The 143,822-nt window shown below is 41.7% G+C and overlaps 7 protein-coding genes across 10 annotated transcripts in view; 4 read left to right on the forward strand and 3 right to left on the reverse strand.

Moving 5' to 3' along the window:
• Nucleotides 1-1,823: 1,823 nt before the first annotated feature.
• Nucleotides 1,824-4,272, forward strand: evx1 (even-skipped homeobox 1). Of its 3 annotated transcripts, XM_065469744.1 has the most exons (4): nt 1,824-2,187; nt 2,325-2,353; nt 3,046-3,255; nt 3,745-4,272. In XM_065469744.1, exons 1-4 carry the CDS (start codon nt 1,824-1,826, stop codon nt 4,270-4,272), a joined length of 1,131 nt encoding a protein of 376 aa, XP_065325816.1. The 3 variants fall into 3 exon arrangements, with proteins under 3 accessions (XP_065325816.1, XP_065325818.1, XP_065325822.1); XM_065469746.1 differs by lacking the exon at nt 2,325-2,353 and having other exon boundaries at nt 3,020-3,255; XM_065469750.1 differs by lacking the exon at nt 2,325-2,353 and having other exon boundaries at nt 3,110-3,255.
• A 20,404-nt stretch (nt 4,273-24,676) lies between these two features.
• hibadha (3-hydroxyisobutyrate dehydrogenase a) lies at nt 24,677-47,154 on the reverse strand. Its single transcript, XM_065471108.1, has 8 exons — nt 47,025-47,154; nt 45,208-45,368; nt 44,964-45,073; nt 44,672-44,793; nt 33,122-33,255; nt 31,050-31,126; nt 26,382-26,538; nt 24,677-26,005 (listed from the first exon to the last, which is right to left on the reverse strand). Exons 1-8 carry the CDS (start codon nt 47,092-47,094, stop codon nt 25,847-25,849), a joined length of 990 nt encoding a protein of 329 aa, XP_065327180.1. The 5' UTR covers nt 47,095-47,154; the 3' UTR covers nt 24,677-25,846.
• Nucleotides 47,155-47,548: 394 nt separating this feature from the next.
• On the forward strand, nt 47,549-75,261 carry tax1bp1a (Tax1 (human T-cell leukemia virus type I) binding protein 1a). Its single transcript, XM_065471107.1, has 17 exons — nt 47,549-47,715; nt 52,928-53,142; nt 56,554-56,656; nt 57,448-57,638; nt 57,876-58,031; nt 63,627-63,775; nt 64,172-64,262; nt 64,383-64,568; nt 64,722-64,973; nt 65,376-65,567; nt 65,677-65,749; nt 67,224-67,744; nt 70,752-70,838; nt 71,986-72,172; nt 72,255-72,463; nt 73,151-73,233; nt 73,824-75,261. The coding sequence occupies exons 2-17, from the start codon at nt 52,954-52,956 to the stop codon at nt 74,032-74,034; spliced, it is 2,880 nt and encodes a 959-aa protein (XP_065327179.1). The 5' UTR covers nt 47,549-47,715; nt 52,928-52,953; the 3' UTR covers nt 74,035-75,261.
• A 65-nt stretch (nt 75,262-75,326) lies between these two features.
• On the reverse strand, nt 75,327-90,828 carry jazf1a (JAZF zinc finger 1a). The gene is made up of 5 exons (XM_065471109.1): nt 90,506-90,828; nt 82,948-83,020; nt 80,695-80,891; nt 79,259-79,428; nt 75,327-77,943 (listed from the first exon to the last, which is right to left on the reverse strand). Exons 1-5 carry the CDS (start codon nt 90,618-90,620, stop codon nt 77,767-77,769), a joined length of 732 nt encoding a protein of 243 aa, XP_065327181.1. The 5' UTR covers nt 90,621-90,828; the 3' UTR covers nt 75,327-77,766.
• A 5,728-nt stretch (nt 90,829-96,556) lies between these two features.
• LOC135932317 (cyclic AMP-responsive element-binding protein 5-like) lies at nt 96,557-114,584 on the forward strand. Its single transcript, XM_065469751.1, has 11 exons — nt 96,557-96,633; nt 98,988-99,054; nt 99,370-99,463; nt 101,214-101,323; nt 102,642-102,898; nt 106,648-106,774; nt 107,038-107,109; nt 111,537-111,932; nt 112,019-112,294; nt 112,377-112,485; nt 114,009-114,584. Exons 2-11 carry the CDS (start codon nt 99,001-99,003, stop codon nt 114,143-114,145), a joined length of 1,632 nt encoding a protein of 543 aa, XP_065325823.1. The 5' UTR covers nt 96,557-96,633; nt 98,988-99,000; the 3' UTR covers nt 114,146-114,584.
• Nucleotides 114,585-115,777: 1,193 nt separating this feature from the next.
• On the reverse strand, nt 115,778-119,575 carry tril (TLR4 interactor with leucine-rich repeats). Its single transcript, XM_065469763.1, has one exon. The coding sequence runs from the start codon at nt 119,346-119,348 to the stop codon at nt 116,871-116,873; it is 2,478 nt and encodes an 825-aa protein (XP_065325835.1). The 5' UTR covers nt 119,349-119,575; the 3' UTR covers nt 115,778-116,870.
• An 11,364-nt stretch (nt 119,576-130,939) lies between these two features.
• The window catches only part of LOC135933155 (oxysterol-binding protein-related protein 3-like), a 21,610-nt gene continuing 8,727 nt past the window's right edge, over nt 130,940-143,822 (forward strand). Inside the window, exons 1-13 of one of the 2 annotated variants that reach the window (XM_065471110.1) lie at nt 130,940-131,021; nt 138,848-139,038; nt 139,377-139,493; nt 140,200-140,253; nt 140,364-140,477; nt 140,671-140,823; nt 140,920-141,010; nt 141,143-141,246; nt 141,798-141,887; nt 142,007-142,178; nt 142,324-142,448; nt 142,561-142,686; nt 143,278-143,371. In XM_065471110.1, the coding sequence (XP_065327182.1) occupies nt 138,976-139,038; nt 139,377-139,493; nt 140,200-140,253; nt 140,364-140,477; nt 140,671-140,823; nt 140,920-141,010; nt 141,143-141,246; nt 141,798-141,887; nt 142,007-142,178; nt 142,324-142,448; nt 142,561-142,686; nt 143,278-143,371 (1,303 nt within the window). In that variant the 5' untranslated portion in view covers nt 130,940-131,021; nt 138,848-138,975. The remainder of the gene's footprint in view (nt 131,022-138,847; nt 139,039-139,376; nt 139,494-140,199; nt 140,254-140,363; nt 140,478-140,670; nt 140,824-140,919; nt 141,011-141,142; nt 141,247-141,797; nt 141,888-142,006; nt 142,179-142,323; nt 142,449-142,560; nt 142,687-143,277; nt 143,372-143,822) is intronic. The other variant, XM_065471111.1, reaches the window with a different exon arrangement.

Here is a 143,822-nt window from a genome sequence, read left to right on the forward strand (position 1 = left end):
GCCAAAGGAATTTCCCTCACTTCTCATCCGTCGCTCTGGGGGAGGGGTGGCTGCTGCTCGGGGCCTTTTCTCACTTTCGGACAGGCGAGGGCGCACAAGGACAGCGGAGGGTGCTGGAACCCCACAGTCTGTCCCTCTCCTCTCTGTGAGACCACATGACACCGCCTATCTGTGATACACGATATGCATCCACATACATGCAGCCACACACATCCTCGCAGTTCAAAAATCGCGAGAATCGCATGTGTGGAGGCACCTCTGTTATAACCCACCTGGATAAAGTAGCTCAGTGTGCTCAAAGAGAAACGTGATTAAGGAAGTCATCAGCCTCGGCTCTTTAAAATGTTGCACTTAAACGGTACGTTAATGTTTAAATGTTGTCCCCAAGCTGTAATTGTTTTTAAGTTATAGCACGAAAGCCTAATATTTTTGATAGCTGGGAGTTTAGAAACAGTCACACCAGCTTTTAATAAAACTTTATTTGCTGCAACTGTGTTAAATAAATGTTTTGGCCACGTTGGGTGCAGTGAAGATGTCTTTACGCCTCGGAGGCAGAGTTCAAATGTGACCACTTCTAAACAGCAACTACAAGCCCTATGTGCAGCAGGTTAGCGCTCCCATTATCACCATTCATTGACTTTTTGCTGAAACACTGCACGTCTGGGGAACTGGAAAAACGGCCACTGCCAATATAAGAATCCAAAGAACCCCATCACAGTGTCATGCTTTTGTTTAGATTTCTTTAATTTGGAACAGCAAATGCTGTGCACACATGATCATACAAATTAGCAATGCAAATCACGGTACCACATTTCATAACTTGTTTGGGCATAAAGAATAAAGAGAATGGTTTCGGTTCAACGTTTCCTTTTTTTCATCTCTAATCGGCCTTTATCTAAACCCTGACCGCAAGACCTGACCTTTGGAGACTTTACTTGACTCCACTTAAGATGATGATAACAATCACAAGAGAGAGGGGAAGGTGGCGGGAGTGGGAGGGGTGAATAAAATGTAAATACATAATGTAACTTAAATGACTGGTATGATTTTTACGAAATGACTCTGTGTTAATTAGTTATATTTGAGCAAAAGAAAAGCTGAACTTTATTTAATAAGTAGGGAAAAAAATATTTGAGCATATTAACTGGCGTTAAAAAGGCTTATTAGTAATTTAAATATACTGTAATACAATAAAATACAATAAAAAGCTAAGTCTTAAGCAAACATTATTTTACTACTACTACTACTACTACTAATAATAATAATAATAATAATAATAATAATAATAATAATAATAATGACTTAATGCATATTTCAATATTTCAACACCACAGATACATCACCATGTAAATCCTAAATATGCTGTATAGATAACCTTTCTTGTTTCTGCTGCCTCTTATTGTGCCCTCTGACATCCCCCACCCCCATCTTGCCGTTGCTCCTTCTGTTTACCCACAGATTCAGTCAATGAGTGTCGTCATCAGGGGGGACCATCGTGAAGACTGGGTCATTAAGAATGACAGCTCTGAAGAAAGAGAGAGAGAGGGGGAGAGAGAGGGTAAATGGTGATCCCTCCCAGAGCTCCCACTCGGCACTCTGAAGCGGTCTTCTCTCAGGTTCAGACCGGATTGCATCCCCTCTTTTTTTTCCAGAAGCCTCTCCTTCTCTTTTAGGACGCAATCTCCCACCCACCGCCATCCCCGCTGCACGCACACACGCGCACACCCCTCCAACCTGAGATTCATCTCCTTGGTTTTGACGGTTCGCCACGAAGACGAGGTTTGCTTGTTTTGTTTTGTTTTTTCTTTTAAGTCGTGCTTGTGATGGAAAGCAGAGAGGAGATGGTGATGCTGGCAGAGGGAGGTCAGCTTGTCAAGAGCGGCTCTAATTTGTCGGAAGCCATCGGGAGCCCCGTGCGAGAACCACCAGGCAAGCCGGGCCACAGAGGTTGTCTGAGCCCAGGAGCTGCACCCTATTCCCGCGACAGGAGCGACCTAGCGGCGGAGGATAGCGCACGGAGAAATATGAGCGCCGACGCGAGGCTGGTTGGCACGTCTACCTCCGGAGAGAGGCACCAGGCTGACCATCACCACAAAGACGGCAGCAGCTCAGACACAGAGTCGGACTTCTATGAGGAAATTGATGTCAGCTGCACGCCTGAAAGCATGGACTACCCAACAGCTAAAGGTAGGTTGTGTGGGTGCAGGTTGGATTGCATGCTTGTGCGAAGGAAAGGCAAAAAGCAATAAACATATTGGCACTGTAGGGTGGAACAGAAAATCTAATATTTATGCTCAATGAAACAGATCCAGGGTCTGCTTCAGGTTCAAACACTGCAGCTGCAGTCGGTGCTATACAGCTATTCTGTCAACTGATCGGTGTGGCTGCAGACGCTGAGTTGACACCCACAGTGTAACCTGACATTTCCCTCACTGACTTTGACAACGAGTTACTCGTACTGCAAATGTGCTTATGGGCTACTTCACCAGGAAGAATTTGGAGATTCAAGAAAAAAAGACTGTCAAGTGGTTCAGGCAGCTGTGAAGGTGCAAGCACCCACTGCTCAGTTTATTGTGAATATCATTCTGTGTGAAATCTTTATGAATAAACATTCATACATGAAACATTTGGAGTAGCAGACCTCAGACTAAACGAATGGTAAAGTAACAAACGAATGAAAACAATACAGTTTAAGTATTGATTATTTTCAACCAACGGAAATTATTGTTCATATCAAATCAATATATCATGGAAAATACCTCTAGAAAAAAATAATAGTAGTGGAAATTGCATTTTAATTTAAAAACTACACCAAATGAGAAGCTAAGCGAGCAGTCAGGATGTCTCTTATTTTTCTAAAAGTCAAACAAATAATGGAGTTAGCCTGCTAGTCTTCAAATGGCAGCGAATGAAATAAATAAAACGTTTCGATTTGTTTTGGGTCCTGTTTAAATAGTAAATGTGTGCGTTTTACACCCGATTCTAATTAAAATATGCTTATTCTCTGTTTTTGGTTCAGGTCGAAATGGGGATTCTCCAAGCCACCCGAACGAGTGCGGTACTGAGCCGAGTAAGAATGTCCCGGGTCAGGGCTCTCTGTCTTACGCAGCAGATCAGATTCGCCGGTACCGAACAGCATTCACGCGAGAGCAGATAGCACGCCTGGAGAAGGAGTTTTACCGGGAAAACTACGTGTCCAGGCCGCGGAGATGCGAACTTGCGGCCGCTTTAAATCTACCCGAAACCACCATCAAAGTAAGATTTTATTTCAGGGAAGTGGGGCTGAATTAGGCCTCTTGACCATCAATACGTACTCTGTGAGCTTGTGTTGATGTATATCAAATCCACGGCGAGTGCAAAATGGCCAGGCTTACGTAAATGACTGCCTGTGGTTTATTTGTGTATGGATAGAAATAATCTCATGGAAAATAATCTCATAGAGTAAAATCAAAATAGCCCATACAGGAAACAAAGCAAAAAAAAAAAAGATTAAGAAGCAGGCACCGCGTTATGTAGCCACAGGTCATATTTATTTATTTACTTGGGTTGGTATTTTTTGATTTGATGATAGTCAAATGTCACGCAGTCCACAATAAATAAATTACAGTAACAAGTTTCTCCAACCCAAATCCAAACATTGTCATGAGTAAAAAAGTCAAACATTATCTACGCATGTGCTTGTGTTCTTTCAGGTCACGGGGGGGGATTGTGGTTAATATTTGATCCGCTGTGTCTCCTTCACAGGTGTGGTTTCAGAACCGCAGGATGAAAGACAAACGGCAGCGTCTGGCCATGACTTGGCCTCACCCCGCCGACCCGGCCTTCTACACCTACATGATGAGCCACGCGGCTGCCACGGGGAACCTGCCCTACCCCTTTCCATCGCACCTGCCGCTGCCCTACTACTCTCACCTGGGCGTCGGGGCTGGCTCAGCTCCTGCAGCCGCCCCTTTCTCAACCCCCCTGCGCTCTCTCGATAGTTTCCGGATGCTGTCTCATCCCTACCAGAGGCCCGAGCTCCTGTGCGCCTTCAGACACCCGTCCTTGTACTCAGGTCCCACTCACGGCCTAGGTCCCGGAGGAACTCCGTGCTCCTGCTTGGCGTGTCACTCCAGTCAGTCCAACGCCATCTCAACCAGGCCTTCGGGCTCGGACTTCGCTTGCTCCCCAACAAGCAGGACTGACGCGTTTGTCACTTTCACGCCTTCAGTGCTCAGCAAATCCTCATCTGTGACACTGGACCAGAGGGAAGAAGTGCCTCTGACCAGATAAAAAATAACTCTTGCTCCACATAAGCCTTTAACCACAAGCTTTTTAACCCTAACGTATTATATGATCAGGACTGAAACAGCATGAGGGGTGGGGTAGCCAGTATTTAAACAGTGAAAGCCAGTTTATACTTGGGGAGAAGAGAAAGCTCTCCAGCTATAAGACGCGCAAAAGACCTGCTGTTATTGAAATATAATAATCCCATCGAAGAGCCGGGGACATTGGGCTGAAATATGACCGCATAGACAGAAATTCAGATTTGATTTCTACAAGATTATTGTGACTGCTATGAGAGAGAGAGAGAGATGGCGGGGGAGAGATAAGCGGGGTGGTCCAGAGAAACGTTTAAATCTCCGTGATTGATAACGTTAAGGTCTTGATCATTATTTTATGCGTCCAAAAATCAGCCTACACGTATTGTTAGTTATGCGAGAATGATGCTTTCCATCTCTCTTTTTTAACAAGGGGATTTGTTAAAAGACTGCGGCTGTCTCATTATAGCTAGCTCTCCACACCGGGGCCCTCTCGACGGCCCGGGCCGAAATGTGCAGATGCTAGTAAAATTATTAAGTGATGTATATGTAAGACCGGGTGAATTTTGAGTGTTGAATTAATGATAATGCCAGGAAGGTTTCAGGCAAAAGGTAACAAGGCGCCGAGGGAACGGATTACCACAGCCGGCACGATCTGAAGAGGGGAGGGGAGAGAAAGATCAGAAAGAGGATGGAGAGAGGACAATCAAAAAAGAAAAAAAAAAGAAATGAGCATTTTTAAGGCCACCCAACACTCTTTCTTTCTCTGTTTTCTCCCATGACCGTAAAAGAGACAGTGTGATTAAATTATGCCCACGGGCCTTCTTTAAAACCGTTTTTCGCTTACACCAGTTTAGTATTTTGTGTGGGAATACGGAATAATGTGTGACTGATTTTTTTCTTCGTTGTTTTACTATTATTATTATTTTATTATAAAACTTTATTTTTGGTTCGCTGTTTTTTTTGTTTGTTTGTTTGTTTGTTTTTGTTTTTTTGTGTTATGACTGGGTTGTCCTTATCGTTTAATTTGCAAATAAATACTGTCAAAACATCGAAGGCGTGCGGAGTGATCTATACGCGTATTTCGGATCCATTTAAATAGCCAATAACCAATATGTCACTTTAAACTCACGGCAATAGAATAAAACTGATTCAAGCAAAAAAAATTTGTTGTTGTTGTTTTTGCTTTTCTCCCGGTCATCTTCTTTGGTTTGGTTTTGTTCAGCTTCAAGCGTATTAAGGATCTTCTCCATTCACAATTGGTTCAGGTCCGCCAGTCCTACCGCCTCCCCTCAATAATAACACTAATTTTGTTCTCAAGTGGTAGCTGTCAAAACACCAGAGTGCGCCCCCTCCTATTTCCTGATGGGACCGTTAGATTGACCGTGACAGTTAAGTGGTCCCCGGGCTCCGTTAACGCCACTCATATTTTTTTCTGCGACCACTTAATAGACGCGACAGAATTAGGTGTCTGCAGATATTGGAAATGCAAAGAGATCGATCATTCGGAGAGGAGCGCCAACAATCAGCGGGATCTTAATTGGCCGCATTTGACCGGGCCCGAGCAAATTAAAAGAGTTTTTGGAGCGTAATAGGATTGGCTAAGTGCTGCAGCCCGCGGAGAGACACACAAATCACCCTTTAAAGGGAGTTTTAGGTCGTGGATTAGAAGTTATTGCAGTGATGGGCGAGAAAGTGTGTGGTATTTAAATTGGGCCTCGAAGTAAAAAAAAAAACAAACAAACAAAACAACAACAACAAACGAAAAACTGGCCAATAGTGCGCTTACATAATCGAACATGAAGATTTTTTTTTTTTTTAAATGCTTCAAATTTAGGTGACATTCCTCGAGCCTTTATTCTGATTATTCCGAAATATGAAGATTTTGGAATTTGAAATATATGAAATATGAAGATTCCTGCCAGTGAAGCCAGACCACCAAGAAGAACAATTTAGTTACCAAATATGATTTTAGGTACAGTGTTTTTTGTTTTTGCTTTTGTTTTTTATTAGACTCGTTCTAATCAAACTCTACTGCACCCACAAAAACGGCACCGTTGAGTCCAACCCCCCCCCCCCCCCCCTTCTCCCTCCCGCGCACGCGTTTGATTGATGGCCTTATTAACTGGAGTTCTTGTAAGTGTGACCGAGCTGATTAAAATGCATATGTTTGGAATAATACACCGTTTAAGCCTCCCGGGTCGAGGCGAAACCACAAGGCAGATTTATGTAAACTATCAGCCGGTGTCTTTAAGCCTGATAGGGACACGGGTCAGGCAGGAAAATTGCTTTAGTTTGTGCATAATAAAATCGCACCATTAAAATAAAGATGAACGGGGCGGACTAACAGAATATTCAGAAGGTGTAGTCTCTTTAAAAGGAAAGGGAAAATGGTTTCATGGTGGGTTCTTTTCTCTCTTTTTTTTAACAGTCTGGGAAATTTGGAGCTGACTTTCAACAGGAGCAGCAGCACTACACGGCCATCTAAACTTCGAGTCACACTGTGCCAAAACGACGCATTAAAGTGAGGCAAATTACAACCACATTTACCCAGCCACACATATGGGCTCCCATCTCTTCGCCGCGGAAACTATACGACTGAATCCTCAGTGGCCTAATCCGGCATCAACATGCCATTTAATCCGTGGAATATTGCGTGTGACTGAGCTTCAAGATATGATGGGCTCGTAGATAGCGCACATAACAGCAATTACATCAGCCTTATAAGATCCTATTAGTGCGAATTGGCTCAGGTCTCCCCAGCTCCCACAACCAACACAAAGCATTTTGATAGGGGCGGTGTAGTGCAGCTGTCCACCGACAGCAATTTCAAAAAAAAAAAAAAAAAGGATCTGTGGCTGCTGTTACCGCTGTTTAAATTGGATTACATCCTAATTTACAGACCCCTGTCGTAACGCAAGAGGCTGGCGGAGGCGTGGAAGGACCAATCACCAAGTAATGATGATGAATGGGAGATTAATGCGCATACAAGCAAGACAATTTGAGCCTTCATCTGTTTAAATAGGCTTCCAATATCATTTGGAAAACGGAGGTCACGTTAAATCAATCGGGGGACGCGTGAAAGTCGTTTTCGGAGGCGTCTTTATCAACATTATTTACGGTGCACCGGAGACAGCTATGTGCAGCAAGAAAATGGGACGGCTGCTGCGTGCTTATGTGACAAAGAAGAGCAAGCGTCTTGCTTCCAGGCTATCAAAAGATGCACTTAAATCTTCATCGTTAGCTGTTCAAATTAAGTGGCGGCCATACCGTTTCTCAGGGTGTCTGCGCAGACCCAAGATAGAATCTGTCCCATGAGCAATCCAGATAAACTGGGTTGGTTTTGTAGAGTGGTTCTTTGAAGCAATACAGAGCTCAATGTCATAATTTGGAAAGAATTGTGGCTCAGAGCACAACTCAACACAAGTTTACAGCCCTAACGACTCAATAGATAACAAAAACTCTTATTATCCCTTGTAAATGTCCACTTCCTTAAACATATGATAACTGAAAGTCTTTCGTTTGGGCCCAAAACATCGCGAGCACTAAGCAGATCTTGGAAACCGGTTCAATTAATTCAAACAGCAAGGAAAATCTAGTTTGCAGGCTTCTTATTGTGTTGCAAGCCGAATCAACTTTGTAACTGAAAAGTACCAACCAGCAGACCCATCTACCACAGAGGAGACAAGATACAACGGCAATTATAGTTGTTAAATGTTATCAGGGGCTTCTACACAACAGGTTTAGGCTATATTCAGTGCAAAAGGAATAAAAACTATACATAGGCTTCATCGGAAAATGACCTATACACGTCATCCAAACAGAAAAGGGATTATATTCAGATTCAGCACAGCACAAACAGTGTTTTAAATTACTGACACCAAACTTTGCAGCACACATTAAACATTATTTGTTAACCTTCCAGGGTTTCATCCATTGAATATGGCGAAATTTAAACAAAGGCATGTTGTGTTAAATACTCAAGAGTTACCAAAACTTACAGTTAGGTCCATTGCGGTCGACAAAGATGCAATTTTTTTAGCAGTGGATTTAAAATCATACAACCAAAATGTGATTGAAGCGCAAACTTCCAGTCTTAAGTCAAGACTGGAAGTTTTTTATTTTTTTTAAAGGGCAAACAAACAAAAAATCTGGAATAACCGTTTAGAAATTACAGCAATTTTTATGCACAGCCTCGCATTTTCAGAGGTTTAAAAACAATTGGACAATTGATTGACAAGCAGTTTTATGGCCACGGGACCTCTCTTCTACTTTTTCATTCAGACATACTATATGAAGTTGAGTCAAAGCGTTTACTTTATATTTACTTATAGCTTTTCACTGTCATTTTAAATATGCGGTCCAAAGAGGTGTCAGCCTAAGTGTGTAATGTTAGTGAAACGAGGATGTTATAGTTGTATGCACTGGGAAAATCCACCGAAAAGCCTGTAATCCTCTGTGTGCAATGACAAGAAACATAATGATATAACAATGCTGAACCATGCAGCATGTTAAAGATGGTGACAACAAATGTGTGTCTTCTAACCAATTCTGTACAGTGTGGATGGTTTTATGAAAATATGCCCTCTTGCAAACAAATGCTAAATTTAAGGACTAAAACAAAATAACTGAGCCATCATCTTTTTCTCCATCTGATCTACAGCTCTGAGATCAGGCCTATGACATTACATTGCACATGATTGGATGAATAGTGTCCACGAGGTACTGAACAGGCGTATCGTGAAAATAAGAAAATAAGAAGCAAAACTACAGAGTAGAGTAAGAAGTCTACTGTAAGTTTTGAGTGCAGCAATCTATCCCTGAGGCAGAAGTACTGGGAAGACAAGCCTGATGACAACGATTAGTGAGGTAAATTGCAAATATGTTGCTGAAAGGTTTTATTATCCACTGCATAGAGTATAATAAAAGGTTTAGAGTGGGTACAGGTTTGTCATCTTCTATTAAACAGCTGTTGTGGTGAACTCAGTCTCTTAGAGGTAACAGTATTGGGATCCATGTTTCATTTTTATCATCATTAGAGCTTCTGGTTCTGGAGGGGTTTCAGACTGGGATGGAAGATACAAGGATGCCTTTGACTGTCCATTTTAAAAAATGTCACTACAGCTGATTTACAACTGTATATACCCTTGAATCGTGGAAATCACTGTTCCATAAGAAGGCTCAATGAGTGCATTTTGGTCATAAAAACTTGACTTCCTGCAGTTTCTTACAGTTAAATGAGTCTAAAGCAGAGGTCATATTGTTTGGCCTTCCACTAAAGGTTAAAGGATAACATGGACTTTTTAACTCCTTTAATTAAAACACAGCTTAAGAACAGTGGGATAATCTTTGACACAAATTTGAAATTTCACAGACAAATAGATGAAGTGGATAACAGCATTGACTTCCAGCTCAGAACAATCTCCAGATGAAAAACAATAAATAAATAAAAATTAAGGTTCTGGAAAGGGTTATGCAAGCCTCTGATATATCTAAATACTTTTGGAACGTGCTGTATACCACAGTTAGCCAGTCATCCCCTGCCTATTTCAAATTAGTCCAAAATGCTGCAGCCAGATTACTGACCAGGACAAAAAAGAGAGCCCACATTACTCTAGTGTTAGCAGTTTTTCACTGCCTCCCTGTGGATTAGAGGATCTGGTTAAAGTGACACTGCTTTTGTTTAGTCTTAAAGGGTTTTGGCACCTGCATATGTGGTAGATATGCTCCATCCATACCCTCTGAAGATCATTAAGGTCTGCTTCTCAATCACTCCGCTTATTTCAAAAGAAGTTTGCGCCTTTGCTGTTGTTGCACTAAAGCTCTGGAATAACCTCCCAAATGACCTCAGACAAGGATCAAGTGTGACTGTTTCCAAACCTAAGCTGAGGACTTACCTCTCCAGTCAAGCTGTTGGAAACTGTTGTTTTCTAGAACCGTGATTGGAGGGCTGGCTACAGTTGGGTTATTTCAAATTAAAACTGTGAATGTGTGTAGCATCATTATTTCTTTAAAGAACCTGTTCCGTTTTACTTTTGTGTAAAGGACTTTGGTTTTAAATGTGCTATAGGACTAGATTTTACTTACTTAAAATGCAGATTGTCAAAAGGTTTGAATTTTGTCTCGTTGCTGTTCACATAAGCTGCACCCATTCAGTGGTTTTGCATTTAATCTCAATAAAAAGAAAAATTATCTGCAGGATTCAGGCTATTACATTTTTCAAGATGTGGAGAAGCTAGATTTGCACTGTTTGGACAAAAAACATGAAGTATTGCAGTCTATATAAGAAAATTGTCTTGTATATATACAATGTAAAAGGTACAGTAACAAAGAGCATGCAGGTGTTGTACAATACGCTCAACGAATTAGAGTGCTTAAGCCTTGCGGTTTGGTTGTGTTAGCTAAGTGAATTGTTTTTCCACTTTTTATGTTTGTTTCTTCAGAATCAACCTGGCAATATTTATAATTCACTCCACAGGCAGTCCAGTCCAATCTAATCCAGATACAAAAAGGAATTGTGCCTTCTCTTTCTTTGCTCTGCATCAATTGAGACAAAGCAGCAGAGACTGATGTTACTGCTGCAATAAATTTTACAAGGAAAACAGATTTACCCTTGATTGTGGACATGAGTGGACATGGTTAGTGTTTTGATAGAGGAACAGAAAGGTCTTTATAAGAGAAAAGTGGAAAAAAGAAGATATCTGAATTTCAATGCTGACCAGAGCACAAAAAGTAAATATGAGGACAGAGAGAGCGTGCACGAGAGCAGGAAATTTAAATAAATAAAGAAAAAAAAATACTGTTTTACATTCAGTAGCTGTAATGAAGGCGGCAGCAGCACAACATCATCCAAATATCCAACTTTATTTGGTTTTACTTTCTATCCGCGGTGATTGATTCATTTTAGAATTCAGCCCCGTAGGGAAATCTGAACTACTGAGGTAACCAGTAGATCATCAGCTCTTATTCCTGTCTTGTAGTGATTTGGATACTTAATGGAAAAGACTGAATCTGCTCTCTTTACAGAATTGCTGGCAGCCATATAAACTGAGGCATTTGTGTACTTTATACTAACGTAATATGAGAGATTTTTATCAAAACAAAGGTCTTTGCATTTGGAGGGCACAATAAATCGTTTGATAGAGTTGTGCAATGATAAAAAAGGAAGGAAAAGCCAGGAAAAGCATTTTGCCTTGAAATAATTCTGTTAAAAAGGTGCCGTCCCATCTTGATAAGTGTACTCAGCATGGTTTGTTTTCCCAGGTTGCACCCAGTTTACATCCTGTCATGTGTAGTCTAGTGTCCTTCTGCACTGATCCATAAGAAAATCCTTTTTTTGCTGACAGAAATCATGACTCCTTACTATTTTAATAACACTTCCTATGCACTGATGGTGGAAAAAAGATTGCTGTATTTGTCTATGTGTTTATGGGCCACCTGTGTAGAGAAAGGTGTATTTTCTTCAGACGTAAAAATCGAATATACAACCTGTTCATAAACAGGCAATAATAATAATAAACTTGTTGTACACACACGCATGACCTGGAGTGTTTTTGTGTGTTTGTATAAGTCTTTCTTTACACCACAGGCCTAGTTAGAAATGCAGAAAATACTGAAGACCTACTCCACAACTCCTCTGATACAGATTACAATTCTCTCTTCAAGTCCAAGTAATAGCCACATAATGGCCAAGTGTCATTTTATTGATGGTGCTGGTAGAAGCACTAGGGTCTCTCAGGAGCCCCACTGTGACGATGATTATCAGCTTATTAAATTTCTTTTGATTGTTCGGCTTCTTTCCCCATGAGATCTTTGTGTTTTGTGGAGCCGCTCACAGAGTGCACCGCATTGTGCGATATTGTTTAAAATGATTTAATAAGCACTTTGTTTTACGATGGAGTGTTATTATTTTACGAGCCTCTCGGCAGCCAATAGCTTTGCACATCAGTCCAACTCTCTCCGCACCTCGCATTATTTTACTGCACGCTGGCTGCTTTACTGCTCGGCAGTGGCGGTGACTAAAGGCGACAGGAAAAGTTGTTCCCCCTCTTTCCCAGAGAAGCGAACCAACTCCAGTGACAGGGATAAGGGAAAAGAGTGTTCCCACAGTCGCACTGGGCTTGGATCACTCAAAATGGTTAACTTAGTCTCTTACAGTGGGAATGTTGTGCAGCTGAGGATCATTTGATGTTTTGTGCATAATAAGAACAATATATATCAGTGTGATGTTGGCCTCCATGGATGCTTTTGCGCAGTAGGTACACAGTGTGCCTGCTTGTGAGTGCCTGTCACTTGGTGTGTGTGCCTGTGATAGAGTATCTCATTGCTACAGTGATGTATCCTCATTATGCCCCCTGTCCCATGACCGTCACACCCAGTCTACTGGGTCTCTCATGGGTGGGGGGGTGATTGGGAAATCTGGGCTTCCCCTTCTGTCCACGTCGCCATCTCCCAATCCTCTGACCTTCTGACTCAACACACGAAAACCCCCAAACCTACGCTGACTGTGAAGTGCTGAGTCGTGCTGTCCTCTCACTGCTGCTGCTGACCTGTGGTTTGGTGATGTCAACTCAACTTAAAAAGGTTTGCTTCTGAAAGTGCTGCAGGCTATAGACTCAAGTGTAATGACATCAAAATAATGATAAAATTACTGGGCAGACTTCACTCTTTTAACATATAGCCATCAAATGGATATTTAGGAGACATTATTACAAGATTTCTTTTTTATATTTGTTGTAAAATGAGACAGCGCAAAATCAAAACTTAATCTGAAGACAGACCAACCAACCAGCTTTTTACACTAACATTAGGTTTGCTATTTAGCTACACCGTATGGACAAGAATACTTTGTGACTCCTCTTAATCAATGAATTCAGGTGTTTTCGGTCTGTTTGCCTCATGTGTATAAAATCAAGCACCTAGCCATGCAGGATGCCACAACTGCAACAAGCCAGTTTGTGAAATTTCTTCATAATCACCTGTAAGTGACATTATTGCAAAGTGGAAGCATTTAAGAACCACAGCAGCTCAGAGTGGGGTTGCTGAGTGCTGAGACTCCAACACTGCTGAGTTATAAACCTCCTCAAGCATTAACATCAGCACAAAAACTGTGGGTCTGTAGCTTCATTGGATAGGCTTCTATGGTTGAGTTTCACCTGTAGGCGGCCCACGCTTTTTGTCCACATAGTGTAGCTGTCCACAAAATTGCCACTGACTGTGAAAACCTATCTATCTGAATTTAGCAAACGTAAACTCAAAATTAAAACAGATAGATAGATAGATAGATAGATAGATAGATAGATAGATAGATAGATAGATAGATAGATAGATAGATAGATAGATAGATAGATAGATAGATAGATAGATAGATAGATAGATAGATAGATAGATAAGTTTATTGACGGTGGCTAACTAAGAATGGCTAATTCCTTTTAAAACTAGTCATAGCCTACTAAAGAAGCTGGAGAAGCAGGCTGTATGCAAGTGTGTGTCCATTAGAGCAAGATCAGTTTGGGAGGTAAGGTTACACCATGGGAAAGGGAGCAGGGGAGATGGTGGTACCAGATAGTGAGGGTATCAGAAGAGGAGCTAAGAGCCTGTGCTTAGTGCCTTAATGGAGCATTTCAAAGAACACTCACACTGTTTGGCTGGGAGCAGGCCTCCCTAAAACTATAAAACTTTGGTGACTGACAATGTAGAGGTGGGGTTAGCTGTTTGAGCATTCGGTGTTTTAAATATCCCCACAAAAACATTGTTGGATTGGGATTAAAACAGGCCCGTGCAATGACTTTAACACTGCATGTTTGCAAAATTGGGCAAATGATCATCTTGATTGGTTCCACATATTATTATATTTAAAGTAAAAAAAATCATAGAAAAAATGTTGCCCAAAATACTCTAACATTTATGTGTAGATTTTTAAGTCTATCATGCAATGACCAAAACAAAGAATTATTGTTAGAATTACTTCACTTAAACTGATGCGCTGTAGCTAGAGTGATCATCTTACAGTCATTACTCTTTCCATATATAGTGATAAAACACAGTGGATTCCTGATGAATCAGCTCCTCTCCTTTTCAGTTAAATTTTTACAATGGCTACACTGTTCAGAAAAGGAAGTCTGACCAGAGGTCTATGTTTGGGTTGGTTAGAATAAAAAAAGTGCTCCTCATTTAGCACTGGAAACACCAAAAAGGCAGCACCATCTTTACAGTAATCCCTTTGGAAGATCTCAACTCATTAGCGAAGATGGCAACAGAGATCACAACTTAATTTATCAAAATGTGTTCTGTGTTCAGATTTTTCTAATAATTAAACAGCGTGCACGGTTGATCTCCCGTCTAGCATATTTGGATGTGAGCGCCTCTTTGAAGCGGTCAGATCAAAATGAAAACTGTTAGTGAATGAATGGCGAAGTGGTTTAATAAGACAGACAGACTGACGCTGACAGATAGACCTGTGGCGTCCTCAGGTTGTGACTCACAGACCAGGAACCCAGATTAAGCAGGGAACGGACTTAACAAGGGAATCTTGTTTTGGTCATCTGTGTGGGAGGAAGGGAGATGGAAATAGACTGGGATTCCTCATTGTAAAGATTTCGTCTTTTTTTGTTTTTGTCTGTTAGTCACTGTGAAGGCGAAAGGACAGATGGATAAAATATTTTTAAAAAGAGGAACAAATATGTGGGAAAGGAGGGGAAGAAAGGAGGGGAATGAGACAAAGTGTGAGTACAGGCTCTGAAGATCAAGAAAAAGATGGAGGTAAGGAAGGAAGGTTTATGGTGATGCTCTGTTTGTGACGGCTGTCTGCTGAATGAAAACAGGGCCTCTTTAACTCCTCACGGGTTAATGGAACTTTTATGAGTTTGTTCTGCAATCATGTAACCCCTGGCGTCTCCATTCTTCTGTTTCTCTCTCTGCATCCTTGTCTCTCATTCTGTCTCTCTTTTTTTTTCCCACCCTCTATTGCAGGGCAGATCAGAGGTGAGCCGCTCCTTTGTTTCTGTAAACACTGCTCTCGCTCTCTCACTGCACTTCGTTTATGAGGACAGAACTGGTTTGGAGGAGGTCTCCAGTGGATGGCTCACAGCTCTGGCTTAGCTTACATTAGGTAAAGACTTGTTTAGCTAGTGGTTAGCATCGTCAGCTGGACAGTATGGACAGCAGCAGTCTAATGGCTTAACAGCTGAGAAGTATGTAAAGGTCCAGGGGTTTCTCTTGTCCAGCCATTACTTCTGTAGCGCAGGAAATAATTGGTCTCGCTTTCTAGAGGTTGGCAATGGGTCTTTAATTGTACATAAAAAGTAGACCTAGTAGCTCATTTGTTTTATTACAGCAAAACCACATTTGCAAACCCAGACACCAATCCCTGTGACATCTCTCACAAAACCCCACAGCTAAAGCTCTCCCACTGGGACGAAAAAGAGTCGATGCCTGGCAACACAAGGTATATTAAATATGAAGAAAGAGGGGTTTCTGCAGAGGTGCTGCGGATTGATGGAGATTGGCGCAGAAAGGCGACGGGAACCCAACCAGGTCTCCTATCATAAAGCACAGCTGAGGAATGGACGGCTGCGGGCCAGACGCAACTTTTAATGGCCGCCCATGACTCACACTGACTGTCAGTAATGAGTTTTATTCACTTCCATCATTTGAGTGTCGATTGTAATCATGGGGCTATCTGAGAGGTATGATTGACGGGATGAAGCCAAAGATGTGAGGTGGGAGTGTGGGATAAAAGAGGGCAGAAAGGAGATGGACTCTTGATCCCGATGCTTGTATGTACCTGTCTTTAGTGGCAAATGTGTGGCAGCCAGCTAATGACCAGTTCAGATCTATGTGGAGAGAAAATATACATGTGATTAAAGCCTGATTTTGAATTCAAAAAGTCTAACCTTGCATCACATCCTCCACATCTTACTATCTTCCTTCTATTCTTTCATTTCCTTTCATAGCCTGTGTTTCCCACTTCTCCTTTAGGTCACAAATATCAAAAAAAAAAAAAAAGTCACTCTGGACATTTTCTTTTCTTGTTTGTTTCCTCAAACATTCACAAACTCTTTTGGCTAAACTGGAGCAGCTCTACATGGAAGCACATGGTCAAAAACAGGCAGTTTAAGGATGATAATCAATATTGATCCCAGTAACAGACTGAGTACGGAGTGATGCGAAAGGGAGAGGGGTCCTTACTCCGTCTTGACGCTGGTGGGATCAATGAGCTTTGGAGGATCCAGAATGGATGGATCTTTGTGTGCACGCTCTGTTAGCAGTGACAGGGCCAGGCAATTGTACACAGTCTCCACCTTACTGTCATCACCTTTCTATTTCTACTTTTTCTACCTCTATCAATAAATTCTAACAGCAAAATGAACCTGAATGTGCAAATGCATAGAGTGTGTGTTTGTCTGTTCATGTAGAGGTGACATGAAATGAAACATCAGCCTTATTTTTCGCCTTTGAGGTTATTGATTTGGAGGTAATGCGGTAATCTGCTGGGCAGTTACATTAGAGAGACATGTCACACATGCTTTTTTTTAATGAACAGAGATTGCAGTCAATCATAGAGGATGCACAGGAGACAGAATTTAAAAAACCCAAAAGGAATTATATAATGATAAAGTTCTTCTTTCAGTTGCAGTAAAGAAAAGGCAAAACCCAGATGTAGAAATTTTTTTAGAACAGATGAGGTTGGCTGTTGATGGTGGACATTGAGGTAAAGATACGTCCCTAGTTGGCCGTGTTCCCCCTGACAGTAAGAGAGCCTTTTCTATTCTAATAAAGCTTGTCCTCGCTATATTTACCTGCTTAGCACAGTCCAGTGCTCTGGGGCCACTGTGACCTGCCTGCCCAGGTGTGTCCACGCCTTGGAGGGAGACATAATGGTGACTTAGCACCTGGATGTGTCAACGCTATGTAGATTCAGCGATGTTGATGCAGCATCTGAATTGGCAGTGAATGCAAATTTATTTGTGGCCCTACCTTGTGTGGAGATGGAGAACGAGGGTTCAGCGAACATTTGAGCAAGCGCACAACATGAGCAAGCGAAAGAAGGGAGAAGATTCAGCTGTGTGGGTGAGAGTGGTGGATTAGAGATGACAGGCAAGACTGAGGAATCCCATCATTCCACATCCAGGGAGCACTCCATTCAGTCACTGACATGGCCCTCTGGGGTGGGAATAGGAGGGTGCTAGTTACACTCTGTCAGGGGGTCTTATGACCTGATGGATGTGGTGCTACGGGACTCAGAGAACACCCTGAATATTGCGTCTCTCGCACACACACTGTTATCAAGAACTCATAAGCTCACATACCGCAGCGCACCAGAATGCACACATGCACTTGCTTTTTGCATCTAATTTCTTGTTGTCCCTTCACTTTTCTGCAGTTTTCTTTTGCTTTCTCATTTTAGAGCTGCACAAGATGAGATGATGAGCATAGATGAGCACCGATACTCCCTGGATCCCGTATGACAGCGCTGAACAGCCTACCACAACTATCATTGAACTGAAAAGCCCCTAAGTTGCATCTTCTTTTATTAGAATGACATAATAACTATCCATCAACTCAGCCAGCCAACCGTATCTCTCCCTCCTGACAGGCACAGCCAATCGGCTACCTCAATATTTGAGAGCTAATTTGTCACAGTCAGCAGCGTCCCTCCCATTTCTTCGTCTCCCTGAAGTGAGTGTTATTGTCATCCCAAATCTCTAAGGATGGTTTTATCATTCCTACTTTGCGCAGCACTGGGACTTATGAGACACTCAGAAATATTTTCAGGCATCTTTTAACCATACAAACCACACGGCAAGCTTTTTTTTTCATAAGCATTTAATTTTGCTCCTCCTTTCTCTCTGTATTCCTCACACACATACAGACAGTGATGGCTGTGTTCGTGTGTATGTGTGGACTGTTTCCCTCCACTCTGCTCTAAACGAACCAATTATGGGTGTTTATGTAGCTTTAATGCGTGTAAGTGTCAGGAGAGAAACATTGCACCGCTCACCACCTAATCAATGAGGCCTTGCATGCTACACCACTACTTGTTTTCTCTCCTCTTCTTCATCCCTTATCACATCACTCCTTCCTCTTTGGTCTCCCTTATCCCCCCCTTTCTCTGCCTCTCTCTCTCTCTCTCTCCCATTCTTTCTCCATTCAATTAGCAAGAGATGAGAATGAGGTTTCTGGCCAATTGGCCATGAAGAGAGCTTTAAACGGAGCAAGATGAGGCCATCAGAAAGTTGCTATGCTCAGGACAATGAGTGTAAGTCTTAAAAGATTGGTTATGGTATATTTAGAGTAAGTTCCAAACACTTTTGGCCAGCATTTCAGGTCCTGCAGCTGTTGCCAATTTATGCCTGAGTCCCAGTGCAAATGTTTTGTTGTGTTGCATTTTGTGTTTCATTGATTTGGGAGTACACTGCATAAATACAAGCTCCACACAGATTTTAACTAAAGACATTGTCATGGTGGGATCACACCAACCAGTGAGTTCCCAGTGTACACCCACCTTCAAAAAATATAGGTACTTCATAAGTTAAAAACAACAACAACAAAAAGTGTTACAGTGGATATAAAGTGGGGTTCCATCATACCTAGGTTCATACTCAGCAGTCATTTTGACCTCAGCTACACACATGTAAAGTTTATTGCCTATTTTGCATCGCTGCACTGCAGTGACATTGACAATATCAGATTAACATACTGCTATTTAAACTGTGATTGTCTGTTGTGCCACACATGACCATAACTAGGGTTTAGCAATTATTGGGGGCCAGAATTTTTTTCTCTTATTATTATTTAAGGTGTGGCACCTGGACTCCAGTGACCAGTAGAAAAGGCTGGACCCTATCACAGCTACCATAGGGTATGAGCCAGTGTAAACCCTGGACAGGTTGCCAATCTGTCACAGGATGAACACAGAGAGAAAGACAACCATTCACACTCACACTCGCATCTATGGGCAATTTGGAATCACCATTTAACCTAACCCTGCTGGTTACCAATGTTGCTTTTCTGTGTGGCCTTTGCATGTTCTTCCCGTGTTTGGGTGGGTTCTCTCCGGGTACTCTGGCATTGTCCCGCAGTCTAATGACATGCAGTCAGTGGGGTTAGTGGGAAATAAAACAAAAGAAAAAAATTACAGATCTATTCCTTCAAATTTAAATAGCACAAAGAAAAAAGTTACTTACTCATGGCTCCTAAACAGTTATTATTTTTTATGAATTATGCATCAAACTAACCCCTAAAACACAACCCAGTCAGGGGCACTGCAGGCCATAACTTCATAGAATTCCTGTAGAGTCTTTTCAAAATAAAAGCCATCTAGGGTTACACACACTGATCCTGCCGATTTCTACAGACGGAGAAGCATGATTCATCACTCCAGAGAACACGTCTCTACTGTTCTAGAGCCCTGTGGAGCCATGCTTTACATCACTGTATCTGATGCTTTGCAGTGCACTTGGTGATGTAAGGATTGGATGCAGCTGCTGGATGGATGCAACCCATTCCATGAAGCTCTTTGTGCACTGTTCTTGAGCTAATCTGAAGGCCACATGAAGTCTGGAGGTCTGTAGTGACTGACTCTGCAAAAAGTTGAAAACCTCTGTGCGCTATGCACCTCAGCATCTGCTCAGGGATTTTATGTGGCTTACTACTTCATTGCTGAGTTGTTGTTATTCCCAATTCCTTCCACTTTGTTATAATACGACTAACAGTTGCCTGAGGAATATTTAGTGGCTCGCAGTTTTATTCCAAAGGTGTTCTGTCAGGTTGACGCCAGGACTTTGTGCAGGCCAGTCAAGTTCTTCCACACCAAACTCACTCATCCATGTCTTTATGAACCTTGCACTAACAGCTGACTGTGGAATACTTAGTAGTGAGGAAACTGAAAATGGAAATCAGAAAGTTTTTATTGCACAGCTTGATGAACTACACTGTGCATGTCTGGTGTGAATGTGCTGTCTCTTTAACGGTCCATGGTTCATTTGTTAAAGTTAATAAATTTGGTGGGATTCCTTATTTTCTTAGTCTTTCAGACCCTTATTACCCCTCAGAATGTGTTTTCCCTCTCTGATTGCTAAGTCTGGATAAGAGTGCCTTTACACCACTCTCAGCAACTCTTATCCAATAACGAGTCTGAAGCAGCACTCCTGGATCAGGTGTTGTTGGTACTTTCTCCCCTAGTTGGTGGCAGAGATGAATGGAGCTCGGTGGGAGCTGCACCCCCCCTGGGTTTTGGGGGCCCACCGTGGTGGGTCCGACGGGACTGGCAGGGCCAGAGCCCTTTTACCGACACTAGTGATTATTTACCGGGCCCGGGCCTCTGTGGGAACCGGCGTGATGGATTCTGACGGGGTTGATGATCACTCTTCCAATGAGAGTAATTAATATAATGAAGAGCTACTGAGCATGTGCAGTAGGATGTGATGAATAGCGTGTGCATGTTGTCGTTATTCACAGGTGACAGAGGGTGTGTGGGAGGTAATGTGAGAAAGGAAGTATACAGTGTAAGAGGAGGAAAAGGTAGAAAAAGAAAGCCAGGTATGTATGGCTTTATGAATATATGAGTATGAATCTATAATGCTAAAGAAAGCCAGGGGTGTTGTTAAAAAATTAGGGGAAACTGATTAGATTAATTAGAAGATATGAACTGCAATGGCAGAAATAGTGGGAGGGAACAGTAGAGAACAAGTTCACAAGGCAAGCAGGGCCATATTTTAAATGACCTGCTTGCCTTTAGGTATTTACTCATGTTGCTGCGATCCAACCTTTTACCCAGGTAGTGGGTCCATGTTTCACTCCAAGCCATTACACCCCCATAAATATTCTAATGAGGACTTCACAGTTATAATTAGTTGTTGTTATGCGCCTTGCTGTCGACAAGACATGTAATGTGCTGACCTGCTGTCTGAAATGGAATTATCTTCACTAATGAACCTAAACGGAGTCAGTGACTCAAAATGGGGGAATGATGTCTACAAAACAGGAAGAAGACGTGTGGGAGTCGAGTTGATGTGCAGACGCTGTGGGTGTGGATATGAACCAGGGCTAAATGGCCTGAATATTATTGGTGGGTTCATGTAAAAGATATCAAGACCACATTACTACGCAGCGAGACAGTGGCTGGCTTGTTACACACCACTGGGTGAGCTGTAATACCTGCTAGATTTCAGCCACTAATTTAGCCACATGCCACTTAACGTGCGTTTGATATGAATCACGGGGTGCTTAGCCTCGCCCCTCCTTCCCTGCCCCATGACCCCACCACTCTTGCTTCCTTAAAGAGCAAGTCGTTAAACAGCAGAGAGGATCCACCCGCCGTTATAATGGGGAAATAATGAACGCTGTTGCCTCAGGTATTTATCACAGCCGCAACTCTCAGTGCCGAGGCTGTTTTAATCTCCAAATGGCAGAGGGGGGGTTAACCAGGTGGGAAATTAACCAGAAGCAGATACTGGAGTGATAGACTGAGGCAAAAATTAATCATCTGTGTATAATATGCACAACTTTAATTTCTAAATTAGTTTAGCTGAGGTTGATTTAGGTTTCCTTGTAGAATAAACCCCCCAAAATAAATCACTTTGGTGTTGTAAGACTGACATATTTGTACAGTCAAAACCTATGCATCAAACGCTGAACTCTTGCTGACACTTTAGTGTTGTATGCTGGTGTTGAGACAGTCTGTGTGGTGTGTCTGGTGTCCCACCACTGGCTGCCCAGCCGAGAGGGTGAGGCCCTCCGGCTCAGACCGGCTGGCTCGAGACTTGGTCGGTCCCTCAGTCGTTCGCGTCCCCTTCAGACGTCAGCACAGGCCGGTCTCACCACGGCTCCTTTACTGCCTGCTTTCATGTGTCCTTTAATGAGGAAACCGCCGGCTCAGCAGCCTGCTATAAAACACAGGCGAATTAAAACACCCAAATATGAATCAGCTAAGCTGCCTAATTCAGCAGGCCAAGCCAGAGGCGTAGCTCTGCTTAAGGGAGACCTCAGGAAGACCAGATCCTATTGTCTGCAGAGGCCAAGGTGCAAAATCCTGATGGAGAAAAGACCCTGAAAAATAGAAGAGATAACAAGGGATTCTTAACCTAAAGCTCTGAGTACCTCAACTCTATTACAATCAGATGAAGATAATCTTCAAAGCACGCAACCGAGGCAAGTGCATAACTTCCCAAGGAACAATAACAGAGTGAGTCACAAGCCCACAACACAACTCCTGCCACCAACGGCTCGCCACAGTCTGCTAGAGCTGCGGCTGCCACTTAGACAACAGCAGCTCCATAAAACGTCGAAGAAACATCAACCCTAAAAAAAAGAGAGGGAGAAATAAAACAAAACCACACTTGTTTTTTTCCTCCCATTTCATTGTAATGATGGAAATAAGGGCATCATTCTGAGATTAGTGCTGCTATTTCTCCCCGGCTGGCTATAAGCGTTATACGAGTGCCTGTTGAAGAGATTTTGAAGGAATGATGGAACAACAACCCACTGAGGAGAAGGATGACGGGATCATATGCTGATTTTCCAACATTAAGAGGTATAAAACTAGTGAAACAGGATCTAAGACATGAAACCAGAAGGTTGATGATACGTTATTTTCTGTTACATAATCTTTGTTCCTTTTTTTTTTTTTTTTTTAAATGAATGCAAGTGTGCACTAGAAGGCTTTAGGATGTATACAACATATGACCTCCAAGAAGAGACCCCACTTACAGGTTGAGAGAAAAAACAAGTCTGAGTTAACCCTTTCCTTGAAACACTGACAGGCTGTGTATGATGTCATAAGGAATACTAGCATAAATAAGAAGACCTGAGCCAACAAGGTGAGCCAACTCACACCACACCCATCTTCAAATTCTCTCATTTTCAAGTCAACATCATACCTGCATACCTGTGATATAGTGTGCTGACAGACATGTAGACACTTTCTAAAGTACTCAAAACTGCCACTGTGGTAGTTCCTGCTACAGTACAGTGCCAAATCACAACAACAGTCGCCTCAAGGCAAGGTAGACCAAACAATAATACATAGAGAGAAAAACCCAACAATCATATGACCCCCTATGAGCAAGCACTTTGGCGACAATGGGAAGGAAAAACTCCCTTTTAACAGGAAGAAACCTCCGGCAGAACCAGGCTCAGGGAGGGGCGGCCATCTGCCACGACTGGTTGGGGTGAGAGAAAGAAGACAGGATAAAGACATGCTGTGGAAGAGAGCCAGAGATTAATAACAAGTATATTTCAATGCAGAGAAGTCTATTAACACATAGTGAGTGAGAAAGGTGACTGAAAAAGAAACATTCAGTGCATCACAGGAATCCCCCAGCAGCCTACACCTATTGCAGCATAGCTAAGGGAGAATTCAGGGTCACCTTATCCAGCCCTAACTATGCTTTAGCAAAAAGGAAAATTTTAGACCTAATCTTAAAAGTAGAGATAGTGTCTGTCTCCTGAATCCAAACTGGAAGCTGGTTCCATAGAAGAGGGGCCTGAAAACTGAAGGCTCTCCCTCCCATTCTACTTTTAAATAATCTAATAACAACAAGTAAGCCTGCAGTGCGAGAGTGAAGTGCTCTAATGGGGTGATATGGTACTATAAAGTCATTAAGATAAGATGGGGCCTGATTATTCAAGACCTTGTATGCGAGGAGCAGGATTCTGAATTCACACAATTTACAACAAGATGATAACTTTAATATTTATACTGCCATGCTTGATTTCTCAATTTGATATCACAACAGGGCAGACTGTCATTAAATTTAGTACGAGCACTCACATAACTGTCAGGATTCAATGCAATAACCTTTTTGTTAGTGATGAATACCTAAATAACTACCAATATTTATATTATCCTCTGGGAATTAGAGTCAAGAGTTAGCCCTGGCTGCTCCAGTCTGCATGCCAGTGTATCCTTGGGCAAGATACCGAGTTTTTAAGCTGGTCTTCAATTTTTCCTTGGAGTGTCAGTGTGTGCAAATGTGAGATAGAAAGTACTTGGGTATGAATGGGTGAGAGATGTTGTATAAAGTGCTTTGAGTGCTTTAGTAGAGCAGAAAAACCCAATATAAGAACTAACATAAAACATGGTAAATGGACTAGAGTTAGTGGGACAGTCAAGATTTTCAAGAGTATCTCCAGTTATCAGGTAATATTACATCTGAGCTTCTTTCTTAGTGTAAAAACGCTATATTCAATAAAATAATAACAATATTACTTCTATTAATATCAGGAATGCCTATTTTCATAGTTTGTGCATGTCAGTCATTTCAAAATGAAGCTAGCCATTTGAGCTTTAGTTTGAGATTTAGTTTGATAGGTTGAGGATATTCTATAAAATAAAAATAAAAATGATGTTACAATTAAGTACAAACACTGAATACATGGAACAGCTTTTATTTTAGGCTACAGTGTGACTGGATCTGATTCACAGTGCAAAGACAAACTGTAGACTTATAATGAATTTTACTACAAAAAAATGGCAGTCCATTTAGATTCCTCTTCAGTGCTACACAACAATATGAATTATGCACAGAGCAGGACGAATCATTCCTCTCTGACTTTACACAGATTGTCATACACGCGTAGAGGGAGAGAGAGAGAGAGGAGAAATATGGACTTAAGAAGGTGCCTGACAGAACATTTTGCAGTGATTAGAAAAAGTTTTAACAGCACTGGTCACAAAAATAATACTTCAGTGGCTCAATAAGCAGATAGAGAAAAGCAGTAACATTAAAGAGATTCTGTGACTGTATCAAAACAGCCCAGCACATCGCACTGCGATGCACATGGTGCAAAAATAACCAGATATTTATCTCACAGTATAGTAGAGCAGAACTGGTCGATAAAGTGAGGAAATACTTGAATGGTGTACCACAGAAGATTTACTGCAACTTTAGTGTACTCATGAGGTAAAAAAATGAATTAAATGCAGTACTGAATAATGAAAGGAGAAATAAAATGCCAAAAAAACAAAAAAGTAACAAACTCAGTAAACTTTGAACAAAAAAGTGTGGCTTATTTTTGTAACCTTACATGTAGTGCTGGTATGTATGAAGTAACCTCTTCACACTCTTCAATTAAATTTCAATTATTATGTGAATCCATACCATTTTTTTCTGACCTTTATAGTTTAATATAAACAGGCTGAGGTAACTTGGGTAATAGGGTAACAGTCAAACAGCACAAATCCCCATAAAACAAAACCAAAAAGAACATAATCATGCTTTTACATTAATTCAGTTATTACTTATTACCCTGAAAACCACATATATTTTTCACTGTTACATGTAAGCCTGATCAGAGTCAGTTTTATGATTTCCTCCATATAGACAGAGGAGCATAAAGTGAAAATATGATTTAGCTAATGTAATGAGGGGGACATGGGTCGAAATGGTATGAAAACTGGGTAGCAGGTCTGTGCTCGACTGCAAGGCCTTAGCATCTCCTGAGCATACTGGGATAAGGGGCACAGGGGTGTGTGCAGCTCTGATGTGCATTTATGTGTATTTGTGTATTGTAACAGCAGAGTCAGTGTGCTCCCCTTCCATTCATTGTCCTTCCTCCTCACGCAGAAACTGGAACACGGATGAGAAATCCTTATTAGCGTAGCCGCGAGAGCACATGACTCGGTAGATCTGGTGAGCGAGGGAACCCAGAGGGATGGGTGTCTTAGTGTTGGTGGCAGTGTTTTGCGCCAAACCAAGATCCTTTAAGTACAGACATGAGAAGAGAGGAACAAGCAGTCAGAAAAAGTGACAGGTGCAAACGAATCCTATGAACAGCTCAAGAAAACCGGTTTTCAGAAACATCTTTATTTTAGTGTGTAGGATATGAAGAAATGTCTGCCTCATTAGATGATGAGCACATACTGGATTAAAAAAAAAAATTCTTGACAATTCTCTTCCTGTTAAAAGGGGGGTTCTTCGTCCCCACTGTACCCAAAAACCCAAGAATTCTCTATACAGATTCTTGGATTTCAGAACACTTTCATTATCAGTTTATGTATTGATAAGATGAACTGATTATTAAACACATCAGACATTAAGAATCACAAATAATACAACCAGAACACAGGCTTAGTACCTTTGCCATTAGTGTGGTTCCAAAGCCGCCCTGGTAGTTGTTGGCAGAGGGAACTCCCTCCATTACTCCAGGGACAGGGTTGTACGTGTCGCTGGACCAGCAACGACCTGAGGACATATTTAGGATTTTTGCCAACAGCTTGGGATCCAAACCCAGTCTGCAAAAAGAAGAAAATAGAGTTAAATAAGTTCTTCGGACTATTTGTCTTTGACACATGTGAAATGGTTTTATTTGTCTGAAGGTGTACAACACTAAATTACATTGCAACTAAATTACAGTTTTAACAATTCTAGCTGTTAATAGCCCAAATAACACCAAATATGGTGGTTTTAAAGAAACTCAAAATGCCATACTACTATTACAATATGTTTCAGACAAAAAAAGTCAGAAAATTACTTTACTTTCAAACTTTTAGCATCTTAGAATGAGATGGAGAGGAAAACTTTAAAAAATGGTAGGCACAAACAAGGAAAGGAGTTATGCAAAATATAGGGAGGAAATGGGACAGAGTTGGGATGAAGAGGACCAGTGGGACATAAGAAATGTGGCAAAAGGTGGGTGTGGGGGTGCCTGGTGATTGTAGTGACCCCCAATGAACCTTATGCCTCACTGTGACCATTCCTCAGTGTTAATGGCTGAAGGCTTTGTAATGCCGGCTAATGCAGTATTGATGTTTACCACTACATCTATCCTTCATCCCTCTTTCAAGAAAGTGGAGGAGGAGAAGTGGTTAAGCAGCACAGGGGAGCCATAAACCTCGCTGTCACACACAGAGGCACATTCTTAGCTCTGCTGCCCCATTTTGCAGCAACCTACTTTCATATGCAAGAGGACAAACCTCCGGGCTATGATAAGAAGTAACCAAAGGCAAATGAGACAAAGAAAGAGACTGAGGGTAGACAGACAGAAGCAATGAGTGAAACCGAGCAGGGAGGGTGTAACGACGGCGTCTGTGTCGACCGTTCAACATGCCATATTAATGGTTTTAAGGCCAGTATAAAGCTGACCACATCAAGTCCTAGCTGCCTCAGTTTACTGTTACTTACAGGCCTGTAACTCTATTCTGCTCTCAATATGACTATTAAACTATCATAGGTCTTTAAGGCCAGCACCCTCCCTCCTTCCCTCTCTCCACCTGGCTCTCATTCTGCCATTACTGCTGCAGTTTTATTAGCTGTCTACTAACTAATTAAGAAAAGGAATTGCATTTACACTCTCTCCATGTCTCTCCCTCCCCCTTTCCTCTCCCCTTCATCTCTTATGTGTCCGCTCAGACTCCCTAATTTTTTAACAAACAGTTTTGGAAGTGTGGCATGAGTGGTTCTGCACGCGCTGGGTTTTTTCTTCTTCTTCTTTTTTTTTTTTTTTTAATGGTAGTCTAGCTCATGATAGCTTTCTTAGTTTATGTCTGTAAGCATCCCTTGCCATCCTGCTTCCCCTCTACCCTTCCTCCCTCTTCCATGCTGACACCTTCCTGTCTAAGGACTCATGGGGACATATGTTTGACATCGGACAAGCCCCCCCCCCACCCCACACACACACAAGCAAGCAAGCAGCCCCTCCCTGTGTTCTGGGTCAGCAGCTGAAAAGGTTACTGGCTGAGCTACAATAAAGCGCGTCCGAGCGCGCAGATCGTTTGTTATAGCGGCCATAGACGCTGACGGGGAGCTGTTGTCCTCTGTTAACGATAAATCAATGAAGTTCCCCTCTTGCTCCCATCACAGAGACACACACGACAAACTGTTCGCACACACTCACATTCAGCTGCGGTTATTAGCTGACGCAGTGGTGTTGTTCCTCGCCTGCGGTAATTTGCGTGGAGAAGAGGACATGTCACGCTTTAACAAGATTGACATGGATAAGCAGACATGAACGGTGTTGCTGTGTAATGCTGGTGCAGATAGAAAAATAAAAAATTAAGAAAAAAATACAGTAAGAGAGATGGCGCTGGAGATTCAAACGAGAGGGGAGGGTGTTTATGTCCTGGGAGCTCTAGCAGGTGGAGTTCATTTGCAGCGCTGATATTAACCGTCTCTTTCATTATGATTAGCTTCTCGATCTCATCAGACGCCACAAGAGAGGAAGCCCAGCCTCTTCCCCATTTAATATATCATTAAAGAGCTAACGAGCACACACACACACACACACAAGCACTTACTATTCCATTTATAGAGGCAACAAGCGCGTTTATCACGCGAGTTTAATCTTCATCTGAACATATGCTCACGATTCATCTCAACTATAGAGAGAGGAAGGGAGCGATGTGTTTGTGCTCATGTATGTTGTGGTGAACCTATTTCTGTCTCTCTGCTAAAAGGGTCTTGTTATAAACTCTGATTTGCCTGTTGTTCTCCCCATAAAAAGAACAAAGGAGCAAATATGTGTGCTCCAACTTGGGCATCGGCAACTGCGTATCTGTACGCATGAATGGGCGCAGACACACAGGTTTGCAAGGTGAACTGTAAAAGTGTCATATGAGCGTCATATGGGCCAGTCGTCTCTACTCTTATCTTCATATGTATCATTAAAATCACTGCTGCTCCTCTCCACTGCTCTATGATACTCTCTGCAGCTTTTCATCCTTCTTTTACTGACTGCTTGGCTGCTTTCAGATATTACAGCAGGCACCCAAAAAAAAGAAAGAAAAAAATGGATTAAAATAATAAAATAAAGAATGTAAAGCAAATATGGATGGGAAGGAAAAGCCAAAAGCAAGGAATTGAAAATACATAGAAAGGAACGGTCTGCATGGGAGAGTGTGTTTGAGTGTGTGAGTGTGTGTGTGCTGATAATTGTCATGCGTGGCCATTCCTTGCACTAAGAGAACGTCACGCTCTGCTGGAGACGGCCCGAGCTTCCATCTGAGATCAACAAATTAGCTCCATGAACAGAACTCTGTGTGTGTGTGTGTGTATCTGCCTGCATGTACAGGTAAGGAAACACACACACACATATATTAAAGAAAGGGCAGCTCTATCAGGCCCAAGTCCAACATGATAAAATGTTATTGCCGTTTTCCTGCAAATTGCCTGTGAGTGCTTAGCCTCCTTTGTCTTGAATTGTGTCGGTGTGTGTGTCTGCACACATGCACCAAAGAGAGCGTTCTTTCTGCATAAGAGGCTGGGCCGCAATGCAGCATGGGAGATTTACGGGTGTGGGCTCCCTCTAAACGATGACAGTCTTTGTCAAGCCCTCTAATAAAGCCCCAGAGATTGGCTAGCAAGAAGAGGGGGAAACTGAAACACACACACACACACACACACACACACACACACACACACACACACACACACACACACACACACACACACACACACACACACACACAAAATGGAATCAAGACTGAATATGGGTCAGTCTTGAAAAGATATGAAGATAATTCACAGTCAAAGTGAAGAGATGCGGTAGTTAGTATTCCTATTTTTGTTATAGGAATACATTATAATGATGTGAATTGTGAGAAGTTGTAGTGGTAGAAAACTGCTGCCTTCAGTATATCTGGATGTAAATTTGTGTGTCTGTGTGTGTGTGCTTCAGAGACAGTGTGGCAATGTGTAAATCTGCGTTGCTCCCTTAATGCCTCCATATTTCAGAGGCCTAGTGAGGGGATTTATGTTCGACTGCTCATGCCAATTTTCCTCCTCTGTCTCAGCACAGATAAATCAGTCGCACTAACACAGCTGCACTGTGCAAAGAGGAATTCATGGACACTCATGAACACCCGTGCAGAAAACTCGATGCAAATACCATTTTACACTGTAAAGGCCGTAAAATCGCATTATAGCCAGACAGTAAACAGAAGAAACAGTCCATTATTGACAAGGAAAATGCATAAATAGAACAGAATATAAAATCTGAAAAGAGTATAAAATCTATAAAAACTGATGTATAAGCTTCCTGTACGCAAGCTGCACTTAAAAATTCTACAGACCAAAACAAAGTATGGGTGCTGTGGTGCATTTTAAGTCCTCACATGATTTCTAGTCCTATAAGATTGCAGTGCAATCCACCGGACTTCACCTCCCATCATCCTCAGCCTCCTGACCAAAGAAGCTTTGTGTCACGAGGAGGAATGATGAATGATGGGTTTTCTAGGTGGTGTTCAGTAGCAGAGGTGTGGCAGGATTCTGGTGAGAGCTCAATCAGCAAATGTAAATCAGACAATGTGGCTCCACCCCCTCATCCATCTCGCTTTAGCAGAGGCGGCTCTGACTTGGGGCAGGGCTGACCCCTTCACACTCCCATAAACTACACACACACACACACACACATGCACCCACACATTTCTAAACCTGTATTGTAGTAGTAAATTACAGCTACAGCTACATCACTGGCATAGTAATTGACCTTACTGTGACAACTATATCTAACAGCAATAATAGCAGAGTTAATGTGTGGCTAAAAGGTAGTAACCTCAAAATATGCCCTTGTAATTTCACTGTACTTGTTCTTTCGTTTTTGCAAATTCATCAACAACAATAAGGAAATCTGGATCTGGATGTACTAAATCCCTGTACACCTATGTTTGATAATGAACTCATATGTATCCCTGTGTTAGTGCTACCCACAGACAGCTATCTCTACACTAATCATTCCCATGTAAATGAATCCACTGATCATACACTTCCTTATTATTTTATCTAATAGCAGATCATTTGCTTACAGTACCTGATACCAAGGTTCATGGTCTCCGCGGTCCCAATCATCCCAATCGCCAGCAGCATATTGTTGCAGATTTTAGCTGCCTAGAAGGGTGTGAGAGAAAGATTTTTATAAAGGAATTATTATGTAAATGATGAAGTCTGCAAAACAAAATATAACACACAACAGTAAATCTCAGATGATCTGACTCTGGAACAGACGAGTGAAACACTTCTATGGCCACTAATCCTTAAATGGTACATTTTTAATGGTCATCTTTGGAGTAATGGGATCATTTCAATTATTTTAAGACTTCTTTTCAAGAAAATGCAACATATTCTATCATTTTAGATGTTTTTTGGTCAAATCCAATCTGGCATTTCTTTTGTTATGGTTGATAACTAGGATAATAATAATGATTTGGTCCTGAAGGCTTTTTTCCCTCTCAACCATGGAAAGGATCCTGCAACCAACCAGCACTATTGTCCTCAGCGGATGTCCAGAGCTTCCTATGCTGCCAAGGTTACTAGCATGTTGTTGTTTTTTCCTCAGAATGCATCACGCTGTTGAGTTTCTCACTTCTATTGTTCTTGCCATCTCTCTGTAGGATTTGCAGTTTAAAGACGGTCTGTTTCACTTGCAATGACAGCTCCTAGATTCAACAACAGCTTCCAAATGGGTGCGCCACACTTGGAATAATCTCCATACATGTAGCTAATGAAGAAATTCTGAAGTAGCCCACCTCTATCTACAAAACATAACTATATTCATAATCAGAGGATGCTTAGCATCACCAGGAAGATTAAAAAGTTGCACTGATTGTGAAAATACGTAGTTTAACGAATGTAGAATGTGCAAGTAAACAAACATAGTATGTGGACACTAAACATCAACAACACAGTTGTAAGGTGGCCATTTGGTGCTCAATTGAGCTGTCAAATGTACGGATATATATAATTGTGGGATTTGTATAAAATATTTGTATATGCCATATAGATGCAACATCTTAGGAAATGTTTATGCAGAGTTTCATCAGGACTGGTCCACTCATCTAAGATGACATAGGGAATATACATACAATAGAACCTTTGGATAAATCATTATGAAAATAAATTACTGGAGGAATTGTAATAATATGGAAGAAGTCATGTTCTTATAAAACTATTTTATTAATGCTGCAGCATTTATGGGGTCAGATTTGCTAAACAGTGGAAATTTGTGTTGAGAAAGGTTCTGGTCAAATTAGGTACAATTGTTTAAGTGCATTTTCGACCCATCAATATGTAAGAAAGAATTACAGCACGATATTTCAAAATTGCATAGTCCAGCATGTTACAATATTATTACAAAGGTTATTTGTAACAATACTGTAAGCAAGATGATGCTATATGCAGCAGAAACAACTGATACTTCTATAATTATAGGAGTTATCATAAGAAATCATAATTTGGCTATTATAGCCTACATTTATTCTGTTTATAAAGTTGATAGAAGTTTTGTTGCTGGTGTTTTTGTTTGTTTGTTTGTTTTGTTTTTCTTTAAAGCAACATCAGAAATCTGGAGTAAACACTGTGTGCTGTCCATGGTCCTGAAATGTGAAACACAATTGGAAATCTGAATCTCGTTAAGCTATTCAGGTAAGGTTTGTTTGGGATTTATGAAACGTGAAATTAATAGTTGATTAAAGTTGTGTTTGACTTCTGAAAAATGAACCAAAGCCAGTGGGTTGCAAAACTTTTTGGAAGAGCTATTATTTAAAGAGTTTTAATTGGAGGTTCTAAAGAGTCTCCAATATACTCCAGCAAATATTATATGTACTGATAACTACATATTCTGGCAAAAAGCACAACATGAGTAGAAACTTACAAATCTCACTATATAGTTATCTGCTCAAATTTTGGAAGCTATTGTAAACATATATACGGAAAAAGACCAGACTTTCAAATGTCCACACTTTTCCATTGATAATTTTTTGCCTTGGTGTCCTATAATTTTGGCCATAGTGTCTTAGAAGTATTGGTTGAGGCATCAAATCTATGTCCCTGTGTGAAATGCTGTTTGTAATTACGCAATCATTATGTTTAGACATTCCTTATTACCTGTCCAGTGCCGACCTGTCCGCAGTAAATAACATTTGCTCCCATGCAGGTGAGCAACTCCTTTGCTGCGTTGTATTCCTCAACCACTCCGCCTACCATGAAGGTGAGTTTGGCCATGCTGGCAGCTCCAACACCTAAACACACCACATGCTGATATTAACATTAACTGAGGTGAGCACATCACTGATAAGACACACACATTTCACATATTGATGTCTGGTCTTTAAAAGTTCAACGCATATGTGCAGACCCGCAAAACACATGAAATGGTTAATGAAAGGTGGAACAGAAAGTTCAGGTGTGGATACGTGTTGAACTAAAATATGTGAATTTTCCACACGAGACATAATATATCAGCCATATGACTGGTTTAACACTACCAACTGTGTCTAAAAGGTCAGCTGTGCTCTGTTCTCTGTGTGCATGTGTATGCCAAACTCTTAGTGGGACAGACGTGTTAAGTAGTGCTGTACCAGAGGGACAGAGGTATCTTTAAAAGCCGATTGTTGCCATCATCCACTGCACAACTCTCATGGGATCCCTTGGCTTTTGTCTTGTCACCCCTTCTCTTTCATATACACACACACACACACACGGACACACGAGCAGCTGTGCCTGAGGCCAGCCCCCCACCTCATGTGGGTATCATTGACAGGCGTGAGGGGTAATTAACTTTACACTTTATCATGTTCAATTAGGCGTCCCTCCCCGTGCCTGATGGCTTAAGGAGCGTGCCATGTTGTAGGAGGCAACCTCACCCCACTGACTCACACCCCACCCTCTCCACAGGGTCCTTAATGCTGAAATAACCTCTTTTCAGAGTAGGCTGAATCCAGCCGGTCTGAGTCTCTTATGCAATGGCTCCTTTCCCTGTATGCTTCAGTGATTAGCAGGTGTCACACTAAGAGTGGCGGGATAAACATACACACACGCAAAGTAGAAAATAAAATACCAAGGAAGTACTTTTTAACAATCATTGTTAATAAACGGCAAATTAATATATAATTAGAATTTAGTCAGGATTCTTTTCCGTTTAATAAAATGTAAGTGAGAAACATGTTATAAAATGTTATAATAATGGAATAATAATAATAACATCTCACTGGTTAATAATTTGTCTGTAAACCATCTAGAAACATTATCTGTAAAGTTGCACCAGATTTTTTCTTAAACTTAAAAAATGGTTAGTAAAAACTATGTGACTGGCTACTATGCAGTTAAAGCTGATTATTATTAATATTTGTCTTATGCTTTTGGGACAGCCTAAATCACCAGATTGTGAACCTGGAGACAACCCCAACCCCCCCCCCCCCAAACTTTACATCCAATTTCATTAGCTGTGTTGTTAAATGCACACATCAAAAAACCTTGGTTAGGTTCAGCAAATGCTTTGATTAAATATTTCAAATTCACAGGAGCGAGACCCACTTCATTATCACCTCTACACTGGGCCAATGCTAAAGGACATCTTTTGTATATGTCTGCAGTAACAATGACTTTGCATAGCCCATAATGATGAAAGCTCTAGCAGGGTAGATTTAAAAAAGAAAAAACAACTCAAACCTCAACTCAAATAGAGCAGCATAAAAAATATGTTATTATTTATTTTTTCTGTAAGAAAAAAAGAAACCAAGAGGAAAGTGTAGAATGAGGATATGTAGTTTGACTGTCTTTTACGGGGGCCATCCACCCTTAATGAAAGCCTTCTTAACAGTGAAAGCCTAATAATGTCGGTGTTAATAATTAAAAGGGAATTACTGGGGACAAAGCAGCTGAAATCTAATTGTTAGATGTCACTGCAGAGTCAAGGAAAGGAGAGGAAAGACAGGATTTATAGTAAATTTCCATTGCTCAAATATCCCCCCCCCACCTTCTTTAATTGGCTGTGCTGTTGTCACATATATGATCATGCCACTACACTGTATGTGTGTGTCTGTGCATGTGTATGTCAGTGATGAGCTGTCAGAAGGTCATTAGAGCCACATAATGAAGCCCAAAGCCCACGCTGCAGCAGCTGCATACGGACCACGGTTAACATGCGCTCAACATACGGCCGCCACACACACCAATCATACACACATATGGTCCACAGACATGATGGATTTTTTTCCCTTCTTGCTATTTGATGTCTTCTTATTTATTTGCTTGAATTCTTTTTAGCATAATTGATTCAAGTTGTATTTGATGTAACAAAGTTTCTATTTAATGGCAGAACAGCTCAGTTTTTTTAGTCTAAAAAAATGGAAACTGGATTTTACTCCAGTATCAAGCACATAGTGAACAGTGTGGCGTGCAGTGAAGTCACAGAACTCTCTTCACATTTTCATTAAAGTAATGGAAATAAATAAATAAATACATGAATAATAATAATCATAATAATAAGTACAATTACCAGCACTTTTTTTTTCTTCTGATATTTTTACCATCCCATTTTGCAGTTTCTGTGCTGCAGGCTGAGCCTCACAAATACAAATACACACACACACACACACAATGAGAAAGAGCAGTGTGACGACTGTGCTGGTTCATTAGTGGAGATCACTGTTTGCGGACGACTAAAGAGGAGATTATTGATAACACAGTCAACGTGCTGATCGATATATCTCACTAAGGAGAGAAAGAAAGCGAGTGAGCCAAAAGAGAGCAAGAGAGAGGGATAAAGAAAGAAGTACGAGCAGAGAGCGGTGCAGAGATGACAGCAAAGAAGGAAAATGATCTCTCTCTTTTTACCTCCCAGCATCCCTCCCTCAAATTAACTAATCACCCATAATAAGCTCTTATGATGTGTAGTGGATTTCTATAAGGAGTGACACCAGGATGATCGAAGATCCTTGTTTGTAGCAGAATAACACATCATTAGCATAACAGTGTGTGTATGTGTGTGTGTTACTGTGTGTATACACTGTGTGGGTATCAGTGGGTCCATTCTTTGTGCATGGGCTGAAGTGCATTTGTGTCTGTATGTATGTCGGTATAAAGTGTGATTTTAATATTGTGTCTATGCGCTGAATGTACTTTCAAAGGGTATTTATTGTGTGTGGTGTATGTGCGAGGGGACGTTCCGTTCTCGGGCCGGTCCTGTCAGAGACGGATTAAAGAAGAATCCTAATGAGGCTTCCTGAGCGCCGGGTATGCTGGCTCATCCATCCCAGCGGGAGTGACAGTCCTGGATCATTAGCACTGCACAACTACACAACGCCCCCTAGGGGGAACGAGAGAAGGTGTGTGTATATGTGTGGGGTTGGGGGGCGCCTATGATAGAAGATTCAGGCTAGAGACAGTAATGGAGGGATGAGGATGCTAAGAAGATATCCACAAGGAATGGCAAAGCAACTATATATTGAATAATAAATGGAGGCATACACAATTATGCCAGAGTGCTACAAACAATACACAATGTCAACTCTTTCAAGCACTCCCAAAAAATTGTAGAGTGGCATGTTCATCTTTATTCCCAAACTGGTACGTAATACTTTCCTGGGAAATAACTCCCTTGAAGCAGAACCACCACCTTCCTCGGTCACGTTCTCTTACCAACATCCAGGGGACATGTTTGGGTTGACAGAGTGGTGGATGCTTACCTCCTCTCCCCAATATCAACCAAAGTAAATATTCTCAGACCGAGCTGAAGTTTGCTGGACTATTAACTTTGACTCTGATATAAAAGGTTGAATGAAAGGAGAAAAAAAGTGTCTCTTAAAGCATTGTAGAAAGGATGGAAGGGCAAGACATTTAATGTGCTTATTTGAGTGTCTGTGAGGCCCATGCAAGCCCCTTTATCTCAAATCCTCTATTACCCAAAGACTACTTAATAAGCAAGCAATCAAGCGCCGTTAGGACAGATGCTCAACAGCAGGCTTCGATGACAGCCTTTAACCATGAACATAAGAGACTGAAACTACTTGTGTGAGGGCAAAGGAAGATCAGAGAAAGAGCTCTGGTTTGGGCTGTTTGTAGTAAATGCTAAGTTCATTAGCACTTCTTTCATTTCACACGAAAGAATCAACCAAAGCAATTCATGACAGCCATATAAGCCTTTTAAAACTGAGCTCTTTTTGAAGTGGTGCGTGCAAGTACAAAGCAAGTGACAATGAGCGTGCACATGTGCACGCAGTATCTGTGCACGTATGCAAGTATCAGAGGCAGGTGCAGATCTCAGAGTTGGCCGCCAGTAAGACGTCAGTTGGAGCTTCTGAGGCTCCGTCTCGGAGTTACGAGCCGCATGTAAACCAGTAGCCACTTTTTATTGGTGGTGGGTTTAAATTAAACTACATTTGTGAATATGAGGCTACACAAACAACACAAAATGGCAGACACACATGCACACACAAGAAGGGATGTTCCCAGTGTTTGGTAATGAATGACGCATTTGACAACGTTCCACAAGCCTGCTTTTTTTTTCCCCGCGGAGAGATTAAACGGAAAAACACTTGGAGCAAAGGCAACACCTATAATATCATTAGAGCTCCACCAAACACACAATTTCCTCAAATGATAATGTAACTGCTCTTACTGCAAGAATGCCACGAAAGCTTTAAGGATACGCCAGACTTCATATCACACCTCCGGGTTTGAATGTACTTGGTGTAAACAAACTCTGGCACTGGCAATAGACTAGACTGTTTGTCTTTAACTATATGCACATGCAAAGTTACTCTGGCACAACCGCAGTCATCTATAATTCAGAATGAAAAGTGCCTTCACACTTATTAGAGTAACAGGCTTAAATGAATAAGAGTTGACTGCTTAGAGTTAAAATCAGTGGGGTAGGATGTTTACAGGCCAACAATGCAGCCTCACGTGATCCACCATCATAATTACACGCGAGAGCAGATCTTTTTCTCAAACAAATTAAAACCCTGAATGGGCTCCCGTAAAAGGTGGAACGGATATCGAGTAAATAAGTGAAATGGGACGAGGGTGTGCGTTAGCCCACATCGGCAGGAAAAAAAATCAGCAGTTTCAACAGTTTTTTGCTGCCAATTTTACTAATGCCACTCTGTTGTGTTAAAAACAGACACTTTATCAGCTCCACTTAACGAGCACAGCCCCATGAGAACTGACTCCTGCACACATATACTGTGTGAGAACCTCGTGTGAGCAGGCGACTGCAAAAAGTTTGGGTTTGGGGGGAAAAAATTTGAGAGAACAAAATTGTTGCATGTAAAGTTACGACAGTCTTGAGAATTTGGTTTGCAGTGCCTGCCCACTTACCATCAGGTCAGGCCTCATCATGATCATCACCATTATTACCATCATCATCATCAGTAACTGATCTTTTCCAGAGGGGAGTACCTGGTCAATGGTAAGTGACAGAATGGAGCAAGCAAGAGAGAGCCACAATCAATCCTTTGCCCGGCCCAATGAGACTCATCTAGGATAGACCAAGTTAATAATGATCCTCAATTAGGCTGTTAGCAGGCAGAAACACACACACACACACACACACACACACACACTTTTCTACAGACAAAATGTTAATTCACGTGTAGATGAGTGACATGCAGTGCGACGTTTGGGCTACGTTTGATGGACAGAAACTTTTTGTATGACGTATAGACCAGCTGACTATTTGTCTGCACGCTCACGTCCACAGCAGATGACACAGGGGCAGAGTTGTGAGAACCAGTCTCCCAGCTGCTGTGGGTCCACCTCCATCTGGAGCATAGGCTAGAACCCCCACATCACCACCGCTCCATCATCGTCATCATCACCCTGCCTGGTCACTTTACCACCCTACACACTCCCTTACTCCCCCTCCATGTCACCAGGGCCTGTCAGCAAGACGCTTGTTATGCTAATCTAGTCTTTGGACGATGGCCACTCTCTAGTACTGGTTAGCCGTGACAGACTGCGACAGCACCACCCCCTGCCTGTCCAACCTGATTCCTTAACTCAGTCTTAGAGTCCCCACCAACCTTCAGGCTCATCTTCTTAAATAATTCTATTCCCAGACTGGATTAGGTTTCACGAAAACATTTAGACTGGGTTTTAATGAGAGACACAAGTGCTACCCAATTAGTGTTCTACCTATCACACTATGTCGCATTTCTAGATTTTTGCCAGTTTTTCCAAAATACCAGAGTGAAATATCTGTAAAAATACAGCACTAAATATACATGCATAAATATATAGTGTAAAACGCTTTAAAAACAATTCAACAAAGACAGAAAATACAAACATATAGTGTAAGCTTTTGAAAGTTGTAAGGCAACACAACAGTGAAATGGTGCAGAGTGATTACAAATCTATGTTAGCTGCTTACTACTGATTAACAGATACCAGTGCTAGATTTTTCAATCAGATTCAGGGACAGGCAACAAAATTTAACGAAAGTTGGTAATTTTACCAACATAGCTGCCTATGCAATTAATCAACTGTTTAAAACAAAAATAGACTTGTTTTTGGAGATGTCATTAATCAATTAATCTCCAAGAACCAAAGCACAAATACTCTGTTACTTTATGTAAGTAGAGTATTCAGGTATTTGTACTCCAGTATTTATTTTTTGGACAACTTATGTTTACTCCTTACATTTTATTTATGTACTTTCTACTCCTTACATTTTCAAAAAAAAACCCCAAACTCATTACTTAAGGTTCAGCAGAATCATCTATAGGGTTTAACTGGACTGGAAGGAGTGCAGGAGTTCGTAAGTTGTGGTAATGTCGTAAGTGTCAGGTAATTTCAAATGCAACATTTCTATCAGCTCAACAAACATCAGCAAACACACAAACTGTTTGTGTGCAGTTGTAGGTATAGCTGTTGTATTTTCCAGGGAGAGAGCTAACTTCACTCAGAGATGGAGAAAAATGTAGGAAGACAGACAGGACAGGGCAGGACAGGATTTAAAGCTAAGGACTGCTCAGTGACACTTGATAAACTAAAAATTTAAAGCTTGCATGTAATGTCATAATTTTAATCACATATTGAATTTGTATATGATATGTAGTGTGGTGAATTCGCAGTAAAGCAGTGTGTTGGACTGGTGCACAGTGGTTGTGGTGCTCATGGTCAGGTTTAGGTTGCATCAAGTGTAGCAGAGATGAATTTGCATTTAAGCTGATGATGCTTACATTTATTCACTGAATTTAGACTTTGTACCAATTGTATACCTTCTAGTATAAAGGCAGTATAAACAGCATAGCGCCAATGTAAGGGATGGACAACAGCCAAGACAGCTGTGAAATTGCTGACATATTGTTGAATTCAGTTGCGTAAATCTACAAAGAGCAGCAGGTCAGCTGATCACAGCCTGTACACTAAGAAAATCTACTAAAGCTCACAATGGAAGTTATTGGGAGCTGTGATTTTTTTCCCTATGCTGAGACACTACACAGATCTTAGTGTTCGCCCACCTGCTGGATCCCACTGTAACCCCTGACTGTACTCATTTTACTGTTTAGCTGTGGAGGCAAAGTCCCCCACTACAAAGTAGGCTACAGAAAATAGTTATATTTTAAAATGATCTTTCAGTGCTTATGTTCTACATAACAAATTTAAGCTGAGTATGTTTTGGAATTTGGACTTGAATAAGATTTGTATTCTCATCTACTAATATTATTGTATTATTATATTAATATAGCACAAGGTTCAATTTCCTTTGTACAAAAATGGTTAGTAAAATTATCCTTCAATGAGCTCCTTTTTACTTTCTTATTTTGAGTACATTTCAGAGCCTGTACTTTTTCCACCTCTGACAATCTCAAAGAATTTCATCTTCAGCAGACTGTGAGTAACATTTGAGAGCTAGAGTGAATGAGTGAGTGGTTTTCTGCAAATCTCTAGAGACAAAAAACAACTTGGTCCATACTTTATGATAAATGTGGCTAAAGAAATTAAGATTTGTAAGTACAATGACACATTGAAGACTATTTCAAGTATCACAGCTGAAAACTTCCAAAAATCAAGTTTTGAATAGGTAAAATGTGATCAAAGGAATTAGTGTTACATTTTGACAGTTACAATTACAACAAGGGTTTATTGGCCAGCTTTTGCCCTGAGCTATGAACTCTATCACACAGTCTTCATCAGACACTGGAGTTTGCCCGCTTCTCACTTAACTGCTGACATGCAAGGTGAGTCACTGTTCAGATTTAATTTGTAATGCCTCTGGTCCATGTTCGCTTAAGAAATGCACAAGAAAAGCTTTTTCCAACTACTATTACCAGAGAAAAGGCTTTCCTGCTTTACAATTAAAAAGTATTCAGGAAAAGGTAAACTAATAAATGCTAATAATCTTAATTATACTGCTTTTTCTGTTTTATTATTTGTGCATACCATAGTTTAACCCGTAGTCAAAGTTGATTTTTTGGAAGAAGATCTAGTGGACTGGAAGTGTTGACTGATGAACAAACTAGCGCCAGCCTTGGCTTGAACAAGCTCCTACAAGCTGGAGGATGACGTTCAAACTGTCAGCAAATGACACACTGCAAAGCTAAGGTTGAGTTGATGTGGTATGGATATGATTAGAGTGGTGTTGAGACTCAGCCTAAATAGGTAGTTAGCTGAGAATTATAAGACCTCGCAAACAAGCAACATTAGCCCAAATTCCTACAGTCCCACACCAGCTAGGCTGCCTCTTGCTTTCATTTGCACCGACAGCTGACTTTCCCAGCACTGGGAAAAACACAATGAAAGGTTTTTAGGGCCTTTTTAAAGCCATCGTCCGTTAGCAATGTGGCAGCCCACCATGGGCACACAGACACAAACACAGGCATTCTGGGTAATTACTGCTAACGACCCACCGCTTGTCAGCCAGACCTCCTATTTTTGCCATCGCTGTGCCAACACCCTTGGCCTGTGACATCAGAGCTTGTTTTGTTGTGGGTCAACTTTGCATGTGGATGCTTTTAATGACTCCAGACAGTGACAGACGTGTGTTGTGTGTGCATAAGCAAACATCAGCATGCATAAAGAACCACAATGTAAGTTAATATAATTGTGTCTGGATAAAAAAAGATGTTCAGAGAGTGCAGATAAGAACATCTGAACACACACTGTGTGTGTGTGTGTCCACGTATGTGTGTGCGTGTACCAGAACACAGCTGGCTGTGGCACTGCACAGCTGGCTAGTGCAGGGCTAAAGCCAAGATGTTGGTCAATGTGCAAGAATGGAAGCCAGCAGGATGCCCATGAGAAGAAAGTGAAAGTTTTTTTGACTGCTCTTTTTAAGAAGGGTTATGACTGTGCAATTCAGATCCCACGCCTGCCTGCCAAACCTCTAGTGACGCACACAACATACAAACACACATTTCTGTGTAAAAAAACACCACCTCACACAGCACAGAAAAGGGATTTATTTTATATCAAAAGAAATTCTACATTAAAAATAAAAACAATGCTCAAACCACAAAAAGAGCAGGCTGTGTCTGCAAAAGTTTAACAGTACAGCAGATCACGGCAAGTCTGCTCAGTGTGCTCAGAGGAAAACTGAACCAGTTCTGACTGGATAACACTTTGCCTTGAGTCAGTGAGATCAAACATGTTCAAATGATAGCGTGATATAAGTGATACTCAATGACAGAAAACTGTGAGAAGTACTTTAAATTAAATGTACTGATACCATTTATCAGGTTGACACAAAACATGAATGATTTTTAAGTCAGATGACATATTTTCACTTAACTTTTATTTCAAACTATCTTTCTTTTACTAAGCATACTCTATCAATATAACCAATATTAAATAATTATTCTCAGAACTAAGGCGCTTCCATCCACATTTTTCCCCTGTCTCACTCACTCACACTCACACACACACACACACACACACACACACACACACACACACACCCCTAACTCAAAAGTATGACAGTGCCCTGTTTGGGTAGGGTGCCATCTCCTGGTTGGAACAGAGCATGTAACTGCCCAGAGGTGTGTAAAGCAGGGGTGTGGGGTTGGGAGGGTGGGGTGAGGGGGGTTGTTAAGCTCTCTGAAATTGGTTACCAAGTTGTCACTGGGACATTCTTTCACAACCTGTCTTTACAAGTTTGGCTTGGCAACACCACCGAGATGAGATAGATGTCTCCGACCAAATATATCTCATTTACAACAGCAGGAAAATAACAATTCTTAGATTGTAGAGATTGAATGCACTTATTCAAAAACTACATGGCTGAGTTTCATTAAACTTTGTGGAAAGGTTAAGTATGAGTAAAGGAAGGACACTTTCATTTTTATGTGGATCTGGAAAACTTTTTTAAAATAGCAAAATAAGGCATTTGCCTTGGTGGGGACTATGCTCACCAAATGCATAAATAAATGGATCAAAACTATAATTTATTATCAAAAAATTTTCACTTCATTTTTCATCAATTTTCTACTTAGAATGTGCTGGCACTGTGCTCTAAAGTCAGTACCTGGATTTCTGGATATGACTTATGAATGTCTAATGTGACACTGGATGGGCAGGTGCATATAAGGAAAGAATGTCTAGCTGCAGAGACCTGCTAGGTAGCAGGTAAATCATTGGTCACCTCAAGCCAGTTAAAGAGGCCTAGTAAGGAACAGGAGAGGAAGAACGTTGACAGGGGACTGCACACAAACACTGTCTATAGTGTTTAAACAGTATATGTGCTAAGGCAGAGTAACAAGCTTAAGACTCTGATCTCACTCACTGCAGCCGCTCTGTGCTGCAGACGCCAGCTGGTAAACATGCCGAAAATGGGATAAGTCTATGTTTGTATGGGAGACCGCGGGAGTTTCAGGGTTACGAATTAAAGATTGTGCAATAAAAAGGAAACAGACCGTGATCAGAGTTCGTACTCTGACATGCAGGGGTGCCAGCATGTTGAAATCCTTAACTGCATACCTGAATCAGAAGAACTTTGTGGTTGTGTATGTGAAAGAGAGAAAGAGACAAAGACAGAAAGACTGAGAAAGATGGACAGTTTTACTGCGATGTATCTCCTTCATGTCTTATCTTCCTCTCCTCCTCTTCTCCTGTCCTCCATGTGAGGGCAGTTTCTCTCTTCTTTATGACTCTTTATCTGACATGAAAGGCACTAACATGGGATACCCGCCATTACGGCTCCATCAACATGAAAAGCCCTGACATGGGATTCTCCACTGCAGCTCAGCCCATTAAGGACGACTGGCGATCCTGTGCTCTGTCAAGAAGCTGTCACAAGTAGACAGCGCCAACATAATGAGGACTTAAAACCTTAACCTTGCCTTTAAGACCCCTGGTCAAAAGCTGCAATAAAAGCCTTAAGAGGGCACCTACTGGCTGGCCCGCTCAGTAATTACAACCCGTGTCTGAGCATTAACCCAAAAGGTCCAATAGTTTAGATATACAAAAGAGTGTGAGACAGTTCAGAACTGAGGTTGAAGGGTCACAGGCCTAATACCGTGGTTGGCACAGCTGAATAAATAAACCAGCTGTCTAATTCTACTTTTCACAATGCCAACTAACTTCTCTCTTTTTCTTTATGTATTTCAAGTCAAGAAAGAGCAAATCAAAAACACATAAATCAAGGGAAAGACTTTACAGAATCGAAGACACCAATTGAGGTGTGCTTGCTTACTAATAATTTGTTAGACACAATACCTCCTGACACTGGGGCATCCATGAACACAGCACCCTTCTTCTCTGCAGCAACTGCCATTTCTCTAGACACAGCAGGATCAATCGTGGAGGAGTCAATTAACAAGGTCCCCTTCTTTACCTTCCTGCACCGGGTAAGAGAGAATAAATGAACACATGGAGTATGGTGCTCAAACTAAGTCCTATCTATTTTTTGATGAAATCTCCACTTACCATTTATAGATTTTAAAAATACAAGGAGAAGATACATGAATGTCACAGAAATCACAGAGACACCAACAATAACATTTCTTACTTGAGGATGCCATTTGGGCCTGTGTATACTTCTATGACATTGGGACTAGAGGGGAGCATGGTGATGATGCGGTCTGCTTTCTCTGCAACGTCTGCTGGGGAGTCCACTACCTGAAAACCATCACCACAAAATACCCCACTTGATTTTGTGACAGCCTGTCAACTGTCGCGCAGAGAAGCTGTAAATTATTGCACAAATAAGTGTTTACCTGTGTAAATGCAATGTGTTACTGAGAGTTTATTACCTGGGCACCAGTGTCCTGCAGCTCCTTGCAAGACTGAGGAAAGACATCGGTAGCAATGACAGGATACCCATTTTTTAACAGGTTTTTGGCCATGGGACTGCCCATGTTCCCCAGACCAATAAATCCCACTGGTGTCTTTGAGGCCATTGATCGTGTTGATACTGTTGTAAAAACAAGATTTAGTTGAAATCATGAGCAAAATCACGAAATCTGAATGAAGACAATACTGCTTTCTACTGCAGGTAGTGCTGTAGACATTTCCCTATGACTAATACCTAGTGTAAAATTCTAACATTATCCAGAAATAAATTAACTAATTAAAAGTGGTTAAAAATATCTCTGATCTCAGTCAGTCCAGTCAGGCTATTAACCACTTCTAGCTTAATCAAGATCCAGACAGGTTAAAACACAATGGAAACTCTGGCAGTGAACCAACCAGACTGCAACAACAGGATTAGGAAGGGAAGAAAAAGCACAAACGAAAGGCCTAAAGCTTAAGTTCAGCCAAGTCTTCACCATACTCAGGAGACCAACTTCTCCCATCTCTCTGTAATACTTAAATGACGACACAGTATTCTCCAGTGCTGGACTAAAATGACCAAACTTCAAGTACTGGATACTTAACATTGAATAAGCTTTGTGCTAATGACACACTGACATCTAATGCAGAGGCATATCTATTCTGATGAATCAGAGCTCTACAAAAAAAGAAAAAAAAAGAAGAAGAAGAAGAAGAAGACGCTTTATGGTCCATATTGAAAAACACGCATTTACCACTGCACCAAAATCCCCAATTAAAATCCCTCATGTCAAAATCACCATATATTTTATGGAACCAAAAGGTACTACACAACAGAAAAAAGCGTCATCTTATTCTGCAGTATAAGATGACAGCACCTTATTTTTTTACACACTGAATTTTATTCCAATATTGCATCGCTTTATTAGTATAATAGCACAGTGCATTACACTGAACTGCAAATGGCAACTTTTAATAAAAGATTAATACTTATAACAGGATGTTACTTTCTCAGGTATTGCTTGCTATACATGGCTTTCTAAGGTAGCACACTCAGCTGGTGTAACACAGTACAGCACATGTTTGGTTCTGAAGCTTTTTTAAAACGGCATTTACTTCAGAAACATATAAACCAGATAACAGAAAGTGGAGTGAAGAAATCTTTTGCACAAAATTATTGAATGATTTGTTGTTGTTGTGTTTTATTTATTTTATTAATTGCGCACCAATTATTAAATTAATTGGGTCATGACAGTACATCAATCTATCTGAATAATGGATTTATAGAAATTTTATAGGGTTACAGCCCATTTAAAGAGGTTGATGGGTTATCTTCTAAACTACACTGAAATCATTTCAATCAATAGTCACTGTAGATAATTCATAAGAAACAACCTAGCGTGTCTTGTTTGCACTGTAGGAGCGATGAACAAATTATGTGTTTGCAACAGTGATGCAATGGAAGCTAGTGTTTTTATGTAGCGCAGATTTGTGAGTGGCAAATAAATATTCATATGAACTACCTAAAACCAACATATCGCATATTCCTACTGAGGTCCAAAATTAGCTTTTCGTGCCATTGCTATTTCAGTGTGCTCGTCTTCGTTGCGCATAGTGATGTTCAACTTGGTGACATCGTCCACACTGCAAACACCTAAGTATTCATACTTTCTTCAGAGGGCTAACGAGCTAGCTAACAAGTACAGGACTATTCCGCCTGAATTTACCTGTGACCACACATTCGTAAATGAATGAAACGGTGCGAAAAAAAACCCGTCAACATAAGCGAATACATTACCGAAGGCAACGTCGACATGCTTATTCCACCTTAACCATATATATCGAGACCCTCTGAACAGCGAAGCCATACTTCTTTCCCCTTGACCTCGTACGGTGACAGCTGTCAGAGCCAGGAAAGCTACGCCGAAGGGTTATGATCGACAGCATTTTCCACCAATCGTAACGGGGGATAAGTTTGCCGAGCCAATGAAAACGAGGCAAAAGCGGGATATCCTGTGCTTTTACTTATAAATGCTCTTTCAGTCTGTACAATCATTCACTGCCATGACTCTAAATGAAAAAAAAAACGTAAAATCATTACGTTAAAAACCGAGGTTAAATGCGCAGTCTGTTTTCTGTTTTTTAAATTAATGGCATGTTGTTAGAGTTGGCAAATTACCCTAAACAGTTATCGTATTAAGTCAGATGCGATTTTTTTATAAGTGAAATAAACGAGGATAATAATTAAAGTGATTTAAGTCAACCGAGTAAATAATAAAGTTGTTACGTTGACCTCTTGTCGTCTCCTCTATTCTCAGCAGCATCATTGGTACTTCTCAGCATCCCGGAAGTCCAGCATCATTTTCTCTTTCAGGAAGAGAGAGACGCATCATCGCCAGAGCTTTGACAACAACGGGGACACTGGCAAAAACATCGGCCAGGCCGGCAGACATTCACTCTGTTTTGCAAGTGGAAATCCAATGAAAAGGGTACCCTTTTTAAATTCAGACTAAAATAACGCTTGTGAAAATCTTTGGTCTCTTTTCTCAGCCAGACAGCTAGCTGTCCGACTAGTATAATGTTTAGCTAGCTGGTGACTTGACAGGACATGGCCTGTTCACAAGCTAATATTAGCTCCTTAGCCATAACAAATAAGATTAACTCCAGGCTAACTGAGCTCGTTTTAAAGGGCTGCGCTCTACTTTAGCCGTTGTGTGCTGCCTTCGTCGTGTTTTGGTCGAAGCGGATCAGTGGTCAGACGTTGTACGTTAGCTGTTTAGCTTAACCGAGCATCAGTTTATGACTTAGACTTGCACGTTATGTTTATCAGTCCAGGGTTGGGTGTATAGGAAATGCAGGGATTTAGGGTTTGTCGTTTTAGCTTGCTTCGCAGTTACGGAGATGACTTGGTGACCGTGATGCTAAGCAGCTGCATCATTCTTCTTGACCACGAACAATAGCCCTGACTGTGCAGTTTAAAGTCAGCTGTTTCATCACTGTGGTGGGGCGGTTTCTTCATATATGGGGGTTTATACACTCGTGAACAATGTCAAGAGATTATAATTATAATGTCACTGATACCTCTGCTTTTTCCTATTTAACACCCTAGTTTTTTAGCAGTGTAGTACTGCATAAAAAATGTCTTTAAAGAGATGCCCATAGCAGAGAGACACCATTTTTCAAATTTTGGTTGTGTACATCACCACAGTGAATGAAACAACTAATATGTAGTTGAAGTGCAGATTTCAGTGTTGGACAAAAAGAGCATAAAAATGTGAGGAACTAAAGCGTTTTTTTAACACAAGTCCTTCATTTCAGGTGCTCTAAAGTAATTGGCAATTAAATTAAGAAACTAAAAGGTTCATTTCTAATACTTGGTTGAAAACCTTTGCTGGCAATGACAGCCTGAAGTCTTGAACTCATGGACATCACTGGATACTGGGTTTCCTCCTTTTTAATGCTCTGCTAGGCCTTTACTGCAGAGGTTTTCAATCCCTGTTTATTTGTGGGCCTATCTGTTAAAAGTTTAGTCTTTAACAAGTGAAATGCATCCCCGATTGGGTTAAGCTCAGGTGACTGACTTGGACATTCAAGAATATTCCACTTCTTTGCTTTAATAAACTCCTAGGTTGCTTTGGCTGTATGTTTTGGGTCATTGTCCATCTGTATTATGAAACGTCGCCCAATCAACAAGCAGACAGTATCTCTGAACATCAGAATTCATTCATCTGCTTGTGTCCTGTGTCACATCGTCAATGAACACTAGTGTCCCAGTGCCACTGGCAGCCATGGATGCCCAAGCCATCACACTGCCGCTGTTGTGTTTTACAGATGATGTGGTATGAGCTTTTTGACGCCCTCTCAATCCTTTATTCTTGCCATTATTCTGGTAGAGGTTGATCTTGGTCCAAAGAATGTTTTTCCAGAACAGTGCTGGCTTTTTTAGATGTTTTTTTGTTGTTGTTGTTGTTTTTTGTTTGTTTTTTTTAGCAAAGTCCAATCTAGTCTTTCTATTCTTGAGGCTTATGAGTGCCTTATATCTTGCAGTGGACCCAGTGTATTTACTTTCATGCAGTCTCCTTTATGGTAGACTTAGATATCAATACTCCTCTCCTGGAGAGTATTGTTCACTTGGTTGGCTGTTGTGAAAGGGTTTCTCTTCACCATAGAAGTAATTCTGCAAGCACGCAACAATGTTGGATTCCATGTACGTCCAGGCCTTTTTGATTTGCTGAGTTCACAAGTGGTTTCTTTCTTTCTCAGGATGTACCAAACTTTTTCATTACTAATATTGTAGCAATTTCTCAGATGTTTTTTTTTTTCTGTTTTCACAGCCTGAGGATGGCCTGTTTTTGTCTGCTTAATCGATAATGACATATATACTCATGGCAACTTTATTAGGTATACCTGTTCAGTTGCTTCTTTACATAATTACCTAATCTGTCAACTACGTGGCGGCAACACATTAGCTATGTAGACATGGACAAGGTGACATGCTGAAGTCCACACCAAGCATCAGAAAGCGGAAGAAAGGTGATTTAAGTGACTTTTTGTGATTGTGGTTGCCAGATAGGCTGGTCTGAGTGTTACAGATATGGTTGAGCTAATAGTAATTACCTCCACATCCAGCTCTAGGGTTTATAGAGATTGTTTAGAAAAAGAGAAAATATCCAGTGAGCAGTAGTTCTCTAGGCAAAAATGCTTTGCTGATTCCAGAGGTCAGAGGACAATAGCCAGACTGATTCAAGCTGATAGGATGGCAACGCTAACTCAAATAGCAACTTTTTACAACCAAGTTATGCAAAAAAGCAAAATTTGTTATAGGTTTGCTACACCAGCAGAGGACCACATCAGCTACCACTGCTGTCAGCTAAGAACAGGCAATTGAGGCGACAGTTCACACAGGGTCACCACAATTGGACAATAGAAGATTGAAAAAAAGATGCATCATGACTCTCATTTTCTGCTGCAACTTTTGGATGGAAGGGTCAGAATCTGGCTCAAACAACATAAAAGCATGGATCCATCTTGCCTTCTGTCAGTTGTTCGGGCTGATGGAGTTGCTACAGTGTGATGGATATATTCTTGGCACACTTTTGGCCAACTGAGCATCTTTTAAACAAAAAGCCTGTTATTACTGTATTATTCCATTATTGATGACCGTGCCCATCTTTTCATAACCACAGTGTACCCATCTTCTGATGGCTGCTTCCAGCAGGATACTGTTCCATGTCAAAAAGCTTGTTTATCTCGAACTGGTTTCTTGAATATGACAGTGAGTTTACTGTACTCAAATGGCCTCCACAGTGACCATATTTCAATCCAATAGAGCACCTTTGGGATGTGGTGAAACAGGAGATTCCCACCCAGTGCAGCCAACAACTCTTCAGCAACTGTATGATGCTATCATGTCAATATTGACCGAAACCTAAGAGGACTCTTTCCAGTAAAAGAGGGTTCAACCCAATAATAACTGGTAATTAATCAAGTGGTCTAATATGTTTAAAGCAAGGAAAAATATGGAGAGAAATACATCTCAAAAGGGGTTGCAAATGCTTAGGATATGATTCACTAGCGTAAACTAAGATTTACAAATGTGTGCAATGATTTGTTTGTAAGCACTGGCTGATTTTTCCCAGCAGAAGAATGTTCAACATGTAAAAGCAGATTATTGAAACCATATATTATATTTTATAGGCTATTGTGTAATGTCTGTAATTGGTAAATCACATTTTCTATGTAGAAAAAGAAATGTTAATTTTTTTAGGAAAAAAAACCCCCGCTGCCCAGATGTCCCAGTTTTGCACTGGCACTTGAAAGCAGCTGGCAGCATTCAGTCTTAAATGTGGGCATGCGACATGGTCTGTGCGTATCAGGCGATTCGTTCACATGCATTTAAAGTTTTGTAATAGGGCTGTTCGATATAACGATATATATCGGATGACGATAGAAAAACGTCTATCGTTTCATTTTACACTATCGTTTGTTTCGTGGTGTCGCAAAATAAACTGTTTACGGCAATATTTTTTCATCATTTTGATGGTCACTGTAGTGGCTATATTAATTTCTTAAAGTTCTCTCTTTCTCTTATATTTAATATAACCACACTACGGACGGACAAGCGCTTGTTTTTTATGCGTTTTCGTTAGCAACAACGACGGTAAAACCACGGCGTGTCCGCTTGTTTATTTTCCACATAAACCTTTCACAATAAAGCTCAAGATCCTGTTGAGGCTTTTCAAAATAAAACGAGTCACGTGAAAGATGCAGAGTATTAACGGATGAGAAGCAAAAAAGAGCCGCCAGGTGCTAAAAAATAAACCATAGACTCAAACGTTAGAACAGGCTTTTCTCCGCAGCACGCTGTGTAATAAACACTCACAAAGAAAACGGCGGCCGTTACAACTTACGTCTAAAAATGTATAGTTCCATGCATCAGTTAAAACACTCGACTCCAGGTACACGACGCCCAGCTGGAAACACTTCACGCAAGTTGAGATGCCCGAGATTCACAGAATTTACAGGAAATGTTACATTTTTGTAATTTATATCGTTATATCGACGATAGATGTCTTAATATCGGGATATGAGATTTTGGTCATATCGCACAGCCCTATTTTGTAAGTGAGCGACAGAGCTGTTACGTGTGGTTTTACACATTTGTACGCATAGAAAGGTTTTTAGAAGTCAGAAATTTGGGATTTTTGAGCTAAACTTAATATATTGTGTGTAAGTGATCAGTATTAGTTTAGATGTACGTATTTGTAAAATAATTTTCCTTGTGCTCAAACTCCTTTGTATTTGTGTGTTGAGTCCTCAAAAGTTACACACAAATCATTTCACACATTTGCACAGCTCAGTTTATGCTTGTGGATCATGTTGTACGCATTTGCAACCTTTTTGAGACATATTTCTCTCCATAGAAAAACAAATGTTAATAAACTTACTCTTATAGAATAAAAAATAATAGTAATAATTACTTTTCCTTCGACCTTCACTGCTATGGTCTCATCATATCATCACCATCCCTGATAGTCCAGAGCTGCAGAAGAAAGATTATAAAGTGATTGTTACTGCCTGCGTAACATCTTTTTTATGATTAGTCAATTGACTTTGCAATTAAAATTAAGCATGCCACAGTATAGCAACACAGCGACAGGATTATCCATAAGGCAGAGCTTTGGTGGCATAGCACACTTGGTTCCTGAGAAGCAGTGAGCCTATAGTCTATAGTTGAAGAACCGAATTTTCCAGTTTGATGTGCACATTTAAACATTCAGCACGACTGCTTGCTTCTTCGCTCTGTGGGAGATACACTTGTGTACACTTTTACCTGTTTCAGGTGCAGGAAGGGTAAACATGGTGTCATCACTTTTATGAGTGGGAGAGAAAGTCAGGCCTACGCAGATCTTTAGTGTAAGTGCAACTGCTTTATCATCTCAAAGTCTGAACACAGTGTCAACAAAAGGATTGCGTGTGACTCAGGAGTGCAAAAGCTAACTGGCATGAAGCTTTATGGCACGTCATTGCTTTGCAATGTACAAGTGTCAAGGAAAAACATGCCAGCAGAGCATAAAGGAATTGAGACACTTGGAATCATTTGATTCTAATAGATTGCATCATTTTGGAACAGTTTTTGTGTTAAATTTTTGCTTTTTCACTCCATACTTATTTCTGTCTATGCTGTTTTCCCTTTTCTAGACAAATGAAGTGACCAACAGGAAACAATGTCATCGTTCCAGGTGGTGGATTCATCGCCAGGCAGCAGCGTCAGCGTGATGGAAACGTCCAACTTTGCACACGTTATCTTTCAGAATGTGGGAAAGAGTTTCCTACCCCAGGCACCCTTGGAGTGTCGTTACACCCTGACCCCTTACATTACTCCCCACCCCAAAGACTGGGTGGGCATTTTCAAGGTACAACACGCACGTACACACACACACACACACACACACACACACACACACACACACACACACTACAGCTGCTATTACTCAGACCACGCTTCAAAGACAAAGGCAGGCATAATCGGTTAAAGACCAGACGTTTATATAATAGGAATCATTTGTGTTACCGAGACATACTTAGTGAATAAAACAATTTCCCGCCCATTATACGAGTGTTTTTTGACATGGATTATGTGTTAGCGTTTTATTAATTGGCCATAGGTTTGTACTTGGCACATTAACACATACATCCGCCTTGACGCTAATGGCTGAGCTCTTCTCTACATGCCTAAAACCTCACCGCAAGCTTTGGTGTGGTTGCTCTACATGCAGAAGGAGGAAGAGTGTGCATGGTGGGCTGGTTACAGTAGGTCTCACTGGAGGGGGGGATGAGGCAATCATTTGGTACTCTTTATGAACCATTCTGATTCCTATTAAGAACACACACACACACACTCTTTTGGCATGTTGGCTCACCATCTCTTTCCATCCTTTTCGCTGCTTCCTGCTAAGCAGCATCCCCCCGTGCTCCGTCCTTTTATCGGGGCCATCAAATCTCACACGTAATTAACAGGAAATGTGAACGAGGAAGCTTAATGTCTCGTAAAGTCAAAAGACAAACATTTTATCGTTGTTTAAGAACTGACTTCAAATCCACCAGCTCAATTAAAAAGGAATAAAGACGCCGCGTTTATTTGGAAAAAAAGTCGATTGGAAAATGTAATTATTGTGATCCGTGCTAATGAAACCTGTTTGATGGTTAGAGCTTCATGGCAGGGAGCAAGCAGACCACGCTTCTTTAATCCTTTTGACGTATACGTCTGTCTTTTGTGTGTGTTCACAGAGATGTTATTTTACAGCAGCAAAATCTCTGCAGTATCAGTGTATACTGTCTGTTACAAGAATATTACCCCTTTCAGCTAATAATTATTCTTTTTTTTTTTCTCTTTTTGTCAGGTAATCAAGTTTAGTATTTAAAGGGGTTTTACAAATGGTAATGGCCCCTGGAAATCAATTGAATGATTTTTACCTCCTTTTTCCTCTGTTTGGCGGGTTTAGTTTGTTTGTTTCTGTTGGAAGGATTACTTCCAAGGGACTTGGACTAAATTAGAGGTGATTAACCTTTGGAGTCAGTCAAGATCTGGCTCCAGAAATTAGTTTGAAGGATTTTGTACCATTGTGAGCAGAATTGTACATTTAATATCAGCTCTACATACATATCAAATAGGATGTCCTAGATATTCTTTTTGATCTAGAAACTCAGCTTGTACATGGCACAAAGAGAGACCTCAGAGCCTCTGGCAGAGGGATGAAGTATCAGACTTCCCCTGCATGGTTTTCACTGGGTATTTGGAAACTGTAAGCTTGCTTATTTAAAAAAAAATGACTGTTTACATTTGACTTTTTCCTCAAACGTCTTGAACTCACTGTTGAATACTCTGTGTTTGAGTCCTGGAGGCAAAACTGTTCCACAGAGATGACTCAGGAAGAGAATATTTTCTTCCTCTTACCTCCGACATCCACAGGCGTTACCTGAACGCTAGAGAGACTGAGTAATGAAGCCGAGAGACCAAGTCACAAAGCTGACTTTCTGAGAGGATGACTCAGGTGGCTCAGAGAGGCAGTGCTCAGTTGAGTTGTGTACAGACACCCCCTAGTGGTCGAAAATATTCATAGCCCACAATAAGGATCCTGCTGTAACAAATGTGCTCCTAGATGGTGTTGCATTGAAACAGTACTCACATACACAGTGAAGATCAACAGTTCCCATTACAATCAAGCTTGCTTAGCTTTCTTTCTTTCGTCTCTTTGCGTCACTGAAAAACATTTCAACATATTTGTTTTATTTGGCTACTGACAGCCTGATTTAGTTTGATGTTTGACTCACGTGCACACACACACACACACACACACTAATGTACACACACTAATGTACACACACATTCATCTCCCTGAAAAGCCCCGTGGAGGTTTTTGGTTGTGGCATGTTCGTTGGGTCGGCAGGGAGAAACCCGTTGTGTGAGTGTATAATTAAAGTGTCATCGTGCTGTTCCCTCACACCTCGGATGAATGATTGATAGCTGCTTTGCCTGTGATTATTTTATAACAGCACTCATCTGTTGGAATGCCACACCATACCTAACCAAGTGTCAGTCAACTTCACTCTGCAATTAGCAAAATTATTTATGTCTGTTCTCTCTTAAGCAAATACACATGACCACACGAACAAACCTGGCTGGAGTCCCATCGCAGCCCCGCTTCTCACTCAGATGCTGTTGGGGGTGGAAGGAATGTTCTTGGCAGCAAGATTTCACGTTGACAATTACCATTTGTTTGGAGCAGCATTATACGCAGCGTAATGGGGTTGATGCGGCACACACTGCAATTACGTTTCGGTGCAACAACATTATCAAATCTGAAAGCCTGACAAACGTTTTGAGTAGCTCGGGTGATTTACTGTCGTCACCTGTAGCTTCCGTGTTTTGTTTTTGTTGACTGTTTTTTGTACTTGAAAGTCATTTAATGATTTAATCAGTTAAAAGTCATTTGTTTTAATATTTTCCTACAGAAAGAGTTTTTTAAAAACTTGGCTTATTAAAAAGAAAATCAGCAAGCGTTGCCTGGTGATCATCTAAGTGTGATATTCTTTGGTTAACTCTTCTTTTTTTTTGTCTTTTAAGAAAACGTCCTGCACTTCCACAGGTGGTTGAGTTCACCGCAGCTGAAACGTAGTTATGCAATGTCACAATAATGCATCACGTACTTATGAGTACGAGTTACAGCGAGGTATGCATGTGCACATGCGTCCAAGACGTGCACGGCTGTATGTGACAGATTTACGATGCACGGACCTGAATTGGGACGGGCAGGACGACCTTTCATCATCTGTCTTCTAACAACACATGAAATCCAGGGAAATCCATTTCCCTTCTCATTTTCTGTAAAATTTTCACCTTATTTGTATCCACGCTCCCGCTTCCCTCGCCTTTTTTTCCCCCCCCATTTCTTCGTGGGCTAGTCTCTGCAGCCCCCACGAGCCCACGATTGTATGCAGACCAGGCCCCCTTGCCCTCCCACCCTTTTCTCACACCTTTGCTGCCCCTCTTTTTTGTGGGTCCAAAAGGGGCAGGAACTGAGGGGAAGGAGTGAAAGGGGGAGGAGGTGTGTGGAGAAATGAGGGGTTTTAAATGTTTCCATTCTTGCTTTGAACATTGGATGTAGTCCTCCAGAATGCTTCATCAAGCATCTTTTCAAATCAGATCTAACGATTAACACATGTTTGCTGGAAAATTTGGCCTTCTTCAGCGTGATTTGAACTGCAGCACACAACTTTTACACTGTGGGATCGTTTGTTTATTTTTGTTTTTAATGTCTCCTCAGGTGGGTTGGAGCACAGCCAGAGATTACTACACCTTCGTTTGGTCTCCTATGCCTGAAAACTATGAACCAGGAAGTACTGTGCACAGGGCTGTGGTGTTTCAAGGTACAGCACACACATACACACACACTCGCACGCACACTTACATACTATTTAAACCACTATACAAACCCAGGGTATTCCAAAGTTACTCCTCCATTTTACAGTGCATATAAAAACCAGCACTTTTATTTAATAAGGGAACACGACCGCAAACTGAGGCCTGGGACCTGAGCACCTCTCAAACCACACACAGACACACACAGACACAGACAGTTGAGGGCCTGCAAACTGGTTTTACTGGGCCTGGAACGGTCAGATATTACACAGTGAAAATATGAGAGCACACTGCGGTGTGTCAGGAGTCAGTAAAACCGGTTGGCTTCTGGATATTCCTCTACTGCCCTAGAGGACCAGGGCTCACACTTGAATAATGTGCTTCAGTTAGTTTCCAGTGTAACCTTGGAATGCTCGAAACCAGCATATGTAATGTATTTTTTAGCTAAATCCTCTGCATAAGTCTTCTCAATGCTGGTGATTTTTTCTTTCTCTGCTTTGAAGCAGAACAGTTGAATGGATATTTGGGGTGATTTTGTAAATATAGGCAGTCTAGAACAGTTTTGAGCAGGTTTGGTCTATAAAAGAACCCATTATGTTAATTTCCAGCTGCGTGTTTTTATTCTTGGTCTATAAAGAAGGAGCTTTGCATGATTCACAGTTTAAGTTCTTCGTGCTGCACCTGACACTTAAGCTTTTATTTCAGGAGATATATGTGTATATGTGAACGATTATAAGGAGGGACACAACATGCCCCCCTTACGTGCCAACATTATGTTCTTTTTTTCTTTGCTGTGCAGGTTATTATGTTCCTAAATCTGACGGAGAGTTTTACCAGTTCTGTTATGTCACTCACGCTGGTGACATCAGAGGAGCCAGCACACCCTTCCAGTTCAGGTCAGCTACGCCCACCGAAGAGCTGCTGACTGTTACTGAGGATGACAGCAACTCCGACATACTGGTCGTCACCACCAAGACGGGCCTGCTAGAGGTAGAATGCACAAAATGTTATTATTTATTTATTTCCCCAGTTTTCTTAACCCCTCTGGTCTTGAGTCACCAAATAGCGATCTGCAGTGTAACTGACTATAGAATCAGCACTCTAAATAGGGGAAAAATGAGAGGTAAATGTAATAAATTGCAGAAGACCAGAAGATAAACGTGACCAAAAATCCCCTTCAAATTGAGTCGATCTGATTTTTTTTCTGCTTCTCCTTCTGCCTGTTAGCGTGTGGAGGAAGCACAGCAGGAGCGCAGGGAACTGCTGAAAGCTATGCGTCTCCTGCAAGAGGAGAAGCAACAGCTGCAGGAGGAGCAGAAGCGACTGGCCAGGGAAAGGGAGCAGGAGAGGGAGACGTGCTGCCTGCTGCGGACACATAACCAGGTTAGAGGTAGTGGGCTAAGTTTTGAATAGTACAGGCTCCCACGGAGGGGGAGGGAAACCTGTAGGGGCGGCTGTGGCTCAGGAGGTAGAGTGGGCCATCCACTAATCAGAAGGTCAGTGGTGCAATCCCCAGCTCCTGCAGTCTACGTTTCAAGAATCCTTGAAATGTAGTTCCGCTGATGCATTCATTGTGCATGAATGTCAGACAAGGAGCTTAGGCCTAGAATAAAGTCAGAATGTGTGTGTGTGAGTAAGTGAAAAGGGGCTCGTAGTAAAAAAGCACTTCGAGTTCTCAATTAGGAGTAGAAAACTCCTGTATAAGTGTCCATCCCAATTAATGAATCTTAAAATAAATAACTGGTATTTCTCGTTTTTTCTTTTCGTTTTTTTTTTAAATTGCGGTTAAATTTGGAACCCTGAGCAATGTTCCCAGCCTTAAAATAGCCCACAGGTTTTTATCCAGTTGTGACATGACAGGCCTACGTCAGCAATGTTGGATTAGCCCCATAGCCTACATCTCTCATCTGCTTGTTGTCATCGCCAACAATGATGAACTTGTTTTAATGTCCGATGGTAACCTCAGCCAACCCACAAACCAAGCAATTAATATTCCTAACATTAAGTAACAGAGCTCATTCTGTCTTCAGTTTAAAAGTCAGAAGTTTTATTTAGAATGGTATTTAAAAAATCTGAAGTCTTCACTCGCCCTAAGCCCCGTAGTAGCAAAAATATTTGGGAATACTCAGTAGAGTTCAAATGTCCATACATGGATAAAATAAATAAAGACGGTAAGGGTATATATGCAAGCTTGAGATTGAAGAGAGTTAAGACAGTTTCGGTGTGTTTGGGTGTGTGTGTGTGTGTGTGTGTAGTTGTATTTAGTGTATGGGTGTGTACAGGTGAGTGTGTAGATGGACACAGGCTTGGAGCCAGTTCCTCACCAGTGATCATAGGTCTGAAAACTTCAAAGGGCTAAATTCATGTATAATCTGTTTCCATGTTTGACAGACACAAAAAGCTGCTCAGTGTGTGTGTTTGTGCATGTGTTTGTGTGTGTGTGTGTGTCTTTTTCTCCCTCTTTAACGACCTGACTCAGTGGGCCAGAACGGAATTGGGACACAGTTTTTCTTGGGCATCTGGCGTCAGGGACGATGCCATCGCAACCACAGAGTGAACAAACATGACGTCAAACGCACACACACACCCACGTGCATGCGCCTGCACAAACCCCCGTCCCCCCCGTCCGCTTACGCTGTCACACTCACATTCAGGTTCTACACAACAGGGCCCCTCTAGTGTGCATTTACACATGCACAAGCATGCATGCACACACACACACACACACACACACACAAACGCACTCATTATGCCACCCGCTTGCAAACCCTTTTAGTCTGTGTGTGGAATGAGAGGAGGGTAGTCCGCAAAACCGCCTGTCTGAAAAAAGAACCCTGCCCAGCCTGAGGGACAAACACCACTCAGTCACGCGATGCAGTGGCCACTGCTTTCTCACTGTCTTATTTTCTTCCCTCTCCCTTTTTTTCTCTCTCCCTCAGAGTTTCTTAATTGGCATGACGAGGAAATAAATTTTTAATCCAAGTTAAAATGATACGTTTAGAAAAATCTGTCAAAATGAATAAAGTTTTAAAAAAAAATCGGTAAACCTCTACACCCAATTCGTCCGCTCTGTCCCTCACACCTTCTTCACTCACTCACTCACCAGGATGAGTCACATTTTAGCATTTTATGAGATCCTCATTTGATAAGCAGTAGCTTGGCACACACGCCCAAAAACAGTCACCTCAAGCTAGCTCAATAAAAGTAGGAGAGGGGAGTTGGCAGAGAGAAGTGAAACCCAGAAAGTTGCCAGGTTTTTCTGAGCTTGAAGCCAGTCTCTTATCGCCCCCTAGTGCAGCTTCCTGGTGTAGGTCCACAGGCTGCTTTGAGTTAGTCTGTTGCTCCTTTTTTTCCCCTTTTTTCTTTCTTTTTTTTTTTTTTATGAAGGACAAAATCGCCATAAATTACACACACACGCTCTGTTATTACCATGCTGCTTTTCATTCAACAGGCATGTCCATCTGCAGATATACGACCTGTGTGAATAGGGGTGTGTGTGTCATTTGTAAAACATTTACAGTAGGTGCGTTAGCTCGTGGCTCGCTGATGAAAATATCCTTTGAGTTTCTTAACGTGAAAACATAAGTACATATTTTGTGGCTGCTAATTTTACGACTATACTTTTTATAAGGTCTTTACGCACTGCTAAAGTGCTTCCCAAACGCCAGCCGTAAAAATCATACAGTAATCTATGCAGAGCCAAGCCCAGAGGCAGACGGGCCTGAGTATGCGTTGGAGTGTGCATGTGCACTCTGTCTGTCTCTTGTATGTCCTTGACTGTGTAGCTGTGTGTCTGTCTTTCCTAGTGTGTGAAGGAGAATGGGTGTGTTAAGGGCTCATACTACAAAATAAAGAAAGGGTGTGTGCACAGGTATGTTGTCCTGTCACAACCAATATTAGCTATGCATGATTTAATGTCGTTCACTGCTAATTCGCAGCAAGTTCAAACAAGGTATTTCCTCTGCAGGCACACCACACGGAGAAAACAAAACTGATATCATCTGTTGTTTGATAGCAGTAAATTGTTTTGTACTTCCACTACAGGATGCTACTGAACATTTTTTGGAATCTACATAGTTATTCTGTGCTTTGTGTCCAACAAAAGACTTAATGAGTCATAACTTGTAACCAGTTATTTATGAGTGATGAGATAAGGCTTTATTGAACCCCTAGAGGGGAATTCACATGTTACAGCTGCACTAGAAATATGCCGTAGAGGTCGAGAACAGTAATAAATAATTAAATACAGTTGTGGTCAGAAGTTTACATACAGTCATCGTGGGCACAAATGCAATGTTAATTTGGGGCTTTTAATGATTTCTTTCAACTTTTTACAGGATGGCATGATTGCATAGTTTAGATCTTTAATTCAATTCAATTCAATTTTATTTATGTAGCGCCAAATCACAACAGAAGTCGCCTCAAGGCGCTTTATATTGTACAGTAGATCGCACAATAATACATACAGAGAAAAACCCAACAATCATATGACCCCCTATGAGCAAGCACTTTGGCGACGGTGGGAAGGAAAAACTCCCTTTTAACAGGAAGAAACCTCCGGCAGAACCAGGCTCAGGGAGGGGCGGCCATCTGCTGCGACCGGTTGGGGTGAGAGAAGGAAAACAGGATAAAGACATGCTGTGGAAGAGAGATAGAGGTTAATAACAGATATGATTCGATGCAGAGAGGTCTATTAACACATAGTGAGTGAGAAAGGTGACTGGAAAGGAAAAACTCAATGCATCATGGGAATCCCCGCCAGCCTACGTCTATTGCAGCATAACTAAGGGAGGATTCAGGGTCACCTGGTCCAGCCCTAACTATATGCTTTAGCAAAAAGGAAAGTTTTAAGCCTAATCTTGAAAGTAGAGATAGTGTCTGTCTCCCGAATCCAAACTGGAAGCTGGTTCCACAGAAGAGGGGCCTGAAAACTGAAGGCTCTCCCTCCCATTCTACTTTTAAATACTCTAGGAACAGCAAGTAGGCCTGCAGAGTGAGAGCGAAGTGCTCTAATAGGGTGATATGGTACTACAAGGTCATTAAGAAAAGATGGGGCCTGATTATTTAAGACCTTGTATGTGAGGAGCAGGATTTTGAATTCAATTCTGGATTTAACAGGAAGCTAATGAAGGGAAGCCAAAACAGGAGAAATATGCTCTCTCTTTCTAGTCCCTGTCAGTACTCTTGCTGCAGCATTTTGGATTAGCTGAAGACTTTTCAGCGAGTTTTTAGGACATCCTGATAATAAAGAATTACAGTAGTCCAGCCTGGAAGTAATAAATGCATGAACTAGTTTTTCAGCATCACTCTGAGACAGGATATTTCTAATTTTAGAGATGTTGCGCAAATGGAAGAAAGCAGTCTTACATATTTGTTTAATATGTGCGTTGAAGGATATATCCTGGTCAAAAATGACTCCAAGGTTCCTCACAGCATTACTGGAGGCCAAGGTAATGCCATCCAGAGTAAGAATCTGGTTAGATACCATATTTGACAAACAAGAATTGGATACAGACTAAAAAAACTTTTAATATTTAGTTAAATGTCCCTTAACAAATAATACCTCCATCAGACTTTTTTTCTGGCATAATTCAGATTAATATTTGACCACTCTTCCTGGAAAAGTTTCATTTAAATCGGCTGGCTTCCTGGCACGGATCTGGCATTTAAGCATAGTCCAAGAGTTTTCAGTGGGATTGAGATCAAGACTTGTGGAAGGCTATTCCATAAACTTAATCCAATCCAAAACCAGTTTTGATGTGTGTTTGAGATCATTGTTCCATTGGAACACCCATGTGTCCAAGTTGAAGAATTTGAAGGTAGTCCTCCTTCTTTATACCATCCATTCTATGCAGTGTACCAGTATGACTGGCAGGAAACCAGCCACCGAGCATGATGTTACCACTACCATGTTTGACAGTTGGTACAGCATTCTTAGGTTTGAAAGCCTCATCTTTATTCCTCCAGTAATCTACCTTGTCTGTCTTTGTTTTGTGTGAGCATAAAAGTCACATGAGATGATGAAGGCATTTGGCTCGTCCATGTGGGCAGCTACAAATTTCAGTCAAGTTTGAAGGTGTCAGTTTTGGAGCAGAGGATTCTTTCTTGGTCAGCACCCTCTAAGGCTATGCATATTTAAAACTTGCTTCACTGTGGACAGTGGTGCTTTGTTTTTCCTGGGTTGATCCTGAACATCCTAACAAATTTCTTCTCATCTGAGGGTGATAGTCCCAAACCTTGGTAAAGATACAGCTGAGTTACATACAGTTGTTTGAGCTGATGATCTTGAAATCTGTAGTTCTTTGCAAATGTCTCCCAAAGACCCTCCCAACTTGTGTAAATTTAGACTTCCCTCTCTTCACTGAGTTCCTTGGACTTTCCCATTGTTCTAACTAGCGATCAGTCCAATAAGTGCTGTCAAATAAATGCTTTTTATGGCGAACTGAAGCTACAATTTGTTGTCAAGATGATGTAGAACCTTCAGTACCACTTCACAAAAGATTTAAGTGAATGTATGTATATATTTGAGCTTGTATGTATACTTTTGACATGTTTGAGAGAAGGATTAGGGAAAATCCAAAATAAATTCAAACTTTTACACCCAGTTCTTGTTTTTAAAGTCCTTAAAGATCCTGGAAAAAGGACAGTTAAAGAAAATCACAAAAAGTCCATAATTACCATGATGTTCATGGCCAAGAGGAGTGTGTGTGTGTGTGTGTGTGTGTGTGTGTGTGTGTGTGTGTGTGTGTGTGTGTGTGTGTGTGTGTGTGTGTGTGTGTGTGTGTTTAAGCTTCTGACCACAACTTTTGATTAAAAAAAAATTCTATTTATGCTGTACAAATGATAAGAAATATATAGAGACAGTAGTATTTGAAATATAGTGAATGGGTTTGGCAGGGCTATAATAGAGCTCTTCAGCTACTGAGATTGACTGTAGTGGCTGTCAGGCTGATGTACAGCTACCTCTCTGGCCCACAGGAGCTGCTGCGTTCTTCACAGGGCCTGTCAGAAGAGAGGGAGGAGGTAAGGCGGAGGCTGACAGAGGCTACGGACCGGGTACGCCAGCTAGAGGAGGACCTGCTGGGAGTCACTCAGAGGGGCCTGCAAAAGGAGACAGAGCTGGATTGGTGAGTGAAGAATGGCAACATGTAACCATCAGTCATCCATTTGAAGACAGACTGTTTACATAAATCTAAGCGAGCTTAACATCAGCCTCACAGATGTGGAATATGTGTCGAATAGTTTTGCATGCATGTTTACTTCCCAGGTTTAAACACGCATACAAAATTGTGCCAGATGCTGCACAGGAATATGTCAGCCTGGCTTTAACATATTTCACTGGCATTTGATGGCTCTCATTTGATATTTTCTGGCCTTATACACACACAGATTATACCCATCAGTAAAGCCATGTTTAAGGTGTCCACTTAATTACTAAATAGCTTTTTGTAAGAAAAACTTTAGATTTATAATATGAGACACAAGAAAGCACTAAAGAAGTTGTTTTTCAATATGTCTTTCAGTCTGCGTGATCGCTTAAAGAAGCTGACAGCAGAGAGAGACAGTCTGGAGAGCCAGCTGAAGAATGAGAAGGATGAGCGAGATCTTTATAAGGTGAAGAAGTGTTTTACATGAAAGGCTGACTTTTTTTTTTTTTTTAAACCAACCGAGGGTGTGTTTTTGTCTGCATTCTTACTTGACCCATTCTGTTTAACTGTTTTGCCATATGTGTAGGCCCACCTGCGCAGCACAGAACTGGAGAACACTAAGCTGAGCGCAGAGCTTCAGATGCTAAAGGCAGTGGAGCTGAACCGGGAGGTGACCATCGCTCAGTTCCAAGAGGAGCTGGAGAGGCTCAGGGCCTGCGTTGCACAAAGAGACAGCCTGGAGAAAGAGCTGCTGGCACACAAAGCTGACAAAGTAAAAGTGTTTGTGCATATTATTGCTGGCAACACTAAAATAGTACTCAAAATATAAACAAAAGTGTTCACTAATCGCAGTGTTAGCACTTTGATGGTATAGCTGTAGTAAAATCAGTTGCACTATATTTAAATTCCTTCTTTCTGTCTTTAGGCAGAGCTGGCCCGTGTACGTGAGCAGCTCCGTCAGGCTGAGGAGCAGCTCCAGGCATCCCGGCAGCAGGCCTCTCTGCTAGCCTCGGAGCTGCGTGACTCAGCCAGTACTCGTGACCACACGATGACCGAGCTTTACCGCGCCCGCTTAGAGGCCGACAAGCTCCGTGCCAGTTTAGCTGATGCCCAGGCAGAGTGCCAACGCATGGAGAGCCAGCTTGACCGCATGAGGAGCACTGCACAGAAGGAAGTGGTCAGTGGTCGACTTCCTTAATATCTGTCCCTGTGTTTAGGGAAAATAAGTTTAGGGAAATCTGTAGCTAAACATGGAAAGGAATTTTCACACTTTTCAGTTTTATTTAGATGGATGATTTTTATATGAGAGCTGAGGACAACCGATTTAAGCAAGAGAAATTTGAGCTGTTTACCATTTTAACAAAGAACACAGTGCAAAGAAGATTTTGGAGTTGAGCCTTTTTTTGTTTGTTTATAATTTATTGCTGAACAGTTTGAACTGTGTTAGATTACAAAGTTCCTGCCTAAGTCGTTCTGAGTCTCAAATATTTGTTATATTAAAATGGAGATAAATAAATTCACAAATACTTTTTTTTTGTTTGTTTTTATTTAATCAATTTTTTTAACACTGTGTGTTCAGGGTGTTGGGACCAATGGGGACATGACACCCAGCATGATTGTGGTGTCAGAGGCAGAGGCTGAGCTGCAGAGGGAAGTGGAGGAGCTGAAGCTGCGTCTCCACATGGCTGCTGAGCACTATAAGGAGAAGTACCGGGAGTGTCAGCGCCTCCGCAGACAGGTGGCCAAACTGAACACAGCGGAGTCCCAAGGGGTGAGTAATTTTTAGCAATGCTCATCAGGCTGAAAAGAAACTTTTCGTTCAGTTCCATATATGCCTAAACCAGCAAAATTGCATTTCATTGATGTGTATATCTTTGCAGGAGCCAAAGAGAAATGCATCTACTGAGACAACACTGGAGCCACTGACCCCTAGCCCAGAGTCACCAACAGGAGGTACATACATTCAGATAAAGGGCATATTCCATCTATCCATTTTCTGCCATTTATCCAGGTCCAGGTTGGGGAGACAGCAAAGACGCCAAGACCTCCTTCTCTCCAGGCTCCTTCACCAGTCAAGAGATGTAATTTCTCTAGCATTTCTGGCTGACCACTTCAACTGCCTCCTTTCAATGTGGAAGAGTAGCAGCTCAGTCATTCTGAGTCCCTCTTGAATGACTGAGTTCCTTACCTTATCTCTGCGGACCTGTATTCACAATCTCAGTTTCTCACGACCATAGGTGAGAGTAGGAACAAGATCAGTCAGTAAATCGACAGCTTCATTTTCATACTCGGCTTTCTCTTTACCACAACAGACCAGTTTGGCATTCGTATCACTGCTTATATCGCACCAATCCACATGTCACTCTCCCCTAACTGGTGAACAAGACCCCAGGATACCTAAACTCCTCCACTTGAGACAACAAATCATTCCCAACCTAGAGTGGGCACTTTACCCTTTTTCAGCTGAGAACCACGGCCTCACACTTGGAGGCACTAATTCTTAACCTAACCACTTCACATTCAGCTAAAAACTGCCCCATTGTAAGCTGGAGGTCATGGCTTGATGAATTCATCAGAACCACGTCATTTGCTAAAGCACTGTTGCCTTACAGTTCGACTCCACCATCTGGCCACTGCTTTTCTGTGTGGCGTTTGCATGTTCGCCACATGTTTGTGTGGATTCTTTTTGGGGTACTTGGGCTTTTTCCCGTAGTCCAAAGACATACAATTAGTGGGGTTTGGTTAATCGGTGATTTTATTTTGCCATAGTTGTGAATGTAAGTGTGCATCATTGTATGTCTATCTGTGTTAGACCTGCGTCAGATTAGCGACCTGTCCAGGTCGTACTCACCTCTCCCCCTGTGGTAGCTGGGATAGGCTCCTTGATAAAGATAAGCGGAACAGAATGGACAGATTGATAAACTGATTGCATATCATTGAGTGAGATAAGCATTATTGGTATGTTTTTGGTCATTGTAATTCTGGAAGACCTATCCAAGATCCATCTTCAGTGTTCTGGCTGAGGGAAGAAGGTTCTTGTCCAGATCCATGGACCCATCTATGGCCCCTCAAGGCAGAAAGTCATCCTGTATCTTTAGCAGAAAAATAGCCACAAAACATAATGTTTCCACCTCCGTGCTTGACTGAAATCAAACACCTAATTTTTATTTTGGCAGTCTCTTTCTCCTGTCCTTGTGCACCTCTGGATCACTTCTGCCAGGCTGCAAAAGGTTCGCTCATAAAAACTCCACTCTGTACCCTTGTACTTGTGCTGCTGCAGATTTCTCCACAGGGTTTCAGTGAAAGACCCACTGTTTTCCACCCAGTGCCAAGGAGCTGAATTATGGTTAATGCCTTCAGCTCATATTTCTCTGTGTAAAACTCTTTACACTTAAATAGGTTTAATTGTAACTTTGTGTTTTTACAGGAAATATAGCTGCGGCAGTCCTACAAGAAGCTGTTGAGATGACAATCACCCCAGACGTCAGCAACAAGGAAGTCACAAATTCTGATACACAAGTGTGCACAGAGAAGGAGGAACAGAAGACACTGAATACACTTGAAGAGAAAGCTGAGGTGAAGGTTGAAAGTCAAGTGAAACAAATGGATGATAATGAAAAAGACAAAGAGAATGAAAAAGAGGAGAGGAAGGAGAGCCTGCCGGAAGAGAGCCTGAGGATGGCGAGTTGGGTAGAAGTGGAGAACGAGAGGCTGGGCGCTGAGGAAAACAGTGAGGTGGAAGGGGCCCTGAATATGGAGGAGCTGAGGGACGGTGCCGAGGAGCAGGGGGTGCTGGAGGTAGAGGAGAGGTGCATGGAAGAGGCAGAGAAGGAGCAGACTCGTTCAGTGGAGGAGGAGCTGGCAATGATGGAGGAGAAATGGAGGGAGCAGTGCGCAATCAACGAGACACTCAAACAACGGCTGGCTGATGAGGAGGAGCGATTCAGAGTAAGACACAAAGACATAACCTTAAGATTAAGTAAAGCTCAGAGAGAATGTGATTGTGAGGGTGTTGGGTCTCATTCCACAGCAAAAAATAACAGAAATGAGATATACTGGTTAAAATAAATACTGATAAAGTACAACTTTGAGGACATAATTTGCAGTATATTCACAATATACAAATTTCACTATACAATTTTAATAAATTCCTAAAAGTTACAGAAACTGAGTTTATTCATATTTTTAGCATCAACAAAGGAGTGGTTACAGTTTTATCTGCTAGACTTGCCTTCATGTTCCAGCACCTTGAAGTGCACTATGTGGCTGTATACCGCCACATAGTGCAGTTCCAGTGCAGCACTCTGTATAGACTTCCCTGGCTTTGCGCAAATGCCTGCTCCAGGAGTTCAGTGTTTTCATCACTGGTGGTAATAGCAGGCGTTCTGCTGCATGATTTGTCAAGAGCAGATCCTGTTTCGAGAAATTTGCCATGGATTGCATAAATTGTGTTATGCGCTGGAGCAGTGTAGTCGGGGACTGAAAAGCTTCTTGCTAAGTAGGAAATTTTGCAATGCCACTCCAGTGTCACTTGGCGGACCATGGGCACAAAAATGATACACTTACAAAAACTGTAAAACCAAAACTGTCATATGCTCATGGCCTCAAGTCTTTCCAAATAAAACCTGGAATGAATTAGAAAAAAGGAAGTATATAGTGCATTTTGGGACACTCCTGTATGTTATATAGCTATACTCAGTGTATAACAAATTGTTAAAAATTGCAATAATATCATATCATGTGTGAAGTATTGTGATAATATCATATCGTGGGGATTTGTACCTCTACTATTGGTAGATTTTTTTCCCTCTGTGCTGCTTTCATTGTCAAATTCAGTTTAATGCTCTTTTATGCACAATCTACCATTAAAATAAAACACAGCTGCCTGAAAAACATTGTTGTACCACGGTCTGCTGTGCCATGCATAAACACTTTAATGTAATACCCATTCATTCAAATGGAATTTGCTGAACCACAAAGCCTGAAGAACAACAAATGTCTAACTGCCCTAGTACTTACAGTATGGACCATACCTTCCAATGGGCGAGCCAGCATGTGTGGTATGTGTGCGTGATTCAGTAGAGACCTTGCATTTTGAATGTGAACCTCCACTAAAGTACCAAATAGCATTTAATCTCCATGAGTGAGTGTGTGTTTATCGGCGCTGTAAATACAGCTCTCCCTCAACTTTGATAGAGTCTCCTGTCTGGGGCGAGCACCCCGGGTCCCAAGCTGCTCTTAATGGCCCCGGAGACTGACAAGCGAGGCAGCCGCAGAGCGGCATGCTTTACGGCTGTTTACATCAGCCACCCAGAGGAAGGAGAGAGGGAGAGGAATAGGCTGAAGTGGAGGGTGTGTGTGGGGGTGCATAGTACTACATTGCTGCGGACTCCCTTCACCTGAACTTAACCTTCTAATGCCGTGCCGTAAATTTATGATAGAAGGAAAACGCGAGAGAGGACAAAAGGAGATGAAAGAGAACAAGTGGGGGAAGCAAAAGAAGCGAACAAAATTTAAGAGAGAAAAAATTGGGATAGACAGATGGACATGAAGCAGAAAGAGAAACCATGGGAAGGGAGGGAATCTGGAACCTTTGAAATGGGGTGAAATTAGAGAAGACGGGCAACGGGCCATGTAAACTATCCCACAGGGTCAGTTCTGTTAGAGGCTAAGAGATTTACTACGATCCCCTGGTCCGCTTCAGCTTTATGTTATGTTATGTGTTTTATAGCAAGGCCCACACATCTGAGGCTGCACCAGGTGAAATTAAAACCAAATATTTTCACTTACCTGACTGTATGAAGGCTGATTTTGGTCTTCTCAAGTTGGCACAAAATAAAAGCAACAAGTAAAGAGGTTATTATCAACTAAAAGCTGTATGACTTGTATGAATAAAAATACTGGTGGCCACCAATGCTATACCATAGCCTAATACTACATAAAAGCACCTATGGTATCAATTTGAAAAAATCCTAGGTCACATCGGCCTCAAGTTATCACGTAGACAGCATTTTCAAAACACTTGACCTCTGATCCTGACTTTGAGGTCAAGATCAAAATCGTTCAAACTGGTCTGAGATTTTCAGCAGATGCACCTATGGTATGAATTTGAAAATCCTATATTGCCTCTTTCTTAAGTCATCATGTTCACAAACTTGGGTGTCCATGCTACCCCCGTCCGGTGGCGTGATGAAAATACTCCTGAGCTGTACAGCCCTTCAGCGGTATTGTACAACTAAGGGGTAAAAAGTTGAAGATTATTAGTTAAAACTATGGTTGGCAATTAAAATTATTGGCTAACCATACAGATTGGCAGTTGGAATAAAAATAAAAGTTTTGGAAAAACTGATAAAATTGTTACAACTAAACAAAAAAAATTTGCTATCAAGACATAATAGATTAACCTCCTAAGACCCGAACTCTTCCACGACGTGCATTTTTAATTTCTCTTTGATATTTGGGCATATTGGGGCCCGATGAATGTAAAAACAAAGAATTTCTTGATTTTTTTTTTTTTACCTTATTTTTGTTTTTAAGAAAAATGAGAGCCACAAATGAGGATATTCATTTAAAATTTTGATAGAACAGTAGCAGCATAATGTCCTCGTAAGTGGATATCAGGCCCATGTAGAGCAAAATTGAGTATTTTGGTCAAAATAACCAAAAATGTGATGTCCACATATGTGGACGGCAGGTCCTAGGAGGTTAAATGAGCTGTTATTAAATTGAGCCACAGCTAAACGTTGAGGATGAAATTGCTAATCTGAAAATAATTGGTAAGAGTAAAGTGTAGGCAAATCCTAGTTTTAAATGAGTTTAAGATAATACAGTTGAACATGAGTGGAGCTGTTGATAAAGGGATTCTTGAGCCCATCTTACAGGTCTGTACGTCAAATGAAAAAAAATGCTGAGATGTACTGTGCTGTGAGTTGATTGTCTTTATCTATTTCACTAGGTCCAAATGGCAGAGAGAGCCAGCGAGGTCACCGAACTGAAACGCAACCTTGCCCAGGCTCTCAGAGACAAAGAGCAATTACAGGAGGTAAAGATGCCACCACCAGTGCTCTCTAAATGAATTTCAATGCAACATTGTTGTTTTAACAGCAGCTCAGCACTTTCATTCAGGTTTTCCACTTGTCTGCACATAAATTGTGGCCATATTGGCCTGAATTCAACTAGTTATTATATTATATTATATTATATTAATGGGCTAGACAACTTTATGGTTAGATATTGTTTTTGTATTTGTATCCTTCATGTCACTAAACTAAAAAACTGATTTTTGTTTTAAATTTGTGACAGAAGAGGAGAAAAATCCACTGTCACCATGGAAATCGGTCTAAAAACAGTGAAAATGTTAATGCACTCTCTCCACACATAGTGCCCGAGCACTCTAGAAACTTTTGCATACTCAGTTTTGCATAAATTAATCTATTCATTGCAGGTAAAACAGTGCATATTTCAACAATAACCGCAACTTAAGGTTATAAAACTTTAGCCTCAACATTGCTCTTACTTACAATCAAATTCACAAACTTAGACAATGTAGACTTTGAGCTGAAGCCCAGACCAGTATCATTGCTTTCAATTATAGGAGGTGTATGAACCATTTCCATAGCTTTTTCTTCCTTACTCAACACTCCCCACTCTCCTCTAATTAATACATCTATACTTGCTTCTTTCGCCCACTGGTACAGTGCCATTAGATGGTGCAAATGCCACACAACGTGTCTGTTTCACCTTCCCAACCCTGGTTTAAATGTTAAACCTGATAGCAGCGCACTAATGAAGTCATCAAGAGAGGAGATCGGGGAGGAATAGTGAGAGTAGGGAAGGAGTTACAAAAAAGAGAGAGGGTGAGTGCTTCTATCAGCAAAGCCAGAGCAGAGGGAGCCAGAGTCTGACACCCATTACAGTAATGAGTAGGGTACTAATGCGCTTGCTTCAGATATAATCACAAAGGGCAGAAACAATGTAGACGGGAAACTTAACTCTTAAGATGAAAGCACTTACTCATCTTGTGGCTCCAACTGTGAAAAAGGTTCTGCTGAAATGTTAACTGAACGACTTATAAAACTGAGACTGACTGTGGTTCTGTACTTATAGCATCAGGAGGATATCCAGGACTTTTTAAATGAGGTGGGGCCGTGAAATGTAAAGTGTAAAGCTCTCTCGCATCTCTTCTGTAGCAGTTGCAGCGTTACATGTCCAGGCAGAGGGAGCAGGAGGTTGCTGTTCAGGGTGCTGAGGTCCGGCAGCCAATGGTGCTGCGCTACCCTCTGCCCTACCCCCAGGATCCCTCCCCTCCGCCGCTGGTGCCGCAGAGGCCCGCTGAGCTGCAGTACGGCAATCCCTACTCCACCAACACCACAAGAGGTAGGGTCAGAAACTGAAATGATTTACTCGCACTCTGTGTCCCTGCTACTCCCCTGCTGCTTTAATGTGTTAATCTTTTTAGATCGGGTGGATGTTGCACTTTCCCCTGAACACGTGTCCCGTCCCCCACCTGAGGCTCCATCCTGCACCCCTCCCTGCGCACCTCCGATCTCACCGTCTAGCCCGGGTCTGGGAGCACCAGGCTGGGATCGAGAGGTGGTCTGCATCCAACCCTCCCGCAGCACAAGTCCCCCCGAGACCCTCGAGCATCCACCAGAGGAGCCACAAAATGTGAGTAGTGGTGTATCTAGCTCAAAACTGGAAAACACATTGTTGGCTGAAATTCTATATTAAGTGTATTTATTGTTATTATATATAAATAATGCATTGTATTTCTGAATAAATACAAAACCATGATTGGCAGCATTAATTGACCTCTCTACATAACTTTGGAGGGATATTTTAAATCACTGTGACTGTGATGCGATCCCAGCCGTTGCTTTCCTACCCCGGCTTTTTGTTTTTGCGGTCAGTACCGTCCTGCCACGATAATCCCGCATTTACTTCACCTTTCTCCGTCTCTGGAGGATTTCTCCCCCGCTAAACGAAGGGAAATGCAGCTTGGCCTTAAAAGACGGCGCTTAGAACTCATTTGCATGAAGCTCTAATTAATGTCACTCCTTCAGAGCTCAAGAGAGATGAAGATAACAAGAGCTGGGGGAGAGTAATTAGAGGAGGTTTTGCATAAGGACAGGCAGAAGATGAGTTAGAGACTGTCGGATAATGGGGCATCCTTGTTTACTGTCACGTAATAGAAACGTAGGTACACATAGTTTACTAACACACGCTTCATTTACTTTAGTCGTACTCCTTTCTTCCTGTAATTGTCTTTAGAGGTGGTGTTCATTAAAGCATTCAGATCTGTGAGCAAATAGTGGAAATTTTCTTTTTCTTTCTGTGTGTGTGTGTGCACCAAAGGTGGGAGATGGGGCTCAGCAGTCCTGTGATCATCAGCCCAACAGACGCAGTGAAACCAGGAGCAGCTTCTGCTTTGACTCCAGGTAGGACATTCATTTTCAACACAAGGTGTCCTAGAAGACACGACACATAAAGAAGGTAACAAAATAACGCACAAGAGCATCAATAAAAACAGACGCACAGACAGCTGCTTTGTTGGGAGTTTTTGCTTTGGAAAAAAAAGATTTGTATCAAAGTAGCCACTGATTCATTTTCTCTCCACAACTTAAACTGCTCCAAGTAAGACCTCTTCATTTTGAACCCCGGTATATATGACATAACATGCTAAATGACACAGTCAGAGATTTCTTCCTTATGAACATAGAGGATCACATGAAGACAGAATTAATTTATCTGTTTCTGCTCTTACGGGAAGAGTAGCGCACAGAGCCAATAATTACCCTGCAGGGGGGGTAACACAGTTGCTTATTGCAAGTGACTCAACAGCTGCTTTTCAAGAGGCACACGTCTCTGGCTTTCATTAGTTAGTCATAATCTGGTCTGTGGAGCAAAAGAGGTCTACTCCATTACAATGATCCACGTGGAAATTCACATTTCTTTTTCAATTTTTTATCTCTCTCGTATATCCACCAACCCCCGACCCCATCCATTTTCCCCTCATCCCCTTCCGCAGTAGTGACGTTCACAAGCGCTGCCCGCTGTGCGAGGTGATCTTCCCGCCGCACTTTGAGCAGCGCAGCTTCGAGCAGCACGTCGAGAGCCACTGGAAGGTGTGCCCTGTCTGCTCCGAGCAGTTCCCACTCAACTGTCAGCAGCAGCTCTTCGAGCGGCACGTCCTCACGCACTTTGACGGCCACGTCCTCAACTTTGAGCAAATCGAATGAAGGGGAGGGGGTTCCGGCATACTGTATGGGTAAATGTGTGTCGCTATTAGTTGATTTTGACTCGGGTTTGGTTAATTTATCTTGTTAACATACAATCATTTGCACTTTTGTTGTGATTTTTCTGGGTTTTCTTTCTTTCTTTTTTTCCTTTTTGTTTGGAACGTTTAAGAGAATGTAGTCTACTTCTGAAAGGAAGCAGAGTTTGTACTTAGGCGGGTAGTCCTCCCAAGTTATTTAGCAGCTTTCACGTTAACATACAATCATTAACATTCAGGAATAGTGCCACAATCCTTTGCTTTTCTAGCATCTTTCTCCTCCAAGGGATTAAATGCACAAATATATATATTTTGTGTTCCAAAACAATTCACAGCCACAAAGCTGAACGGGGCTCCGAGGGAAAGCGTCTTAAACGTCCCTGTTCTTTTAACTTCTCCGAAAATGCATACACCAAGTGAGAAATCATCCAAGGCAGTGAGTCGTCCTTTATTTGTCCTCAGAGTATGACGCTTCACAAGACGCGAGAGATAAGAGCATAAATGCAGAGTGAATATGAATATGTGACATCTTAAAAGAGTCGCCTGTGTGTGTACATAAAAAGTGAAGAACTGTGTAGTGGAGATGAAATATTGTACGTATGAGATGGTTTAAACACAAAAGAAAACAGCACTACATTTTCATGTATCTGCACTAAATAAGGCTTTATTCTGAATGTACTGTACATAAATGAAAAGAAATATAAATTGTGGCGATACCTGTGAATTATGTCGTGAACCCGCCTCCCCTTATCATTACCTCCCTCATATTTAAAAGAAGACAGGACCAATGATGTTTTACTTCCTGGCGTGCACTTTCTTGATCTTAGGTCGGCCGTACGAAGCTGGGCTTAGGAGATAATGAACCTCGTTTTTGGCTAAACTGGCTGCCGGACACGGGGTTAGACTTGTTACGTACTTTCATGTTTTAAAGTCACAGTCTGTTAGCCCTCATGACTGAATGTCGTTTATGTGCGTCTTCACGGGGCTTCATCACCACCGCTTGTTTATTTCAGTCATTATGCGTGTTGTAATCAGGCTTTTTAAGAAAAAGAAAAGAAACGCACATGTCCAGTCATCACAAGACAACCCTGTGTATGTATGTCACGTGTCCGACGCAGGCCTTTTCATGTGAGAATGGTTTAAGTGTGTGCTGCAAAGATCTTTATGAATAAAGTCAGCTTGTCTAAATGCATTTTGATGCTTTGTTCTTCATTTCTGAGCTGAATAAATAATGAACACGAGTCTGAGATATGGAGCTTTTTTACTTTATTTTGCTGTTTTTTTTTTTTCAGTCGTTTCCTGTTTACATTTAAGCAGCTTCTCTTTTATATAGAAAGACAGGTTGACATCATTTACAAGTCACTCTTCTCAGAACCTGTTGTACCCCCGTACAAAAAAAGGAAACATCAGTCTCCACGTTACATACGAAAATATAATTTAAAAGCACTTGACAACAGACGCACGTTACGATACATTCACTGTACACGGTATATTGAAGTTCCTCCCTCATCTCCCCTCCAGCACACACCCTCCGTTCCTCCTCTCCCATATGTGCGAGTGGCCCTCCCGAGTCTGAAGCTGAGGATGGGTTTTGTTTTTACGAGCGCTTGACAGCTCAACTTTCAGTCTGTCCCCGCAGAGAACCTTCTCTCCTACGCTCAAAGGCCGGACTGAAGCGTCTTCTACCATCATCTCAGGCTAGCAGCTCCACAGATGTCCTCGTAACCTGGTGCCAAGATTTTACAGATCCAGATTCCAGGTGGTTTAAAATAGGCATGGATTTGTGCTTATGTAGCAGCACACTCGCTGAGGGTATGTGGCGATCCTGCAGTCTGCCTTTTAACAACATTGTGTAAGTAAAAATCCCTATAGCCAAACTGGAGGACAGGACGGTGTGTGCATGTCGGAGATCACTGTACCTATCAAATGAACGGGGGGGCTCATGCTGCAAGCCTTGAGCAGAATCTAAACTTTTTTGTACAATGAGGGAAATGATGATATAATGAACAAATGTGTCTTGGCGAGTTGAAGCGCTGCGCTCTCACTCGGAATGATGAAATCCCAGTCAGGAGCAACAAGCCAGCCAACCACCCTGCTCCATAGGAGTTGAACCAGCAGCCAGGCACAGAAACATGACACATCCGAGCAATGAGACACAGATTACAGTAATACTCTCTAGGCTGATGACTTGGATACTGCTGAAAACACACACCTCTCACACTCTCGCGCACACACAATGGACTGGAATGCTTTTGTCTAAAACACACACACACACAAAAACGACACGTAGATGGTAATCTCTTTCAAATACAAAATCCACCCTCTTCTTTCACACGTCTCCATACGACACAGAAACATGCGTGAAAAACATTCTTCTCGTGTACATCCATTCATTCCCGTGACTTTTTTCTTTTTGGAGGTGCGACGTACAAGAAAATCATTGCCACACGTCTGGGGCGACCTCCGGGGTGGAAATATTACAACACTCTTCCCATCCACCTTCCTTCCCTCCCCCCCTCCCTCTCTCCTCATCCCCTCATCCCCTCATCAGGCACATGGTATGGTCAATGTTTGGCAGTGGAGAGCTGTTGGCAACGATCATGGAAAAAACAAAACAACTACAAAGATCTTGGCAACTGGAATACAGTGTGCCGCTTAACCCACTTTTGTGGCTAAGCGTGTGGAACGCAGCTCTGGCACTGTGAATGAAGAAACGCTGGAGATAACGATGGCTTAATGCGGATACGGATCGGGCCGTGTTCTAATACGTTCTCCACGTGATAAAATGGTCAAACGACACACAGATCGGTGTCAAACGACACACAGATCGGTGTCAAACTGAAAGGAGCATTAGCGCTTAATCTCTAGAACATGTAAGGAAAACAAACAAAAACTCAGAACCTAAAGTCAGCCAGCTGTTTGACCTTTGACCTCTGAGGTGACAGAATTGCTCAATCAGCAAATGAGGAATGAAACTGATACATAAAAATGAACACGAAATCTAAAACACTGACAAAAATATATAAAATAAAGCTTGAAAATAAAGTGTAACTATGTATATGCTCATGAATACTTTTATATATTTTTATGTACACATACATATCTGTCTATTGTTTATATATCGATATATCTATTAAAAGTATAACTTAACTCCAGCGCTTTCACCCCCACAAATGACCGTGAAGGCACAGATCTAAGCTCAGCTGGACTCTGCAGCTCAAAAGGGAGTGTAACAACCGCTGAGCTTACATCAGCACTGGAGGCCAACTTCATCCCACTCAGAGCTGAGCAGGAGGAAGGCAGGGCTTGGTTGCACTTCCTGTTTCACGTCTCCGTCTTTTCTCCTCTTTACTTTCGTATCATTTTGTTTTTTGTCTTTTCTTTCTGTTGTTGTTTTTTTTACAGTTAGCACCTTATGTAAGTCGAACGATAGAAAATAAAATAATGTGATAGCATATACGAATGTGCAAATGTACATCAATAAAAATACTACAAAGATAGTTTTTTTGTTTCCCAAAAAAATACAAGTGATATAACATAGATAGAAAAAAATACTAACGTAACACACAAAAAGAAGATGATTTAAAAAAAACCAAAAAACTTAAAGCATGCACTTGATCCTTTAGTGTACATAGGATGGGTAAGGAAAGTCAGGACTTTTTTTTTAGGGGAAGTTGATTGGTGTGAGCGCAGGCTCTTAGCCTTGAATCTTGCGGAGGATCTCGGTGGAGACGGGCGGGTGGAAGTTGATGGTGTGGTGCCTCAAGCCCTGCGAGGTCTTGTAGCTTTTGCCACAGCGACACTTGAAGGGTTTCCTCACACGAATCTGTGTGCGGTGGCCGTTCTTGGCGTGGTATTTGATACCATTCACATTCTGAAGAAAGTGGTCACATGCAGAGATGAAGAAGAAAAATGGGGTTATAATTACCACTTTTGATTGCACGCAGCATCTATAAAACACCAGAGCATTATCCCAGATTTTATGGACAGAATTCCAATGAAAATACAATGAAAATACGAATGTGAAACATTTTACTAAACGTAGGCTTCATCCAACATTTGTTTTTCCTCTCTCGTTTTTCACTACACACATCATGATAGAGTAGCGCCAGTGAGTTGACTTTATCTCACTCACGATGATAAAACATGGTCGATTTCAATCGATTAGGCTTTTTTATTTTAAAACAATAGGTAGCAGATCAGTTGTCAGTTATCATGTGGTACACAAAAGAAAAATCCCATGTGCACCAGCTGTTTAATACTTTGAGTCTCCTTATATCATGAAGCCACCAGAGTTAAAATCTACTGAGAATTGCAAATATGAACTTGACCTTAAGCACAATTTGGGTGCAGACCCATTACTGGGTGCAAGTTTCACTATAATCTGAACAGTACTGCTTATGAATAGTGCACAGACAGATGCAGGGATGGATGTCTCGCCAATCCACCCTGAGGCCACTTACTGCATGTCTTCCCCTGTTCTCTCTCTCCCAGCTTTGTGGTCTTCTATACATTGTCCTAAGACAATAAAGACTAAAAACGCCCAGAAATATCAGTGATTTACATGCAAAACTGCTATTTTGTGTTTAGTGGTAGGGAGTTAAAGTTATCATCCTGAACTACTAAACTAGGAAGGTAAACCTTAAGACTGCGTTATATTAGCATGTTTGCATGCTAATTTTACCATTTTTCTGTCAATCAACAATTTCCTTTCCCCGCTTTAAAGTTGGATAACTTCAACTATGATGTAGTATGCCCACTGCATCACTAATGGATACTTCAGTGTCGTCACCATCAGTCCCTGAATTTCAATGAAATCCTGCGGTGTCTGGTTGTTATATCACTGCTAGTCTCATCCTCTGTGAATGCCCCTCAACAACAAAGGTCGCTTTTCCCACGCTGCTGTTTTTGTCTTCAGGGTATTAGGGAGAAATGTTCCCACACTGTCCATTAGTTAAGCAGCTTGGACAGTGAGCAAGCTGAATGAGTTTTTTGTTACCAGCTATTATTAAAAAAAATGAATAAAAAAAAATTAAGTGAAGCAGAAAATATTAATCACCATCAGATTTTATAATGTGCTTTTTCAAACACATGTGATACTCAGACAAAAGTTCTAGTGTGGATTTATTCAGAAGTAAAACCTCATGCCTTCGTGGAACTGCCTGCTCCGCCCTCAGGTTCAGCCTTACCTTGTATCTCTTCTTACACCCGGGGACGGGGCAGGCGAACGGCTTTTCATCGGCCCCGTTCATTGACATCGAGCTGAGGATGGACTCAGAGCTGATGGCGCTTTCTGTGGTCCACGACTCATCGCTATCCGACTCCTCGTAGTCTACCTCCTCCTCATCATACTCGCTGCCTAAAGGCATAATGGAGCCACGCAGAACAAAAAAACACTTGTCAACCCAGCTGAAACATGGACAGCGACATACCCACGGGAATGCAACGCCCTGGGAATTTGAGAAGCAGAAAACGATAAGTGACTTTTTATTAACACATTTCTCTGCGTGCTGTCCCCTGCTCGGATGCATAAGCAGCCCACATATCACGGAACGCACAAGGCAGAAATGGTGTGATGTGCTTCCGTGTGTGCCTGTGAGTCAAAATGTGGGGATTGGCACTGAGAAAGAGATCATTAAGTGGGAGTGATCCCCATTGCTCAGCCTGGAAAAAGTGCTTTACTAAGTGCAGAACATTTTCCACTCACATGCATGCACACACAAACACACACACACACACACATAGACATAAAGGCCCACTGACCCCCCACCATCTCACAGGAAATGCTGCACCTCAGCTTGAGGAAATGGATGGCACCCTGGCACATGTTGAAAGGGGCGTGTGCGCGCGCGCATATATATATATATGTGTGTGTGTGTGTGTGTGTGTGTAGCCATGCTGATGTGTAAGCCCAGACCTAACACTACGTTTGGAACCATTTGGGCTGGAATTGGACATCTGCTTCTAGGCTGTGCAACACACGGCCCCATGCGAACACACAGCGTGACAGCTGCTATGTAATTAGCAGAGTGTTGACTGGTCTGCTCACTGCAGGAGCCACCATTCCCAAGACACAAACAGCACACACACACACACACACACACACACACACACACACACACACACACACACACACACACACACACACACACAGGAGCATGGTGGTTGGTTACAAGCTTTCCACTGTGACAGCAGATTTTCCTGATGATTTACAAAAGAGCAAGTATTAGCGTAGAATTGGCCAGAAATATCCAAAAAAATAATGGTTAATGTTTACAGAGACACTGCTGAATATAAGATGAGCAGGCTTGTGCACTCCTAGCAGGTATTTTGTAGTTTTCACTTTGAGATGCAGAGCCATTGGACAGCTATGAAATAAGCTGCATTCCATTTGCATTACAAATATCTTCACTCGCTCTTCAGTGTGCTGTCTGACTTTGATGAATATGCTTCCCATGTTTTTTTTCTCCTTGTGTCAGTAGGGTTAAATTGCCTAAGTCAGTTTCAACATATCCATTCCCATCACACATATAAGCAATCCATCTTTTTCCCTTTCAATCATACGTTTGAACACACACACACACACACACACACACACACACACACACACACACACCGGTTATACCTGTAGGTGTGCTGCTGCGGAATGAGGAGGAAGGGGTGATGGGGGGCGTGACGGGAGGCGTCAGGTTACCGCTGGTGTGGCGGGGAGGTGTGGCCGTGCTGTTCCTGGACACTCCGCCCGTGATGGACAGGGACAACTTGGGTGTGGCCTTCTTCTTCATGGTCTCCTGCTCCCGGCGTGCTGCATCCGTCATGAACCTGACGTCGCACAGTTATTTTATTAGTTCGCATTATCCGATTTCTCATTATTAATCAGTGGAAAGGTCTCCTACCTGCGTGTAATACTAAACTTATGTGACAGCTGTGTTCTCATCAACTTGAACACCTTATAAATATAAGCAATGTTGGTCAAATAAATGCTAACACATTTTCATCCACTTGTTTTTTGTTTTTATAACTTTGACCTCTTAATTTGAAAGGTAATCAGGTAAACTGAAAGTTTATTATAACTTTGGCAATTGTTGTAGTTTTGCCCTTTCCCTGCTAAGGCTACAGCCACAGAGGTTTAGAGACTGGTTGATAACTACCCAGCAACCATGCTACAGTACTGCACCAAAAACCTAGTGATTGCTTTGGTCACTAGCAGATTGCAACTGTTGCCTTTGGTTTGCATGGATGACACAAACCCTACCAACTACAGGTTGCCACTGGTCTCTAGGACTGTGCAACTGAGGCCTAACTATTCAGATTTTGCTTATGATTACATGAAATTATACATTAAAAAACAGTAGTTCTCTTACTTTTTAAACTGATGTACAGCCACAGATCCACTATTGATCTAATGATGTAGCCTATTTTAATCCTTCATCTACAACTTTTAGCTACAACTCTGTTTAGCAGCTATTAATTACGTTTACTGACATTTTTCAACAGTTTTCTCACTCCATTTAGTTGTATGTGTTAATCTATACTTTTGGGTAAGATTTTCAGCTGATAGACACATTTTCAGCCAATACTGTCCAGCTTTTTTCAACATTTCACCTCTATTATGTTTAGCTAATAACTCACTTTTAGCTAGTTTAGATTTCTTGAACGGTTTATCTTGCCATTAGCTAGTCATTGCAGTGGAAAATCCATGCTTTTAGCTACAAGAAAAATTGTACAAGAAAAATACAAGAAATATTTAAGAAAAATTGTGTATGTTTCTGTTCTGTGTCCTGTGTACTGTTTGTTTGTATATGTGTCTTTTTGCTGCTGTTACAACCAAATTTCCCCTTGTGGGACAATTAAAGGATTATTCTATTCTATTCAATTTATTATTCTATTCAATTAAGATTCAATTTAAAGCCTCACTTTTAGCTCTTAACTCCTAACTTCGGCTTATTTTGTAGCAATTTATTTAGTAATGCTAACTGTTTAAATGTTTATCCATACTATTAGCAATCAAATTAAATCCTTATTCAAATGGTATACAGTTTAAAAAGTCTTATCTAACAAGTTTAACTAGTAATTAGCAATTTCAAATATTGTTTCACAGTTTAGGTTTTTTGTTACGATTTTAATAATATATGTATTCTTTTAGCTGTCTTTGCACAGTGTTTTTTAGCTGCTAACCGTTTATTTAAATGTTATTTTTTTATTTACTTATTTTTTACTCTAAGTTTGGCTAATCTGTCCTCGTACCCTCTGTTGACTGCAGAAGTATCGCTGCTTTAATAAAACCCTGTTAATTTATTATTTATTATCCTTTTTCATAAATTGTGATTCATATCCTAATTTCGTTTTTCTAACATGTGGTGTTAAGCTGTGCTCCACTGTTGCTATGGAAAAATGTCCGTTTGTGTGAGAAGACAGGGCCTTGCTGCTGAATGAACTCGTCCCTTAAATATTCTCTCAAAACATGTACAGTAAATACAAATGACATTTATAGCCTCGCCACTTGAACAATTATCACAGAAAACAAACCTCTCTCTTTCATTCCACCATTATCTCTCTCAGTGTTACATCTTGTAGGGATTTAACGAGGCATTTAGTGGGACGTGACACATCGGTTCACCACACACAAACACACACATGCCGTAATCCTCTGGCTGCACAGGGAGTCAAAAGTGATTGTCTTGTGTGGTTTTCTGTGCTGGTCTGTGGATGAGTCACTGCTGTGGGTATGGGAAAAGTCAGTCATTGGAGATGTTCTCCGCAAGCCACATATACACACACTCACACGCACATTAACTTTCACTGGTGGAACAATGGTGCCCTCTGTAGACAGATGCTTTTGAGCGTGTGTGAATGTGTACGATTGTGTGTGCCTTACCTGTTGATGTAGCTTAGGGCCAGATAGGTGGGCTGCTGTTGCTCCTGCTTCTCCAAGACCCTCGGATCTGTGTCTGCGAGAGAAGGAGACGTTCAGATTAATCACCACTCCCTGTGGAGGGAAAATGTTCTGTGAATACTCTAAGTATGTAGCTGACTCACACATGTATTCTTTCTGCCAGACAGGCTGATGGATTACTAGATATGTCTCACACTGCGTTCACTGTATTAGTCTCAATGTGTGGCACCCTGCAGATACATTTCAGATACTTTCATAAACGGCACGTTATTACAGCAGAACCAAGCCCTATCTAATTTACAACCAATGCCTTCGCTGAAGTGACCCAAGACCACTTAATCGTTGCCGGGGGGAGGATGTGGTTACAAAAAAAAAAATTACTTTAGAGTAAAGGCAGTTGTGATGAATGTACACACTGTATGAGTTGAGGAGTACATACAGGCTTTTTCCAGATGACTTGCTAAGTCAGTAACGCTACAGTCGGCAACTTCCACTGCCTGAGGCAAGCAGTGTGTACTTCAAAGTCCCATCTCACACCCCCGGGAAAACAGAAGCAAGTGTGCATGAAAACACTGCGGGTGGGTTACATATGTGAACTACCAGTGCCATCAAGTGTTCAACCTGGGAATGTTCAGAAGGAGCTTAAAAAAACAGTACATTTAAGCCAAGCCATCTATGTCTGCGTGAGTGTGTGCACTAGCAGGCATAATTGCAGCAACATATGTAATAGCTAGCAGATGTATTTCAATTTAGATCCAAGGACTAGATCATCTCTGTGCAAAAATTAACAACACACTCCTGGATGCTTCCAACTGTGGTGTGTTGGCCTTCTCAGCCCTTCAGTTTTCAGGCTTTCACACCTCATAATTAAACAAAGAATGCAGACTTCCCACCGTGCGGGAGGAGAAACACTAAGGAGACCAGCAAACAAGAAAACAACCCAGAAAAAAGAAACTTGCCCACTTCAACTGGTCTGCCATGCAAAACATAGTCCTATATATGTGACTTTCAAAATAAAAAGACTAGGCAAAGGGGAAAAAGGGTAGCAAGATTATATACCCAGGTGGTCCGCAGAGGTGGTCTCTGACAGTCTTTTATAGCTGAGACTTAATAATCCTACCTGCTGCTCAGATGTAGAGACCAGAGCTTTCTGTGCATGCATAATTGTGCACAAACACACACACATACACACAGCTAAACCTACATCCCTGAGTCACGAGACATGTTTTAGTGAGAGCTATCTGCATCTTTTAATAACCTTTTGGAAACCACTGAGTAGACTAGACAACAAAATCTACTAAAACAAAATCTATATATGCACTGAGATTAAGCAAAAAGATGACAGGAATGACAAATGAGTTTGGATTAGAATATTTATAACCTTTTTTGTTGGTTTTTTTAAATCTAAAAGATTTCCACAGAGTCCACAGTGGCATCTTCACATTACTTCACAAACTTAAACCACAGAACAAAACACATCTGGGGAGGTGATAGAAAGAAAACTAATTAGTGTGATCTTTTTAAAAATAGTCAGAGTCAAACTTATACAGTTGCAAGAAAAAGTTTGTGAATATCCTCATATTACCAGGACTTCAATGCTACTGATTTTTACCTCTGTCCTAATTGAAAACAAACAAAAATCTGACTGAAATCAAAACAAGAGCCAAGCCCATATGATTAGCCATTGTTATTTGTGTGTCAGTCTATCTGTATCAGCGTTTATAACGACCAATAAATCTGAAAAATAAAGACGGGACTGAAGAAAGGCAACACACAGAACATGGTTGATGTTCTGTGTGTTGAGGTTGTGTAGTAAATAAATAACTACACATAAATCTTAGGGAAATATGTTCAGCTAATATATTGTAATATCAGATTTTTTTTATAGATATCACTCTCAAAAATCTTACACTGGTCAGATTCTGCTAACAACAAACAAAAACCTGCACTTTCCGTGCTTTTATTGAACACACTGAGTAATTACTCACAGTCCAGGCTAGAAAAACACTACCAAATTCTCCAAAAGCTACTGGAAGTCAGGTGTTCCAATTAATGACATGGGATTGGAAGTCTGGGATGCAGCTGTAGCACTTCCTTTAAAGACATGCATGAAAAGCCTAATGTAGGCTGCTCATCTCAAGAATGACTGGCTAGTCTAAACCAGAGGTGGACAAATAATGTTCCTAAGGGCCTACATAAGAAACTAGGACTACTGTAGAGGGCTGCAGCAATGACCTGAACTCAGTTCTGCTTCATTTTAATTGTATCTCTTTATGAATCTTTACTGGTAAGAGTAGATGTTACAATCAGGTCTGAACCATTCTGTGACTGCAAGAAAAAGCAGTACAGAGATGCACAAGGCTGACAGCATGTCTTGCAAATATCAAACCACAGCACACATCTGAAAGAGGTGAAAACAAGACCGAAGGGTTACAACAAAACACCTGCAGAAGTCTTGCTAAAATGTTCGTTCATCTTCACTAAAAAAAATTACTTAATACCAGGACTTCCACCTCTCCACGTCCCCTTCAAAAAACCAGGCACATGAAGCAGAAGAAAAGTCAGCAATATCTTGTAGGCAAACAAACTGCAAGCAGGAGGAAGCATCATGGTGTGCGGCTGCTTTGCCACGTCACAGCCTTGATGCCAATCATTAAAGGAACAATACATTGAACACTGTATCAAAACATTACACAGTAGAGTGTCAGGGCAGCAGTCCATGAACTGAGGCTTAGGAGGGTGGCAACAACATAATAACCCAAAGGATACAAAGTAAGAATTAAGTGTTTTAATGGCCAAGACAGTGACCTTAATCCAATTGAGATGCTGTGGCTAACCTGAAGAGTGTCCAATCAAGAGTTTTATATGGGCCTTCTTCACTGTGTCAGCAGCTACTGTTGCTCCTTCTACGAGTGACTAAATTCAAAAGCTGACTTACTTTTATTAGCCGATACTGTGAGTGATCACTCAATGTGTTCAATTAAGACAGGAAAACCACAACTGTGTGGTTTTAGTTTAGTCAGATTATCGCGGTCCATAATTGTAACTTTTTTGTAACGATGCAGATTAGGCCACATTTTATGACTAATCAATGCAGAAATTCTGTTAATTCCACATTTTTTCCAACTACATAGGATAAGACTGACTCAAATGATTAACTGTGAAAGAAACATCAGCTGAAGGCAATTTAATGTGAGAATGGCAAAAATGTGAGGAAAGAATGCCAGAATTAATATCTTGGGATGTTCAAGGTGCTGAGGATTGTGGATGAGGTAAGTGTGTGTAGAGAAGGGGGAGGGGTGTTGGTGGAAATGGGGTTAGCCAGGTGCGGAGAGCGAGAACTGCAGTAAATGTTAGTCGGTTTTACAACTTCCACTCGCCGATCTAGACAGAAAGTGAGCACGCTGTTGATCCTGCTGCTGTGGCCAGAAGACCTGCATATGTACACCCAGTAAGCTACATGCATACATATACACACACACACACACACACACACACACACACACACACACACACACACACACACACACACACGTATATATATTTGCTAACTGAACCTCAAAGCTGCCAATTTCAAATTTACAGTACAGTATTTTAGCAGGCTAATGGACATGCATGTGTATATTTATAATTCAGTACATGTTTTCCTTATCTGTTTTGTTTCAACGTATCACCACCAATAACTAGTGGAAACACTAGTTATTAATAGCTGTGCCCAATCTGCAGCCACTCATTTCACAACACACACATCCATCTCTCACAAACAGCACACTGCTGCCACCTGCTGAATGTACTCTGTCTGCATGTGTCCACATGCACAAGCCCATTGTGTAGAGAGGTCTGTGTATGTCTCTCTTTACATGTGTGTATGTGCTGAAACCAGACCAAGAATGCATGGCTTGTTATGCAGCCTGCTAATTAAGCCTCGGAGAGCATTTTAACGTGTTTCTAAAGCAGCAGGCAACCGGATGGAGGGAGAGGAGAGGCGAGGGGGAGGAGTGGGAGCAGAGAGAGGGGGCATATGGGTGGAGGGAAAGGCAAACTCCTCTGTAATTACGCTTCCCAGTGCTTGGTGGGGCGCTCAGATCGTGCGACTTCCGAAAGACAGTGTGTGTGACTGTGTGTGTGTGAAGCAAAAGAGAGGGTCTGCAGTTTCCAGTTTGGGATGCCAGTCCAATAACTGCTTCGCTACACCCTGACAGGTCATACAGGAAGTATAGTGAGTACAGCCTCTCACATGCACAAACATGCACCCCTTCCCTTCTCACACCTCTGACAGGAGCGGGATGGGAAACAACCTGGCAACTAAAGCAAGAACAAAGAGCTGAAATCCTTCTTTTAATGCATATATACATTCTGGCATGTATTCATACAAAAGAAAATGCTAAAAATCACATATCCATAGAGCTGAAATGATCAGTCTAATACAGAAACATTGTCCAAAAAATAATTACAATGTAAAATAAAAATGAAAAATAATTGTAAAAATAATTGACTGATTGGTTACCTTTTCAGCACGTGACTTACTGGTACAAATTTTGTTATATCTAACATATTCAGCTTTAACTTACATAGTAAAACAGAATAATCTACACATCCTCAAACATGCTGTCTCCCCTGTAAGCAACATCACAAAGAAAAAAATGCAAAAATAAATTCTAGTGGTTTGCCAATCGTACCCACAAAATTATCCCTGTAATCGAAAAGCAACACCTTTAAAAAAATCACTGCAAACTAACGATCAGCATTCTTCAGCAGAGTTTACATCATGTTACAAGGCCGTAGTTTCAGCTCAACCTTTAACTCCGAATGCAGAAGAAAAATAAAGGATTCAAGTAAAGTCTGTCCAAACAAAGGTGATATCTTTTGGGATTTCCCTGTACTCAGCTCACACCCGTGTTTTGACTTTCATAACCTTCTCTTTTAAATCTCTTTCCCTGCTTTTAATCTCTACCTGCCTCCCCCCCTCCCTGTCCTTTTTGCTGAGGTAAGGGGCAGGTACGTGCTTGTGCAGGTGAGAACATTGTTGCCGCCGTGCACGCAGGCAGAGAAGCCTGACATCATTGCATTCCTCAGACCTTACCTACACTCCCAGCACAACAAAACTACCACACTAAACACAGTGCACCTAACCCCACTTCCTTATTGCATTCGGCTGTAATCTAAACAGTGTGGGCATGTCATTGGTAGGCTCCTGCCCTTTATTCTAGGATGAGATCAGTGTTGTAGATCCACACGTTTCCTAGGTTTCTCACAGATGGGATCACGACACACTCATCTGGTCTGCTTGCTGCCAGCTATTATGTGTCAGACAAGGCAGAAGTCCAAATAAAAAAAATGATATAGAAGATAACGGATTAGAACAGGAGTCCAAACACAAGGCAGAAATTTGGGAGTTTTCTGGTCGTGTAGCACATTAGATGCCCTACCACAAGAGGGCAGCACAGCCTGCAGCAAAAACTAACTGTTTCCAGCAGAGGCCTACACTGATTTCTCCACACCTGACTTAAGTCCCGCTGACTCACTTTTTACAACTACTAGCATCTCATATCTCAAGCTTCTTGTCACACTGCAAGAACAAGGATGATCACATCTGTCTGTCATCTGTGAGACCTTAAACAGCTTATCTGTTGTTAGGACGATCAAATTAGCTGATCCTTTGATTGATTATTGATCACACGCCACTGCACTAATTCACAACCGAAAAGGAAGTCAAAACCAAATGTCACTTGCCTCCCCGCCCCCTCTCAATCCTCTCCATGTGTCACTCTAAGCCCTATGGTAACTGATCTGAAAGCAGTATTGATTAGACTATGTCTGTGCCGCCCCTGATAACCAACCGTGCTATAAAGCCAGGAGAGGGGCAATTCATTAATCCAGAATATTTGACTGGTAAACCGCTATTCTGTTCATCTGACAGTTAGGGTCAAAGGTCAAGCTAAGAGCCAGATGGGGCATACATCACTCAGTGTCTGTGGTGTTTGGGTTGTTGAACTGAGGAAGCAATATTAATCCCTGCATGTCTGTGGGGACAAGGTGAAAAATCATGTTTTGATTTCTTCCACCCTTGGGTTTATTTGGAAGAGATCCATGGAGCATATGGGTAAGATGAAGAGCAGCCCACCCTGCTCCTCCGTCTCCCCACCAGCAAACACCACACCAACTACATCACTTGTGTTTATCAGTCCTGTTCTCTACGTGACGCGACATCACGTTGGGTGTCCTCAACACAGCTGGTTGATCGACAGCACTCTTTGTCAGTGAGACAGCAGGTGTGCAATAACTCAGCCCAATACACTGCCCCTAACCCCTTTAGGGACCGCCAGTTGCCATGGAGACTGGCTCAATGAAGCATCTATGTAAACCCCTCGCTCCCCTCCTTCACACAGCCTCATGAGGATGGATACTCCCCACAAATAATGATTAGCCCACATCAGATTACTGAGTGATTCAGAGATGCGTAAATGCATCTCTAGTCTTATTTGTTATGGTGGATCATAGTTTAATCTAACACACTGTGTTATTGTGTGTTTAGGTGGAAGTGACAGTTTATTCTGTTCTTTAAATCTGCATGCTTTTCTCTGCTACCTCGAGGCAATAGGAGGAAAGCACTCCCTTATCAAGAATTCATATAATTTACTTAGATTTTAATTATTGTGCACGCAAAGACAGGTATTTTTATATTTAACAGCTCAAAAATGCACCTAAACCAGCTCTATTTCCCCCCATTTTTGAGAATCCACATACAATGCTGCTATAATAGAAGTTACTAATTGCACCAATTACCACTTAATTAAAAAAACTACATGTCTCTTTATAATCCAGAGTGTTTACCCTGCAACTTTTTTGTGCCTCTTATGTTAAGTAGTGGGCAAACTGATTACGAGTGTATTTATACGTGCCAGAGGGCAGTCATCAGAGTGTTTACTGTCAGACCAAAATCTAATAAGCGGTGCAACAAGTCGGCGCTTGTACTTGTGGAAGAAAATCTGATTATGTCCTTGCATGTCTGCTATAACTTCAGCTGATGGAGTGCCGGTGGGAATTAGACACCAAAATAACAGAAAAGCCACGGGGGAGTGACGCTTTCAGAAATGTGACAGTCAAGAGTTTTCGGCAGCTCAAATGCACAAGCGGTATGAAGAAAAGCCACGGCTGCACTGCGTCAGGCCTGGAAATGTAAACAGTGCTCAGCAACGCTAGCTGTGAAACCGCTGTCTGGTCGGGATGCTAGTTTCACCTATGAGACCTACGCGGCCCTCCTAGTCGAGTTACCGCTGCAAAGGTAACTGCTGTAGCTGACTCCTAATCAGACGAGTCGGCCCCAACATCTCAGAAAGCATAGTTTATTTTCCAGATATAAAAGTTGATAAATAACTCCCTCTCCGGCGAGCCTCGACGGAGAGCAAGAAGCAGGAATAGCGGAATGCAGAGCTGAGCCTATCTGCGTTTAGCTAGCTAGCTAGAGGGGAGTAGGGGGGGGGGGCTAGCTAATACCAGCTAGCTGTCTAGTTCCCTCTCCCCCTCTGGCTCCACTCACCGATGTGATTGTCCTCGATGTGGACGATGAGCTCGGCGAGAGACTCGAACTGGAGTCCGCAGCCCCCGAACCTGCAGGAATTGGAGAAGAACGAAGCGGCGGCGATGCCCGTCATGTTCACGGCGCTGGTGCATTCACCGGGCGGAGAGGGGGTTGGAGGGGGGGTCCAGGAGCCGGGGTGGTGAACGAGGAGGCAGAGGTTTCGGGTCCGGGGATAGGAACGGGGCAGAGCGCGGAGCAGCGGAGCAGACACCGGGCGGCCAGACAGGACAGCGGCGGACGCAGCTGGGAGGCAGGCGGGGCGGTGGGAGGAGGAGGAGGGGTGGCTGGTGGCATACGTCACGACCTGCCTACCTGTTGGTATCATGTGTGAGCCCGCACTGACTGCGGAGTGATATCAAAAATCAAAGTCTAATCTTGGCACATATACATACGTTATAAACACAATATACAAACCACACAAGTAGAACAAAAGGAAACAGATTTATCTTTTTTAGTTAAAACAAATATATATATATATATATTTATGTCCTTAAAATAAGGAATCATTGGAAATTTACTGTTTGCCCCAAACGTATAAACAAATACAAGCCCAAATCCAAAAAAGCTATGATGCTCTTTAAAAATGTAAATAAAAACAGAATGCAATGATTTGACAATCTCAAAACCCCATATGTTATTCACCGTATAACACAGAAAACATATCAAATTGTCAAAGTAAGAAAATGTACCATTTTAAGAAAAACATTAGCTCATTTAAAATCTGATCGCAGCAAAACATCTCAAAAATATTTGGAGGGGGCCATGTTTTCTCATTTTTTAACGTCTAGGAAGTAGGGAGACCAGGTGCTGGACTATGTCCTATTCCTGTCTGTTAGAGGATTTTATCTGCTCAACAATCCTGGGTCTCTTTTGTTGTATATATTGTGTCATGATGTGCCAGATGTTTTCAGTTCTACCATGAAGCCATGCTGTTATATTAGATGCAGTATGTGGTTCAACATTGTCTTGCTGAAATATGCAAGGCCTTCTCTGAAAAATACATAATCTGGATGGAAGCATATGTCCCACTAAAACCTATATATACTGCTCAGCACTAATTGTGCCTTTCCAGATGTGCTAGCTGCCAATCCATGGGCACTAATACACCCCCATATGTTCAGAGATGCAGGCTTTTGAACTGCACGCTGATAACAAGACAGGTGGTCCCTCTCCTCTTTAGACCAGAAGACTAGAGAGATGTCCATGTTTTCAAAACAGAATTAAAAGTTTTGATTTGTCTGACCACAGAGCAGTTTCCCGCTTCGCCTCAGTCCATTTTAAATGATCTATGGTCAAGAGAAGATGATGGTTTTTCTGGATCATATTCACAAATGGCTTTTTCTTGTGCCTGATAGAGCTTAAACCTTGTCTTTAGACAGTAATTTCAGGAAGTGTTCCTGAAACCATTGCAGTGACTTGTCTAAGGCCCTGAAAATCATGGGTGTCCAGTATTTTCAGCCTTCTTTCTCACACACAGAGATTTCTCCAAATTCTCTAAATCTTATGATGGTATTTTGCACTGCAGATGATGTGACACTTAAAGTCTTCTGAGATGTTTTCTTACACCCTGACCTGCTGCCAATTAACCTAATTAGTTGCAAATTGTTCCTTCCAGCCTCTTGTTGTCTCTGTCCCAATTTTTTGGTGCTAACCTGTGCCTCCCTGCTGAAACACAAAGAAAAAAAAAGATCAACATCTGAAATCACAGTTATAGTTTTAACAGATTCTTTAGCATAAAAAGAGAATGCACAAATCTACTAACGCAGTGAAATAAGATCATAAAAACAAACTTTAGCTTCTATTTCTGCTTCTAAGAAGTTGGTTAAATTGCATTAATAAATACAGCATGTCCTTCACATGATCAGTGCCAAACTTTTAAACATCAACTTGTGTGTGCTTATTTTGTAAGCTAGATATCAAAATTTCAAACTACCTCTCAGTATAATGGGCCCACATTATCCCTTACAAACATCTTTGTTTACACATATTTAGTTTAATGGGTTCTGGTCAAACTAAGTACTTGTAGTGGGTTATATACAGCACAGTGCTTGTATATTACACTGTCTTTTTAACTGATAAAGACTATGTCTGTTACCTGAAAAAAATAGTGCACACTCAGGCACTGATCAGTTCTCTTTTCAGCTTTTGTCTTGATACATTATTACCTATTACCTTGCAGGATTTAATAAAACATAACAGATTATGGCAGCTTTCATATTTGCTTCTAGTGAATACAATCTGGAATCTGAAGGAGCCTGAATAAGTCATGAAGAGAATAGATGCTGACTTCTTCTTTATATATTCATAATGGTAAATACCTGTCTCCAAGTATTTACTTTAGCAGTGTGCTTAGCGTAAATGTCTGCTGTATTTCTTTTTTAATGTATTTTATGCTGTACGTAATCCCTTTAAAATGTGTATGAAATGTGCCATAAAAATATTTCCCTTGCCTTGTGATTTAGCTTTAATGGAACTGATTCACTTATTGCCATGTCGTGGGCTAGAGCCAGCAGCTTACATGTTTCTAAACCATGTCAATGCTTTTGTCTGAAGGGGCTTCAAAAGACCAAGGTGTGTGTATGTATAATGACATGGATAAGCCTTTGACAACAGAATCTATGACATCCATAAAGTTAAGTGATTAATGTTGCCCTATAATGGGCTCAGTGATGAGAAGAGTACCTCGTAGGTTTGTGTGCAGCTCCCAGAGAGAGGAGAATGTCCTTAAATCACTAAGGGTTGGCTAACCAGAGCCGGCTGGCCTGTGTTGGACCTGTTAATCGAGCGTTAAAATGGACTGTCATAAACCTGGCCAGTGACTTCAGCAAACAACCTTAAGACCCGGAGATACGCTTTTTTTTTTCTGACTGCTCTCTGTCTACTCAACCAAAACGAGACACAGTAACTAAAACACGAAATATAAAATACACTGCAACAGCCTTTGAAAGCAAACATGCCAAAACACGGTGGCGTCACCAGTGCACACGCATACACACACATGTACAGTACGTGAATTCGGTGACTTCATCAGCCCAACACAGATGTTCTCTCTTACACACAAGCATACAAAAACACACTCGGGATAAACACACTCATTACGCACACGTGGTGTATCAGAACTGTGAGAGTGACGCAGTTCCCAGCACCATTACGTAAATGAGAAGTGGTAGCATGTGTTGTAAAAAGGCGAAGGGAGAAAGGGAGATACACGTCGAGAGTTTGTGGTGCATGACATCACCTGTTTTGAGGCCTGTGGGTGGCGCAAAATCTTAGGTTACAGTTTGGGATTTGGAATTATCAGACACCCTTTTTTTTCTCCTTTCTTTTTCTTCTTTTTTCTTTTTTGCTGGAAATGAATAGTCCAACAAGTGCACGGACCAATGCCCAACACAGTTTGCAAATACACACAGAACAAACACAGGCACAAACACGCACACACACTGGGGCTCTGTTACTATGTGGGTCTGCATGTGAGGGATGGGTTGCATGTAAATTTAACTCACTACATTACATAATCAGATCTCTGCAAGTTGCATACTTTTTAAAGTATCTGTTACCAGTTAGCTATTTTTTAAGTGCACCTAATAGGAATAGTCAGAAATCAACCATGCATGACATGCATAGACTTTGCCAGCTGAGCCAGATGTGTAATGTAGCCAAAGTGAGGATTAAGCTACCTAGAGATGGAGGTCAGAAAGTTTGCTTTACCTTTAACCTGAAATACCATATTTTTTCAGACTGGGTGACATCAGGCTCTGAGTAGGCAGCTCTCTAAAGCTCCCAGACTGGCTGTTAAAAGCCAAGCCGGGGTGAAGATGCCAGATGGTAATGGCTGGTAGAGCCCCTGAGTTATGGAGGTAGCTGTAATCTCACTGGCATTGTCTGCTTCAGGGCACCAGCCAGAGACTTCCTGGCTGCCGTCATACACTTTTTAGTCTGCCCGTGCACTGTTCACGGGCATGTACATCTGCTGTAAAACATCCCTTATCTTCGCTGAAAAACAAAACTCTGTGACTCACGTTCACATGGGGGAAGAGAAGCTCAAAACACAGAGTGACATCATCACAACTTCCTATTTCTACTTGTTGCCAGGGTGATGAGAATTTGCATACTGTAAACGATTGGTGGATGATGAGTCAGTAGGGTTTGGTCCCATTTTGCAATTTAACTATAACAAGAATCCCCCTGTTCAGCTCCAGCCTGGCCGAAGCACCGGAAAAAGCTGACCAAACATGGTTTAGCTAATGGTAATGATTTGTTGTGTTTTTGTTTTGATGACATTTTGATGGGATAATTTTTTTGTATTTATTATAAACAACAGTCGCCCTTTTTTAGGCAGTTTCTCTGATAAGTATGAAAAATGCATGATCCTAAAATGCCAAAAACTGTCAAATGATTCATACACTCCTTCAGAATAACTTTTGAAACTGTTCTTCCGTGGATAAATAGACAGAGTATGACTCTTTGCCCTGATAATCACATATGACATCATATCACCAACACAATGGCTTCCAGTGTGCAGTAGGTGATGCTAACATTAAACGTTATCTATAGCAGTGTTTTAGAGTCAATAATAAGTTACTCAAAGTGCTTTAAATCTTAAATTTACATTTATATTTCTGTTGCTTTTGTTTATTGTTTTCTCAAGTTTATTATTTTACCTTTGTTTTAATTAGGTCATTGGTGTAAGGGACACACCTTTACATATGCTTTACAAACGAGTTCAATTTGATTGTTGCTTATGTTTAATTTGTGTTATACAGTTTGAACCTTCACTTTAAATCTCAGACCTAAATAAAACCATTAGCTTTAGTGATATTTAGGTCAGCAGAATGACCTGCAAAAAGATTTCAAGGTATCATGCTATATAAATCAATTTACAATTACTTCCTGTTTAAGGAAAGTTCTTCCTTCCCACTGTCTCCAAGTCCTCATAATGGATTATTATTACATTATTAGTTTGTTGGGGTTTTCTCTGTAATATTGTCTTTATTGTCACATTTTATTTCTTGTATTATTAGTATTATTATTATTATTATTATATCTGTATGTCTATGTATACCGGATGTATGACCTGGACAGGTTTTTAAAACTCTCACATTTTCAAAATAAAAGTACTCAGCTACTTCTAGAAGTTTATCACCATGTCTTAAGTTGTCGTATTTTAAAAATAATGCGTATTATTGTTTTATTAAAAAAAAAAAAGTATAACTGTAGTGGTTTGCACATTCACCTTTCAAACGAAAGAATCCCAGGAGGGACCACAAATCCTTATGGCTTTGGGTCAGAGGGGGCATCCGGCGTAAAAGCTGTGCCAAATGAAACATGGGGAGCTACCCGCTGTGACAATCCCTTGTGAATAAAGCAGCTGAAAGTAGCTACTGTCTGGACCCTAACACTGACTTTCTAAATGGAAGACTAGTACTTTCTAAAAAGCCCCTTCATTATTATTATTATTATTATTATTATTATTAGTAGTAGTAGTAGTAGTAGTATTAGTATTATTATTATTATTATGTTGCTTTGGGTGATGACAGGATGTACTTAACGTTTCGCTGAAATCACTTCAGGGTTTCAGCTTTATTTTCAAGCAAATAGTCTCATACCGTTGACTGTCTAAAGTTCTGAGAAGAAGAAAAAGACCCGGAGGCTCTCGCTCATTTGGACACGTAAACTCGATACAGACGCTGGAACGTCCCGTTTCAGACACACACCAAAAGTGGGGACAGGATAAAAAAATACAAAAAACAAACACTTAACTGGGTCTCATCCGCCCACCCGGTCTGCCCCGTGTCCCGTCACGTTGCCGTTGGTGTGTCTACCCGGTGGGTCTGTCACTGACTCCGGTCCAGCACCACGCTGCTGCTGTTGCTGCTGTTCCGTCCCGTCCCCCTCGCCGTGTCGTAACCCCGCCCCTCTCAAGCCCTCTCTCCGTACGGGACCGCAATGATTTAGAAGTTCAGGAATCCCACGTGACGTCACCGGGAGGGTGATGTAATGCTTCTGTAAATAGAACGTATTGTAATCTCGCTCCAGTCCAACGTGGTTCCTCTCTGGAGCGCCGCTCGTCTACTCTCTACTTGTAGGTAAGTCTTTTGCTTCCATTCACAAAACTTTTTAGCTCCGCGGCAACCGCTCTCCTGACACTGACCGAAATTGCCCGGGTGCCTTTATTATTATTATTATTATTTATTATTTTTTTTATTTTGACGGTTTAAAAAGAAAAAGGAAAGAAAAGTTGACGACGGAACTTTTTAGCGAGGTGTCCCGGTGAAGTCTCATCACCCAGCGGAAAGGTTGAGCGCTCCTGTCTATTTGGGGGGTGTGACAGCACTCTCTGTACAGCTGTGCCGGGCTTGTTTATGAGTTGAACAGGTTCCTTTACGGAGCGGTAGGAGGAAAAGACAACGCACACACACACACAAACACACATAAACAAACACAAATACCGGTCATGTTCTTGAGACGTAGGCAGTGACCGTCCGGAGGACTTTTTGGTTAAGGACCGCGATTTAAATTGAGCAGAATGAGCTCCATGCCAACTGCTGTCATGATTCATCCATCAGATACGGGGGACTTGAAGAAGTGTAGTGAGTAACTAAACCTGGCACCTTTTTAAAACTGATTTCTTTGATGCTTACAGGTGATTTTAAAAGTTCTGCGTGTTTTTCTGTGAGTCATAGTAACCGAGCGTAAGTGTAGAACAATGACAGTTAAAAAATGAGGCGGGAAAACTTTTTTTTTGTCAACGTAAATCCTGTCTTAAACTGACAGTATGTTGCCTGGTCTGTTGTTGAGTTCATCCGTTAAAGATGACGTCATTGCGCATTGAAGTGCCCGCTCTGACAGAAGGTTTTGCTGGAAATGTGCTGAGTCTGCTAATCTTGTACAAGAGCAGACAGAGGGGGCAGAGGGGTTACAAACTGGATGCTGGGCTTTAAATTTTTACATTTGTGAGCTTATGAAATGTGAGCTTATGAAACACTTAGAGTACAGCTGACTGTGGCACGCTGTTACATACTGCTGATACATAAAACTACTAATAAACCTGCTTTCTGTATTGGCTGAGAATCCAAACCTTAAATACTCTGACCAATCTCTGATCTAGCTAGAATTTTGGTGTTGTGATCACCTAGTTACTGGTTTATTTTCAAGCACACAAGCACACGCACACCTATGAAGTCACCTCTACTTGCCTGGGGTTGGAAAATGGGGGCTGAGGCAGGTTCAAACCTGTCACGAGTAGGCCTGAAGTGCAGCCCTCCCTTCGCAGGCTCCCACCCTCATTCCTTCTCTCTTCCATTCATTGTGTCCTCCTCCTCCTGCTTTCCTCTCCCTCTCTCGATCACTGCCACTTGCCCTTTCCATTTTCCTCGCCATCAACCTAATGTCACTCTCCACCTCCCACCCGTCCTCTCACTCAAACACACATACACACAGACACACTTTCTTTCCACTTCTTATGGAAGCCTTTACTTTTGCCCTCTCTTTCCCGACTCGTCTCTTCAGCTCTCAGTCTTTCCCATAACATCAGCACCCGCTTTGCTGTCTTCTCATTGCTCTCGGCTCACGCGTACACAAGGGGTGGGGGAGTGTGCAACCTGTGAATATGCTTCTCATAACCACCATCTCCTCCCACAGCAACACTGGTAACATTTGTTGACCCTTGTCACCTGTTGTCACCTGGCTGAGGAATTGAAGACCTTCTTACTTTGTGCTTCAACAGCAGTCTTCTAATAATTCACAATTGCCCCACATCGGCGGCTTAATATCCTCGCAGCAGAGGCAACTGGGTCGGTTCTGGGTTGGCACTGCAAGTTGGTTTATTACTGTGACTCTCCTCTGCATTTGTGTTGATAATTTTATCCCAGTGACTTGATGTAAGACATGGCGAGCACTTATCCTTTCATCACACCAGTATTATTAACTGATACCCCGATGAAAGCCTAATTGTAGCCTGAAACAATTGCACTACACTTAGTCCCCACTCCAAGTGAAAAGTAAAGCTCCCAATGCTGGAAGGCTTTGATGCCCTTCTTTTGTTTACATGTAATTACTAATGAGTAATGAAAGGCTGGAAAAAACACGGTTTGTACGCTATAGGGCTCGTCCTAATAAAAATGAATACCTAGTGTGTGCTCTCACAACCCAAGACTGTTGCACCCCCCCCCCCCCACCCCCCTCCGTTGACACCAAAGGGATCATTTTCCTCAACTTAATATTGTGTCTCAGGAAGAAACATCTATCATCTGTGGCAACTATCTCATTACACACGGCTTCCACAATAAAGGCACGATAATAGGTGAACAGTATGTGAATTATCCGTGTAAATACAAAACATAAAACAGGGAACCTCAGGCTGCCTGCTGGGTGAGCTCATCTGAGCTGTGATCTGAGACTGCAGGTAAATAAATTCTTCTCACTTCTTCTGTTTGTGCAGGCTTGTGTATGACATGAATGACAAACAGGACAGGCCTTATGTGTGCGGCGCCCCAGGCTGCTCTCAGGTCAGTAGAATGCTATGTACGTGTGGCATTACAAGGACTGTAATGGTAATTTAAAAAAAAAAAAAACCCGGGATGTCAGACTTAATCATCAATGAAATGAGTAACGATCAAGCTGTAGAATATAGGAGGAGTTGCTGATAAATACAAATGTTTCTGAAGTGATGAATAACCTAAAATACTTAACAGACTAAGAGCATCATGATGTGTTAGTCAGCTTAAGAGGTAATCAGCTGCTTTAACTGAGAAAATCATCCCGCGTGTCACACAGCTGCACGCATCCCTTCACATCTCTCTTCCTGTGTTGGTGTGCTGCAGCGCTTCCAGTTAGAGGAACATCTGATCATCCACAGGCACAAGCATGAGATGACCCTCAAGTTCCCCTCCATAAAGACAGATGCAGCATTCACAGGTAAGGAAGAAAACGAGCTTCTCTGAGATTTCATCCTGGTCTCCCAGTGACCGCATCTCCTGGCTGCACATGTCTGTGGTGAAACTTCCTCCTTTTCAAGATCAGTGCTTGATATATATATTTTTTTTTAAAAGATGACGATATACTATACAGTATGAAATCAGATAACCCACCGAAGCAAGCTCCCTTCCCTCGTCTCGTGTTGCAGCATGTACAGTATACTCCATCAGATTAGAGCCAAAATACAGATAACAGCACTTTGATTTAAAAACGTGGAGAGTAGGTGCACCGGTCTCAGCACGGCCCATGTAAAACTCAGTATTTCACTGCTTCTAGAGCTCATGGTTTTAATTTAGCACAATTTAGCCATCATTTAAATGTATATTAATCATTACTGTGCTCTGTATTTACAACACAAATATTCATAAGGAGTGAAAATAAAATTCCAAAATTGTTTAATTGTTTCTAATTCAGTTCTATGCAAAAGACTGATAATAGCAGCAAGACTGCTGAACCTTCTCCAATTGTTTTAAAAGCACTGATATTGTAAATTCATCCTCTTCCTATTTTTTTTAAGGATGTTTTTTTCTACAAGAGGAAAGATAAGGATTCTTCCTGTTTCAAGATCTGCTAAGTCAGAGAAAATTTCATTAGCTTGTTTTGTGTGTCTGTGTGTAGATTCAGTGTCCGGTCATGTGTTTCAATGGCAAAAATAAGAATTTAGGAAAGGTTTGCTCTTAAAAAAAAGTCAGCATCTAACAACAGTTGACAATTTCACTCAGACTATATCAAACACATTTGCAGTGATTTCCAGGGAAACAAATGCCCCATTAAGATTAGTCCCATTGTGAACGACTGTAAAATGCTGATTCTGCATTTAAATTAACTTTGCAAGCCTCACATTTCTGTGTTATGAACTAACTGCTGAGGCTACAGTGGTAGTATTAGTATCTTTAACGTCAAAACAACCTCCAGACGATCATTTAAACACAGTTTTTAAATATTGTGCTTCCACATTAACATTTCTGTGAATACATACTGACCATGAGCAGGAAACAGTGGCTTGGCTGCTTGTAGAAAATATGAGTAAGTACGAGCCCCAATGCCAAAACAAGAAGAATTTCCACCTCATCTTCAGCCCGGACTAAAGCAACATATGAGCGTAAGCTGGCTTTTGTGGTGGTGTAGGAATCAATGCAAAGCAATACAACCAAAGTATTACCCCATCGCCAGTGGAAGCCGTGGTGCTGAGAAAAGTGTAACCACACAAGAAAGGTGAAATCATAAAAGTCATGGAAGCCATGCTGCGATGTTTTGGCTTCATTTTTGTGACAATTTCGGAGGCGAACATGGCTGTTGGTGTCAATGTTTTCCCCAAAGATTTGTCTGGATGTAAACAATGGTGCAAGATCTGGCCTCTGCAGACTCTCCCTCTGCACCTCCGTCCTGCAGCCTGTCACGCCTCCTGCAGGAACTCCCCTGTCAAAACAAAAACCCTCATGTGACCTCTGACCTCTATGTGTTTAGACGGCTCAGGGAGAGACAGACTGATGTTATCAGACAGAGACGAAGAGCTCAGCTGAGAGGAGACTCGTTCCTCTTCTTCGCATGACGACCTGCACCACTGTTAATTTAGAAAGCAAAAAAAGCTTAAACTACAGTCTGTTTTGGCAAGTGCTTCAAATTTTTTTAAAAAGCAAATCCGTTTTTTTTCCTCTCGTTTGTTTCCATTTGGATGCAATGACTCTAGACCAGACTCCGACGCCGACACGATTTCTGCAGAACTGCGAAGAGGTTGGTCTGTTCAAGGAGATCGAGGAAGAATTTCTTCAAGCACAAGAGGAGGAAAACAAGAAGCAGGTAAGTCTGACAAGTTTTTTACTATCATATTATTTTATTTCACTTAAAATAAACCATCAGTTCTAGTCTGACGTTAGCTGGAAAGAAGCAAGGATTAAGACACAATGCAGATCCGTCCCCCGGTGCTGCTGAGAGTTTATGTTTTGAGTGACACTTGTTTGTGAGGGAGTAAGGCCCGGTCAGACAGCTGCAGATATCTGACCTGCTGCAGGAAAGACACACCGAGCGATCACATTCTACCCTGTAAATTAAACAGCTAGTCGTCACACTCAGAGACAACTAAACAAGTGCACACACTCTCATCGCTGTCACCATATGCATTATAAGAGAGAAATGTGGTACTCAAAGCAATTAAATCAAAATATTTGGGAGAATTTTGAAAGAGCATGTATAGAGAGTGGTAGTATGACTACCAGGGGGAAAAAAAAGCTTTTTAAAGCTTGATTTTGGAGGCAAAGACAGTTCAATTCATTTTTATTTATATGGTACCTAATCACAGCATCACTCACCTCAAGACCTTAATGTAAAGGCTCTACAATAATAGAGCAAAAACCCCCAAATCAGATGATCTCCAATGAGCAAGAACTTGGTGACAGTGGGAAGGAAAACACACACTTTTAACATGTGGGAACCTCTGGCAGAACTAAGTTCAGAGGGGGGCAGATTGGGGTTGGCTGAGGGTGAGGGGAGGGAGACAGGACAAAAGACGTGCTGTGGAAGAGAGCCAGAGATTAATAATAACCAATGATTTAATGCACAGTGGTGTATAAACACGTAGTGACTGAAGAAACACTCAGTGCATCATGAGAGGGTCACCTGATCCAGCCCTAACTATATATTTTATCAAAAAGGAAGTTTTAAGCCTAATCTTAAAGATAGGAGCTTGTTCCACGGAAGAGGGGCCTGAAAGCTGAAGGCTCTTCCTCCCATTCTACTTTCAAGTACCCTAGGAAACATAAGTAAACGAGCAGTCTGAGACCAAAGTGCTCTATTGGGATGATACAGTATTATGAGGTCTTTAAGATACGGTGGGGACTGATAGACAGAAACCTTTTAAGTGATTTGACACATTTGACAGGTGAGTGTATATAAGCAATATTAATCTCCCTGTGAACAATGAAATTAAAGTTAATATAGATAATGCTTTAAAAAAAACTGCTCTGCCGCATCTCAAGATGGCTGCCATGTGTCTGCGTTAGTGTCTAAAAGGACTTTGACTGGCACCGTAATCTCTGATCGTAAATGACTTCAATCATTTACTGCCCCACAAGTTTACAATGGTCTCAGCTGTTTGTCTTTTTTTTCATTCTTTCCACAGTCGCTTTCTCATAATGGGCCCTCCTGTATGAGCCAGCACCAGCTCAAACCCCAACATCAGCTCCAGCACCCACCCCAGCCTCAGCACCCACATCCCCAACAACCGCTGCATCATCCCCAGACTCATGCACTGCATCATCCCCAGACACATGGCCCCATGATGGCCCCTAGCTGCAGCCTGGCCGCCCAGCAAGCCCTGTCCTCCTCCCAGTCTGGATCAGTCATCACCCAGGCTACCTCCACCCTAACACACTCCGAGTAAGTTCACACACACACATTTACCTACAGGCATCGAAACACATATATGTGTATCTTAGATTTTCCCTACATTGCACACGCAAACACATTTCCTTTTTTCATTCTTTCTTTTTCCTCCTGTTATGGACGCATTATAAATCATTCCGCCGCTCACAAGCTGGCGTTTCCGCTGCATAATTCATCACTTCATTAACGAAGTGAGAGGAAGAAGCAGGAAAAAAAATTATACGTCAGTTTAGTGAGAGAAAAAAGTAACTCCAAAAGTGATGAAGAACCACTGCATAAAAAGCCACTCAGTCCCTTAGACGCTACCCACCCCACCATGCAACTACTGTCTCTGTTACATGTCTGCAAAGACTCAGAACCAGATCGGAGTCTCTCAGCGCCTGGGCAGCTTCCTTGGCTCCCTGGTTATCACCCAGTTCTACAGACAGATTAGAGGAGTTCCTGTCTTTCATCTGACCAGCTCCCTGCAGCTGCTCCCACTCCTCCTAACAGTCCGGCTATGGATTTGTGAAACCTAGTAAACAGTCCGCCCTCACAAGTTCTCATAATACACACATACAGGGTTCATTATGTATTCTGCTCTTCATTATGCTGTATATTTACAGCATTCTGTTTGATAAGGAAAAAAAGTGTTTTCAAGTACTTATTTAATTGTTTACTGACTAATATTACTTGCAACTTTAGGTAATACAAGTAATTTTCATCTCTAATTTCATAAAGAAAAATGAACTCATGCCTGCCACAGCAACATAAATAAATAACTTCACTTGTTTATAATAACGTGTTTATCAGGTTACCTTAAAAATGAAACTTAAAAAAACTGAACATTAAACTGTTTATGTGTAATTATACTTTTATAAAAAAAAATTACACATATTTCTTTGTCTGCCTTTTAACATTTTTTTCAGCTAATACAAGAAATCTATCCTTTTCAGTCAGCTTTAATCGCTAACAGAAACAGTGTACCTCATATTCTGGGCAATAAGCACAACATGAAGCCTACAGCTTTATTGGGACTAAAGCGTTTCACAGTTAGGCCGGTGGATTATCCAGATTAACTCTATGAATGTTTCTAGACAGAGAAAATGCTGTTGTTTGTTTTTTCAGTGTAAACTTTAATTGCTTTAACCTCTAGGCTGTGGTGCTTTAAAATAGGAAAAACTGGATTGAGAAAATTTTTGTATGTGACTTCATTTGAAAGGCATCAGCCTCTAGTTTCTAAACATTTGCCAGTTTAGAATGTGGAGGACCAAAACCTAACCCTAACCTTACCCCTAATCCTGTAATAATAATAATAATAATAATAATAATAATGATGGTAATAATAATAATAAGCATTTTGGGGCCTGTTTGTCTTTATTCTTGTGCCATCAGTAATCCTACAGGTTTATTTTGTGACCTTAGACGGAACCCTACAGTTAACTTAAGTTTTCCACCAGCTTTGCTCAGAGTTAGGAACAGACAGTGCTTTTAATGCTTGAGCTGTGGAAGTGCCTTCTCCTTATTGTCAGGTCAGTTAAATCTGGTAAAACTTTGGTATAGACTAATATATAGCTTTTGGTTATAATCCCTGTTGGTTTCATTGGTCTTTGAATTAGTTTCGTTTCTTATACTGCTTCTTTTCCTGCTCTTTGTTTTCTTTCTAAGTGCTGCATAGATAAAGTTTACTCACACTTACTCTCTAGGCTGGCAACGACCTGACAAGAATAGCCCTTTACTGTCATTGTACATGTACAATGAAAACAGCCCACCTATAAATACAGCTGTATGGGCCTAGGTGCACTCACACATTTCTACAAGTTGGAACCATTTTACATTTGCTTGAGAAGATTTTGACTTTTATAGTTTTTCTTTTTTTAGTGTAACATTTTCTCTACCAGTCCTAGTTATTACAGCAATGTCATTTTTGCATTTATGACGTAGATTTATGATATTCTGAGATCAAACTGGACACGTTGTGATTAAAAAAAGATTTTTTTTGTGTTTTCTGGGGTTTAGTTATGCTAAATATAGTAAATAGTGATTCCCGCCCAAATGTCAATCTTACATGAAAGTGCCTCCATCATCTTGCCCACCAATGGTTACTGCTTGCAACGCATACTGTCGACAAACAAAAGGCTCTGTCAAATCTGTTGTTGATTAGATGAATCAAGGTGCCACAAGTGAGTCAGTGACATAATTAGCTCCAAACATCTGTCCAGGCTCAGACAGGACGTGACAGGACAGTGGGGAGCGAGCTGACAGTCATTTATGGCAGCATTAATCAGTGCCAGCTGAATCCAGACAGCATGTTAGTCAGTGAAACCCGCTAAGAGTTACTAAGTGAACTCTGGATCGGGCGTCTGGCTGTTTCCACAAGTGTTTACCACCGGTTTCCATAGTGACCTGGTCTGAGTGTCTGGCTGCTGGCCTGGTAGAACTGTTGTGGTTATGTTAGGAAATGCTGTTTTGGTTTGTCTGCGCTTTGTTGTATTCTAAAAAGGTCGCATACCCCCAGATTCGGTGATGACATCATTGATGATGACCTCAGCGTGGCCATGCAGGCCCACGCTGTCTCACTGGCAGAGAGCCAGAGGGGTTAGGTCAGCACATGGCACCCCGGGTCTCTGGATCCCCCCCGCAGGCTTTGCTCCTCCCTCTCGGGCTGTCATTTTTCTCCACGTCTTTCTTTTCTTTCCATTTTTTTAAACTTCATCACTCTTTCTCTTGTCAGCGCTTCACCTCAAAACTGTGTTTACAGCTCTCTCCTGGCATACAATAACACATCAATGCTTTCTGATCACATTGGAGTGTTTAAGGGCTCTCAGAGACTCCTCAGTAACATTTGTTTCTAGTGGTTGGCGGCTTTGATTTGCCAGCTTGCCAATGTTTTGACACATCTGCCTCTGAGACTTCTCCGCCATCCCAAAACAATGAGGCTCAGTGGAATTTAGGTTGTGCTACTCCCCATGTCAAAAAAGTTCAACAGCAACATCTTTGCCTAGAGAACTTAATATTCTGGACAATAAGCAGAACACCCTGTCAACAGTTTCGTAAGGGACTATTTCCTCCGTAGAAAGTAGTTCCAGTAAAATCTGTTAAATGTATGAAATAAACAGGATGACTGAAACGCTGCTTCTAGAAAGACATACTCCTGCTTTACTTTAGGAAACTGTGCCAACTCGTTGCTCAGACGAAGGTAAGCCAGCCAGCTAAAATCACTTATCTTTTCCTTTTGAAAAAATACTTGACGTAAGTAGTAGAAATCAAACATGATGTTAGTTCAGCCAAGTTACCCTCACCTGCAGTGGTAGCAGATCAGCCGATCTCAGTGCTAGCCTACATCATCAGCTGATGGCTCAGCTGATACCCTTGTAAACATAAAGGGCTATTTTAGCTGCTGTAGCACATCTGCAAGCCACTTTGCAACCCACCTCTTCCCTAGCTCAGTGGCATATCTGTTGCCACTGATACCAGCTCTGTTTTGTGCGAAGGTCCTACACATTAAAGTGCAGGGAGGTCCCAGAACAGAGCCATTCTGCTGGCTTTATATGCATTTTTTGTTTGTAGATTTGGATACAGCTTCCCCTAAAAATAAGACGATATGACCATTCTCACATCTCACCTCCATCTGCCATTAAGACCCAGCTATAAATGTTTCAACTTGCACCTCTCTCTGAACCTGGTTTTATGAAACTTTGGCTGTGGACGGCTCCCTAGCATGACCCGTCTCTATCGCTCTCTCCCTCTTCGGCTCACCACAGGCCGGTTCCCGGGCCGCTGTCATGCCTCCTTCACATGCGGAACAGACACAGGCAGCCGCTGCCAGCCTCCTTACCTGGCACCCTGCCAGACCCCGCCATGCAAGGGGCATCTGCTCAGCACATGACTGTAAGTATGGAAGGGGGTGGTGTTTGTCATGTTCAGACTCCCACACATTCAAACACGCATGCCTGATGATTTATAGATGCAGGTATAGTGGACCCAAGACAGGAAAATTCACTTTTGTGGATAAATTAATCAAAATGTCAAAACTCCAGATGGATGTGACCTTTGGGGGAACTCTTCATTCTTGAGGTTTATGTGGATACAAGCTGCTGCTTCCCTTTGTCACAGCTGAAAGATTCTTTTTGTGTCTACTGTTTCTTCTTCAGATAGAGAAGCAGATGTCTTGTGCAATGGGTATACCGACTCCTGTACACAACCCCTCCTGTTCTTCACCCCAGGTAGGTGATCATCAGTCAGTCTGACTACTTTTCCCACCATTTCCATTATTGGAGCTAATAACATTATATTAGCTTAGCATTACACTAATAATGCATTACACCACAGCTGTTTATGAAGAGTGGATTTCTGCATGTTTCATCAACTCCCAGCATATTATATCTTATCCTAACGTTTTGGGTGTCTGTGGGTCAGGAGGCAGAGTGAGGTTGAGTGAGGTAAGCTAACAATTGAAAGGTTGGAGGTTCAATCCCAGTCTGCACTTTGAATCCTTCTGTGGCAGGATTCTGAACCCTGCTGCACTCGGTGTGTTTTATTGTTAGACAAAGCACTTAGGTGTAAACTAAAGTGCTATATGAATGACTGATTGGGTGACTGAGGCTTATAGTAAGCTCAGTTAGAATAGAGATGTCCATTATATATACCCTTTACCATCATGCTCCAGCTCATAACACTGTGTACCATCATCACTCAGAACATCCGGTGCAATATTACTAAAGTCTGTAAAGTAGGAGTGTGTTTGTGTGTGTATTTTAACTTATACTGATCTCATATTTTGATATCTTTATATTTATATATTTGTATTTGTATATATGTTTGTCTTAACTCTATGCACCACTCAGAGAGTTGCTCCAAATTTGGCTGTACACCTGTAGAATGACAAATAGTAGCGTTCTATTCTAATCTGTTCTATAAGTGGCTCAAAATGTGGGTGATTTTTCAGTTAAGACAAATTCATAGTGTTATGTAACACTTTAAAAAAAAAGACACCCGGCCTCACCTTCTCCCTTTGCCATAGTCCTTTCTAATCAGGACAGACAGGAAATAGAATGTAACTCTACCCCCAAACACACACACACTCACACATTGGACCACAGGAAGTCACAATCTACATGCTCCCCCGTGGCTTTCTCAGTTGTTTTATTTCCCTTGCGTCAACAAGCGTGCGATCTTTTCGCTTGTAAATTTTACATCTCCTCTTTTCACCTGCATCTGGAATTAATAGTTAAAGATATTTTGCTATCAAAAGCAACTTCAAAAGGGAAAACTGTGAAATAGCCCCACACACACAAACACACACACACACACACAGGCATGGACGCAGGTTGTGGCTTCTTGTGGAGGAGCTCGCATACAGAGTGGCAACTGAAAAGTGGTTTCAGATTGCGGAGCCACTCAGGTGGCAGGTTCACTTCTGACCCTCTTTTCTTACACTCTCTCACACACACACTCATAAAAGGGTACCCGCTGACCCAACACATTCTTACCTTACCTTTTATTACTGAAGCAACTCCTTACTTTAAACCTTAATCCTGATGCAGAATCTTAACCCTCAAACAACACTTTGACTTTTTGTCAGGTTTGTAACACTTACCAAGATGCAACACATTTGTTCCACAAATGTCCTCAGTGGACGCAAAGAGGTGGAGTGAGTCATCTACAAATTGGTTTGTCAGTGGTTCAGTCCGGGATACTTACCCCCCCAGTGCACCTACTGGTGTGTGAGTGTATGTGTTATAGGTAACGTTCCTAAAGTACACAGAATAAAGTGCTGCATGAATGTGTGTGTGTGAACAGGTGAATGTGTCTTGTAGTATAAATCTAAGGAATTATATCGGTCCTCGGAAAGGTTTTTCTTTTTCGAAACAGGCCTCTGGTTCTTTAAAACATCAGAAAGTGTGTTAACATGCCTCTGTTGTACAGTAACGCTACACTCAGCTCAAGTGGAAAAGTAAACATTTGACAAGTGGATCAGTGTTTCATGTACAGTTTTGTGTCTTCATTCACTGATCCCTTCAGACAGAAATATCAACGTGGTGTGTCATCCAAGCCAAGGAGACCCATGATGTAATCGCCGGCCTCAGTGTCAGGGTGTTTCTATCTAGTAAACACAACTGAAGGACTCGTGTCCAGCTCTATTTAGTGTGTGTGTGTGTGTGTGTGTGTGTGTGTGTGGCTGTGCGTGTGTGTATGACTGGCAGCCTGGCTGGCTGGTAAAGCTGGCACAGACAGCTCAATGACCTCATCCTTGGCACCAGTTAAATGTGCTCTCTTTTTACTTCACTGAATGGTGAAGAGAGAGAGAGAGCGAGAGAGAGAAAAATCTGCTTCTTCTCTTAAAGAAATATTGTGTAACAGGGAGCAGATAACAGTATTGCCAGGGAGGGACTGGAATGGGGGGGGTGATGTCATGCTCCAAACATGACCTCTCCCTCTCTTGCTTTTCTCTGCTGAGTGTTGGAGAAAGGTGAGATGAGGTTTAATTTAGCTCGTACAGTCTGTTTAGTCAGATGATACACGGGAATGATAAAGTGTGAAGGTATCAAGCTGCAGACGGCAGCATTTATTGGAACACGTTATCCCTCTCATCAACAGTTGTCTTCGCAGTTGCGGGCGCTGAGGAGAAGTGGCGAGGATGGAAAAGAAGGAGGGTTTGACCCGCAGATATTATTTGCATCGAGGTGCAGTACCTCGGGACGCGGCTTGAAGTGGCCCGTTGCTTCAAAGATAACTTGCTGTTACTAATTTAGCAGGCGTTAAGGATAAACCATAGACTGAACACTATGACTCATTAGGTTAAGTCTTTTGACTGTAGCCACATTTTTTTTTAGTTTGGAGTCTGAAGTTACCATATTTGGGGAAAAAAAGTTGAGTTCTTAGAAGGCTGTATCCATACACTGTATGGGTGAACTGCACAGCCACAGATGGCCGCTAATTAGTAATTTTCTTACTATAATATATAAAATGAAATGTAGGAATTTCAGGCAAGTAGTGGAAAGAAAAACAGCTGTCTCACTTGACCTTTGTAAACATTTTCCATTTGAGTTTATAGACTCAGTTTATGCGTCATACAGATAATAAAAAAAATGAGGTCTGCTTCATAAATCTTGATCATACTATGGTTCAAAAGACCACACTGGCTTTTGAGCTGACAATCACAAGTCAGTAGCCAATAGTCAGACCCGCCCCTCTCTTTGTCACGTCCATTCTTCACAAGCAAAAACACCGTCGCCACCTTGAGGCTTCAAAGCGGGACCTCAAAGCAGTGTGTGACGTCAGGGTAGCTACGTCCATCTTTTATATTGTCTGTGGTTCTTATCTATCTCAGATATTATGATGTCATCATATTGCCAAGCACCAACACATCCAAAGGGCTAAAATTATCAACTTGTAGTGTTTATGCACTGATAACACCTGATAAAAGCATCATATCATTTTAATTTCACAGAAGCATTATTATTTTTTTCCATGCACTAGTACTAATAAAATACTAAAAATAAACCCTCACCCAGCAAAGTGGAAACAGCTCGTTTGTGCCATGAGCCACACAACAATTGATAATTCCATTAAAAATGCTCAATCTAGAGGTCCAGTTCAATCACTGGCCAAAACTGGCCACTGTCAAACTTTAAAAGTGTAATTAGAAGAATGAGAAAGAAATGAAACTGCAATACAATTTCTATTAGGAGAATATTCACAGAGACCAAAACCATTCTTCCAGAAGAGTTTAATCTTGCTTTTTAATGCTGTTAAGTTGGGCGTTTTAACATAGTCATCTTTCCTTTTTGACAAAGCATATAGTCAAGGCTGGATCAGGTCACCCTGAATCCTCCTTTAGTTTCACTGCAATAGCTCTAGGCTGCTGGGGACTTCCCAAGTGTTTCTTCTTCACTGTTCCTATGTGTTTTCACACACTCTGCATTTAATCGTGAGCTATTATTCATCTCTGGTTCTCCTCCAAAGTGTGGTTTTGTCCTGTCTTCCTCCCCTTGCCCCCAGCTGGTCACGGTAGATGGCCGCTCCTCCCCGAGTCTGTTTCTGCTGGAGGTTTCTTCCTGTTAAAAGGGAGTTTTTCATTCTCACTGTCACCGAAGTGCTTGCTCATAGGAGGTCATCTGATTGTTGGGGTTTTCTCTGTTTTCTTTGAATTATTCTAGGGTTTTTAACTTACAGTATAAAGCACCTTGAGGCAACTGTTGTTGGGATTTGGTGCTATATAAATACAATTGAACTGAATTGAATAGTTGTCTGTTGGGATTGTCTCACTGTGCAAGCCAGCCTCATGTGGTCATTTGCGGAACTGCAGTTTTACGGCCTTTCCATGTGGTTATAGGGCTTCTGATCATTCTGTAACATATTGACCATGTAAGGGGTAAATAAATATCTTTATAATCCAACATGTAAAAGAAAAGGAAAATCTTCCTCAGTTGAATTCATGTTAATTGTTTGTATTTTCTTAATCTAGTTGCTAGTATATACTTATTATCCTCTGAACACAGTTCTACAGGCTGATATCAGAGTAGATAGTGGTTAGATCTCTTCAGATTTCTAAATCATTGCACATAGAAGTGATAATAATTTAACTTTTTAATAGCATCATATGATTAATTAACTTGCTCTTTTTTGTTTATTATCTATTTCTTTTCAGAGATCCAAGCAGACATTGGGCCACCATTATCAACAGCATCACCCAGGAATGATCACCATCAATAACAATGTGCCACCCATGGGCCACATTATAGAGATGATGCCACAGCGTCACCAGACACCTCCACTACAACAACAACAACCACAACAGCAGCAGCACCACCACCATCCCCACCATCATCATCATCCTCAGCCTCATCACTCACAGCTTCCACCTGTGCCTCTTACCTACCAACAGCGGTGCCATGCTCCCCACCCACAGCATCTTGGAAGCACCCAGAGCCACCAGCTGCACCAGGCAGGGAATATACCACCTCACGCTCAGGCTCACCAATCACCGCCTTCACACTTACACCCAGGCTCACCGCCTGCACCTCCACTGTCTGCTCCTGCGCAGGTATAATGCTTTATATTTAATGATGGCTGGGTTTTTTATGCATTCAAGCACAGTTACTTGAAAAAGTTGTTGTTTTTGTTCTGCAGTTATCACCAGTTGCACAGCAGATGCAGCCTTCCCAGCTATCTCACACTCATGCAGTGCAGGCAGGCGGTAGCTGCAGCGGAGGTGGTGGAGGAGGTGTTGGAGGAGGCGGAAACCGTCGAAGGAGGACAGTAGAGCAGGACCCCGACGAGCGAAGGCAGAAGTTTCTGGAACGTAACCGGGCCGCAGCCACCCGCTGCCGACAGAAGAGGAAGCTGTGGGTGTCATCGCTGGAGAAAAAAGCTGAAGAGCTGACGCACACGAACCTTCAGCTACAGGTGGGATGTGCTCTGCGCACAAGACACATCAACACAGCCTACACTGCGAGAGTGCTTACCATTTCACTGTGTTTGCTTCCAGAACGAGGTGACGTCACTAAGGTCGGAGGTGGGTCAGCTGAAGCAGATTCTGCTCACCCACAAGGACTGTCCTGTCACTACTCGGCAGAGGGAGGCACAGGGGTACCCCAGTGAGTAAAACCCCCCTTCCCTGCAACCCTGTGTAGAAATCTCACCAGCTTTTCCAGATGCCTGACACCAGTCATCTCCATCCACCACTGAGGGTGTAATTCACACATTAAACCTTGTGTACCCACAGTTGCACATGCACTCGCTATGACACAGGGGGTTCTTAAACTTCTCGAGGCCAAGAACCCCTAAGAGGGGAGAAAATGTCCTAAGAAACCCCTCATATTTTGTGATTTAAATGCAGCTATACCTGGGGACTTAATATAGATAATAATTAAAGCTACTTGCTAGCCCGCATGTTAAAAAGACAAGAAGCCGAACAGCTGGAATGGTTAATTACACCCTGAGAAAAGTGTGTGATAGCTGATGATAGACTGACGTGATGTGTCACAATCACATCTGATGGCGAGCTTCTGTCAGCCCAAAGATAACACAGGCAGGAGTAAATGTCCCCATCTGTAAATATGCACTTTTTATTATAAAATTATTTTTTTGCAAATTATTTGCCCTTTGACTTTTGGATGCAGACACCTGGTGCTCCCACTTTGAGAACCACTGCTCTACACACCGGGGACCTTAAAGTGGACCTATTATGCTTTCTCCTATTTTCTGTCATATATACGCACTGTTATTAAAACTGGCGCCAGTTTTTTATGCATGTACATGTGAGCAAAGAGTTTGTTTTTTCCTCATGGACATGGATCTGTATGATGTCAAAAGAGGGGATACCCTTATGTGGTTATGTCAGGTATGCAGCCATGGCTGTGAGCACAGAAGCCCCACCCAACCTGCTTTTCAAATCTTCTGTTCTGGGCAGAACAGTTGTTTCAGAAAGCTGACTAAAAAGGGGAGGGAGACGAAGGGACAAACAGGAATTATCATGCAAAATGAGCATAATAGGTCCACTTTAAACTGTGTCTTACTGTGATAAACAAACAGCACAAAAGAGTAAAGTAACTCTTGCTTTAAACCCCGCTGTGTCCAAAAAAATTAGCAATGCACTTTTGAAGAGATCAGGGGGGAAAAAAGCACTGCACTCTTGATTTAATTTAAAAGAATATCAAGTTTGTCATTCTGTTTTAATGAACCACACCGCAATGGTATTTGAGATAACTTGTAGTACCATGCTACTAGCATTGTTTTGCCTTGCATGAAGCTAGCAGGGAACAAGTTGCCTTTCTTGCACTCCACAGGCGGCTTCAAGTTTATGTCAAACAGTGACTGAAACTGACCTGTAATGAAAGATATTTAAAAAGTGAAACGCTGTGGCCTAAGCAAACAAAGACGTATGTGTCAAGAGTTTCATAGAACAAAGAAAGATGCAATATTGGCACATTTCATATTCATATATTTCTACTGTTCTTTATACATGTATGTACAGTATTCAATTGTTAAAATAAAGGAGCTATTTTCATTTAATCTCAAATGCCGTGGCTTTTTATTTGAACATGCCTACAATCTCCAACACCAAAAAGCAGAGAGCCAGCACTTTATAAGTGACTTTGACAGCTGTCTCTATGTCCAGCTGCAGGGGTGAGCCCAGGAAGAAGTCCCACCCCTGCAGGTCCTGGGTCTCATCTGCAAGCCATCCAACATAACAGCATCTCCACTTCCTCGACGTCTGGAGGCGATTCGGGCCATGACCTCCAGCCCGGACACTAGCCTGCAACGTATAGGTGAAATCCCGAACTGGATAGGATGAATTTAGAAATCCACGTGAACGCTTGAGGTATTTTTCAACACGATCAGCAGATTTTCTGTGAGAAGATCAGAAACACTTACTGAGAGAGAGAGAGAGAGAGATCTGTCGCTTCATTTCTCTAAACAGGTGCATAAAATGCCCTTTCTGAAAGCCTTGTTAAAACTGTGATTTTTACATGGCAACTGGATCCTGTGTTTATTCAGATAATGTCTGTTTTCTTTTGACATGAGCCTAACATTGCCTCCTACCTACTCGCTATGCACATACACAGTCATGACACATCTTTTTAGTATCATTCTCTGGCATATCTTGCACTAATTCAGAAAAAGAGACTATAACTTTTTTTTGTTTGTTTTAATTGGGCAGCTCCAAGTGCAACTTTTTCCATTTTTGAGCAGAGGCAGCTTATCTTAAATAAGACAACAAAGTTTTTGTTGTTTTGGGTGTTTTTTTCTACAGGTAATTCAAATTATAAGATAAATATTTTATCCTAAAATTTCCCATTTCATTGATTTGTGAATATTAGTTAATTACAGTATTTTCTTTAAGGCGCTTTTTTTGTGACTGCCCTGAGTCACTGAGTAATTATAAACTACACTTCATGTCTCAGTCCCTGCTAGTTTAATTTAATTTACACAGAAGTTACACTTTTTGTACTGTAAAGACGTTGACAATCGCTGTAAACCTAATGCAAAAATTAAAAAAATATTATTCTGGTATCTTTTTGTGAATCATTGAAATATGTTTTTACAGCATCAGATCTGTCAGATTCATATTTGTTTGTGTTTAATTTTGGTCAGCTGGTGGCTGTGAGCAGTGAGACGGTTCTGTACTTACGGTGCGGTCTATCCTGCCATCTAGTGACTGTTTTTATTAGTGAGAGCAAAAATAAGAGTAGTCATCAAAGTGTGACCAGGATTGTTTCTGTCGTGTCTCATACACAGACAGAAAGACTTAAGATGAACTTTCTGCATGTTCTTCCTGTGGAGATGTGAAGGTCAGCCCTGTGATGGCCTGGCTACCTGTGCAGGGTGTACCACCTCAAAGTCTGCTGAGGTTCTGGATAACTGGACAACTACTAACAAAAGTGTCCCAGACTTCAAAGGATAGCTCTCCCAAAATTTAACCTATTGTTCTTCAGCGCTCTAAATCACTCTGGTGTGAGTTAACCAGTTTTTGAAAATATCAGCCACAAACCTGACTGGCTTCTCCTGAAAATAGTAAAAGTAAGCAATACTTTTCTTGTGATGCTTAAAGTCCCCCCAAAATGTATCTTACTAAACTCTTTTGAGAATTTATGACCTAGTTACTCAAATATATCCACAAGCTTCGCTGTGGGGTCGTTATGCATGCATCTATCCATGACTAGAGGCACGATGTCCACCCTCATACGCTAGCTCTGAGGTTATCATAGTTAACTGAAACTAAACTAAAAAATAAATATTATAAAAAATACAAATAACATTGAGTTGACTAAAATAAAAATAAAAACTGGCCTTTTGAAAGAAATTAAAGCTAAGTGAAATGATTTTGTGAACTTGGGAACTAACTGAAATAAGATAAAAATATAAAGGAAAGAATACTAGTTTCAGTATCTTAAAAAAATGTTTTATTACAACTTGCCTGATGAGGCATTCATGGACATGTTTGAGACTCTGGATGTCTGCAACACTGTGAGTCAGCTGCTTTCAAGAAGTTATGTGTTATTATTGTAATATCTGTACAATAATAACTGTATCTGTATTTTCCCAAATCTTGTGTCTAAACATATGCCCGCCATATTCGCTTCCATTATATTCAATGAAAGGAACCTACTTGGACTAAAACACAAATAAACAAACAACCAAAAAAAATGACAGACAGGCAAGTGGAAAAATATGCAGTTTTGATTTTGGCGTGAACTGTCCCTTTAATGTCAGCTGTCACAAACCAAGAAGCTTTAATGTCTAACATCTTGACTGTCTGATGCTATGAAAAGTTTGTGTGCAGGTAATTGTCAATATGTGTGTCTGTGTATGATTTGTACTAAATGTAGGAGGCACTCCACCCTGTAGACTCAAACAAAGGGACTGCCTAACTATTGCCAGACCTCATCTTGACACGCACACAGCTCACTCACTTCTTTAATGTTCTGTTGCTGCTATCGTCCTCAGTCTTATATACAGTCAGGGTTTTAGTACCCGCAGATACAATAACACACACACACTCAAATGACAAATCAGTCACATTGTTGGGGATTTTTACTTTGTCATGTAATGCAAAATGATACAAAGTTCCTTATAAAAGTATAAAACACGGTAGATGTGGTACAAAACAGGAGATTTTTCTGCCACCCAGCAGCCATCGTTACACACTGTACAAATATGAGACAATATGATGTCTGCAAACTGAATATTAGCACCGTAGTTGAAATCAGTGGTACATCATTCATGTACACACACACAAAAAAAAGAAAAAAAGAAAGAAAAACAACGCATGTAGACTCACAGAAGCAAGAAAATTAAAGAGGAAGGGTCCAAACTGGGAAAGGGGAAGTCAGAGGGAATGGACTTCCTCTGGTGTCTCATGAGCTCAGCTGAGAGGAGTTTGTGTTGAAAAGGCTAAATCACAGATGGAAACATGAAGCAATTCCCATTTTTTTCAGTGTCAACATTTTTTTTAAAGCTAATTTGGATTTTTATGGTTCTAGTCAGAGAATCTCTGCATTTCGTTGTCTCTGCGAACACTGCTGCTGTCCAGAAAGCGGTCGCAAGGGAACTCGATGAGATCCCCCTCCTCTAGCGGTGCGAGTCGTGCTGGCCGGCTGCTTTGGTAGCTGGTGAAGTCGGTGGAGACGGACGCCGTGGCCATTGCGGTGCGAAACGGTCGCCTGGTGGAGTACATGTGGCGCACGTGCACGGCTGACTTCCTCCTCTGCAACTTTCTCCTCAGACTTCTCCCCAGCCACACCCCGCCGATGACCAGCAGCAGCACCGCATTCCCGGCGAGCATCGCCACCGTCACCAGCTGGAGGTCAGAGGTCAGCGTAGCTCCACGGCCATTTCCCTCAGATAGGGTGACCAGCCCCGCGCAGTGGTCGCGTGGTGCGACCTGACACACGGAACCTCCGACCACTCCCTCCACGCAGACCATGTAGGTCACATCTGAGCTGAGCTCTCGGAGGGTCACGGAGCGAGCCGTGCCGTGGGCGTAAACGTAGCGGGGGAAACGATCCTGGGTGCCAAACCTGTCAAACAGAACCCGGTAGTGGACTTCATCAAGGCCTGGCCCGGGCCCCGGTGTGTAGCGGTGATGATTCCTGGTGGTCCAGTACACAGTGACGGTACTAGATGTGACATGATCCACGGACACATTAGTGATGAAATGGCGGTTGAAAACACAAGGGTCTGTAATGACAGGTAGGGTGTCATCCTGATCCGACCTAAGGAGATCTAACTGCTCTCCTGAGTGAGCAGAAACAGTGGTGGTTAGCCCGATGCTTGCTTGGCTCATTGTGGCTGATGGACTGGGTTTGAAAATAACTTTTGACCTCGTTCTCCCCTTAACGCGTTTCCCAGCTGCCTCTGCAGCAGGCCGTAGCTTCTTCTTTGGTTTCCTTCTGTCCAGGAAAGAAGAAGGTTCTGCCACCTCTGGACCTCCTTGGTCTCCTTGGATCCCCACCTCTTCCTGTCCCTCTTTTTTCCTTTGCTCTCCATTTTTCCATACCATGACTCCACCCCTGTTCACCGGTCTTAAACGTCCTGTTTCTTCCACTTCCCCTCTCTTTCTCACACCTTTCTGAGCTTCTTCATCTGTCCTCTCTCCGCCCTCTGGCAACCGAGAATCTCTCTCTCCTCGCTCAGTGCTCCCCAGCTTCACTAGTACTGCCCCTGCCCTGCTCTCCTCAGGCCTGGCTTGACTCGTACACAAGTGAGTCCAGTTCCCAAGGGGCTGCAGCTGGGAGCTGTTCACATAGTCCAGATATTTCCCCCTCAGAGTTGCTGGGTAATGACACTGCACAAACACAGTCAGCAGTTTGCCCTGAGAGTGTGCAGCAGCAATCCATTCTCTCAGTTGCTCCAGGCGGCAGTCACATGTCCAGTTGTTGCCTTGGAGATCCAAGTCGTAAAGTGCGCTGTTGAGGGTAAACATGTCCCCAGACAGACTGGTGAGAAAGTTGTCCTTCAGCTTCAACACTCTTAGGTGTTTAACTCTCGAAAAAGCCAGAGAGTCCACGCTGGATATCCGGTTGCGGCTGAAGTCCAGCTCCTCGACACGCTCCAGGGGGTCGAGGAGGACGGCAGGAATTTCCACCAGCTCGTTGCCGTCAATCAGAAGCTCGGTGAGGCTCGACAGGCCCCTCAAAGCACCACTGTCCATTTGGGAGATTTTGTTGTTGCTGAGGGAAAGCTTGGACAGTTTTTTCAGGTTTTGGAAGACATGATTGCCAATATGTCGAATTTCATTCTCAGACAGCAGCAACGTCGTCAAAGCTTTGAGTTGAGAGAAAGTGAGGACATTGCGCACGGCTGATTGCTTGTTGTGGGCCAGGTTTAAAAAGCGTAGGCTGGTCAGTTTAGAGAAAGCGTTTCTGTGAATGTGCTGCAGTTTGTTGGATTCCAGATGAAGATAATGTAGATTGATCAAACTCTTAAAAACAGAGTCCTGCAGAACTTCTAGAGAGTTGCCATCCAGGCGCAATTTAATAAGATTTTCCAGGTTGGAAAACAGCCCCGGTGTGATTTTCTTAATTGCATTGTTGTTTCCATAGAGAATAGTCAATTTCTTTAGGGGCTGCAAACTTCCCGCGGGTATAGCTGTTAAAAGATTATGTCCCAAGTACAGCTCTTCCAACTTGGGAAGTTTCTCAAATGCTTTTGGGTGAATAACTCTTATTTGATTGTACTGCAGATTTAACCGTTCAAGGTTACTGTACCGTGTGAAGTCAAAGGCGGAGATGTTAGAGATGAAGTTGCCCCCAAGGCTGAAAATCTGCACTTCCTCGGGCATCTGCGCAGCGGGTTTGGGCACAGTGCGCAATCCGCGATTGGTGCACATGAGATGCTGTGAATGCTGACAGTCGCAGCGGTTTGGGCAAAAGCCCGTCGCCAGCGAGGAGGACAGAAACCCATTAAGCGACAGCAGGAAAAAGCACATCCCCACCAGGAAACTGCTGGTATCCATTCCCACAGCGCGGCCGGCACAGCCCGGATCTGAAGCGGCATTCGCTTTGTGTGTTTCAGGTGCAGTCGCCCCTCTCCTCTGTCACGCTGGACTCTTCCATATTTCACTTGTTGCTCTGTAAAGTGTACATTTCAAGCGCGCAGCGCCATCGCTGAGCAGCATCATCTACGGAACGCGTGAACTTGCCCAATGCGCTCTGATGCTGTCCGAGGGAACGGCCACCTCCCCAAGTAAAGCCTACATCCCCCCAAGTGGTCATCTGCTGCGAATTACAGAGTTCAGACGCTGAGCATGATCGCACACTCACACACTCAAACTCACTGAAAGTCCCTCCCCCGCAACTCTGCGACCCCGCCAAAACCAGATGTGCGCAGAGATCCAGAAGAGATCTGCGCGTGCACGCAGGTAATGAGACACACACGGCGTGCAGTGACGGAGATTGAGAAACCCTTTGACCGAGTTTTTGCGCGCCCCCTCCTTCACCGGGGGTCTGAGATCTGGTATATGGACAAAGCAGACAGCAAGATTTCCTTCCCACGGAATCCCCAGGGAACCCCGAAAATTTCAGCTCTCTCTCTTGCAGAACGGTTCAGGCAGAGCAGAGCAGTCACTCATGAAACAAGCTTAGTAAAAAAAAAAGTTTAATGAATGTTGAATGCATGTTCCATCTCTCTCTCTCTCTCTCTCTCTCTCTCTCTCTCTCTCTCTCTCTTTGCTACAGTAGGAATACCACCAACATGCAGCTCAGCCGATTTACCATTTTCTCATTAACACGCCTTTTGTTGCTTCGTGGGAGCACAGATGGTTCGCATTTGCAGGGCAGGAATTCTAAAGCGTGTGTTAAGACAGGCGAAGAGAGGTGCCAGATCTTAGAGATCGTCTCGCAGAGAGTGAGTGAAGCGTGCGAATATTTAGCGCACAGTTTTGCAGACGGAGGAATCATTAGCTGCAGTGTGCGCGGAGGTTCGTGTTCAGGGCCGCTCTGAAATGTTGCTGCCAAGACATCTGCAAATACGAGGCAAAGAGCTTAAATCCAGGGGCGATTCTAGGATTTTTCAGTGGGGTGGCACAAGGGAAACCATGTGGGGGTTGGTGTAGTAGCTAAGAAACTTTGTGCAGGCAAAGAACATTGAACATTTAATCACATGGTTTGTTGTAATTATGTTTCTTTTTCCTAATAAAGCTTTCATTTATTCAATTTTTTTTTTAAATTACATCATGGCAGCTGTTTTACACGTAGAGAACCAAATTATCAGTGGTAAATAAAGTGTGTCATTAACATTACTGTTACTATCTAAAAATTAATCAAAATGTGTGTCAGAGTTGCATGTTTGTAACTATCATACAGACATTGTGACAAATCAAATCGAATGAACATCACAGTCCCAATTAAAATACTTTGTATCTTTAATCAGCACCAGTCTTTTTAGTTCATATATTATTAGTCTCATAGATATATTTAAAATTAAAAAGTGAAGAGGACATCTCCCTTCATCTCCATAACCTGTCAGGTTGCCCATGATTTTAAATTTGTCAACACTTAGCACTATTGTGTCAGTTATATTTTCAGCTTTCTCTCAGCAACAACAAAATCTCTGTCAATCTGCTGGGATTTTCCCACACAACCATCTCAGGGGTTTACAGAGAATGGTCCGGAAAAAAGAAAATATCCAGTGAGCAGCAGAAATGTCTTGGTTGATGCCAGAGGTCAGTGGAGAATGGTCAGACAGCTTCAAGCTGACAGGAAAGTAACAATAACTCAAGAGCATCGTTGAAAGCACAACATGTCGACTCTGGAAGCAGATGGGCTACAGCGGCAGAAGACCACACCGGGTGTTGCTCGTGTCAGATATTAACAGGAAACTGCTGCAACACTCACATGGTAGGGTTAAAATTTGACAGCATTAAAGCATGGATCTATTCTGTCTTGTATTAATGGTTCAGGCTGGTAGTGTAATGATGCGGGGATATTTTCCTGGCACACTTTTGGTTCCTTAATACAAACGGGATTGTTTAACTGCCGCAGGCTACCTGAGTATTGTTTCTGGCCATGTTCTCACTTTATCATCACAGCATACCCATTTTCTGATGGCTGCTTCCAACTGGATAACCCGCCACATCACCATCCTCAGATCATCTGAAACTGTTTTTTTTTTTAACATAACAATGAGTTCACTGTACTCAAATGGCCTCCACAGCCACCAGACCTCAGTCCAATAGAGTACTTTTGGGATGTGCAGCCGACAAATCTGCAGCACCTGTTTGACGACGTCACATTGACATGGACCAAAATCTCTGAGGAATTTTTCCAGCACCTTGCTGAATCTTTGCAGTTCTGAAGGCAATAGAGGGCCCAGCCCGGTACTAGCAAGGTGTAGCACTGTATGTTAAATGAAAATGTGGCATGGTGCTCCTTAGCAAATTGAAGAGAGCAGCACAGGATGTTTATTTACACAGCTTTGCTGCAAAGATTGCCTGCTTACCCCCACTCTGTGACTGAATTTAAACAGAGTACTTACAATGTCAGGTCACAGGACTTTTTAACATTAGCTGTAACTCTCATTCACTCTGAAATTTGGAAAAACTGGATTTAAAATATTTTACTGCTTATAAATAGGGTGAGTCACAAAGGAAATGTGCTGCATTCTTTGGTTTCACTGGAACATTTAATTTGTCTATTTGCAGCTATTGTTGCACATGTTTTTTTTATTTTTTTAAATGTCTTTTTGTTATGTAGCTGTCTGTCTCTATTTTTGCACATTCTTTTTGTACATGTGTCTCTTGGAAAAGAGATATTGATCTATATGAGACTACCTGTTTAAATGAAGGATTAAATAATACTAATAATCGGGTAGTCCTACGCTTCATACTAGCTTAGCACACTCTTTTGCATCATTGCTGTTTAGGCTGATGCTCTGAATCATGACCCAGGCTACAGAGTGATGACTCCAGTTCTCTCTTCTATGTAAATAACAGTGTTTTCTTCTGAAGTTAGCAAATTGATGTGGCTAAAGATTCATCTGCCATGGTAACAATGTGCCTGCTCAAATCTTTCAAGGATAAAAGTCAAAGGCATTGAAGATATCATACTTCAATAAGACTTGAGATACAAGTGATGGAGCGGTCTCTAAACTGAGCAGCACAGACCAAAAGCACGCCCTGACTGGTCTCATTCTCATGCATAACTGTTGGTAGACATCATCAGATGTTATAGGTCTCTCTGTGTGTGAGACTGTCTGTGTGTGTTTGTGTGTGAGAGAGAGAAATACAACCCATGGGGAAGCCCCCCTCTCTCTGGGAGGTCATTTCCTGTCTGACTATCTTTCCATAGTGTTTCTACATCCCTGCTTACCCTGTATCCATGTCTTTCTAGTGTTTCTTTCTCTTCTCCAAGGAACACACACATTGAGAAAGCACTCAGCGATCTGGCCCCCAGACATACCGGGACCAGCCAGTTGGTTTATGGCAGTCGGCCGGGCTGTCTCAAAGTCAAAGGGAATACACAAAGATTTCATCAGTACATGTGGACTTTACTGTAGCATCAGATCATGATAGAGATTTCCCAGAGAGTTCAGTGTGCAGATGAGGTAGACGGTGACAGACAGAATGAGAGATGAACAAGGGAGGAAAAGACAAACAGTGTGATTAAAGTTAGAGCAGGGAGGGATACGAGCGTTTTAGAGCTGACCCAGATTTACAAAGACTGGCAAAACAGGTTCCATTGAGAGCCTCGAACAGAGCTGCCCACCACTGGGGCTGCAGACCAGTTTCACCAGCCATTCCTTTCATCACCTCCCTCTCCCGCCAATGGGGCCTCTCACTGTTTAATGACATTTCAGTCTCACAGCAGAGAAGCGAGAGAAATACCTACTTCCACTAAAACGACAAAGAGAGAGGAGAGACAAGCTAGTATATCTGTCTGCACTTTAACATATTGTGTGTGTGTGTGTGCAGTGTACTGTATGTAGGTCATTGAGGAGTGTTACATTACTCATTGCACAGTCTTCAGGTGTTGAATCAGCTTCTTATGAATGAGAGTGTGTGTGTGTGTGTTTTCAGATGTGTTGGGAAGGGGGTGGTGCTCATGCAGAATCAGGGTTTTTATATTTCTGCTGTATTTTTAGAAGGATACGTCAAAATTAACCTCACCTTTTAGATCTACTCACACCCTTAAAGTAAAAATATTTACGCTTTTAATTTTAAAAACACCTCAAATGTTTCATTATGGTAGACAGTCACGTTAAGACTTGTCCTCAGTGACGCACGCTCAGCTCTTTTGAAAGGCTGTGACGTTAATACTGTTCCATCCAGCGGATTTGTAAAACAAATTCATGGATACAAGTATGGCAACAAATGAACTGGTGTTCAGTGTCTTCTCATGTTTATGGACAGGTAAATGTTTCACACTGACACTCAGTGGTAATATTTTAAGGATTTCCTACAAGGATGCTGTAAAATATGACAATATGCTTCAGCTTGATGTGGTTTTCAAGCTAAAATAGAAACCAGTCCAAAAATGTAGATTCTGCTGCAGAAACAGCAACATTTCCTTCACCATCTGTGACACTACTGCCTACTTTTGTTACCTGTTATGAACCACAGCTACTAAATTCATGTTGGCCTTCCGGTATAATGCCAGCATGTTTGCAGGTATTTGACAAGCTTCTTTTTGTTCTTGTTGTGCAGAGCAAAGTCACAGTAATGCACGTATGTCCACCCTACAAAGGTTTCAGACTGCACTGCCATTCTTGTCTTATTTCCTGCACAAACGTAATGAGATAATGGGTTGTTTTGCTGAAAGTAAACAGTGGAAAGACAGGCAGCTTCTGGAGGATTTAAATATGCTGTGAAACACAAGTGTCTATAAGCATTGATTCTATTGATTGCATGTGACTGATTACGTATATATACAGCTTTTTTTCTAATATTTGCTCGCTCAACTTTGACATAATTTTAGATTTTAAAACTTGCATTCATAAACAACAATGTGCTGTAAAAACTGGAGTGATTGTTAGTGAAAATGGGCCTCATTGCACCAACATAGACAACAACATAAATGATTTACTGATTCTGAGCAAGTATGCTTCATTAAATCAAAACAAAATATGCTTTTTATTTGAAACAAGGACATTTCCAAGTGATTGAAAACTTTTAGGAGCGTACAAAAATGCTTCAAACACAGCGGGACTCTGAAGGTAGGGACTAATGAGCCTCACACAAAGCCACAAACTTGCAGGCGGTCACACTACTTGAAACATGTGCATCTTATTGTGTCTCACGTCTCACTTTTCTCTGCCTTAAATCACAGAGACAATGTCTTTGTAGTGTACCACAGCATGGGACTTGTTCACTTCTAGACTTCATCTAAGGAATCAGTGGGGGCTGTAGGTAAAAGTCAAGCAGTGCTCAAAATAACAAATAGCAGATTGTCTCTGCACTGAGACCAGAAAGCACGCCGGTCAATTTGTGCACTTTTGCAGGACGATAAGCACAAGTGCTGCATTTAGGAGTGGTGTTGGAAGTACGTTAATGTTTTTTTCAGGTCCTTTAAGATGTCAAAATAAAGCCAGATATAAATCCAGGAGTGGAAATCAAGTGGTGGGAAAGAAAGAGTGAGGAGGTGGGATTGCGTGTGTGTGTGTGAAGTTGGTTTACATGAGCAACAGCTGCTGTGATTGTTATAAGCTGGGAATCTAGTCCATGGTGTGTATGTGTGAGTGTGTTACTGCACTTAGAGAGAGATGGAAGCACGTGTCTGCAACTGTGCTGACATGTCGCTGCAACTGAAGACTTTCAGTAAGTTAAGAGATGAAGGTAAAAACGATCGAAGAATAGCCATAAGAGCACACGGCCCCCCTTGCCTGCCTGGGGCCCAGGTGCTAACCTTTTACATCCCAGTGGTCAACCTCACCCCACCCCCACCCACCCTTAGTTCAATTCTTCCAGCTGGTTCCCATCACGGGCAGAGAAGGAGCAAAAGAAACAAGGGACAAATACTGCCAGCATCACTCCGCTAAAAAAAAAACGTTGTTAATATCAAATGAAAGCAATAAAAAAAAAGCACACATATCACAAACAGCTGCTGTTACAAAAATACACCACTGACGAAACAGCTGATTACAACAACAACATCAGCACGTCCTGCTAAAGCATTTCTGCTCTGGGGGAGCTCCAGCTTCTCATGTCCGACTTGAGATATGTTGAAATAGCTGGGGAAGGGGTAACGCAGGAAGGGAAAGAAGGGGGAGGGATGGCAGCACAGCCCTTATTTTTCAATCGACCCGTTAAGAACAGAGTAGAGAAAGGGAGGAAGGGAGGTACTCAACATCTGGAAAATATTAGAGGCCATGCTATGGCCCTTGTTGAAGGTTTGGGAGAGAGTGGATGGGGAGATAGAGAAATAAGGAGGGCAGTGTAAAGGATAGTGTGCGTATTGAGAGGGAGAACCTTTGATCTGCCGAGTTTGATAGCAGCTGTCTGCACGCTGGGTCACATAATGACACTGAGGAAGCATAATGACTTGAGATTTTAAGATCACTAAGCTGCACAGAAGATAACACTCAGGGATTTAAGTAGCTTGAAAACTGTGACAGAGATGCATGGGTATCTGCACACATGAAAGAAAGCGCAAAAAATAGCGCCCATATGGAGGTGATCTCTGGATTAGCATCGCTCAGTTCAGCGCAACACAAGTACAAGTCACAAACAAGGCTGCAGAAAAAATGCGGGTCTTTATGAGTCATTAAAACAAAGTCGTCACTCTGTAATTTAGAGAGTGGAGACATCTGATCTGCAGCTGTCCCAGTCCCCACACTGCACTGCTTGTGTGAAACATCGCCCTCTGCTGACAGACATTATAGCCTAATGTAGGCCAGTACTGTAATAATGTCACAGAGTGATGATGGCTCCTGAGAAAGATTATTTTTATAAATGCCCTCCTTCATTGAGAGAGCTCAAATTAAGCTAAGGCTAATTTGCTAACTCAATCTAGCCTTAGATTAAGTTAGCAATCTAGATGATAGAGGCGAAGCCACTGCACAATTTAGAACTGCTTCTGTGCATTTCCTCCAGAAAATGGCTCCTTAAATGTTAGCAAGGCACAGAATTGTGGTCCAAAAGTTGAAACCACTTGCTGGAGCCACCAGTGGCTGGTGGAAATGTACCAGTGACTGGCATATTTGTACCATCATTTTCTTGGCATGGAAATTATGCCAATTTCTGCCCACAGTCCTACATAATAATAGTTTCTCAAACTTTTGCCTAAATGGTGGGTAGATCTCAAAAAGCACCATGCAGGACAGAGTGAGACCTGGTGCATAAAGGGCACCAGGGGTGGCACTGCATTGAATGGAAAGGAGGAAATAGACTCCAGATCTACTGGTAGCAAGGCAGTGTAGTTAGTTGGTCATGTGTGTCAACATTTTTATCTATATTGGAAATCTCTTAACTACTGAATTGTTGTGAAATGATAAAATTGTAATTTACTGTGCAGAAGTCTTAAATCAAACCTCATTTCTTTATATTTTGCTAGGAAAATGGCAAATAGTTGCAACAGTTTATTGAAGCACATGTAAACATACAGGTATATATCGTCTATGAAGCAAAAATCGAGTTTGAAAGTCAATATTTGGACAACAGTCAAAAGTCTAACGCAGCAAGAACTCTCCTAAACAAACTTTCATGTAATTTCTTTAAGCAGTCTTCAGGAATATTCTCCAGTCTTCTTGATGGACATTCAAAGCTCTATTTCTGATGATCTAATGTGATCGCACACTGCTTCAATATGAGAAGGCCAATCCATAACTGATCGGTTGTCATTGTGTGCTTTTTTTTTTTATCCAGCTGTGTTTTTACTGCATTGGCAGTGTGTTTGGGATCATTGCCATGCTGAAAAATGAAGCTGCTGCCAATTAGATGTTTGGGCACTCACTGTTGTGTTTCTCTGCTGACCTAAATACTTACATACCTTTAAAACAACTGATTGCCTCCATCCATCAGTTTAGTTGTACTTTTTATTCATGGGGCCTTGGAACAATATCATGAAATATTATGAATATTGTGAAATTATATTGTGGAGGGTAGGGATGGGTACCGGTAATGGCACCGATTCTGACATAAACGGTAGTAACCAGACCGAAAAGCAGCGCACATTTCGGTGCTTTGTTTCGGTGCTTTTTTTTTCCTGAGATGTGATACACTTTGGATTCTAGCCAATCATTTTACCTTTGCAAGCGTAGTAGGCGGGTCCAGGTACGTACGTTCTTTTAGAGCAGAGCTACAGATAAAAAATGCCCAAGGCGAAGCGGTCAAAAGACTGGCTGTACTTCACAGCAAAAGATGCAAACTCAGCAGCCTGCAACAAGTGCTTTAAGGTGATACTGTGCAAAGGAGGTAACACCTCGAACCTGATGAAACACCTAGCGACGTATAGCATTTTGTTAAAAGCCGAGAAATGCACCGTATTTGATAGCTTGCTGCGAGACCTCACACCGTGCACATCTACTGCGGGTGTGGTGCCTCGGACCCGGAGTTAGCAACATCCCCCAAGAACCCGAAGAGGAGAGTCGTGGCCCCTAGCCCTGCCAGCGTAGCAGAAATGATGACGGATGATGATGGCAGCAGCAGCCGTTCTTCTCTGGGCGAGTAGCTTAATGTTGTTCGTGTGTAATTTACGTTGAGTAGGCTAACCACGTTATTAAATTAATGCTGTCTTCTTGTTTGATGGCAGATACTCCCTTCACCCTGGCCAAAAAGGCTAAAATGACCAAAGAAAAAGTGGGAAACAGCTAAACATGAGAGGTTTTTAGACAAAATTGGTGTTTTTTCCATTGATTAAGCACTGCTTCCAGCCAAGAGTGATACCACATATGCCCTATAGCTGCAGAAAAGGCTAATTGTTATCTTTTTACAAAAAAAAAACAGCTAAACATAAGAGGTTTTTGGACAAAGTGTGTGTTCTCCATTCTTTAAGCACCGGTTCGAGCACCGTTTAAGCACCGGCACCGTTTCAAAAGTACCGGTTTGGTACTGGTATCGGATAAAACCTAAACGATACCCATCCCTAGTGGAGGGCCTGATTTAAAATCCACTTTTAAGGCCTGTGATATCTGTGCCTCCATTGTGTGTTATATGCATTTCCTGGTCTCTAACAGACACAAACTGTGGGAAAACACAGGATCCAAATTAGTATCTCATTAGATCCAGAATCAGGGATGAGTCTCAGCTACAAAACAGAGAAGTCTTGCAGTTGAACTGCGTTTCCTGCTGCTACTATATCCTCCTTACACTTAACATTAAACTGCACACTTCAATGAAAAACAACACTAAAGCCCAGCCAGTCTTTTATCCTTGAATACAAAGTATTGAGTGTGCAGTAACCACAGCTGACCTACAGATGGCACTGTCATCTCTTCACTCAGTAAACATGTCTGTACCAGTCATTGGTGTTTACTGACAGAGAGGTGATAAGGGATATAAAGAATCAAATTGACACGCATGATATATTGTTTCAGATAAAATTGTTTCTTTAAAAGGAGTAATCAGTGTGTGATTGGTTCCTATCTCCTTCACTGTTTCCTGTGTGTGTGTGTGTGTGTGTGTGTGGACAGGCGTGTCTGCACTGTGAGGTATGTCAGGGTGCGGTCCTCAGTGGCTTCAATTAATCACTCGTGAGGTGAGTTAAGTACAAGGGAATCCACCTAGATGTGACAATGGCAGCACCTGTGATACAAGCACAGAGAGAAAGCTCTCCTTACCCTGTCTGCTCTGCTTCCAGTGTCCCACTTCATGCTCTCTTCCCAGTCCTGATTTACATTCCTTTAAAGCTCCAAACACTCCTATTAGTTTTGCTGGTTCAGAGTTTCTGGACACGCCCAGCTATGAGTCTTGTTTTCCCACTTTTTTTTCTGTTGCCATAGAAATAAGCCCAGGCAGGAAGTGAAGGCCTCATGCCCATGCAAAGGAGGGTTTGTTGGGTAAACAAATCCAGAGGCAGCACGGAGAGGACAGCAGAGGTGGACTGAGTGTTCAGAGAAATCACGACAGGCAGAAGTTTAGGAGAAAACGAGTGACACTAAGCAGAGACACATAAACACATGCTCGTTTGTTCTTCCGCTCGCTCCTTCCATCTGGGTGCACTGACGCCAAGTTTCTCACTTACTCATCGATTCACTAAAGAGTCAGCAGTTGTGGGCAAAGCCATCTTTTGCAACCAAAGGACAGTCACCAAACAATCTGCCACTGGAGTGAGCACAGTGTTGTGAAGCCCTTAGACCAGATGAATTATGAAGGCATGCAGTCCACACCTAGTTGCTTCTATTTTTAAAACAAAAAGCCACTTATAATGCATACTATCACAAGTTATGTATTGAAAAGAAGGTTGCTATACTGTAAGGCATGGGTGACATAGGAAAGACTGAGATCGAGGTTTGTAGATTGGTGGTAAAATACTGAGCGAATACTTTTTATAGCTTTTAGAATAATTTCAAATACCAAATACCTTTTTCTTCTCCCTTTTGATGCTCTCATTTAATAAACAACTGCAGAAATTCAAATTAAAAGTCGCTTTGTTGTTGTTTTTTTAAGTGAAATGCGAAGATTTCTCTTTTAAAAATCATGCAGACGTCAAAGCCCGGTGAAGGTGTGGATTGTAAAACATGCAAGTTATTCATATTACAGACAAAGGAACTACATATTTTAAAGGCAAAGAGGGAGTTGGTGAATAAAACAGAGCACTGACTTGTTCACAAATACTTTTATGCCTTTTGTCTTGTCTCCCTTGCCTCACCTTACCTTCAGCCCTTCTGTTGGGGTTAAAAGGGTTTTTCCTTCCCACAGTCGCCACGGGGGTGGGTGGGGGGGGGTCATGTGATTGTTGTAGGGCATGGCCTGGAGGCCTTATGTTTGACAGCTTTCATGTTTGACAGCTATTCACAGCTTTTTCCTGCAAAAACAAGACCTTCACCATAGCCAACAATACTACACCAAAGGAAATAAGTAATAGATAAACAAATAAATTACAGAGATTTGATGGTTTTTCCTATTTTTGTTTGTTTGTTTTTGTAAAAGAATTCTCTCGGTTGACACAAATCATCAATTTTATAATTGCAGGACAGTCTCCACAGTGAGCTCACAGAATTTTTTTTAAATATAATTTTACACATTTATTTCTTACAATTGAAGCCCAGAGCAGCATTTCTTTCTCATGTAGAAAACCGTTATTTTTGACATTACACCTCCTTTTATGTATTAAAGTACCTCAAACTTCTTTATACTTACAGAAAGGGGAGCTTCACTGCTCTGGCCTACTTAAGATCATGCATGTGCCTCACAATAAAGCGCTTTGAGGTGACTGTTGTTGTGATTTGGCGCTGTGTAAATAAAGCTTAACTGAACTGAAATAAAATGACAACATACAACACGCAGACCCCAATGTTTAAGTCTCACCTTGACTCTTCATTCGGTGTTTGAGGCGTATGTGTACGTCAACCTAGAGTTTAAAAAAAACTAACCCCGCCCCGATTTTATCCTCGATTGCGATTGGCTGAGAGGGACGTCAGTCACTCCTTTCCCCCGCAGCGGCCCCTCCTCACCCACGACACTCTGGCAGTAAAACGAGGCTGCTGGCTGCTCGCTACTACCGGGAGAAGATGCACTAGCTTTCCCCACGGAAACGTAAGCATGTCTTTTTTAATTATTATTATTATTTTCGCTTTTTCTCGAGTGAATTTATTCGTGTTTTTTCTGTAGTTGTTTAGCTTCCGCTGGCATTAAGTGCTGGACAGCGTTCTCGTGGCGGCTGTCGCTGAGTGTTTCGGCGCTCAAGTTAAAAGTATCGCTTTCGATAGAATTATTAATGGGCACCTCTAGACATCAGGTTCTTAATAGACGTGTAAGGATCGACTTATAGCGGGTATTTTTTATGGGGGGGTTGTTTCGAGCACATGGAATATGTTGGTAATTTTTGTTTACCCTGACAACTTTGTGTTGCTGTGCTGGCAGCAGGAGCCGAGCATTGCTTTGTTGTGCACTTAAACGGGACACCTGTGGTTCCCACTTCCCATGGAGTCCTGTCCTCATGAATGCATGCTTCGTGTAACCAATCCGCACTGGCTGCTTCTCTGACATCAGTGTCATCAAAATATGTATTTTACTTTTACATTTACTTTATTCAGCTTGGTTATATCCGATATTTACATTGTAGTGAAGCTGAGATTTAATCCGTGGTTTAATAAAATCTTTTATTTATTTGATAACTTTAATTGAACCAACACTGGATATTACACATACTTTCCAAAAAACAAAACAAAAACAAACCTAACCCACCAAAAACCTCTATTTGATATTAAAAATAGCCTGGCCAAATAACCTGGCAATTGTTTAATAATGAAAATAATTGTTGTTTACACACCATAATTCACGACCCTCCTTTTTTTGACTGTAAAACAACTAGACCATGCACCATCTAGCCCAGACAAGATCATTTTAAACACGAGTGACGATGGCATTGCTATCACTGAGCCATTCACAGTTTGCCTGTGGGTACACAGTGCCAGTCCAGCATTCAAGCTAATGTAAACACAACCACAGCCCTGAAGGTTTTTGTTAACATGTCTAACATCAGGGTTGGGCTGATGTTTTTTGATGTTTATCTGTTGTTTCACATGAATTTTGTGCTTGCTAAATATTCAATGATAGCACGATGAAGAGCTGAAATACTGAAATTGATAAAAATTGTTGATTCAGTTTAAAAAAAAAATACTTTATGCTTTATATTGTAAGTTAAAGACCCTACAACATTAGAAACAAACCCCAACAATCAGACAACCCCCTATGAGCAAGCACTTGGTGACAGCGGGGTGGAAAAACTCCCCTTTAACAGGAATAATCCTCCAGCAGAACCAGGTTTAGGGAGGGACAGCCTGCTGTGACAGGTTGGGGGTGAGAGGAAAAGGGAACTACATATTTTGATTGTTGTTGTAACATAATAGATTAATGGTAATGGTACATGTAATTTTATCTTGCTGATAAAATAAAAAAATATCTTTCAACAAGGCTAATATACCAGCCAGTACCGATATGTGATCATTGGTTATTGTTCAAATTGTTATTTTTAAGCATCGATATCGACCCACAATTAGAGAGTATATGAACAGAAAAATCTCTAAATGATTTACTTTCAGTGGCTGTTTGGCAAAACTGTTGGGCAGATGACTCTTATTTGAAAAGTTCATCATTTATCAGATTCATGAATGTTTTCAAACCAGTTTATTAGCACAAATGCCAGCTTTTCTAACTTAAGGTTAGTTGGGCAAAATGCAGCATTTAAAAATGGCACCCTGTTCGTTGGGGAATTTGGGATGTTTCTGGCGTTTAGAGATCTAATCTGTTAATCTCAGAAATAGCCGGCTGGTTAATGCATAAAAATAGTAATTCCTCAGGCCCTAGGCAGAGTATTAGCAGCAAGCGAGTGTCCATAAATGCGGCAATCTGTTTTCAAACCCATTTGTTGGCATGCGTCTGCCTTGGTGAAGTGCCCTTGTGCAAGATATTAATTTCCCACTACAAGTGATTCTGTTCCAGTCTGCTCTCCTGGCACAGAATCTCAGGCCAGAGGATTATTGCTCTAAGGGAGTCGGTTTTAAGTCTGTCAATCAGCTGATTGCTGTCCAGCTAAAATGTTAGGTTTTTTTTTGTCCCTGCTGCAACATTTTGGGTGCAAACATCCAGCCAGGCCTACGTGACTCGCTGAGCTATCTCTGTGTCACTTTCTCCTATCCGCAACACCCACTTTAAAGCTGGTAAATACAGAAGACTCTTGTTAGACTAACACACCAAGTGGTTGGTCTGAGAATAGCCCACCTGTGGTTATATGAAGTTAAAGGATCTTATGTCTTACTTCCATGCTGGCCAGCTGGTCAGCACAGAGACTAGTGTGAAATCTTTTTCTGCTTTTAACACCACATATTCTATAAATAGTTTGGTGTTTTATGTCCCTCAGATTTTTCATAAAGAATCCACAAACTTTATTCTTGGCTTTGCCTTTTTTTTTTTTTTGTATCCATAGCAACCAGTGATTGAGCAGCAACACAAAGTGTCTCTTGTCTCAGCAGAAAGGAGACAGAGAGACATCTTTTGTGATGTAGCCTTTATAAATACACTGGTCAGGAATCTAAGTGCATGCTGTTTAGCTGCACATGAGAAATAAGCAGTGACTGCTGAGTGACATATTGGGGCTGCTTTGTATATCTTTGATCACTCGCTCATACCCACATGTGATTTTTGTTTTTTCTCTAACTGCACAAAGGAAATGGGCACTGTATTTCTTTCACTGCTATCAGTCGTGCACACAATCACACTTGATGTCAAAGGTCAGATAGCTAAGTGCTGCTGCCACCATCTGATCACACCATGTGCTGTCACACATGGGTTTATTTTTGTCACAAAATTTGGAATATTGATGTCTGTAATGGCTAGATGAAACCTGCAAAAAGTGAATATCTTTAAATTGTCTTATACAGCTTTCTGTTTGTTAATAAGAGGATCATGCACTGCTTTAACCCAGTAATTCTGACCAGTAATTCTTCATTGCTTTGTGAGTCAGTCAGGTAAAAATGGGGAGCAGATATGAAAATGATGTGGACTGTTGGGTTTTTTGCAATCCTGTTGTTGCAAGAATTTGTGGTTGAAAGCAGATGGATTGGATGGTAAGTCATGGTGTGTGTGTTTGCCATGCCAGAACTGGAAACTCCAGCCTTACAATTTCTCAGGCTTCAGCTTGAAACCAGTGAGCAATCACTTTCTTTATGAAAGTCAGAGTTTTTTTTCTGCAAACATATGTAGTCTGTGTTGCCTGTAGTCATTTTCAAATTAAAAGAGAGGACATTCCTGTGGTCTTCATATTATGGCTGTAAAAACATACTTGGAATTGTTCAGGAATACTTTGAATGAACACAAGCGTTGTAATCTTGTGGGCATCTGGTGAGCTTTCGGGTCTGAAAAATCAAGCCAATGGAGGTGTCTTAAACTTGGATTTTATTTAATGTCTATTAGGAGGCGACTCTTCTGGTTTCAGAAAGAAGTCTTATTCTGTAAAAGTGTATATGACCCTCAGCTCTCCTGAGCCATGCACTGGAAAGTTCAACATACCCATAGGATCTTCCCATTATCTGAATTCAATTACCAGGTCATGGTCATTTGCTAAATTCACCCTCATGTTCACATGAAAGGAGGGGGGCAGCATCTGACCAATCATAATTATGGATAGGTTATGGATAAGTGTAGGCCTTTAAACTGTGACCTTTGTAAGCACGTTCTTACTCAGTTTATGGTCTCAGTCATTAGTTTCCAGTTGTTTTGAATGCACCATTCACCTTCTGTAATGTCTGTTCCCCATTAGAGTAAAAAAAAGGATGATAAGGCCTCTCCCTCAGTGCCCTCTGCAGGTTTCATAATAAGACTTCACTAATCAGTGGGTAACTTGACCTTGACTGCATCTATCTTTTATGTAAAGTCTGTGAAAATGGCTACAAGAAGAATAATCCGCTCTTGTATTTACACGTCTGACTTTTGTCTGTTGAATCTGTGGGTGTGTGTACTCAACTAAAAGCTGCTTTAAAGTACAGTCTTGAAGTTTAGGGGAAAAGCTGTTGTCATTCTGGGCCTTGTAGGTACTTCTTACTGAAGTGCAGTGTGCAGAAAATCCACAATATGACAAACGAAGAACATATCAGAGTTATATTCATTTATTGTTGTTAGTCCAAGCAGCTCTTGCACTGCTCAGTGTCTACAGTCTAAACACATTTTCCATTTGCGTTTGTTTCATCTCTTCACAAAATGACAAATTCTCTCCCACACTTGAGGAAGAAAAAAAGAGTCACTTTTACATCTCCTTTAAACCTTTTATTCCCCCATTAAACCCTTCTGACTCAGCAGCATTGGCCCTTACCACGAGAATGACCCTTTTCCATCTTGTGAGATCACTTACAAGGTGTTGGGCCATTAATGATTGACTCACATTACATAAGACCGAAGGTAAAACCCCAGCACTTCTAGTCTTACAGTGCAGAGGCCTTGGTGAGATACAGTCCTACGGTAATCAGTCAGCTGAGCTAAGTAGAGCACCCGGTGGAGTGTTCAGGGACTCGTCTCATAGAAGCCAGAAAGGCCTCCGTAGCTGATAAACAAATGCACAGCTTTTGCATGCCGTGGTTTTGCTCTGAGGAAATGTGAGTTATTGCAAACTTTTCTGCTGATATATATGAAAGGAAAACAAAATGACAGGAATGGGAGGGAGGCAACGTTAACCATGTTTGTTCAAGTGGTACTTGATACTTCTTCATTCATAATCGCCACATATTTTGCATGTAGCTTTTCAGTGAGCCTCAGACGTTGTAAACTTACTGTTGTGGCCCTGAGCTCCTACATTATATGTAAATGCAATGTTGTATGATTGGATTAATCTTTTGTTGTTTACACTAAATACAGGTGTATTTACATTGCTGTGATATGCTGTAGAGCTGTGCAGTAAATTCATAACGTATTTCTGTGAAGCTTCTAATGCAGCTCAAGATGCCAGACATGTCGCAGCCTGAAAACTGCAAACAGAACAGCTTGATGAGCTAAACTGAGCTCCCTGAGTTTATAATCTGAGGGTTGCTCAGATATGTTTTCTGACCCTTTAGCCTGTGCAGTAGCTGTGAAGTAAGTGGGCCGTCCATGTGCTTCATTCTGCTTTTAGCCGTGTATTTACTGTCGCTAGCCTTGTGTTTTGGTGTGCCGGGGGTATCGAAGCGCGGTGTGGTGCGCATTCTTTCCTGTTGATGACTCACGTCCTGAGCATGGGACTGACTGCAAGCAAGGGGAACCACAGACTACACACACGCTCATAAACCACCAGAGCTTTCTCAGTTTGCAGCTTGCAGCAAATCCAAACAATTACACCAATTTGCATACATTCGGTCACACGCAAACCTCAGAGGCATTCCCTTGCCTCTCGCATGCACAGTGTACTTCCACAGAAAGAGAGGGCTGTGCAAAAAGGGAGTGCCATTAACACAGAGATACAAGCACAGCAAGGTTGGAGCATGCCATTTGAGGTGAGGAGACGAATGAATGTTACATCACATGGAGCGTTGGTGTGTACATTTAAGGCATCAGGAAAAACTCCTCAAACCTGTCATGCAAAACTAGGTCTCCTTTTTATTTATTTTGTTTTACGATTACTAGATTGGAGACATAGTAGCTGTGAAAAGTATTCAGTCACCAGTCCAAATCCTTGAATTCAGGTCTTCCAATCATGTGCTTTCCCACGGTTGTATAAAATCAAGCACCGAGGCACGCAGACTGCTTTTACAAATATTTGTGAAAGAGCGGGTCGCTCTCAGGAGCTCAGTTCCAGGGCTGTACCGTGATAGGATGCCACTTGTGAAATTTCCTCACTACTAAATATTCCACAGCCAACTGTGCAAGGTCCAGAAAGATATGGATGAGCGAGTTTCTTGTGGAAGAACTTGACTGGCCTGCACTTGATTGACCTCGACCTGATAGAACACCTTTGGAATGAAACTGCGAGCCAGGCCTTCTCGTCCAACATTAGTGTCTGACCTCATAAATGCGCTTCTGGAAGAATACTCTGAAATTCCCATAAACGCTCCAAAACCTTGGAAAGCCTTCCCAGAAGAACTGAAGCTGTTGTAGCTGCAAAGGATGAGCTGACATAATATTAAACCCTATAGATTAAGAATGGGATGTCAATGAAGTTCACAAGCGAGTGAAGGCAGATGAGGGAATACTTTGGCAGAATGGTTTAAACTGTTCCTGACTTTTTAAAGTAGCTTTGTGTCATTGACACATTTATTTATACTCTTACTCTTCCCTTGAAGCCAACTTCACATGGGTACCCCTTGGAAACAATGGGTATGTCAGGCTTCTGTGCTCACAGCTACTGCTGTGTGCCACAGATGATTTTATTAAGGATATCCACTCTCAGTGACATCATACAGAACCAAGAGAAAAGCCTCCTGAAATTTAGGGTTTAGAGCAGTTTAAGCATGAATGTTTGGCTGAAACTGATGTCATACACTATACAGGATACTTAGACCTGTTGGCCAACAGTGTTTGGGGGTACTGTAATCACATTACTGCGTTACTGAAAAATGTAATGTAACACATTCCTGTACAAAATTCAGTAATTACATTACAGTTACAATTATGTTATTACTTTTGTCAGTTCTTCAGTTGTCCAGGCGGATTAAAAAAAAAAAAACATCAATCAAACAATCTTGTTTTTCTTCCTGTGCACTTGCGCTACAAGCAGCTGATTTCAGTTTGTATGCGGGAGGAGGAAAACAGTGGAGCGGTATAGTGGTAAAGCTGTTGAGGAGTGGAGATGTGGAAATTACTTTTATTTTTACTGCACGAGAGGCTGATGGTAAAGTGGAAATTGCGTCCATGACAAAAACGACTGCATTGTACTGCTAGCACTGCTTCAGCTCTTCGAAGACATTTGCACCGACAGCATGCTAACACAAAGCTAGCCAAGAGCCGTGAATGATGAGCTACCTGTTCACGTTTCCAAAGTAGAAACACTGTGGCAACTACTTTGAAGTCACTGTGTGCTAGTTGTTTTTTTTTTTTTTTGTTTGTTTGTTTGATCTTTGTGCTGTTGACTTTGTGTTCAAAACTGAAAGAGAGCTCATATGTGTGTCCTCCTTAGGATAGGTTGGTGTTTGTGTTGGCGTGTGAGACTGTAGCCTATAGGCTTATATTGTTTACAGGTAATTATGTGACGGTGTGCTTCAGGACATTTTTACAGACTAATAAGAAAATAATTCCTCTATGATGAGCAATTAGATAATGTACTGCATTACTTTTAAGACGTAATGTGTGACTTTTATTGAGTAATGACCCCAACACTGCTGGTCAGTATTGAAATCATAACACTATGTGATACACGTGACTTTGAAACACCTGCCTCAACTATTCATATGTTCCATGGATTGCTATCCTTGTCATTATGGGCTCATCTTATCTTTTTTAATGGAAAACCAGTTTGACATTAACAGTGTTTAAGAGGAGAACACGGAAAGCGATGTACCTCTGTTCTCATGATTATCTGCTCATTTTACACACTTCTTTAACAGTGGGCTTTGATTATAACACTTGCTTTCTACTTTGACTCATTTATATTTGACTTTGTATGTGTAAAGCTCATTGCGTCTGATTCCATGTGAATTCATTCATATTGAGCTTGTGGGAGCTCATGGAAATGACTGTATTTGGATATTTATGGCTAGCTTCCTTTAAACACATCTACTTTGGACTGTAGGAATTTCAGAGTCGGACAGACGCACAGTGAGTCAGTGATTCTTCTGTTTTTATCTCGTCCTGATTATGGATGCTGCGTGCTGCTGTTGTGTTTAAAATAAACCTGTGTGTTGCTCTCACATGTTGTTGTTGTTTTTTGTTTTTTTTAAACCTACCTTCTCCGTTCTCTGCAGTGCTGGATGTTGCAGCGGCCTTCAAAGGTCAGCGTGATGCTCCTGGCTGCTCGTCTGTGATCTCTGTTGCCACGGTTTCCAGAGATACAAGACAGCGGTAGGTGGAGGATTAGTCGAGGCGCAAAAAGATGACATCAACGTCACCCACTCACAGTGACAGCAGCGGCTCCTCTAAACATGACGGCAACCAGGTGTGTGTAACATCCATATGTGTTTCTATTATGTGATGTTTAATTTGTTAAATTCTAATAACATCACGCACTATGGTGCCCATCAGGCTATAAAACGTGAGAAATTATTAATGTGTTTCTGTGTGTTCATTCTCTCACTGTCAAACAGTTGAAAGTGATTCAGTTATTCATGGTTGTTCACTGTGACCAAATTTTAATTGTTCCTACAAATGCGTGCCACATTCGTCAGGCGGAACAATAACTGCAGCCATAGTGTTTCTGCTGTGATAGTGAAATGTATACACACAACACAGTCATTCACTGTCTGTCTCATGCTTCGTTGCCCTGTCGTCCTGCAGGATAACTGGGAGATTGTGGAAGGCCTCAGGGGGGTTCCTGCCAGCATGCAGGAGCCTGAGAAGCAGGGAGGCTTCCTGCTCAAGAGAAGGAAGTGGCCCATGAAGGGCTGGCATAAGGTGAGGGCCTCTGCTGGCTTCTTAACGCATCAGACTGCAGCACTGCTTGTTGTTACAGGAGACCTCTTACACCCTTCTGCTACTGCTGTTGAACCTTTATTTAAGAGTCTTAGACTAAAAATGTTATTTGTCGTGCAGCGTTTTACGTAATCTTTCTATGATGCATACTAGTATGATGCTAGTGCTAGTATCCTGATTTGTTGTCTGTACCTCAGGCTGTTTCCACATTTCCTCCTCCTCCACTTTTTTAGCTCTCTGTATTTCCTCCTTTCCATTCTTTTGACTCCCAGCTGATTACACTGTAAGCCTGACTCATCCCCCTCCCCTTCTGATCTCAGTGAGTGTAATCATACTTGGAAACTTTTTCCTTGCGACATGATAGAACAGCCCCTTTAACAGAAAATAGTTTACCTGATAAAGAGGCCTTGAGCTCTGTCAGCGTACTCTTCTATTTAGCTTTCTCATTTGTAAACTACAGCGTTCCCATAAACTGCTTATGTCAATATATGATGATTATCTTTGATCATTTGGGTCACTTATCTCACTTCAGTAATAAAATGTAAATGTCAGGTTCAAGAGAATTGAAAGGGACTGTTGTGCAAATTACACAGTCTGCATTGTGTTTAATTGTTTATATACGCAGTAATTAATAGACCATGGCACGTCTGTAAATAAATACAAATTCATTTATCTTCTTCCAACATAGAGATACTTTTTGTTGGAGAGAGGCATCATGAGATATGCAAAGCGGGAAAGCGATGTAAGTATTGTTTTATGACTTCATCTGTCTGTCTATCTTCTGTATATACAAACTTATGCACAAGTTAAATGCCAAGTGAAAAGTGTTTTATTTTTTTATTTATTGCACAGATTAGTAAGGGGAAACTACATGGCTGCATAGACGTTGGTCTCTCTGTAATGTCAATCAAGAAAAAAGCCATGTGCATTGATCTGGATACGGAAGACAACATCTACCACCTAAAGGTAACTCTTGAGACATTTAGTTACATTCCCCGTTATTTTTCTTACTGCTGTTTGAGATGTATCCTCACTAGCAAATGCCTCAACCTCGGCAGGCCTTCGCTTTGATTTCCTTTGTGTGTTTCATAGAAAGACATCCGCAGGAGCTTTGGTTCTTCAAGTTTGCTTCAAGCTAATTTGACTTTGTGGCTTCCAGGTGAAGTCCCCAGAGCTGTTTGAGGAGTGGGTGTCAAAGTTGCGTCATCACCGTCTGTTTCGGCAGAATGAAATAAGCATGTATCCCCACGAGAAGCATCTCTTCCACCCCCATGCGACATCCTCTCCCTCTCTTAATGACTCGCTTAGGAAAGTAAGTTGCCCCAGTCCTCTTGTGTAAGGAAAAAAAACATCCTTGGGGATGTGTTGTGCAAATTGTGTATCATCCTTTGTCATTCATCTCAAATAGAGGGCGACTCTTACCAAGCAGGCGTCAATCCACCAGTCTAAGATAAACTCCTGGCTCCACTCCTCAGACGACATGGACAAGTGCTGCAAAGGTCGGTTTGTTTGTTTCTGTCTTCTTTCTTATTTCTTACCTATCACAGGATGTCTTGGTGCAGTTAATCTTTTATTTCTGTGCCTACAACTTTGATCTAATAATACCTTCTTCTTTTTTTTTTCTTTTTCAGACTTGGAGGACTGTGAGTCGTATCTGCTGGAACTGAACCTGCTGCTGAAGAGCATGGAGGTCCTGCACCGCACATACTCAGCGCCAGTCATCAGTGGACTACAAGTGAGCACAGGCACTTGGATTAAGATGCCATTAGTGGTTCTTTATAATAATAAATGTGTTTCCCACATAATTAAAGTAAATAACAGAACAGCAACTTAGTGAGGAACACAGACGGGAAGCGGTGGGGCTAAGTCGTTTCACAGTAAAAGTTGGTGTTTGCCTACAGGTGGATAAATAACATATCAAAAAATGCTTACTTTTATTGCTAAATGTATTTACAAGTTTATGTTTGGGAAATGTAGTTAAAGCTGTTTGCTGTAGTGTCCACCTGCTTTTCAAAGAGATTAATAAGACAAACTGTTATGTTAATAATACAATAATACAGGCTTTCCACCAGAAGTGTTAGAGCTGGTAGTTGGCAAGGGTGTGGGGGAGGATACAGTAAGTTCATTGCGTTGTCTTTTTAAAAAAAAACAAAAAACTGCGGAGGGTCACATTAGGCAAGACGGGATGCTGGGATGGAAAAACACTGGTGGAAACCCTGATCTTGGAATTCTTCTAAGAACTAAGTAATGTTGTTGCAACCTCAAAATATGTCTGTGGTGCCACAGGCAGCTACTTATGAGATCCCCAAAAAGGAGAAGAGGCCGAGGAGGTGGCGGTCCAAAAACAATGGCAAAGACTCAAAAGCCACGCTACAGGTTCACGCCCTGCTTCTTATTTTTTTCCTCTGCTGCTTATGCTTTGATATAGTTCAGTCATTAAATGGTGGGAAAGAAGGGAATGTAATGTCTCACTTTTGTCTGTATTTGACTGCCAGGTTCCAAGCTGTATCTCCTCCCAGCCCCAGTCCCAGTCCTATCGCCTTCATGCCTCCAATCCAAATCTCTCCACCGCTGAGTCAAACACCCAAGAAGTCTGTCCCGAATCTCCAGAATCACCCTCAGATGCTTCACATCTGCAAAAGGACTTCTGCCAACTGGCCAACAACAGTGAGTGCTTTCCTGGTTTACTGTAGATTTAAAAATATGCTTTTTTTGTGTGTTCACTGCCATACGATAAAATTGTTTCCATGACAACTCAGTATCTGCTGTGTCCCTGCTTATTTTCCCGTCTCTGACATTTGCCTTTCTCCAGTCCACGTCAAACTGAAGTCAGCATTTAGTTCCCTGGTGGCAGAGAGAGACAGGCTGAGACACACTATTGACCTGCAGCCCACCCAGCCAGCGCATGTTGTCGGTCTAAAGACCGCCTATGCCTCAGTGAGTGACACCGGGTCAAATTCTATGGTTCTGTGGAATTACACCACAAATACTCACAATACCTGACCAGTGGTCTGATTTTACTCACCTGGTGTCTTTTTATCCAATTCAGGATTCTGTGGATGCCCCACAGTCCTTGGTGCACCAGGTCTCCAGTGAGAGCAAAGGATCAGAGTCCTTAACGGAGTTCTTTGACGCTCAGGAGTACCTCCTGTCCTCTTCTTCTTCTGAGAACGAGGTCAGACATCATCTGCAAGATCAACTGCATCTCCATGTTCAAAACGCAATAAATGATCAGCTGATTCATTCCAACATCGTTCCCACACAAAAAGTTTGGCATGTCCAAAATGTTAGTTTTTGTTGAATATTTAGCCACGTTTAACATAATCGGACACCATTATAACCATTTATATATGACAGAGAAATCATAGGTCTGCTTTTGTTCCATAACACACACATTATGGAAATGACTTGAAAAACACACACAGCCTAAACAGTTTCTGTGTAGAGATTTAAAAAATAATTATAGTGTAAAACTAAAAAAAAAAAAAAATCAGCAACATGGTTGGTTTTTCTAAAACTTAAAGTCAGGGTAGAGGGAGGTGTAGAAGTGTAGATTTCTCTTGACCAGTTGAATGAATGCTCAAAGACAATTCTGCTAATGGGATAAAAAAAATGACTGCCTAACTGAGCTCTACTAACATGTCACTCCTAAAATGTTCTCCTCTATCCCGATGATGCAGAGGCTTTCTAGATCTGTGTGCTTTTGTTCTTTGATTCAGTATCCTGCTGGCTCACTGACCTTTTATCATTGATTTCCTATCCCAAGGTGTCTGACGATGACTCGTATATCAGTGATGTCAGTGACAGTGTTTCCGTGGATACCTACAGCAACGCTGGGGGGAGTGAGAGGCACAACTCCGGTAAGTAATAAGGCAACAAGCTGTGTATCTGTGAGAAGTCATCGTGACACCCACTGTGTATGAAAAGATGAATCCTAATCCGAAATTTGTAGTTCAAATCATCGTCATAATGTAGTGAGGAGGAGAGGGGTACAACAGTGAGGGTCTACAGCCATCTGTACAACACGGTGGAGGCCCTGTCGTGGTTTAGGAACTGCTTTTTGATCCAGAAATGCTGGAGATTTTTATGAACACAGAAATGTAATAACATCTACAAAAATGATACTGTGTAAATAAGGCAAGGACCGCTGATAAAGAGAGGCAGGGATTCTAGAAACATTTTCTGTGACGTATCAGCATCGAATAAATTATTGATGCCTAGTAACAGTAAGGTTTCATACTGATATTTTATTGATATGGATACTGACATTTCTTATGCTTTGAAAATGTGACCTATGTTGCATTCGTGTGG

The sequence above is a fragment of the Pelmatolapia mariae genome, linkage group LG22, assembly GCF_036321145.2.
Source record: "Pelmatolapia mariae isolate MD_Pm_ZW linkage group LG22, Pm_UMD_F_2, whole genome shotgun sequence".
NCBI classification, from domain to species: domain Eukaryota; kingdom Metazoa; phylum Chordata; class Actinopteri; order Cichliformes; family Cichlidae; genus Pelmatolapia; species Pelmatolapia mariae.

Bases quoted from the DNA above. Each gene is read 5' to 3' on its own strand.
- evx1 (XM_065469744.1), top strand. From the start codon at position 1,824: ATGGAAAGCAGAGAGGAGATGGTGATGCTGGCAGAGGGAGGTCAGCTT. The intron at 2,188-2,324 runs GTAGGTTGTGTG...GGTCTGCTTCAG, and splicing joins GGACTACCCAACAGCTAAAG to GTTCAAACACTGCAGCTGCA. The intron at 3,256-3,744 runs GTAAGATTTTAT...TCTCCTTCACAG, and splicing joins TACCCGAAACCACCATCAAA to GTGTGGTTTCAGAACCGCAG.
- hibadha (XM_065471108.1), bottom strand. From the start codon at position 47,094: ATGGCTTCGCTGTTCAGAGGGTCTCGATATATATGGTTAAGGTGGAAT. The intron at 44,794-44,963 runs GTAAGAAATGTT...TACCCGGTGCAG, and splicing joins GGCCCAAATGGCATCCTCAA to GAAGGTAAAGAAGGGGACCT. The intron at 26,539-31,049 runs GTACTGTAAGCA...TTCTTTTTGCAG, and splicing joins ACCATGAACCTTGGTATCAG to ACTGGGTTTGGATCCCAAGC.
- tax1bp1a (XM_065471107.1), top strand. From the start codon at position 52,954: ATGTCATCGTTCCAGGTGGTGGATTCATCGCCAGGCAGCAGCGTCAGC. The intron at 53,143-56,553 runs GTACAACACGCA...ATGTCTCCTCAG, and splicing joins ACTGGGTGGGCATTTTCAAG to GTGGGTTGGAGCACAGCCAG. The intron at 64,263-64,382 runs GTGAAGAAGTGT...CCATATGTGTAG, and splicing joins ATGAGCGAGATCTTTATAAG to GCCCACCTGCGCAGCACAGA.
- jazf1a (XM_065471109.1), bottom strand. From the start codon at position 90,620: ATGACGGGCATCGCCGCCGCTTCGTTCTTCTCCAATTCCTGCAGGTTC. The intron at 83,021-90,505 runs GTGAGTGGAGCC...CTTCTCTCGCAG, and splicing joins CATCGAGGACAATCACATCG to ACACAGATCCGAGGGTCTTG. The intron at 80,892-82,947 runs GTAAGGCACACA...GTGCGACGTCAG, and splicing joins GCCCTAAGCTACATCAACAG to GTTCATGACGGATGCAGCAC.
- LOC135932317 (XM_065469751.1), top strand. From the start codon at position 99,001: ATGAATGACAAACAGGACAGGCCTTATGTGTGCGGCGCCCCAGGCTGC. The intron at 111,933-112,018 runs GTATAATGCTTT...TTTGTTCTGCAG, and splicing joins CACTGTCTGCTCCTGCGCAG to TTATCACCAGTTGCACAGCA. The intron at 112,295-112,376 runs GTGGGATGTGCT...GTTTGCTTCCAG, and splicing joins ACACGAACCTTCAGCTACAG to AACGAGGTGACGTCACTAAG.
- tril (XM_065469763.1), bottom strand. From the start codon at position 119,348: ATGGATACCAGCAGTTTCCTGGTGGGGATGTGCTTTTTCCTGCTGTCG.